The 144,179-nt window shown below is 36.4% G+C and overlaps 2 protein-coding genes and 1 long non-coding RNA gene across 7 annotated transcripts; 1 reads left to right on the plus strand and 2 right to left on the minus strand.

The window, feature by feature from the left end:
* Positions 1-5,090: 5,090 nt before the first annotated feature.
* LOC149782139 (uncharacterized) lies at positions 5,091-28,760 on the minus strand. Of its 2 annotated transcripts, XM_089933584.1 has the most exons (4): positions 28,550-28,760; positions 26,987-27,058; positions 7,665-7,745; positions 5,091-7,297 (listed from the first exon to the last, which is right to left on the minus strand). In XM_089933584.1, the coding sequence occupies exons 1-4, from the start codon at positions 28,749-28,751 to the stop codon at positions 7,260-7,262; spliced, it is 393 nt and encodes a 130-aa protein (XP_089789710.1). In that variant the 5' UTR covers positions 28,752-28,760; the 3' UTR covers positions 5,091-7,259. The 2 variants fall into 2 exon arrangements, with proteins under 2 accessions (XP_089789710.1, XP_089789711.1); XM_089933585.1 differs by lacking the exon at positions 7,665-7,745.
* Positions 28,761-29,292: 532 nt separating this feature from the next.
* On the minus strand, positions 29,293-92,331 carry LOC149782140 (uncharacterized). Of its 4 annotated transcripts, XM_089933583.1 has the most exons (7): positions 92,198-92,331; positions 70,324-70,584; positions 39,756-48,846; positions 37,432-37,511; positions 36,407-36,561; positions 32,243-32,392; positions 29,293-29,550 (listed from the first exon to the last, which is right to left on the minus strand). In XM_089933583.1, the coding sequence occupies exons 5-7, from the start codon at positions 36,420-36,422 to the stop codon at positions 29,300-29,302; spliced, it is 417 nt and encodes a 138-aa protein (XP_089789709.1). In that variant the 5' UTR covers positions 36,423-36,561; positions 37,432-37,511; positions 39,756-48,846; positions 70,324-70,584; positions 92,198-92,331; the 3' UTR covers positions 29,293-29,299. The 4 variants fall into 4 exon arrangements, with proteins under 4 accessions (XP_089789709.1, XP_089789708.1, XP_089789707.1 ...); XM_089933582.1 differs by having other exon boundaries at positions 36,407-37,511; XM_089933581.1 differs by lacking the exons at positions 39,756-48,846; positions 70,324-70,584; positions 92,198-92,331 and having other exon boundaries at positions 37,432-38,611.
* Positions 91,173-92,788, plus strand: LOC149782141 (uncharacterized). The gene is made up of 2 exons (XR_016414253.1): positions 91,173-91,292; positions 92,214-92,788. It is a non-coding gene; the product is annotated as an uncharacterized LOC149782141 (long non-coding RNA).
* The last annotated feature ends 51,391 nt before the right edge of the window (positions 92,789-144,179 follow it).

Below are 144,179 nucleotides of genomic sequence, written 5' to 3' on the forward strand. Positions count from 1 at the left end.
CAGATACACGGCGGCAGAATATTGACGTTGATATACCAGGAGAGTCAAGGAAGAAACAGAATTTAGTATTAAATGATGTTGTCACAGCTGAGGTCAATGTTGTTGAGGATGCGCTAAAACCAAATAAATCTCCGTGGACGCTAGGATACGCGATGACAATTCATTCGTCTCAAGGATAACCTATTACCGATACAGTTGTTTGGATTATAGATGATCGTATCGTGTGGTCAAATTTAGTTTATCTCGCAGTATCCAGAGTCAGAAGAATATCTCATCTGCGGAGAATTGTCTTGGACGTTACAGAAACTACTGGCGGTGTCCTCGATGACAATGGTATAATAAGAAAAAAAATTAGCTAGTCATAAGCGAAGTGACAAAAAAAGCGATTTTGATCTTGATGATGAAATTATCAACACCCTGAAACAACGGCAGAATAATCATTGTGCAAGTTCTAATTGTATAATACTGTGGCAGTACTCGAATAATAATCCAAGGCAATTTACCGTAGATGGAAAAGATAATCGTCTTGGCCATACACGCAAAAATGTGATGTTGACCTGTTTTGAGTGTAATCGGCGCAGAGGTGATAGTTAAGTGATCGCGATGGTAATTGCGTATCTTCAGGAATTATTTGTAATTGTTCAGTGTAAATCCACGTTGAGGAGCAGTTGAATCCAGTCTGTAGATTGCAGGTCTACCAGTAGATCTAGTTGTGTTAGACATCTTGTACTTCGTAATACTCCAAATAGGATCAGTCGCTGTTTTTTACCACCTTCAAGTTCACCGGGTTCGTATAGATGTCTTACAGTAACATTACCTAATACTGGCTGTGCTGAAAAATCACGTCGTTGTATTGGTATATGCGCTTTTGTAATTGCATCAATGGGTTTCATGTTGGTTGTTCGAGTAATCTCATTATTTAATGCAGTTATCACTCTTGGTAATCTTGCAACCCATTCACGAGATCTTTTATCTTGAATGAATTCCTTCGCGTATTGATATCCAAATAACCGCTCAGCGAGTGTACGATTAAATCGTTCAATTGCCTGATCACGATGAATTGCAGTATGCCCACGTCGTATTTTGACATTATGTCGCTTCATCAACGATGATACTTGACCAAGAAATTCTTTGCCAGGATCAACCTGTAATAGTTGCGGCCATCGCAGACCACCTTGTGGTACATGTCCTCGTTGATGAATTCGTTCAAACGCAGAAGATGCTTCAGATGATGTTTTAGTTGATACCGGTTCTGCATCTTTATATCTACTTGAAACATCAACAACGGTTAACGCATATTTATAAGTTATTTGATGTCTACGTTCTTTAATCGTATCATGAAGTAAAAATAGAATATCAGCTTGATGAACTTCATTAGGAACACTAACATCGAAATACGCGTACTGAATTTGTTTCGGTGGTGGTAGGAAAATTTGCCATATTGCCTGTTTGGATAACCACGCTTTAGCAGTATAATGTTTGACTTTTGCTGAGTCAGCGAGTTTACTAATTGCTGCTTTACCCCTCCAGTATCGTCTTGGAGAATAATAAATCAATTCCGTTTATACATTACCAGCCCCTAGCGCTAATTTACCTTTCATCGCGGATCTTACTAACCAGTTAGATAATGATTCTCTGATATTTCTATTTTGCATAGAATTTAATGAATGAATCAACTTCACATCTGCAATATGTCTGTCTTGTAGGTTTTTGCTTTTATATGCTACATCGTGAACGTGACATGCTTTATCAATATCATTTATAGGATATTCACCTGGTTTTGGTTGATGCTGATTATCAAGCCTGATATCGAGTCGAGTACCAGGACCGCAATAATTATTCCCTCTAGATGACTCTTTCCTGGATATTTAGCCCAGGGAGTGCCTGGAAACTTGGACATTAATTTAGCAATATCACCACCATCTTTTTTAGGTAAAACAGAATACCTTTTCTGTTACATACTGCAGATTTTCTACCATATGCTATTCTCGCATTTTTTGTTGTAACCGTGCATAGATCATTAGTTAGGGTTTTAGTTCTACAACGTAAACAATATAGATTCATGTATTTATATAATATGGTTATAACTGATTTCTCAGCAACTCGAAAACGAGAACCTGTCAAGCACCATCCTACGTTACCAAATTCCATCAGAATGATAATAATAGGGCCATCTGGAAGTGGAAAGACACAGTTTGTACTTAATCTTATAATGAGATGCTTAAACTGGGATAATTTGCATTTGGTAGTCCCGTCTGTAGATGATCAACGCTGTTATGATGTACTTAAAGATGTTAATGAAAACGCAAGATTATTGGATAAAGATAACGATGTTATCGAGTTTATAACCGATATTGGTGAAGCACCATCCGTAGGGTGATTTAGACGGATTTATTAATAATTTGGTTGTATATGATGATGTGATGCTGGACAAACAATCAAATCCAGCTAGGATTTTTTCTCGAGGTAGACATAAAAACACTGATGTGATCTATGTTACTCAACGATATGTACAAATACCAAAAGTGAAAAAAGATAACTGTAATATTTTAGTTGTGTTTAATGGAGTAGATAGGCATACGTTGCGAAAAATTCATCTGACTTGGTGTGGCGGTGACATGGATATAATTAAATTTAAAAACTTCTTTTCACGAACGCAAGCTACTCCACACGGATTTATAACAATAAACTTACATGATCCCAGAACAAGATATCGTGTGGGTCTTGATACAATTTTTGGATAAATTAATAGCAGCAGAGGAGGTGCGACCTCAAGTTGGTTCGTTTTTCTAATGTACTCGCTATTGACGACTTTACGGTCGGAGAAATAACGTGGACTAACCCCCAAGAGGGACTCTTAGAGAGGAACTCTCGGAGGAGTCCTCAACATAGTTAGTTATTTTGATTTATAAGGTTATTCATCCCTTTTTTTAGGAAGGTTTATTTCGGTATTTGGACACTTCTACAAAAAAGGTCTGTTCCCCTCCTCAGCTGCTGGATTCTTTCCTAAAGCAAGTGAAAGTTGTCCACAATGTTTGGTAACTGCAGATAGGGGACATCTTGTTTTATTGTGCTAAACCATTTTTCTTCTTTCAGTCAGTGACAATGACTTTTAAGCCACAAATCAATAGGGTTATTCCTCATTCTAAGTGCAAGTCATCAATAAACTATGGTAAATGTAGATGATGGATCAATCAAGTTATTCTTTGCACCTTAAATTTGTAACAGTCACATGACTAGACAGTCATATGACAGCATAACACAGCATACTCCACATTATGGCAGAAATATAAAAAATACACAAATTTATAAAATTGGAAGAATACAGGTACTATTCTTCAAACCACCAAATGACTTTACCACTGGCCAAAAATATTAAAAACATCAGACAGGCCTTTTTTTTAGTTTCACTACGTAGGCCCTATCATGAAAACATGTGGCAATATTACCTGGAGAATAGGAGTGATATACAATAAGTACTTAAAAGGCAAGACATGAAAATATAAGAGGCCATTTCATTTTGTGTGTTTCTTTGCAATTGGCAAAATTAGCAAATCTTAAAATCCTTCTAGCAAAAAATCTTGCAAGAGAACATATGCGCAACACAAAAGAGCTTACATTTATAAACTGAGAAAATGAATAATTTTCTTATCAATTTTATGCAGTTATGACTTGATGCAACAGTGCGTAAGCTTGCTACACTATCTGGTAATTGGATACCCTATGCCGTCACCGTGTTGACTTATAGTGATGGTAGAATGGATTTCGTAACATCCATGCAAAATATGATACAGATATATAGCAGTCTGTGTACTAACCAGTCTACTAGACGAATCTAATCCACTGAGCATTTAGATTGACTATATACAAATATGTTTTTGACAATCACCCAAATAATATGTACTGTAACCTCCAAATATTCTGGTCAGAACTCAGTATATTCAACTCTTGATCAGTTCAGATTCAACTGAGTTATACAATTCTTTCCATCAGCTGGTGGCTGAAAATTACGTGGTTTTCTCAACTTTCATTTATAGTTGCAAAATGCAAGGGCATTTCATGGTTGGAAAAAAGCATTTTCTCCTGATCTTTTCCTTGATTTTCTGGTAGCGTGGATACCCTGTTAACTAGATGGTTTGAATTATTGTGTAAAACTGAAGTTAGCACATTCTGCCGTAACACTTCGAACCTCTGTAAACAAAGAATACTTTTGTATTTACATCCAGCTTTTTCCTTAGTTTAATTCTGAGCCCTTATATACAGTTAAAAATCAAACAATATTAAATAACGAAAGCAGATACCTATGTTCTCAGCCTTCGCATGTTGATGTATCAAGCTATTTGCACTGATTTAAATGAGAAACGAATATTTACACTTTAGAGTTTAATAGAAAGTCGCCCCCCCCCCATAGATACACATAATCTAATGTGCATTGTAATTATCAAATTTGACTTTTATGCAGCTCAACCCATGATATTGGCATACAATAAAATACAAGAAAAGGAACACGACATCACTGGTTGTATAAATATAGAAGTTCCGATGAGCTTTTCTGTTGTTGAGGAATCCTTCAGTGACAGTTGATACCCTTACAATGAAATAACTATTGCATCATTTATGTTATACCAATTTTCATGACAGATATGATCAAAAATTGTTAGAGTTACATTTCTGTTACTAAGGTTGCCAAGATGGTACTTAGTTACACTAAAAGAAAACTAAGAAGAACGATGGCATATTTAGAGCACTAGTTTGATGTATAGAACTTTAGGAACATGTGTTAAAATGGATCTTAATTTACGCTTACACAACAAACCTTTCAAATGTACAGCTTCTTTACTATGGAAACAGACATATGCTAATAAGTTCCTAATTGTACATCCAGAATACAAGTTTTGGGATAGACCGATCCCAAATGTGTTCTGAAAAATAAATTTGGCATTTTCAAGTCATTTCCAGGGAAAATGTGAAGAATTTTCAGTATCAGATATGTGTTCCTTGATTCGACAGAGTCTGTGTCAATTTATAATCCGTTTGCATGAAAGCGTGAAAAAAGTGATAATTAAGTACTGCAAAAAGGAAGATTGACATTTATACCTCAAGTTTTATTATAGTACAAAGTTTCAAAAATATATACTAAATAGATTTCAATTTATACTCCTGAAATGTATGATAGACAGAAGAGTTGGTATAACACTGTTGCTTTTTGCAATAAATCACGCCATTTAATCTAATTTATGATCACTACCTGATATGAAATACAAATGTCTCGACCTGAAAAAATATTCGTGCTACAAACATACACTGCTGCTTTAACAGACATATTAATTTAATAGTAACATCACAGGTTAGCAAATGAGCAATACAGAAATGCGCTGTTGATCATGAACACGATGTGGTGTTTAGTTTTCATTCACAATAACAGTATATCCATGTCGGAAATAAATGTCAAATATATGCTTCATTACATTTGCTACAATCATTTAATTCCCGGATACAGGAAGCATTACTGTAAAACACATCTTGTATACTATGTGATAACTAGTATAGCAGTAATATAATTAAAGTTAAGATTTTACTTCTCGTTTCCTTTTCTCCACATGGCGAGATGCTTTTATCGCAAGAATATTCAATGTGTGTATAAAATTAAGCAAACCAAAAACATAATTGTACCCTGAAATTATGTGGTGGCTACCCCAGTTACGACTTAGTATTGTTCGAGTCTAGTGTTTCCAAATGTCCCTAATTCTCTCGAGAGCCTGCAAATACTGCCCGATTTACATTATGAAGAAAAAACAATGGCAGTGAAAGACGTAAGACAGACCTTAGAAAGTGCCACAAACTAAACGAACAGTCATCAATTTTTACGTGTACATATACTCTCACATCTCCTGCATCCCTATCCCTTGATGGAGTGTAATGTATATACCAAACGAAATAGAGATCTGTTCTCAAAAGAGTTCAGGTACAATGATTTGTGAACATGCACATCTTCTGACGATGAATAAGATCCGTACCAAGTTTCACAGCAAACCAACAAAACCTGCAAATGTAGTTGCATTCATAAACACATGGCATGCACTATATCCAGCTTAGAAGTCCAGAACGTCACCAATTTACATAAAAACTTGACAGAGAATAAAGTTTCATATATGTTCATCTCTTGACGGTAACCATAATATGCACAAGTTTGGTACATACTCATGATAAATAATTGCTGGAAACCACTAATGAGAGTTTGTCATATAGTGCTAGCTGACACCAAAAAATGGCTACCAACGTCCACAAACATTACTGGAGCACAGTCACTTGTTGATATGCTCATGTTCAGATCATCTAACGTCCCTAAACGAGACATGCTGTAGTGGGAGATTTTTTGGGATTCCAATATAAGCCTATTTATTGTTTCATCTGTCTCGGTACTGTTACTAAGTTCAGTTTCATAAACAAAAAAAAAACAATTTGTGCCAGGGTACTTTGATTTAACAGAGTTCATATTAAAGTTATAATAAAAAATATAAATTGCATCTATGGGTTGGTACCCCACATTAGAAGTGCTTTTCCTGGGTCCCAGGTATGTTTTACAGAAACAGCGCCAATGACTGAGTATTGATATGATATCCGATATTGTTAACAAAGTGCATCATACCAAATTTGGTGATCTAAATGTTGTCTGATATTTCCAGTTTTACCTGTTTAAATGTAAACCTGTAAGTGAAGTGCATTAGTTTTAGATCATTAAATTTCTGGTGCACAAATGTCAAGATATAACTACACCTTTGTTCAATCCTTTTATTAAGAACCAACCAAACACCACAAGTGTTACTAAAACCCAAATTTCAACAATATCAGGTATTCTGCAAAAGCCGAGACAAAATGAATTTCAACATGTCCAGGAGAACATCCTTATTGCACTTCCAATGGTCACCGTTTTCATTTCAAATCAAAAAATATAATAGAAGCATTTCAGTGAGATGCGGTAATCCATTAATGAGGAAACAGCAATGTCTTTTAGGATTACCATTATGCCAGCTGGAGGGTCTATAGTATTCCTTTTTGATGAGATGTTGGCATTTACTCTTGATGTGTGCCTTTGACCGTCTCTGTTGGCACATTTTCTTATCCTGCAGGCTCTATATTTGTCGGGATCCTGGAAGAAGTCCTTGCATGAGCAGGTGGCCAAATGTTTTGATTGTGGGTACTGCTTCAGTCCATTTATTTTTCCTGAAACAGATCTTTGTTCAACTGCATTTAGATTTTCAATGTGCAGTAACTTTCATCTGTGGTTTGTTAAGTCCTAGAATAAGATAAGGATATGATATGTACATATTTAACTATTACTGAGTTACACATATGACGATAAAATTGTTAATACATATTGGCAGCCTTTATTGGAATAAAAATAAAGATTAAGTCACTTTCGTTTCTCAGGCAATAATTGGGGGTGTGGAGGGGATTGGGTTGGGGCTGGTCAACAGGCATTATATTCCTGGAATATCATCAATATAAATTGTCAATTGTGTGTTGGGAGGTTCGTATTGAAATAAGATGATTTGCTTCTACATCCATGTGGAACTGAAGGTGAATACTTGCTTATGTCTACTCATAGCCAAGGAGAGAGATTTTCAGTTATGCATATGTATCATGAATATTGTAATTCTTACTTATGTAAAATATTTGTGTGGCATGCACTTCATCATCAATCTCTTGATCAGCGTCATCATTTTGCCTTTCTTGATTTCTAACTGAAATATTCAAACAGTTCCACACATTTATTCGTAATTTACTTTTTAAATATTAGCTGAGATTAAGATATTTCAATACATTACATAGAAAACGAGGCAACTGAAACCAATCACCTGATGAAATAAGCCTAACTGAAAATGAATGTGGATTAGAAATAAGAGAAGCTTTTTGAAGTTCTATCGATTGGTTCAAGAACAGTCTTCACAAGATTTTCAAACTTTCCCACATGTACTACCCTGTCAGCATAAATTTTACAACTGTGATATCTATCGAGTTAGAATGATGCACAAGAGATGTTGAAATTATATCCTGTAGTTTTAAAATTGCTGTTTAAAGGTTTCTTCATTTCTACTAGTGGAAGAGATACTTGATAGCATATTATCATTTTCTGCACTGATCACTTAGAAGTTTGTATTAAGATATCAGCTTTGAAATTCAAAGTCTGTCATGCAATTTTGAAAAAGTTCTATAGCGAAACCCATGTACAAGTGCTACCATTTGAATAATGTTTTATTCTAATGGGTTTTATAATCAGGTAACAAGAGTACCTTCAATGCAAGAGGATACACCCACCCGATTTTTAAAAGTTCACTATGTGGACAAGATACATGTCTGCACTAAATGCAGGATCCGTACCAAAATCGCATAACAAAATGCAAGCTTTTGTCAAGGAATTTTTAAGGTTTCCAAAGCCTTTTCAAGACAGGTTTGCTTGCCATTTCAAAACGTCTTACTACAGCAGTGACATCCGGAAACGTTATCAATTAGTCATACAATGTAAGACGACTCCCCTGATATTTATGTTTACATTGACGTCTTACTACCTAAAAATGAAGTAATGTAGTATGTTCGGTCGTCGAGTGACAGCAAATTAAAACAATGTTGCTTAGCAGCAGAGAGGGTGAATCCCACAAAGTATTTCGCTTAGCAGAGCCTTCTATCGAAGACATTTTAGATAGAAATATTATTTTTCACAAAATAAACCCTTCTAGTCAGAAAAACATGACAAAATAAGCTTTCTCCGCTGACTAGAAGGGTTATCTCATGAAAATATCTACCTATACAACTATTTCTGTCCGCACAGGGGTATCTCGCGAAAACACTTGGGGGTGTTTACCCTCCCTGCTGCTAGCATTTCAACACTAGCATTTCTGTGAAAGTCCCTGGCAGAGTTTGCCTGCAGTCCCCGTTTCTGCTGCTGTGAATTAAAAATTTAAGTTAACAATAAAGGCCAACATTGAAGAAACACATTCCGCTAGACTAGCTCGAGAGCGACTAGCCGCAATTGAAAAATTTCTTCCTGTACGAGATAGTGTAAGACAAAAATTACAAGCACGGCAGCAAGCACAAGTTGAATTTGCAACAGGTGCAGAAGAATTATTTAAACCCGTTACAACAGCTGCTGAGTAAGCTGCGGTGGTCACTGAAAGAGCTTTATTGGGAGATGAAAAGGGTATTGTTCCAGTGCTAAAACAAACCGCTGAGCAGACTGAAAAAAGTGCTAGAAGAACCAAACAAACAAAAAAACTTTTACAAAAACTTCCAACTGATATAGTAGCAGCTCAACCACAACTTGAAGATGAAGGAGAAGAAATACTTGAAGGTGCTGTTGGTGAAAACCCCCAAAAAAGAAAAGAAAGTAATCGATTTTAGGGAGAAATTTACTGAAGAGGGTATACAAGAAATTAAAAAATATAAATTGAAAACTAGACAGGAAAAAGCCAAAATTTGGTGAGTTTGCTGTCGAACGTTTTTCTTCCAGAGGTCAATTTTTGAAAGCCAGATACGTTAAAGTAAGTAGTGATACATGGAGAGATTGGTTGTTTAAAATAAATCAAGATGTTGATCTTATAGACAAGGAAGATCCTGGTTATAAGATTTATTTAGAAGGGGCAGAAAGTTATGATTAAACATTAAAAGAAAAAAAAGCAAGAACAAAGACAGCAAGAAAAAGAACAAAAAAAAAAAAAAAGAACAAAGAGAATAGGAAAAAGAACAAAAGCGAAAAGAAAAAGAACAAAAACAAAAACAAAAAGAACAAAAGCGAAAAGAAAAAGAACAAAAGCGAAAACCGAAACAAAAAGACGCAGGAACCTTCACCGCCATTGGAGTGTCAAGATGAAGAAGAAGAGTTTTACGATATACTTGATACCGGCGCTACTGGCAGTGGTTTGGGAGGTGATTTTATTCCCTGCCCTGATAATGTCATCAATGATGTATCACGGTTAGAAGTTCTCATCGGAGGAAGACGTGCCGGAAATAACTCACCAGAAATAATTAATGAAGCAGCTGATATCTGTCAGCGTTTATTTCGCGGCAGCATCATGGATGCTCACATCTACCGAGAACTTATTGATGAACTCATGGACAGCGACTAGTTAAATAAATAACTAATTCAATAAAATGATTGTACACAATTCTCATCGTAGACCAGTCATGGTCAAGGTGGTAAATTCACGAGTACCCGTATACAGGATGACTTATGGAAACGGATTAGGCGATGTTGTTCGGGGTTTATTCGCGAGGATGGCTCCTAAAGCAATACCAATCGCAAAACAATTATCGATGAAAGCCATTGATGTTATTAAAGATAAAGCTACTGGCGCTGTTGGTAGCGCTGCCAGTAAAGCATTCCTGGCAATCAAGGACAGACTAGCACGATTAATGCGCAGAACCAAAGGGGGTCCACCTCCGGTAAAATTACCAGCCACCGCAGACATGCCTGCAAATGTTAGTAAAGTAATAAATGAAGCCGCAAATCAAAAACTAGCAGCGCTGATAAATCAAGGGACTGAACAAATAAACACAAGTTTGATGGCGGGAAGTGGTCTTCGTTTTAGACGATAACTTTTATAATAAAATGTTTAAACGGGAATCCGACCCAGCATTCGACATATACGAACCGGTTCTTAAAAATGAATCAGTGCGTGATTATCAGTAATATTCTTATGACGCACGAGAGCCAAATAAACGAGGACGAATTGAACTTCAGGTTCAAGATACAAGTAGATATTTCCTGCCCGCTGAAACATTTATTGAAGTAGAAGGTGAAATTATAAAAACCGATGACACAGAATACGGACCTGAGGTTAAAATCGGTTTTGTCAATAACGGAATTATGGCTTTGTTTGATAGTGCTATCTACATGATTGATGGAAAAAATATTGAATCGATTCAGAAGGATGTCGATGTTGCTACAACAATAATTGGTCTAGCAAGATATTCTGATGATTATACAAGATCATCTGGTCCATCAATAATGTTTGCCAAGGACACTTCTAATTTTCCTAACAGTGATCAGTACAATATTAGACGACCACAAAACTTTGCCAATAACGCTGCCGCTGATGTGAATCCGGTGGTTCATGGTGCTAATGCATGATTTAATTTAGGTTTCGCTGCACGTAGACAAATGTTGAAAGGTAATCGTAGAAATTTTTCATGTGCCATTCCGCTGTCGCACATCTTTGGATTTTGCAGAGATGTCAGAAAGGTAATTTTTGGAGCAAAACATACGGTCGTGCTTGTTAGAAAAGCCAACGACAATTTATGCTATATGGCGACCTCTAACTGACGCTGGTAAGGTAAACGTAACAAAACTATCACTGTGGATGCCGGTAATGACTCCTGCAATTACTGAAGAACAGCGACTGCTTTCTTTTATGGATCAAGGCGGTAAAGTGTTGTTATCGTGGCTTACAACAACCACAGATAGTGCTCAAGGTACCAATAGCGGTTTATTCACATGGCATATAGCATCACAGCAGGGGGTTACCGCGCCGCGACATATTTTCATTGCTCTTCAGGATGTTGCACGAGTGGGTAATGAAACACGTTCGCATATGATATTTGATCAACTTGGTATCACTGACGTTTCTCTGAGAATAAACGGGCATCAAGAACCGTCTGAGAACATACTGTTAGATTTTGGTAATAATCATGTTGCACGTGCATATCAACGATTGACGAAATATCTAGCGCGTGATCTAAATATCGATACTGGTTTGCAAATATCACAATTGGATTTTATATCTCATTATCCAATCTATTACTTCTCGTTAGAGCATCTTGATTTAACCAGACAATCTGTCGTTGATATACACTTTCGGGCTACCGTGAATAGAGACAGAGCAATCGCGGTCATACTTTCCGACAAAGCAATGTTGCTTGAAGGTGCTGGTGGCCGAATGATATTCGCTGATGCACCAGTACAAACCAGTAAACAATTAGATCAATCTCGTATTAAATAAAATGTCATACGGTCACGTTAATGTTACTTTGACTCCTGGTCAGGCTAAGAAATTACAATCGAAAAACGCGAGCACACGTGGTACAACGATAACACTAAAAAATGATCAGATTACTGGCGGTCCAAACAAGTTATCGTTGACTAAGACCCAACTAAAACATTTTAATAAAGCAAAACAAGCAGCGACTGGAGTTCGACTTGATTTCTCTTTAGCCGCGGTCAAAGATATGGTTAAAACCGGTGGTATATTTCCACTTCTCGCAGCAATACCAGCGTTGATAGCTGCTGCTGCCCCTGCAGTCGCTAAAGCCGCTGCGTTAGGAGCAGTTGGAACCGCTGCTGGAATGGCACTAAAGAAAGCCACAGGAAAAGGATACAAAAAAAGGGACGAGGGCTAAGAATTTCAGAGGCATCTTTATGCGAGATCAATTACCACAACAACCACGCAATCCAGAAACAGGAATTATTAATCTTGATAACAGCGATGGTCCAGGAACTCACTGGGTTGCTTACGCGATCGATCCACGTGGAATTATCTATTTTGATTCGTATGGGTTAGCACCGCCAGTTGAATTTCTTCGATATACAAAAAACATTCCCCTGACAGGGACTTTGTCAAAGACAAAGGTTTGGTATTCAACGTTACCAACACAAACACTGACCGATCCTCCGATATGTGGCCGTGAAGTATTAAATGTTCTTGATGCGATCTCGAAATCAAAGATTTCTCCTCACAAAATCGTGCACGAGTATACCATGGGTCGATTTAAACAGTTTCCTATCAAATAATGGTTGATATTTACGGAAGATCTCTTCTCGAAACAAAAACAAAAAAAACGCGCCGGTGTGGATTTATCAAAATATGCGACCAAAGATGAAGTCGATAATCTTTTAAGTCTGACCGGGATAGACCCAGATGAGGTTGTTATTTTTCAGGACCGGCATGGAAAACTAAAAACCAGCGATATCAAATGGCATGAAATAATTCGTAGGGTTATTGGAGCTACTCCGGGTAACATTCCTGTGTTCACTGACAGCGGAAAAATCAGAGATTCGCTGATATCAATCGCGGCTCTTCGAGATGACACACAAAAAGCTGCAGGGGAACGTGTAGCGAAGACCGGTGATACAATGACAGGTGAAATCAATCTCAGTGGTAAGAAAATAACCGCGTTAGCGATTCCAACCTCGCCGGAAGATGCCGCAAACAAACAATATGTTGACGCAAGCGCTAGCGCCGTTGACGGTAAACTAACCACGTTGCGGGCAGAGTATGATGTTCATGTAAACGCGTTCACAAGTCTTCGAAGAAACTTTCAAAAAACCGATGATGCCACGGATAAGTTCTTTGGAACTCCTCCCGTCATCGACATGAAACTTTCTGATATCAAAGAAAAACTTACTGGTAACACCAGCGAAGTCAACGCGATTAATGCCCGGTTAGGTGTAGTCAGAACAGATAGAAGTATTTCAGATCAAATCGCGTTGATACAAAATAACATTGACACGATCAAACAAAAACAGCAAAACATCGTAGCGGGGATTCCTGAGATCGTTAGCAAAACCAGTTTGATTAAAGTCCCCACTGGAGTTACTCCCGGGCATATCACCAACATAGTATACATGGTATCATCGGGATTCGCAACATGGTCCAAACAAAATAATACTATCAAATATACAGCAACAGCCACTGGAGTATATAGACTGTCTGTGTTCAGTGCCGCTAAATTTGAAATCTTCACAACATATCCCTGGAGACATTCCACTGATAACTATTCCGGGGTTGTGACTATCATATTAAACAAGGAAACCGAAGAAACATTGATCCTGGAAGCCGCCGACAAGAAATTAACCGCAACATCTTACTGGTGGTGTTTGGAATTTGTAGCTGAAACGCCTCAATTGGTTACCGCGTAAAATAATAAAATGGCATCAACGACAACTCTAATGACAGAGTCATTAAGTGCGCAGCAATATAGATATGATCAAGTACGCGAATGGCATTCAGAGTTAAAAGATACTATTGACAAATGCACAACAAAGATAAAAAAATACAAACGGCGTGTAACCATGTTAGAACAATAGTGTATTCGGTATCCGCGGTAGTTGCATCTACTGGGGTGCTATTGTCTGCGTTAACTCCGGTGACAACTGCAATCGCGATTACAATCACAATTTCAACATCAGCGACGATTGCAGGAGTTGCTAATATCATTGCGAAAACAAAATCCTCGTGTGCGCTAACAAAATTGCACGAATATGAAAAGTTAAACAGCGCGGCCACAAGCACCTACTCGAAATTGTCCTCGTTGATATCATCCAGCCTTGACGATACCACAATATCAGATTACGAATTTGCGCAGATAGTAGCCGCGTACAACGATTACACAAAGAACTTCGATTTGAAACGACAGCAGACAAATAATGACGGAATTACTTCAGCAGATATTCACAAATACAAGCCCGGCGCGAACATCTTTGTTAACAGTAACCTCAACTAAGCCACAATTCAGTATTAATTTTCCAACTGCGATTCCAGTAAGCGAGATCGCGTTAGCACAATTACATATCACAGTTGGCCCAATATCAGATCAAAATCGTTTGGTGGATTGCCAGCAAATAATTCGTTTGTGTTTCATATAAAAATAAACCCGATGGCACCCCAGACTGGAACGTCATTGGGTTACCAACCGGGTCTTATCAAATCGAAGAAATCAATGAGGTATTACAACGTCGAATAAAAAATATTACAACAAAGGAATCCAAAATAGCAATAACTGTTCATGAGCCAACTCTGTCATCCACGATCGAAATAAACACCCCAGACTACGCCGTGGATATATATAATAGTTCAATCAGAACAGTGTTAGGATGGCCTGAAGTCGCTCCACCAGCACAACCAATACCACCAGAACCTAAAAAGTCTGATTATGTCACTGACAAACAATCATATCATGAAATTACACCAGAATACAAAAACAGTCTGGATCACATAAAAGGGTCAACGTCTAGTCGTAATTTTTACTTCACCGACAAGGACTCTGTTCAGTGGGGTTTTACCCAGGGCCCTGAAACTTTGATTATTACCCTAAACAATATTATTGAATATTTTAAAGAAATTAATCAAGAACATAAAACACAACTAACACAGATGCGGTGGTTCTTCCAAGAACATCTTTTTGATATAGCGCTACGTAGCGAAATTATTAAGCGGCTTGAAATATTAAATCAGCTCGCATATGACATGGAATATCTTAACCAGCGAGTAATTCAGGCAACAATTGATCACACTGATACCGACATACATCGTAGTAAGCAACAATTTTTAAGCTTCTTTAGAATACCAGAGGCGAATCTGCCAAATTTTAAACTTCCCTGGTATAACGTTCCCGAGTTAAGAAAATCCGTCTCCGACCTCATCAATGAATCCTTCGATGATATACTTGCACAACACAGAAAAACACTACCGGAGCCAACTATGCCCAGACATAACAATAACACCGAAGGGCAGGGCCGTCATGTATGCCCGGGCATCGTAAATATAACTTCAGTGGTCGCGGTCAATACTTGTGTGTGATGTCATTGATGGCAGTTACAGCACAGACACGACATTACCAAATCAAGCCCAGCAAGGATTTATTCTTTATTCATTTACTCCGAAAGAACCACCTGAATTTCTGATTGTGCAAGAGCCAATCAATCCGGTCTATCTACGATGTCATAATCCATGGCTGACCAGAATAAATTTCACAATGACAGACCAGTCTGGGAATCCCCTTGATTTGCGAAATGAAACACTATATATTAGTCTCCTTGTGAAATCCTAGGATTTCCAAGTCCTAAGGACTTTCATCGTAAAACGATTTCCAATTGATAATATTATATTATAATAATGTCCTTGAAGAAAAAATGTGATGATGATTTCATTGATGATAGCAGTGATTACAGTGACGTTACCGACGAAGACGACAGTGATGATGATTTCATTGATGATAGGAGTGATAGCAGTGATGTCACTGACGACGACAGCAGTAATGTCAACGTCAACATAAAAAATATTTCAATAAATTATTTTAAACAATAAAAAAATATATTGAAAATCGCTCACGATTTCCACAATTAATCAAGCAAGTATCATATAATGTATCACCGCGTGAAATGTTTCATACATAATAAAGAACTTCTTGATAGCGCTGTCAAAACCGGAAAAGTTACCCCGGAAAAAATGATTGTTGATATATACGGTCATGACGATTTTACACTGACTGATGCACAACTGCAAATATTGATAAAAGATCATGTTATGATCGCGCATTGCGATATACATTAAATCCTCGAGTATATACACGTATTTAGATCGCAGATTAGATTTATATAAATCTTAAATATGTACCACCACATAGATGTTTTTGTGTATGACAAACAAGCACTCGAGCAAGCAGTCAAGGCTGCATTTGCAGAAGAAGAAATTAACATTAAATTGCTCATTGATGAATACGGAGACGAAGATTTCTTACTAACACAGCAACAGTTAGATGATCTCAGACGCGAGCATATTACCGCAATAGTATGTGACAGAGATCAAATTCTCAATTATGCACACTCCTGCATTGAACCCAACCGATTAATCACATTGATTTCGTCATCTTGATTTTGTTGTCCCGGAACTTTTTTGTCATCCTTGACTTTGTCACCTTGAGATCATCCTTGACTTTGTCACCTTGATGATATCAAGGAAGTAAAAAAAAATATATTACTTTTTTTTTACTTTCGATTTCATTTCCAAGTACCTGATTTCATCCTTGACTTTGTCCCTGATTTCATCAGGGAGAGGTATTTACTTCCTCGTCGTCCTTAATTTCATCCTTGACTTTGTCATTGACTGTGTCATCCTTGACTTCGTCAAGGGACATTCAATGTTTCAATTTTCTAACGCGAGTATTTATTATCTTTTTTGTTTCATACTCGGCTGCCAATGCCAACCTAATCTTTTCAATTGCTCGAGATAGTGAAATAAATTCATGTATTTGTGCTTCTTCTTCTACTGTGACCAGCGATTTATACAAATTATTTTGAATTTTTTTTATGAATCGATATTGAGCAGGAATAATATAACGCCCTGCGCGTTTAGTTTCATGCAATGATTCAAAATCGGACATAATTGTTTCAGGATTTAGTGATAAATTAAATCCTTGTTCTTCTAAATTTTTAATAGCATCAATCAGATTATTGACATTTTCGTAATTCATATATATATAATATTTATATATTTAAAAGAAAAAACATCACATCTCCTTGAGCCTCTAGGGTGTCTTATAACATCCTACCAAACTCAGGAGCGGAAACACGACCCCATGTGAGCCCCTAACCTGTCAAATAACAGTCTAGAGAGCCCAGAGGGTGTGTTTGCGAGAGAGACGAGACATTCCCCGTATTGAACCCCCTAGCTTACCTGATGATATGCTAGCAAGGTTCATATAGGGACAACACACAAAATGTAGTATTTACATCTGTAAAGCTTCTAAATTGCCACCGCATTTTAGCAAGCTTACAGTAGTATTGTACACTATATAACTTAATTCTAACTTATCCCAGGACTGTAAAGCTTCTAAATTGCCACCGCATTTTAGCAAGCTTACACAGTAGTATTTTAAACATACAGTAGAAACATATTTACAGCATTGTATTTACAGAAGCATATTTACAGAAGCATATATAACTTAATTCTAACGGGGTTATATTCTACGCCCAACAAAGTTGCACTCCCTCCCCCAAAATCAATCCCACGAGTGGTAAAAGACCACCCCGTCAGGGGCGATAACGGGGAAAGTTGTGCAACTTCGTTGGGTTTCGAAACCCCGTACATAATTCGGACGCTATAGTAGATAAACCGACTGATACTTGGAAGTTCAAAAATAGCTCAGCGTGATTTGCTTAAAATGTTTTTTCTTAAATATGATCATGTGGAAAATGCAGATGAACCATAACCCCGAACAAGTGTAATAAAATAAAGATTTTATCCGCAAAAAAAGATAAATAGACAATTACGCCTTTGTCCCTGACTTAGTCAGGGATAAAATCGTTTTTGACTTTGTTAAGGAATAAAGGGAAGTTATTTACTTCCTTGTGCACAGAAAACCGTCTGCTCGTTGTGTTACCTGTAAACGATTTACCTCTGAAGTGGCAAGAGACAGTTAACAAATTCTGAATTGAATTTAAGTTCTGAATTGAAAAATACCCGTGAAGGCGGAAGTGTTATATATAATAATTGTATACCAGTAAGTCGCGCTGGATAAATTTACCTGTATTGCACAATCTCAAGGAGTATTGCACAAAGGGAGAGAACTAATTGCATGAGATATGCCTAACGGAGTTATCTCCGTTTGAAAATCCGTGGATTTTAGTGATAATGAAAAACAATTTTCTGATTATTATATTTTTTTGACAGAGCTGATTTATATATTTTTTCTGCGACTTTTCGTACTGAAGCCACACAAATATCAAAATGCTTACTGGCTGCATTCATCGAATGAAATGTTTTTTTGTTCTTTTGTATTTAAATTTATGGAAACAACCTTCTTGGCGTATTTACTATAACCAGTGTTTCCGAATTGACAGTTCTCGCGCTGTGTGACAACTCTCAGATTGGATAAAGAATTATCAAGTCTATCTTTGTTGATGTGATCGATTGCAAGATTGTCTTTGATCTCTCCATGTTAACACTCGTACGCGGCCCTGTAATTATAATACATCTTTTTCCCAGCAGTAAATCTAAGATAACCAGAATTATTAACAACACCAACTGGTTTTTTCAACCTGCAATTCCTAACTATTTCCTCGCGAGATGCTTCATAATTCTTAATGGTTGGATGTGGAACAAATTCTTGGCTCATTTATATAATAATATATTTGTCTAATTTATAATTTGTCTGAAAACTTATTTAAATAATCGCTTTCGGATTTCAGCGCATCTCCATTACTTTTTTATTGTAATATCGCTTGAGTTCACGGTATGGCTTCCCTGCGCAACCCGCACACAACTGCGTTTTACCTCTGACCCCAATACCGCATCGAAGGCATAGTATTGGTCCTGTGCTTCCTCGTTTGATGCTTTGTAGGTGTTCACCGCAGAATTCCTTCCTGCAGGACTACAGACTGTTACAGATCCAACTTTTAACCACTTGCAATTATTCATTTGTATATATAATATTTCTTATTTAAGTATTTGTCTTAAATATAACATGGAGGAGTTTTCGAGGTTATCTGCAGTTGGCACCGGGAGATTCAATCTTGACATACTAACCCCTGACTCGCGGAGGCGGGCCCTGTCTGATCTGTTTGATATTATCAGGAATGCCAAAAAAGAATTCCGCGACGACAGCGCATCTCACGTGCGGTCGTCATTTAGAATTATCCGCGACGATTCTGTCATCGATGCTACAATGAATGATGCACGAGCAAAAACAATTATTGATTATCTCACCGCTGATGAGGGTGGTCGGAAATATTTTTTCAGAATAAAATTTATTGTGCAAGCAGATTCTGATATATGGATTATCCGTGACAAACTCGACCCTGTTCTTGATAATGGAAAAACCGTTCTGGTAAGTAAAGATTCCAAACCAGGAATGCTGACCGGTATTGATAAACCATATTACGCTCGAGCGTATCCTGTGACCGCAGTCATTTATGGAATCTATCCAATAAAAAAAAACAAAAATTGATAAACTCACCCCGATGAGAACGTCGTTGGCGCTGAATTGTATAGCCGAGCGAGTAGTGGAACATTTTAAAAATGCGATGCGGGAAACGGTCTGACTGCGTTAAGACAGTCCAAGATAGCAGCGTGGGCTGAGCGGGTCAAACACACAGGAGCATCAATAAACGATGTCGCCAAGCTAGAAAGCGCATTAAGATTTCCCATAACCGTAACAACTATAACAAAGGAAGTATTATACAAATCGAAATATAATCGATACGGGGCTCCAATAAATATCATTGATCATAACGCTCATGCTTGAACTAACGCAGTTACGATATTTCCGCGGGATCGTGTTGTGAAATATTAATCGGGAAATATATTTGATGCTATCAAGCAGATAAGCAAAATCGACCCTGTGTCGATGTGGTTGTTTAAAAGTTCCGAAGATTCCGAGTATGATCAATTTGTAAAACCCAACGGTGAATTATACTGGACGGATTCGTTGCAACAACAAATGAAAAAACTCGCAGAGAAATATGTGAAAATCGAAGAAAACACCGAGCAGTTATTGGTCAATTGTTTTACTATTCTGAGTGTTGCCGCTCACGCTGCAAGAGAAAGAAATTCATGGAGACCAACCCGAAGTCAGTTTCTTTCGGATATACAATTAAGTTGTGTCGAGTATGGGCATGGCGGGCTGTGGAATACCCGGTATGACTACCGGGATATGATTTCCGTGGATATGATCGCGTGTTATCCGGGAAGCTTTCTCGGGATGGGCGAGTGCCGCGAATACTTTAAGCGATTTGGGCATCCCACGAACTCGATGACACGAGTTGCTATAAACGGTCCTTTAGCCGACTTTGTCCTGACAGGATTTGCTCGTGTAACTTCGTTTGAATTTTCCGCAGGACTTCATCCGTGCTGTTATGTTTGGTTTGGCAGACATTTTAGTGAAAAGCGCTGGGTACTAATAGTGTTATTGCGATATATCCTTGACAGCCGAATACTGGTATCGTTGACTGTCAGTGAAGCAATCATATCATATCGACCGCAGACCTCATTTTGGTTACCAACATCGGAGCATATCAGTGTAGATGAAGTTATTAGTGAGTATGCACGAGAGAGTCCAAATACTCCCATGGATGTCATTACTAAAGAAGCTCCTAAAGTTCTCAAGATCAAACTTAGCAATAGTGAAAAAATAGCAAAATATCTCGGACGAAGAATAATCGGTAAATTTACTCAAGGTGCTGCATATGATCATAAACTACATCACTCGCGACTGATTATCGATGATGCTGAATTGGATTTTATAATTGCTGATGCCGTTGCGAGAAATATATTTTGTAATCGGGAGGATGCTTACTAGTCCGACGGGAAAAAGTTGGGCACAATTGTAAGTTATATCGACGGAGAATCACCTCAATACACACATCTAAGATCTTCGATGCTGGCTTATGTTTCTATAAATTTGCTATCAATGATAAATCGATTTCCTGACACCTCAGTTAGAGTTGCAATGGATTCATTTTATATCAATAAAAGATACTTAGAACCACTGGCTCGTTTTACAAAGAAAGTCGAAGACTTTTACGATGAATCATGGAGTTCGTGGAGAATAAAAGCGGAGATGTTACATGAATATTGTGAATCCGCTGATGTTACAATTAAGGATAATTATTGGAAAACAGAATTATCAGAAATGTCGAACGCACCATCTGTGCATGATTCAATCACCAGACACAAAACTGTTTATTTAAACGGGCCGGGTGGGTCTGGCAAGACAACTCGAGCGATTGAATTATTTAGAAAATCAGATATGATTGTGCTAACACCTACACACAGGCTTGCCAGTGAGATGAAACAACGAGGAGTCAATTCTTGTACTTATCACAGCCTTTTCAAATACAGCGGTGGTGTGTGGACGTCAGATCGAATGGGAACAAAATATATTCCCGAGAAAATAATTTGGGATGAGATATGTACGGTACCGTTGGAAACGTTAAAAACATTTCTTGATTGGCTGCTGACAGCGAATACTGCAGTGATAATGTGCGGCGATCACGGTCAGCCACCTCCGTTTGTCGGCATATCCCCACATTCGTGGTTAAAAGATTTTGTTGATTATTATGAAGAAGTGACTGATGATCATAGAGCACTTGATGCAACATTGAAGGAATTTAAAACATTAATCAGATTACAACCGAATAAAATTCAATGTGAACTTATGCGCGAGATGATTCCTGAAACTTCAATGAGCGACTTTTGGAGCGCGTGGAAACCAAACGATTTGATAGTGGCAAGTAGAAAGATAGTCAGAGACACACTTCAACAACAGCTATTTCAGTTACAACAAGAAAAGTTTCCAATGCTGCCAGTGCCGTTATGTTATAGACCAGATGATACGCGGTTACAGAATATAGATGTTGATATTCCTGGGAAAACAGAGAAACAGAATTTAGTATTGAATGATATTGTGTTAGTTGATATTAATGCTGTCAAAGATGCACTAAAAATGAATAAATCCCCGTGGACGCTGTGATACGCAATGACGATACATTCATCTCAAGGACTAACTATCAGTGATACAACTGTCTGGGTTGTTGATGATCGAATCGAATGGTCAAACTTGGTCTACTTGGCTGTGTCCAGAGTCAGAAGAATATCTCAACTGCGAAGAATTGTCTTGGAAGATTCAATAGCTGATAAAATTAATAATGAAAGCAACAGCGACATAATAAAAAGAAAACTCGCTGGTTACAAACAAAGCGACAAAAAAAAAATAATCGTGATTTCGACATTGACGATGACTTCGTTGTTGCGCTGAAACAACAGCAGAATAATCACTGCGCGAGCTGTAATTGCATAATGCTATGGCAGTATTCTAGTAATAATCCAAGACAATTCACCGTAGATAGAAAATATAACAGTCGCGGTCATACACGCGATAATATCATGTTGACCTGTCTTGAGTGTAATCGACGTAGAGGCGCTAGTGCTAGTTAAGTGATCGGGATGGTAATTGTGTGTCTTCGGGAATTACTTGTAATTGCTCACGTACAAATCCGCGTTGAATCCAACCTGTAGATTGCTGGTCTACCAGTGGATCTTGTTATGTTAGATATCTTGTGTGTGGTAACACTCCAAATAGGATCAGTTGCTCCTCGTTTACCGCCTTCAAGTTCACCTGGTTCATATAAATATCTTACAGTGACATCACCTAATATTGGCTGCGCTGAAGAATCACGTCGTTGTGGTATATGTTTTTTTTTGTGATCGCGATGGCAGGTTTCATGTTGGTCGTTCGAGTAATTTCATTATTTAGCACAGCTATCACGCTTGGTAATCTTGCAACCCATTCGCGCGATCTTGTATCCTGAATGAATTCCTTCGCGTATTGATATCCAAATAACCGCTCAGCAAGTGTTCGATTGAATAGCTCAACAATTGCCTGATCACGGTGAATTTCAATATGTCCTCGTCTAATGGTGACATTATGTTGCTTCATCAACGATGATACTGCACCTTGAAATTCTTTGCCAGGATCAACTTGTAATAAATTTGGCCATCGTAGAGGTCCTCGTTGATAAATTCGATTAAACTCAGAAGCAACCTCAGATGCTGTTTTAGTTGTTAAAGGCTCAGCATCTTTGTATCTAATTGCAACATCAACTACAGTTAACGCGTACTTGTTTGTGTTTTGACGTCTTCGGATTTTAATGGTATCATGTGGCAGAAATAATATATCAGCCTGATGAACCTCATTTGGCACACTAACACTGAAATGCGCAAAGTGAATTTGTTTAGGACGCGGTAGATAAATTTGCCATATTGCCTGTCAGGATAACCACTTTTTAGCAGTAACTCTCGTCACTTTTGCTGCTTCAGCGAGTTTACTAATTGCTGCGCTACCTCTCCAATATCCCTTTGGGGAATAATAAATCGACTCCATTATATACCAGCACCTAGCGCTAATTTACCTTTCATCGCGGATTTTATTAACCAGGATGCTAACTTTTCTTTGAAAGATTTATCAGTGATGGCATTTAACGCATGAATTAATTTCACATCCGCGAGATGGCGCTGTTGCAAATCCTTACTTCGATAAGCTACACCATGCGCATGGCACGCCTTATCAATAGCATTTATCGGATACTCACGTGGTTTTGGTTGATCTTGGGCATCAAGTCTGATATCAAGTCGAGTTCCAGGACCACAGTAATTATATCCTGGAAGATGTTTTTCTCCTGGGTATCTAACCCACGGAGCTCCTGGTAATTTGGCTAACTTGGCTGCAATATCACCTCCTTTTTTAAAAAATAAATTTAAACTTTTTTGTACCGCATCGTTCACACTTGCCTGTAAGCGCAGATCGATTATTTTTTGTTGTAGTGTTTGTTATGTCCGCAGTTGGGGTACGTGTTCTACATTTCACACAACATAAATCCATATTATTTTATGATATATCTAATGGAGATTACTGACTTTTCTGCTACAAAACGACGAGAGCCAATCAAACATAACTCAGTGCTACCAAATTCTGTCCGAATGATTATTATAGGCCCATCTGGGTCGGGTAAGACGCAGTTTTACTTAATTTAATAATGAAGTGGATGAAGTGGGATAAGTTGTATTTGGTAGCTCCATCTGTGGACGATCAGCGATGCTACAGCGTGTTAAAAACAGTTTAATGAGAATGCAGCGGCGATAAATGACGGTGATGATGTTATTGAATTTATTACTGACATCGATGAAGCACCAAGTATTGATGATATTGATGGGAGAATTAACAATTTAGTCGTGTACGATGATGTGATGTTGGACAAGCAATCAAACCCCGCAAGGATATTTTCACGCGGCAGACATAAAAACACTGATGTGATTTATGTAACCCAGCGATATACACAAATCCCAAAAGTGATCAGGCACAACTGTAACATTCTTGCGCTATTCAACGGCGTTGACGCACACACGTTACGAAATATACATCAGACTTGGTGCAGCGGCGACATGGACATAAAAAAAAATCAAAAATTTCTTTAGTCGTGCTCAGGCAAAACCACATGGATTTGTAACGATAAATTTACATGATCCTCGAACACGATATCGAGTTGGATTGGATACAATTTTTAACTAGACAGGCGACTGCAGGCAAACTCTGCCAGGGACTTTCACAGAAATGCTAGCATTTCAGCAGCAGAGAAAGTGACGACGCCACCGAGTGTTTTCGCAAGATAGACCCCTGTGAGGACAGAAATAGTTGTATAGGTAGATATTTTCATGAGATAACCCTTCTAGTCAGCGGAGAAAGAATATTTTGTCATGTTTATTCTGACTAGAAGGGTTTATTTTGTGAAAAATAATCTTTCTATCTAAAATGTCTTCGATAGAAGGCTCTGTTAAGCGAAATACTTTGTGGGATTCACTTTCTCTGCTGCTTGCTTTAATCTGACTTTTACTTATTCTGATGTATATTTTCTAACAAGTACTAATCATCACTCAAGCAAATAGGTGTGTTTTCAAGTTATGTTAACCTACATTTCAGTTGGCTTGAATGCAAGGAAAGCTGGTAATCCCGAAATCGGTTAAAAGTATCATGAATATCTTGAACGAATTAAGTTATCTAAACACTAACTTCAATATTAGCATATTTTTATTCCTTTTTTTTAAAGGAAACATTCTTCAACTTGATCCGATTTTATCATTCCTGACTTCCATCGTATTTCAGCCAACATTGTCAGTATGTTCCTTCTTTGGGAAATTTCAAGCTTTTCCTGACTTTTCAAGCTTGCCTCAGATAATTCCCAGTGAGACAAACGTCAAGCTAATTTCAAAGCTTTTCAAGGAGCTTTTGCATTTCAACGGTTTCAAAAGACCTGTACTCGTCCTGTCAATGGATTTCCCTATCTTCAGTCACTGTGACCCAGATATAGAACTTTTGTGCCCCAAATTGAGATGGTTCTTGTGCAAGCTAACCTCAAAGTTTGGTAACTGTAAATGTAGATGGAAAAATAAAGCTATTGTGTGGAAAATATAAAAAAAATTCATATATTCGCCAAAAAATTATAACAATCTGTATCAATAGGAATTGATTGATGTATTAAATGAAGTTACGGTTACGCTCTTACAAAACGCAGCAAGAAAAGCGTCAAGACAACAAGCTTGGTAAGTTTTAACAAATTTATTTCCCTTGATAAACAAGGTAAAAATGAGAAAAAGAACTTTACGAATCAAATCCAAAAATAATCCAAGAATGAAAAAATAGGAGTTCTAGTAATGAAAACTCCTAAAGAAACTGAAATAAAATCCCAATTTAATCCAAAATGGAAGACAATGACGTATGCTGTAGTCACCGTCGTCCTGATGTGTCAACAGTTCTGTGTTGAATCACATAAAATATTCCAGTGTTTGACTTCTTTGTAAATTTCGATAACTGTCCTTGTCCAAGAATTAGTTTAGAGCACAGGTATTTCCAGGGAAACATAGTCTCTTGGAATCCCCAAAAATGTTGAAAACAAATTAAAAATTTAACTCAGACTGGTCACAACAAAACACCTGTAAGTGTCAATGTGTAAAACCCCGAAAACTTAAATTCTCTATAGCAAACAATTGTACACTAATTTAAGACGCGAATGAGGATGATGGCTACATGATGTTTCTAGAACAAGATATAAGAATTTTACATGCCTAACATCAGGTACTCCCAGTATGACCTCGATTTCAATGTATGAGCCTTAGTCTGAGAAAGAATAAAACAAAATTAATAAAACGTTGTTTACTTCAACTCTTACCGATTATGAATCAAGGTCAGGAACTAGGTCAACATTAAATATAAAGTTTGTATTATTAGTTGTTTATGAAAAACTGTCAGGTGAAATAGAACTGAATCGATTTTCTTAAAAGTCCAGTAAACAAAGTTACATTACAATAGCATGAAATGGAATAAAAAATTAAAACTAACAAACAAACAATTAAATTAAATCCAATATAAATTAAATCAAATACATCTATAACATTTCACAGGAAGAAAACAGATAGAATAATATGTTATGCCATAAACTGCAAAACTTCATCTTGGGTAAAGGAATTGTATGCAAACGAAACATTTAAAGAATACCTAACTGCCACTGTTGTAGACAACATAATTTTGCCACCATGTCGCATTTTCCCATAAATCTGAGCTCAATAAATATCGGAAGACAATGACCCTGATCTTGCTTTGTAATGACTCGACCTCTCCACACATGTAAACTGTATCCACGTTTTAGCTTTTCTGAAAAAATTACCTGTACTAGATCCATTATACATGTCAACCTTTGCGATGTCACTCTCCCTATTCTCTTCACCCGAATCAAGACCTGAAATTTTAATTGATATGTGCATAAAGAGTATAAACAATTCATAGACCAAGACTTGGAGCACATAACATTAATGTGGTAAGTTTTTAACTATTAATCACATTTTACTTAAATAATGAAAATTACCAATCTCGATTGTCAATTACTAGAAATGATTGATAATAATTGAAAAAATAAAGTATATACATTGTTTAAGGTTTGTTTTTAAACATTTATTTCGAAATTACTAACCAGATCTACATATAAATACAACTATGCCTATCCAATTACATTTGCCTATCGTATGTACTGACATAATTTCTAAAATGGAAGAACCGATAAACAAATGCATATGAATATGTCAGATCCTGAAGAGTGTGGTCAATAAAGAGGAAATGTGTTTCACGGAGCAGAGAGTACATTTTATGTTCTTACACAAACTTTTACTTTTGATGCGATGATGATATAATTTTGTGATGTGCTACTTTCATTCATGATTTTTGCACCTGCATCATTACCCTTGTGGTTAGTAAGAGGATGAAAATACAATCTCTTGCTTTCTCACTCAATATACACTTTGCTTTGTTCCTGTTTTTGACCAATATGACCTGTCAATCTCCCTACTGACCGACGGTTAATGCCATTTTTAATACAATCAGACTTGACCACAGCTATGGGGTTAGGAATAAATTAACACTTGTCATTGCGGGCATGTTTAAATACCTGTATTGGTCTCGGAAATTTTCATCATGACCTGTAGATTAATTTCTCCATCCTCATCCGATTTATCACTATCAGCACTATCTCAAATATTTCAGCATCTTCTAAAAGGCTGAAAACACTAATGTGAACCGAAACAGTGTTCTGAGCAGGTCATTCAATTTGCAAATAATTGAACATTATTTCTGAAAGAAAGCTTTGCTGTATTTTTCCTTACTTTAATTTCACCTGCAGAACAGACTTTGCTCATTAACCATTGATTCATAATTACATATAAGAACTGTTGACCATTTCATTGTTCAGTGCTTGAAGCCAAGAATCATTCTCATCATATCGAGTATCAAACATTAGCGCAATAATTCCTTCTAAATCTCCGATCTTAAAATTCTGAAGCATGCATTATACAGACACTTTTGGAATTGTAATCATTATTCAAGAACACCAATGTCAAACACTAGAAGTCAATGCATATATTCGATGTTCTGGATAGCTTTTTTGGTTGTTAACTAAGAACTGCCAAATAGTTTTGTTCAACTATGCCTAAGTGAAGACACTATTTCAATAGGTTTTGAGGCAAGATAGCTGAGGTGCAATCTGAGTCATGTACTCTATATTAGTCTTTAAGCAAAAATTGTCTACGTTCACTTCTATTGTCAAAATGTCATTCATTTTATGCTGCTCACTGTTACTATGACTTAAAAAAGACCACTTTAACTTCTGGATGTAACTGAGGTTACTTCAGCTCTACAAGCAGTGCAAATGGTTTGGTAATAAGATTCTACTGTAATATACCTTCTAAGTCATCAATGATTATATCTTCCGGTGTTTTCCCCTTATACGTTGCCACCTGACCCATATCCACTGCCATCAATAGGCGGCTAATTTTGTCAAGCTCCACCGACGACTCGTGCAGTCTGTAGTAAGTTTTATGGGTGTCAACTTCATGGCCTAAATAGCATGACAGCCAATCTAACTCACCTTCTTTAAGACTCATGACCAATATAAAAATATACCATTGTATCCTCTGGTGATTTCATCTGACTTCTTGTTACTCAGAAAGTTACGACTTTTTCCTGCAATGAAAGGCCTATATTGTTCGTGCCAAATTTTGACATTAACAAATGGAGTGAAGCCGCAGTTCCCACAGTGAAAGTAATTTGGATACCTTTTGACTTTTCCGCAGTAATTTACAAATTGTCAACCTCAGAAACATCCATGTCACTGAAGATAAATGTAGGAGAATGAAAAACTCACTTGCCTTTTTATTTTTTAAACTGAGAATCGATAATGTATCGTATCGTAGGCAGTGTATCGTGAATCGTATAGCCACGTGGCACAGGTGTGTCATTTCACCCCTAGAAACTATACAGATGGAAAGAATGATAGTGGACATATTTTATATAATTATTCTTGCATAACATGGTGAACATGTTGATATTTGAGAATTTGGTACAAGAACCAATTTGGGTATTGATGAAGGACATTGCTAAAAAACAAATTTGATAAAAACTATTTTCTGAAAAATTGTTGCTGCATATTTCCTCATTCTTGTTGCAGTGATTTTTTATTTCTGGTCACATCCTGCTTCAGCAGCAACTTTCTGAAGTACTTGTCAATGTCTAATAATCCAGTTTCAGATTGTGATGCGAAGTAGTAAGGGATGGATTTATGCACAACACAGGGAGAACGAGTTGACAAAAGCACATCCAAAGCTGCTTTAACCTCATCTATCAGTATAAGTGGAACTGGTATGTCCCTTTTTCCTTTTTCCTTCAAGCTGCACCATGTCCAGTCTGTAAAATAAAATGTTTCAAACACATTGAGGACCGTGTATACTTTAATATCATGATGCTTTCTTATGGGGTAGATGGGAATAGGGAAGAGGCCACAGATGTTGGGAAAGCATTATACGAGTTGTGAACATCAGTTTGAAAAACAATTTGATAGACTTAGTGGGGGGGGGAGAAAATTCCCACTAAATGTCCAGTTGTAGAAAAAATCCAGAGACAGCGGATAGATTGTAAATCTTATCTTAATATTTAAAAATTGCTTCAATTTATTTGCCTCATGAAAAAGCAGAAATGATAACGCAACAAAATATGAATTATTTGAACAGATAGATCAAACTCTAGATTCAAGGCATGTAAATCAAACTAGGCAAATTACAAATATCTTGACATTTCTCTTTTCCAACATCTGCACTCTTTGGGACACATTCCTTTCCTTGTCCATGTATATACATGCAACTCGTTTCATTACACAGTATTTGCAAGTAGGAGAAAGTTTTCTTCCAGTGTTATACAGACTGAAATATTTTTCACCTTCTTGGCAAAAATTGATTTTCAGTTGTACAAAAGACCCACGACTACAGGAAGATTGTTAGGTTTACATTGAAGTTCGAAATACTCTTATTCATGCTGTCTATGAACAAAGACCTATCATAAACCAACAAAAGATTTCTTTTGAAATACTTTAACAGGTGGGTTAGACTCGAAAGTCATGGAAAGTCGTGCATGATTACCTCCCTTTCCTAGAACTGCATGCTACATCAGTAGCGAAGAAGATGCATACAAATGCTTTACATCTGCAGATGGAAGGTGCGTGGTCACTGGTGCACAAATAATCCCATAAGCAGGTCGCACAGAGAGAGAGAGAGAGAGAGAGAGAGAGTTTCAGGGTATGTACCATGCGAGTTAAGGTTGAAACATAATTGAAACCGAGTGGGTTTTGGATTAAATGAATAACTCTAACACAATGGGATAGGCGATGGAAATTTATAAAATGATGAAATTATATATATATATATATGTAAGTAAGATTCACATAATCTCCTGGAATACAAATCAGATTCAAAATAATCTCATGTAATTGAAAATGTACTGAATTGAAACATCAATTGGAACAAACATATGACTCTTAACACTTGTACAGTCGTATGATTCATAAACTGATGAACCGCACAGTTTCACCGAATCCTTGGGTTGGCCCACACTTATCGGCCGCTCACACCCTTCACGGATCCACCACATGTGCAGACAGACGTATACACATATGTTCAGACAGCATACAGCACCCTTGTATTGGCTACGCCTACATTTGTGGCTCGACCACGTGTACAGACACACGTATACACATACGCAAAGACATCATGCAGCACTAAACAGCTACATTCAGCCCTACACAGTTACAGTCAGCCCTAAACAGCTACCGTCAACCCTAAACAGCTACAATAAAACCAATCTGGTCATAATAATATGTTCTGAATCAAAATCTTTAGATATATGCTAATAAATTAAACTCTAACAGCAGGTTGTAATTCAAAGTTCATAACGCGTCAAATCTGCGTAGTAGTAAATGCATCATTACACGATATGACATTAAAACCTGAATAAGCTTCACATATCAAATGAAATATAAATTTAACAATTACCCTTATGGCTGGAGAAGACAATGGAAAAAAGTTTACTCCTTGACAAGATCCAAAACGACCTGTGTGTCGGTTAGAAACTGAATCTACCTTAAATACATAGGAGAGTGAGTAATAATCAGGGTAAAATATCCGTGTATATCGTGATTTTAATGTCTCTCGTCGCAAGTAATTTTCGACGAGATACATGCTAGTACAATCGCTTACCTGGGAAAACAATTATTCACCCTAGGTAACGTTGTACGCATATACAACGAAAAATGGTCAAGTCGTTCTAAGGCAAAACCAAGATATTTCTTGCCTTATTCTGTGATAGGGTCTGTCAACAAACAACGAGGAGAAATGTAATCTTTCAAATTACTGACCGCCCATTTAGTACGTACGCATGAAGGGGGGGGGGACTGCAGTTTAACCCAAATGCATATGCTTGCATATGGGGGGGGGGTCTACTGATAACGTAGGTACGAAAAGGAAATCGGGGTGCGGGTGTATCTGTGTGTGTGAAGCCTCGATAATAATTTGTCTAATACGTAACCTGTACGCAGCTTATTGCTTCGATGCAGGTGGATTATCTGTTTTATTAAACACGTTAATATTATTAATCTTTGATAGTTTCTGCGTTGATTAAATGTAGGCCTTTCTATATAATTCGGGGTGTGAGTGTACCATGCGAGTTATATCAAATTATATAAATTACAAATATCTTGACATTTCTCTTTTCCAACATCTGCACTCTTTGGGACACATTTTCTTTCCTTGTTCATCTATATACAAAGCAACTCTTTTCATTACACATTATTTGCAAGTCGGAGAAAATAATCTTCCAGTGTTATATAGGCTGAAATATGTTTCACCTTTTTGGCATAAAATAATGTTCAGCTGTACAAAAGACCCACGACTACATGAAGACTGTTAGGTGAACTTTGAAGTTGAAAATAATGGCACTCATTCTGTCTATGACCAAAGGCCTATAGTAAACCAACAAAAGATCTGAAATACTTTAACAGGTGGAGCAGACTCGAGAGTCAAGGCATGTAGTACATCATTGCCTCCCTTACCTAGATATGTATGCTCCATCAGTAGGGAAGATGATGCAGAATAATCCTGTACATCTACAGATGGAAGGTGCGTCGTCACTGGTGCACATGTAGTCTCATAAGCGGGTCGTGCAAAGAGAGATGCAGGTTCTGCACCATGCGAGTTAGGGTCTGTCAACAAAGAAAAAGAAGAAATGTAATCTTTCAACCTACTGGTAAACGTGTCATTCAAAAGAACAGTACATAAAAGACAATCATAAATGTACAATAAATCAAACTATGTAAATTACAAATATCTTGACATTTCTCTTTCCAATATCTGCTCTCTTTGGGAAACATTTCCTTTGGGTGCCTTACATTTAGTACGTTCGCATGAATGGAAGAGGTGATTTAATCCAAATGTATACACTTGCATATGGGGGGGGGGCTACTGACACTATACGTACGCACATGAAACGGGGATGGGGGTGGGGGTGAAACCTCGATAATAATTTGTCTAACACGTAACCTGTTCGCCTGGGTTCACTCGATGTTTTAATTTTAGCGGATACTAGAAAAACTTGTTAAAGTTACGCAGCTATGTCTTTCATTCAGCCATATATTCAATGTCGGATGACTGTTTTATTAAACACGTTAATATTGTTAATGTTTAACTGTTTCTGCGTGGAATAAATATAGGCCGTTCTACAGAATTCGGCGTGTTTGTGTACATCAAGAATACTTACGCGGTGTGTGTGTATAAACAAAGTATGCATGTGTACAGGGATGGGGGAGAGATCAAGCATTGCCAGATTTTTGCTCATCTACTAAATGGATGTCACCTTTCCTTGCAATGTATATACAAGCAACATTTTTTGTTGCACATTATTTGTAAGTAGGAAAAAGTAATCTTCCAGCGTTGTACAGGCTGAGATATTGTTCACTTTCTTGGCAAAAATTAATTTTCAATTGTACAAAAGACCCACGACTACAGGAAGACTGTTAGGTTTATGTATATACAAGCAACTCTTTTCATTACACATTATTCTCAAGTAGGAGGAAGTCATTTTCCAGTGTTGTATAGGCTTAAACATTTTGACCTTTATGTACCTTATGAATAATTTGGAACATATAAATACATTTGAGGCAATTCTCAGAACATTTCTGAACATTATAAATAGTGATGAAACGATAAATCTCGGCCAAATATCGATATGATTCCTGATACACAGCCTATGATACAATACATTATCGATACTCATATCAAACTTCTTGGTATTTTCATATTGGTGGTATTGTGAAGTAGTTTTTTTGTATCGGCATATTGGCTGTACTTTTACCAATCAGATTACAGACAGAAACAGACATATCATATCATATCTTCTTCTCCTATTGTCATCCTGGACAAGAACAATTGATAGGTAAGTGACAGCAATTTCGTTTTAACCTTTTAGGCCATTTCAGGTTGCTCCTTTAGGTCAATTGCTGGACTCATGATGGTCACCAAGCCCTTGTTTCCCACTTTAATTATCACTTTTAGAACATTTTTTTTATTAATTTCAGGTCTTCGCTAAAATTTGGAAGGTACTATCTTAAAATAATAGTGAAAATTCTTTTTGAGTATGGAAGTGGAAATGACTAAGAGTCATGTCCATCACCAGATCCAAAACAACTACCATGGACACACACTTATTTCTGTGAGTGAGAAAGGAAGTTTAACAATACCCATTCCCAGAGCTGCCAACTTTCCAAAATGAGAAATCAGGAAATCTCCCACTTTCAAACATACAAAATCAGGAGATTCTTCTCTCATGACCTTAGACTTTCTTTAAACATAATTATAATAAACGTATGCAATGATATTTAGTTTATACTGGTTATTGTTTCATTCATTATGACAAAGTAAGGTTACTTATCAGGCTGCTTTTGTTCAGAAGTGACACTGTTGCAAATTTTGCCCTCTTTAGAAATGCTATGTCAAATTGTTGTTCAAAACAGCACCCAGGCCGCCGAGATTCAACAATCAAGTAATGCTCTAATGCTGGTACTGAAAGTAAGCAACTTTCAATGTGCTGCCTCTCCTGGTTATAAAAAAGTTACTACAACAGTATATATCTTTGAGTCACTTTGGTTGCTTTCATTTGTAGCAAATGAAAAACTTTCACATCTTAAAGCCATTACAACTTTTCTTGTTCTTTATAACCCATTTCCCTGATGATAGCTGACGGGATAGCAATCATTTCAATGGTAGGCTGGGATAGGGATCATTTCGATGGTAGGCTCGGATAGGAATCATTTCAATGGTAGGCAGGGATAGGGATCATTTCAATGGTAGGCTGGGATAGGAATCATTTCAATGGTAGGCAGGGATAGCAATCATTTCAATGGTAGGCTGGGATAGGGATCATTTCGATGGTAGGCAGTGATAGGGATCAATTCAATGGTAGGCTGGGATACTTCAAACAATTACATAGTCAGGTGTTAATGATAACCTGATGAAGTAAATTCACTTTCCTGTACGAGTTCAAACTTTGCAGTGTTGGTAGCAATACTCATCTCATTTGACACATTTGGACAATGAAAAAGATGAAGCGTAGCAAACTTTAATGACATTAGAAAGGAAAATGTAATTTATTGTGCGCAGATACTTAACACTTATAATATCAACCAAGCTGATACTGGACCTCGGATATGCTATGTGGATTGTCTGAAAATAATGGGTTATGATAGGAATCAACCAGATTATGTATTGAAATGAACAATGAAACAAAATCCATCTTACCTAACGTTGGTATCTGGAAGAACACATTGGTTTCAATGACACTTACTAGCTTTGTAATGGCCATATTTTTTAAAACAAAAATATCAAATTAAGTCCTTTTGCACTGTGAAGTAAATTTTACACTAAAGGCAGGAAAATAAAATGATGTACAATACACGCAGTAATTATACCATTAAATCAAAGGAATTGACACTTTAAAGCAGGAGCCTCAAACACGTGGCCCAGTAAGTTATTTGGGGAACAATGCCTGATTATGGCTCTGGAATGTTTCACATGTCTGACCACTGTCAGTAAATGAAACATATTGAATAATAAGAGAAATTGCATTTTTGTCACTTTCTCCTGGATTGCTCACCGATCCCGGTGAATTCTACAAAAAAAGTTTAAAAATATATGAACTGGTCATAATACAATAAAAATAAATAGTAGGATTCCAAAACAAGTATGTTTGTTTCTGATAATGATATCTATTCAACATCAGTATATTCAAGGATGTGATAAAATGAGAATGGAATTGTTTTGTACTGAATTCCCAAGAAATGTGTCAACAGCACATCTGCTACTATTCGTACATGGAAGGAATGGTATTATGTATTTCCATCATAAAATTAAAATTGAGTGAAACTTTATTACCTTTACGTTTCAAGTGATAATTACTGAAAATTGAAAAATACACAACGAGTTTTGTTTATGTTCTAAAACAAAATCAAAATCTTTACACTCGTATTATCCTTGAAGATTCTGTCTCGGTACCAATCGCTTCTGTACATTTGATGTACCTGCACTTACCAGCCCAAACATCTTTCACTTTACATTTGGCATAATGCATACATCTCAGCCTTTTGGCTTTATCACTTACATAAATTACTTCGAATATTGGTATTGATCATCTCAACACATTACATATTTTACTGTCATTGAATGGAACAAAACCTTACAGTTGTTGAATTGTAAAACAGACTTTGATGCTTGGCAGATTATGTCACTCCGTTTCCATACATTTGTAGTGACAGCATGGTAGAATATAAACGCTTGGTTTTATGTAAGAAACAAACGAAAATAACAGCATCTGAATTGCAACAAAGAAATGTGACTGGTTTAGCAAGCTTGTTTACATATTACACATATGCTAATTTAGTTTTACTTAGCAATAGTGCAAGTGACACATACAATAATATCAGAACGGGTGGTAAAATCGGCTGCCTGTTTATACAAATAGATACGCTGAAACTTTGATCTTTCAAGTGAAACAAAATACTTTGATATGTGGCATGCTTACTGGAATTAACAAAATGGGCATTTAACTGTTTTAATTTAGTGAAATATGTGGATACACTGCTTATCTGGAGCATAAGTGCAGCGTGTAAACAATACATATAAAAATGTACTTCATTTGTCACAGATAGGTTCTTGAGATATTTTACCATTCAATGAAACCATCTTGAGAGACCTTGACTCTTCTTTTCACATCTACCGCCACAACTTCCCCTTTTTCCAAGTAATCCCTGTCCTTTCCTTTTGCCCACACTGGTGTCCCAATGGATAGGAGGATGAACCCCAGAACGTTCTTCTCATATTTCTGAATAAAAGATTTCTTGTGTGCATGAAATATACAAATGAAGCTATCATACACTGTATAATCTGCAACTTCCAATGCTTTCATGGTAGTCAAAGACTCACACACATCAATGCATATCTTACAGTGCAGAATCCGAGCTTATTTCGGCCTTTGGGAGATGCACATGGAAGGGGGTGGGGTGGAGTGGACAAGCCTATTTACTCCCCATAATTAAGAGTATTGGATGACTGAAAAACAACGATACTTGTCTGCGTTATTTTATCAAAAACAATATTGCACCTTAATAGTGGAAATGAAAACATTCAATGGTTTTGCTACATGCCCCAGCTGCATTTTAAAGTCAGTCGCAGTTGATAAGCACCTTTCAGATTAAAGATGAACCTATCCCTAATCTCTTTTTCTTCAATTTACCTTATGGCGAACAGAGATGACATTCATCCACATGCACCATCTTTTATGCAATCAACTATCATCTCATTTCTAAAGACAGTTCATTCATACAAAATGGGTCTTTATTTATAGGTAAACTGTGGTTCTTTCCAAATAATCTTCCCTAATTTGCCATTCCTGAGATGCTGAAAAAGAACAGTTAAAGTAGATTGAATCTCTCTATTAGACTTGTAAAAGTACCTTTTCTTACAGATAATAAACTTGTGAAAGAGAATGCAAGCTTGTCTTATCAAATATTTCCATGTATCAAATAATGTTAAGAGAGAAAAACACATTACCCATGTTCCAATTTACTTGTCTACTTCATCTAATATGTAAAAAAAGAAAACCATTCAATGTTACATGTGAATGATTTCTAGACCTGCCTTATGACATTTTTGAACGAGACTTGACGAAAAAACAAACATGCTTTCTTATTACTTCCATCAAAGAAGTTATTCTCCTTGAGAAGACAAGGGTAAAATACTTCTCCACTTTCCGAATGCCATCTGAAGCTGAAACTATAAAATAAAGATATGTTCAGTCTTTCTTTTCTAAAGGTTCTATATAAAAGATGAACAAAATACAAAAATACTTCTGTATTTAATCAGTCATTTCTCCCATGATTTGGACCTCATAAAGACTATGCAGCACAGTATAAGTTGAATACATCCAAAATGTCCAGAAAATCCATTGCTAACATTCCACTTGGAAAGGTCATTTTAAAATTAAATGAGAAATTAATGAAACAGAAAATAGAAAAGTGGTCCCCTCAACAGTCCAAACCCTATGCAAATATGGAAAACCATTTTCGGAAATACCCTAAATGCTAAAGGAGAAGAACAGTATTAAACTTCATCCTGATTATAAGAACAGATGCAGGCAAACTACTTTACTCTGTCTGTTGATAAAGTCTTGAGAGATTCGATTAATCTAGCGAAAGTTTTAATTGCAGTAAATTAATTTCCGTTCTTGCTGATGAAAGTATGGATTCTACCAAATGATTATCAAGCACAACATAGACCATAAATAAAAAGGTAGATATTTTGTGAAAGTGTAGAAATGAAACAATGGATAGACTGTGCATAAAAATGGCCATTCAAAATAGTAAAGTTCTTAAAACATGCAGGAAACGTGTGGCTTGTCTTATTTTGGTGCTGTTAAGTTATGAGTGACAAATGCAGATAGTATGAAAAACTGAAGCAGAGTCATCAAGAGGTCAGATTTTGACCTGCACGAGTTAGTTACCTACTGTTAAATGTGTGTGTGTGTGTGTGTGTGTGTGTGTGTGTCTTCACTTTCCCCTTGAATCAAGTGCTTGTGGGTGGGGGAGAGGAAATGAGTTTCTTTTGAGTTGAAATTTTTTTTTTAGGTGGCATATGGTCCAATATGGTACCAAATGATATGGATATACTAATGTGATGTCATTTTGCTATACAATGTAAAAACAATTAAACAGTTATTGACTGATGGAAATTAACATTAAAGAAAGTTTCATATACAACCAGAATTGCACATGGTAGATGTCAAGCTAGCATTTACACACACACACACATGCACACACACACACATATAAATAAATAAATATATATATATATATATATATATATATATATATATATATATATATATATATATATATATATATATATATATATATATATATATATATATATATATATATATATATATATATATATATATATATATATATACAGTTCCATTAGGTGGCATATGGTTCAATTTATGTTTGTTATACGGGATATAGGCACCTGACAGTTGATGGGGATTTTATGGGATTTTAAAACAATTTGCTTTAAATGATTTTGCTCTCATTTTTATTTCCATCACCTACACTCCATATGCAGACAAAGGTCTTTCCAAATATCCAGTATATATATATATATATATATATATATCTGATCATTGCTTGACATTACAATTAATTATTTGTTTGGGTATTTGATAGATATACATGTAAGGCTATTCTTCCTTTAAAGAAAGTTCCGTATATAACCAGAATTGCACATGGAAGCTGTCAAGCATGCATGTACATTTATAGTAAACATTAGCATGATAATACCGGTTTATGGACAATATGCTAGATATGTATATAGGTTTGTGGGAACTTAGTATTTAGAGAAGTAAAACTGACTTGTAAGCTCAAGAATAAACAAAAATCGGGAATTGTTTGTCGGCATCTTAATAATGAATATTTACTTTGCATAAATGTACTTATGATTCAGATGCCCACAAACCATTCCTTGTCTTTTTTATCAGGTTGAATTTCAACGGCAAATCCCTTACATGATTTATTTATTACTAATACAATCCTCTGATGTACTGGTCTTTAAATGGTCCGATAGTACTGATTATGAATATGCACTTATGAGGTGACCTCTACCTTCCTTTCAAGCATTTAATCTTAAATAATCCTTGTATATACACATGCCTAGAAAATACCTGTAAACATATTTATAAATCCAAATGTCCATGATCCTTTCTTGAAGGTACAGTTATTGTTTGTTTGGGCATTTGACATATACAGGTATGGTAATTGGATAATGCTGGAATGAAAGTGTTATAGACAACAAGAACTGCACTTACATCCTGTCATCTCACATGTTTTTATAGTTAAAGATGTACACACTACTATGTACTATTTATACACAGGGTTCCTGTCAGAAATTTAGAGAAAGATTTAAGACCTTTTCCAGACCAAAAAATAAAAATTTCCAGACCTAATAATATGAATGTTTTTTTACCTGCATAGCCGAGATGATGCTTTAGTCTTAACTTTGGAAGGCCCTATCCAGGCTTTGAAGTCATCAGCTTCTTCCCACAGTGATTGTTAACACAATGTTCAAGCATTCTTTAAATACCAAGTCCACACAGGCACACAACAATATAGGTACAAGAATGTCAAATCAAATAAAATACAATGAAATTAAAATGAATATTCACTAGCACAGCACAAAACTTAATGAAATAACCCATGGAACAGGTTAAATACAGATCAGGAGAGCTGAAATTGAATGACATTTCAATGACCAGCTTTCAGTGACTACTCACGGTATCAAGTGTTTTTCTTCAGTTACTAATTTGAATACAAGAAACAAATACAAAACCAGTACAGAAATAAATAAATGTAGTATGATATTGAAAAAGAAAGTCATTATAACCCAGATGTTAACCATTGCCATTTAGTTTCTATACTTTCTTCTCAAGCTGTAACTCCAGTGCGTTCGCTTCAGACATGCTGCCACATTTTATTTAATGGGGGGTACCTACTTGTTACAAAATTATTCTTTCTTAAAATAGATTCATTAAGTGAAATTGAGGCTATACCTGGAGCACGTGACCAATAACATGCAGCAGTTGTTTCAAACTCTGGGTTTCCCAGTGGACTGACCCACATCCAGGCATCTGTTTTGAGCAGTAGTCAGATTTAATATTGATGTTTTGGGAAAGAAATATTATTCTTGCCTTCACACTGGGGACGTGCAGGTGTTTTATGTTCTAACCAGTTTAAATTTTAATTTTTTTCAAACTTTTTGGATTCTAAGAGATTTTTTTTTTCCTTGGAAATACTTATGCTCTAAATTAATTGTTGGACAAGAACAGTTATCGAAATTTACAGAATTCAAACACTTAACTATTATTTTCTGTGATTCAACAAAGAACTATACATAAGAGTGCATCAGGTCTTTAAATTCCAAATTTCAGTCAATCATTTCAAGTGTCTGTTGATACAAGTGATGTTGGGCTTGGTATATAATTGATTCCAGGAATTAAAAATGATATAGATCATCCAATGATTTTTTTCTCCTAAGAAATTAAATATGCATCAGATGAATTATTTCTCCGATTATTGCGTTTAGTGATCACAACCCCTTTACTTTCATTCGAAAGATGAATTGCAAAACCGAGAGAACATTAACGTTGATTTTGATGTTGCATGGATACAATATTAACATTACGTACGTTAAATATAAATTACAATTTAATAGCAAAAGGGTTTTCACGTGTGTAGAAATGTTGTTTTGTTTTTTGTATAGTTTGTGACATTAATAAGATTTCATCTTATATAAACATCTTTATTACACGTATATTTGACTAATAATTACAAGAAAGCATTATTTGCATAAAAATTTATTTTTCTTTATTGGATCAGATTATTTTCATTCTTTGTTGGTTATTTATTTTTAATTCGTTTTTATTTCTTTATGTGCTATCTTATTGTAACATTGCATGATAGAGTTGACCTTTTCCAAATTAAATTTGTTTCCACTTGACTTGAATTTATTACTTTTTCTTCCGTAAACAACGAATACATAGCAAACATATTCTCTTTGTGTATGTGTTTAGTATTTTATGATCATTTTTAATTGAACTGAGAATCCCCCGATGTAGCTGGCATACTCCAGCTTATATATTTTATTTTTAGCAACAGAATTTCTAATTATAACTAACATTGTTTTGGAAACATTAAGAAGTTTATAGAGGCTTTTTCCAATAAGTAATTTTTCATTTCAACAAAAATTCTAATTTTGACCTGAGGTCAAGTAGTGGACTATATAATCTTGTCACTCGAAAATTGTTCATTGGTGCTTTAAGATCTAGTAGAATGAATTAATTCATCTGGTCTGGAATTTAAGTTTTCAAATTATTTAAGTTATTTTTCTCTGGATATACTGAGTGCTCATAAAAACGTAATAGTCTTGGATATAGACATTCACTGGAATTTAGAGTGAATTGAAACATAGAATGCGATTGTTGTTTTTCAATTAAAGACTTTTGGTACAATACTACAGTATAGGGCAGCACAGACACATCAACCACTGTCAGAGTTGGGTTTATTTTGAATTTCCACTAAATGTATTGTAAACGTTTGTTATTAGGACTTGTGTCTGTAATTCTATACTTAGTTTGGCATTTAATTCGCAATACTATAAGTTCTTTTTTGTTTTCACTTTGTATTCTAGTTTTAAAAAATATTTATTGCATTTTACAAAGCTTGTTGCCATTCGCTCTTTTTTGTTATTTGTTTTAAGAACATAGATTCGTAACATTATGTAAATTAGTGATATTTCTCTGTTATCTCTTCACAGAAGACTGGGTTATCTTTGTTTGGGCTTTTTAAGTTATTAAAGGCGTTTTGAGATCCTTAATGCTAATATCTAAAATTGGTTGTTATTTTATCCAGGTTATCACCTTTAATACTATGCGCTTTGATTTCAAAATTACATTTAGCTAAACAAGCAACGCCTAACACTAGCACCAGTTGAGCAAAGGAGGCCCATTCATATGTCCATGGGATGTAATAAAGTTTCCCAAATTCCCAACCAAATTTGTATATTGAGGAAAATATCTAGCACATTGTATGCTTTTCAAAAATTGACAACATGCCATGTAAAATTATTAATATCTTCCAGTTATCCTGGTCAAAGTGTCTTGAACGTGGATGAAAGTACTTTACAAAATGTCATATCTAATATGTGCAGAGATTTCATCACGCAAAAAAAAGGAAAAACTGTTGATCAGTATTAAATATTCGTGTAGTTTCAAAAGTGGCCTTGCATGCAAATTTGTACACATACTTCAGCTCAGACAATTGATCAATGCAAAATCGAAAGTCAATAACAAAGAAATATAGTCAGGGTATATCAATTGTTTCGGCAGGGGAATTGCCAATATTGTGAAATCGGCTGCCTAGCATATAAAAGTCATTGCGATAAATGTTTTCTTCATTTGAGAATATTAATACTGTTACGTAATTTTTATTAGTTAACTAGCCAAAGCGTAGCATAGCAAAACAAATTTGTATGGAATAAGAGAACCAACATTTTTTTTTTTATATTGAAAATAAGTTGTCAGGAAATACACATTTTCACCCACATCCTCACCTGAACTGGTGTTTTGAGCATTACCTCATATTAATTTGAGTCTCATCTTTACATATGTTCGCTTACTTTAACACCACACACTATCATGCATACACACAAACACATGTTAGATAGTAAGAATTAACAAAAACTCCACAGATTACTTATGTCCCACATTTTTCTTGTGGCTGATAGTTAAATCACTAAAATTACGAACTTAACATTCTAGTGTTACAATGCCGTTACAGCTGAATAAGTAAATATACAACTTTGTCTTCGAATGTTACTCCATATGTTGAAGTTGCCAAATTGTGACATGTAGGAACAATTAGTTTTTGATAAAAATGCAAAAATCGACTGATATTCCAAATTTGTACTTAGAATGCGAATTTGTCATAATATTTGGAAACACCATATTTTTCCATATATTACATCTGGCCATATCTGATCAACTGTCATGATTTCGACAAATAATTCGTATTCATTTTTTCAGTGCATTGCTTTATTTTTATATTTTCCGTACCGTGCAAACCTGAATCCGACTATTAGCATTTGGAGCCCGCTGTCAGAAGGAACATAGACAACAGCGCGTGATTAAATATTAAACAAACAGGTGAGTTTATGTCATTGTTTGTGTTCATACGTCAATATCTTCATGTATCAGTATATATAAGTATATAGTAATGCTAATATGTCAGAAAAAAAGTCCTGCAGAGAAATCTTATTTCATTACACGATGAATGTTTCCCTCGTGTGTCCATCATGGCGGACAACGGATCACTGCTCCATACTGGTCCAATGACAATAGGTTATCGAGAAGCACAGTACTATATACCTTGTGTGGAACCTTTGAGATGCTTGAAACAATTGAAAGATAATAAAAGTCCAAGTTCAGATGGTTTAACTGGTGAGGTTTTAAGTTGTTTGTTAAAGGTTTATGTCATTTCCGTGTCAGATCCACAAACTATGGTTACTATATATAGAACTTTAATCAATACCATAAGTATGTTAAAACTCGATACCAATAACATGACTAATTATTTCATATAAAATTGCCTCTGCTTTTGTATCTAATAGAGTTATCTTACTTCACCTTATAAATGAGGATCCGACTGGTTTTCTTAAAGATGTCTTTATTGGGGAAAACAACAGAACATACGATTTAATGTTTTACAGTGAAAAATACAAAATTAATTCTGGCTTTATTGCTATCAATTGAATTTGAGAAGGCTTTCTCTTCTGTTGATTTGTCTTACATTTAAAACGTATTATCTTCCTTGAAATTTGGTGATCTTATTTTAAACTGGATATCACTCTTTTATGATAATATCAAATCATGTGTTACTGTAAATAGCTACATCTCTTCAATCATCTTCGTTCAAAACAGGTGTTGGCAAGGAGAACCCTTATCTCCCTTTTTCAACAAGAACGGTTATTGGAAGAAATTAAGGAATTAGAAAAAGATACCAAAATTTGACAAAATTTACTAAAACTTAATGAGAAAAAGGAAGAGTTGATGGAAAAGAGGAGGAAGAAATGAAAGGAGTTATGCTCCGTTTTATAGGAAAAAGGGTTGTGAATTGAATAAAAAAGATTAGAAAGTATTTCTGCACCCCTACAAAAAAAATTATGTCAGTAAAGTTATTGAAATTAAGGACTGGGCAAAAAACTATAAAAAAGGTTTTTTATAAGAAACAGTTATTTTGGAGAATTTGTACAAATGCAGAAAAGTAGAATATATCAATTCAACTGAATGCTTAACAACACGAATATTGAAATCCAAGAACTATATAACTTAGAGAAACTATCATTAGATGGAACTTTATATCTTGTGTGGAAGTATTAAAATGCTTGGAACAATTGGAAGATAACAAAAGTCCAAGTTCCGATTGTTTTACTGTTGAGGTTTTAAGTCGTTTGTAGAGGCTTATATCATTTCCGTGTCAGATCTGCAGACTATGGTTACTATATATGAAACTTTAATCAATACCATAAGTATGTTAAGAACTCGATACCAATAACATGACTAATTATTTCATATAAAATAGCCTCTGCTTTTGTATCTAATAGAGTTATCTTACTTCACCTTATAAATGAGGATCCGACTGGTTTTATTAAAGACATCTTTATTGGGGAAAACAACAGAACATACGATTTAATGTTTTACAGTAAAAAATGCAAAATTAATTCTGGCTTTATTACTATCAATTGAATTTGAGAAGGCTTTTTGTTCTATTGATTTGTCTTACATGTAGAACGTATTAGCTTTCTTGAAATTTGGTGATCTTATTTTAAACTGTATATCACTGTATGTAGCTACAACTCTTCTTTATCTTCGATCAAAGCGGATGTTGGTAAGTAGAACCCTTTTCTCCATATATATGTATTCTTTGTGTAAAGATACTAGCAGACATTAAAAGAATAACTCCAATACAAGAGGAATATAAATAAATTATAGAGAAAGTTTGATCTCTCAATATGCAGATGATACATTTCTTTTACTCCTGATAGCAATAGTAAATCATTGAAATCTGCACTTTTATCTCTTATTTTACTATAATAAATTTCCTTGGAGGTAGAGACACAACTTGATAAATTAATGTTATTTGGTTTTGAATCATGGCTGAAAATGATGATTGATTATCTCTGAACAATCTATAGCTTGGGTCGGCAGCGAGTTTACATTACTAGATATTAAGCTTGCAACTAAGCTTGAGCAAATGGTACATAAAGTTATGAAAAAATGAAGAAAACCCCCATCTTAAACCAGTAGGACAATGAGCACGCACATCAGTTGGTGGAATCACAGGTATGTAACGCTTAGCATTCTAAGAGAAGCCACCTACTTCAATCCTTGTAATCGGCATTAAAACAATCAAATCTAAATTAACAATGTATTTTATAAATTATATGAATAATTCACTTGATAAAATAAGAAAAATTGTTGTAAATGATTTCCATTTGGAATGTTTGAAAATGATAGATCTATTTGCATTCATGAAAGCATTTATAATTACCTGGGGAAAATGATTTACAACTACATTTTAGAAGCATTTTCTTCTCAAAGTATCACGATTTCGACTTATTTGAGGTAAACTACCTAAAGGAAAATGAAACTACTTGTTGCGTTTTGGAAGGATGGAGTTGATCCTTTTGCTTAATATTAGATATGCCCTTTTTGGAACAATCTAACATTTGAGTTGGTTATAAATCTGTTTATGTATAAGTCTTGATGTTTAACATGGAATTAGAAGAATTAACGACTTAATGGAGGTTGGTCGAAAATGTTTTACTCTGTATTAGTTTCTAATTTGGTTTCAATTCAAATTTATCTAGGCATAGTAGTAATTACTGAATATCAGAAAAACGCTATTTGAAAAACAGAATAACCGGCAGATCCATTTACTAGTTCTGAACTACTTTACGTTGTAGCTGGTAAAACCAGTTGCAAAAGTATTTGCAAGAAACTGATAAAACATAGCGAATATCAAACATTAAGTGGCACGTGGCACAGAGAATTTGTTCAAACAAAAGAGGATGACTGGCAGCAAATGTTACATGCAAGTTAACAAAGTGTCCACGAAAAGTCTGTTTCGGATAAAGATGATAGACATAATGATTGCTACAAATATGCTTTTATTTCAAAACTGTATGATATATAGCACTTTGTGTCTTTATGTTGACAACTTCCCGAAAACATATTCCATCTGTTTCAGGAACGTAACATAGATTAAAGGTTTTCGGCAGAATTTGTGCCTCTTATTAGTACTAAATGTATTCATGCACATAGTTTTATTTTACCCAAAGAAAATATTGTTTTATCCAACCTCATTATATTGTAATGTCCACCCTGATATATCGCATTTAAACAAGTTTTAGACAACTTTTATTGAGTGATAAATATAGTAATTTTAAGCATTTTGAAGGCGAAATATCTCTGAAGAATTGGAAGACGTAATAAATGAATATCAATAAAGCATGGTGTCTGCAGAGAATATTATGATCAATATATCAGGTAATGACATGTAAGTTTTATATAACTCTGTTCCAGTGAATAATGTATACTAAAGCTTTTGCTCTCTTCTCAATTTGTCAACTCAGATAAACCTTTGTAACGGCTCTCTCTCTTTCTCTCGTTCTCCTGATTTATGTATTTAGATAGTGATACTGTTGTCTAAACTTTGGCAAGGGTGCATCCAGGACCCCATCCCATGGACTTCTAAATAAGTTGCTGGGATAATATAAACTATTATGAACCAGAAAATAAAAAATATTATATGTCGCATACTTGAACCAGACCCGCATTGCAAACGATAATGGCCAGTCATTCTTTTCCAAACTAACTTTCAATAGTTCCAAAATTTATATATCTGGTCTTTTGGCGTCGAGATTATTTAAGAAACAATTCTGGACAGGCTTCAGGCCGTTCTCATTATCAATATTAATATAATACTTTCCACGTCCAATGTAACGAGAATGCTGTCTTAAGAAGTTGGACATGCCTAATTTGATAATTTGATCTGAAAAACCACTCTGTATCCATTAATATGCCATATATTTCGTCGCTAACGGTGCTAAATCAGAAGTTAACGTAATCTTAGACTTCGTCTCACTCACAGCTCACATCCGAAAGAAGAGGTCGACCTGGTGGAATTTTGAAAGGAACCGAGCTAGGTTAAAGAAGTTTTGGGAATTTTCGGCCAGGTGTAAATATACGCAAATTTTGTGTTATTGTGTGGAATTCGATCACTCGCTTGCTTCTTACTAACTTGTATAATATTAACAGAAACGATTTACAAGTTCGGTTGTATCTTTGCTCCATTTTTATTGTTACGACTCTGTTGCATTAAACTAAGTGATAAAAGAAAACAAGCCCAATAAGCTTATTAAAGTTAATATAAAATTTCTCTACATTACAAAGTGAAAATTTAAGATTAAATTACATTATTATGAACCTAGTCCTAAATAATCCTAAGTATTATATCACAAGTCCAAAAAGATAAGAATGTGTTGCTGTAACAATGGCCTGGAAAGTGTCGATAACAAATAATCTTAAATGTACTGAAATGCCAAGTTTTGAATGTAATGATATAATACTGATGCAGTCCATAATTTATTGTTAAATTATTTTTCACGCAGTGCCTTGTGCGAAAGAGTCCTGGCCATAAAGTCTGATAAACCAAAGACAAGAACAATTCAGAAATCCTCTCTCGATATATTTTATTTTTTTCTGAGTTTAGGGTTGGTTTAGGGAGGTTTTCATAAATTTGTCAATCTAATTAATCTTTTTTTTCTACATCTTTCGTTCCATATTCTCACACTGAATGTGACGTTAGGATATTGAGTCTGTGAAGGAATTGTATGAACTGGTAAAACAATTTAATCAAATACCCAAAGGATTTCATAGTTTCTGCATGTTGCCGTTTTGACCTCAGCGCTGACCGTTGACCATTTTAGTCCAGTCTATATTCTTATAAACTAACATATTAACTGAAAAGGTCATCCGTAGTTTACTTCTAAAGACTGATATTAAATTTCAATGTAATTTTTAAAACACAGTTGGAAAACAAGAATATGCCAGCAAAGAAAACGATAAAGAAAACAGTGAGAAAAATACTTATCTTTTTTCGTTCCCAGGCAAAAATATCCTTGAAAAATATATCCATTTTGTGAAATAGGTCCCATTTTCCCTAGAATAATGTAAACGTTCCTCAACTTAATGTCAAGTCGATGCTTAGCTAAAACGATCGGCAACCATTCTCTTGCAACATGAATCTTTTTTTTCCACGACCATTTATTCCACAATCATTGAAAAACATTAATTGGAACGAACAAATAGTCTACATTTTAACAAAGAATGATTGCTTGCGAACACTAAATGTTGCCTTTTTAGACCCGTAGAATATATCTCCATCAACGTCCGAACTTGGCAAAGTGTTGCATTTAGGATAGGTTTTCATCGGTGGGGGATCTGAAAAAAATACAATATTTGATTAATTGTTAATTAATCAAATATGCTATGAAAAAGTGCATGCAGAGAAAGCCGATAGTTTTTAACCATGCAAGATTTTGAAAACAAAGAATAGAATCATCAAGCTTTTTGAGAGAAAAAAATGAGGATAAACAAATGAAAGAAGTAAAGATAACTAAATTTAAGATGACACTTATCCATACACTCATATTCAGTTAATGCTACCATCCGCTATTCATGAGTCCAATCCGCTAAATACCTTCTTAAACGAATATGCAGATTAAAGAAATAAAATCTAGTAATTTTATTTTAAAAAGCAATGATTTCCTTCCATACTTTTCATACCCTGCCACCATTGTTTTTTTTCTTTGGTTTGGCTTTGGGTTTTTCTTGGGTAGGGGAAACCACTGCGTCCTATTTTTCAGTTAGTTTTATCCCCCGATGGAACATGCAGGGATATTGAAATCCCACGTGCCTTTGTTAGTCTGAATACGATACTTTGTAACTTTGGAACTGATGAAGGGAATTTAATTCATAGGTTATATAATAAGTATTCATGTCCATTCTTTGAACGGATTAAGAGAACGTATCGTGTGCTTCACACAAGAATGTCCATCATAGGTCAAGCTAAGAGCTGATAGTCAAAGGTTATATGCATAATATTCGCGTCCAGCAAGTCAATGTGTCGCGTACGTGAACCGAGCTGATATCCAAAAGGTCAAGATAAGAATTGAATGACTAAGAATAACTTCAGAATGAATCAAAGTAATTCAATGAAACTAAGTGGCAGCAATTGTATATATACAGCACGACGATATTTCATATATATTAGCTAGTTAAGTGCCTCACTGAACAATATCATAAATGACGGTCAGATAGCATATGATTTGGGGATCTGACACTCTTCTGATCACTATTTCATTGGTAGGATGGGATTGTTGAGGCTAGGTAAAGTACATTGAAAGAGAAAACGGAATCACCCAATATACATGTTGGGCCATTCATTATCATGTAAAGAATCAGTATTCATGTTAGTAACATAATACAAAAGTCTTATCTTATGTGTACCTTATTTCTTATTTTTATTAATAACTGTTTCACATCATGTATCGAAAAATTTAAAGCGGGATTCGGCAAAGCAGCTATTATGTGGCAGTCCACGAAACATATACTTTAGTTCATTCAGAAACAAATTTAATCAACCAAAACGTAAAGCGCCTACTACGTGAGTGTAAATGATTTGTTTATAAAGTAGTTATCATAGAGCCATCTCTGAACATTTCTGATATCACATTCAGTCACCTGCTTCGTTGAAAGTTTTTTTTTAGTCTAAGAATTCATCAACATTGTCAATTTTAGAATCTCTACCTTCAAAATGGCTCAAATAGTTGGTTTAGCTCCTCCACAGACAAATAACATACTCAAAAGTGCTGGAGTATGCGTCCCTGTTTTGTTTACAAATAGAAAGTAGTTCCTTTATTTCCATGAGTTTAATATGAATCGAGCGCGAGTGAAATATCGTAAAATCTTGCACGATTCTGAGAAAATTAAAGTTAACGGAGAAATAAATGAGCATAGAATAATACTTATTACCAAGGTTTATTAAAGTATTATGTTGAAATTATATTTGTAATTTATAAAAATAGATAGATTATGATAAAGGATATATTTAAGAGGGAAGGAATTGTGTTTCATCATACCAATAGTGACGAGAAACCTTGAGTTATTTACTCGAGGTCATTACTTTCTACAGTGTCAAAATATTTATTGCTAAGGTTTAAGGCAATCTTGGCAATTCTGACACTTATAATTAATTACAAGCTTTAGTTTCTGCAGTGCTCGTGTAAAACGATGCATAATATCCAAGATGGGCACTGAAATGTCAATAATACGACTTGAGAGATTTCTTTGGGAAGGTGCACTTGGAAACAAAAGACACCCATCACCAATGATCAGTCACATGGATTTTCGTTCTCAAAGAAATCTATATTATGAATATTTAGCTCCCACAAGCAGTGATTCTAATCTTTTGTTTACATGGTAACTAAAAGGAACCGATACATAAGTATTGTAGGCTTATGAATTAAATTGATCAAAATTAAGATCTCTCAAATCATCATCAAAAGTGAGCTTCTCATATATTGATGTGTTCTATGTCACTGATTACAAGGTGCTTATGGAGATAATTGTTAAGCAATTAGGTAAAATAAATGTTCTCAAATCATGATTTACAAGTATAAATACATATACATTTATCATTTCACCGTTTCCGACTTTCATGATGTGTTGGTAGAGACGAGTTTGTTAATATATCTAGGCCCATATAGTGGAAAAAAGGAAAGCATAATCTTTGGTTTTAAGGAATGTACCTATTCATGTTCAATCTATTGCAGACTTTGCTGCAGGAAATGCTATAACACATTTGGTGGCATATCAGTTGAAGAAGTTACGAGTGGACATAAAGCTCCACAGAATCAAAAGCAAAGAAAATGATATTTCACTATTTAGAGTGGAACTTAGCTTAACCTTATTTTCTCACTAGATGAATCCGTTAATCTTCATCATCAATTTAAATTTAAGTGTAATATGCATGTTCAATTAAATTCAAATGAGATAAAGACAAAGAAAAAAATGTTATGAGTTTTAACACAACATTATTAAATTTAAATTGTCATTACTGTTATTTGCTGCTGCATTTTGTTGCTTCAGGTCTTTTTTTTAATTACACATCTCTCTCTCTTTCTCTCTCTCTCAAAAATTGATATTTTAAAACCTTTAATAACCTATCCATCTTTCTAGCTAACAAATTGCATGGTATAAGAATGTTATTAAACGGTTTGTACTATATTATTTTCTCTGAGTCTGCCTATAAGTATGTGTGTTTGTGAGTTTGACATTTAACAAAGCTTTAACAGTTTTGTCATATCGATAATGTCTACAGTGTCTCAGTTTATAGTGATTTAGTACCAGAGTATCGTGACGCAGATATATGGCATCATGTCCCACCCAGTCACATCATCCTGACACCAGGCTTACCAGCTCTAACACTAACCTCGTAATGCTGAGTGTCAAGCGAGGCAGTAGCTAGTATCATTTTTATTAGTATTTGGTATGACTCGACCGGGACTCAAACCGCGTCATCCCGCATCCGAGGCGGACGCTCTAGCTGGAGCGGTCTTGTCTGCATGTAATCTGTATATATCTGAGAAATAAATATTTTACTATCATTTCCCTTAGCTCTGTATTGTGTATGGGAGACTAGATGGATCAGTGGCTAACGTGCCGAACTGGCGAATTAAAGTGTGCGGGTTTGAATCCTACTATCAGAGCAGGCTGGATCAGCTATCATGGTGTATCCTTTAGCAAGGAAATTTACTTCACTTATCTTGGCACTAAATAACCTACTTGATTTGCTGTGCTGTAAATATATTATAAATAAAAATTTTGCTCTCATTTCTATCAGTTCTGTATTGTGTGAATATGTAAAGAAATGGGACGATGATAATCCTTTTAATTTGTCTGTCCAATGATAATATTATGTTAGGGTATTGTTGTGTGGTACTATTTTCTCTGGGTTTGCCTGAAAGAAGAATACTGTTAAGGAGGGACTGAATGATAATAATTTCCCTGGATCTGCCTGTAAGCAGAATTATTTTGAGCAGGAATTGTATGACATTTTCTCTGGTTGGGTCTGATAGCATAATTATGTTAAGGAGGGATTGTGTTATGCTATTTTATATGGGTCTCTGTGATACATTATATTGACTAAACTTGACGATATGGAAACAGCCAAATATATATAAATGTTTGTTAGCACCCGATACACTCTTTTGGCACTGAAAAGAAATCACTGACTTGAACCATGTATATCCAAAATGGACCAGCTTGATCTTTTGAGGGCAACTTGATTACAATTTTGTAAATATTTTCAAAACAATTTAAAATGTAATTAGTTATCTCAGGGATTACGTTTGCATTTCCATAATTTTAATATTACTTTTGACTATTGTTTTTTTATTTCTAAAATAGAACACTCTTCTTGTTCAAATAGATCTACGTAACACAAAGAGACGCTCAAATTCTGTATCCCAACTGTATGGTGACGACGAGTCAATTGAAATTGTGTTGTCAAGCTTGTCTCTAATAGTTTGTACTTTGTGACAGTAGAAATTTGCAAACATGTCCGGAAGTTCAGCTGGAGAGAAGGTAGTTGGAAGTGGTGTAGATTTGTTCCTTGACATTAGCTTGCTAGTAATCTCGAAGAGCTCCTTGTAGCTGGAACTTTCCATGATCTTAGTAGTGTATTGGGCTAATTTCGCTGCATGGACTATATTTGTGACATTCTTCTTAGCAGCTTCATATATTTGCTTATGAACATTGAGTCTGGTGGAAAGCATAAAGTCTTTCAGCTTTACGGCGGTCTCTTTTAGCAATGCGAAACTGGTCCCTAACACTGATATACCATGGAGAACACTTTTGAATTGATACTCTGCACTTGGTAGCTGGGGCATGTTTTTCGAGCAATGAACGCAGGCAGTTATCAAGTTGTTCTGCTGTAGGAGGTAAGCAAGTTGTTAGGTTTGCTTGTACGTTATGCATTGGTTTGCAAGGTTGCTACCAGAACATTCTTCATTTAAAAAGGAAACAGACCCGTAACTCAACATCTGTTAACATGTTTATCTCTAAGTAATAATTATCTTAATATATAAAGTACAATCGCAAACAAGATTTAGTAATGTAATATGTTGTTTACAACAGCAAAAACACAACAAACATTTCTGGCCTAATTTGAAAACTGTCAGTAGTTACTGCATCACCCAAGCCATTTTATTTGTAGCAAGAAGCCTCATTTTCCTGCACCAGACATCACACTAGGCTTTTATTCCAACATCCTGAGTAGGCAAGATATTTTGCATGCCTTGGTTTCAATTCCATATGACCCTGATATTATGCAAAGTATGTTTCATATGGCAATGTGATCGATGTCCCATGCTATATTTTGTAAAAGTTTTCATGGAAATATCTCTAAATATGGCTGAAATTATACGACACTTACTTTTTTCATTAGAAATGCAAAAAACTCTTAACTCCTTAAAAGGCAATATCTTGCTTCTGACAAACAATAAAGCATGGTGGGTAGGAATAATCCACATGTTCTGAGATACATGGTTTAAGTTTTGTTTTGCTATCACCACAAGAGTACCATAAATGGTACACCAAATATCCATTCCCAAAGTTATGAGCATCATTTAGTGCGTTCTCCAAGAATCAGTAGCACTCCTCGTACCTCCATTATGGTGGGTGGCACCTCAAAAGTCATTACCTACTATATTATCAAATACCTCATCTTTCTCAACTCAGATGCAATCAAATGAAAAATTTGGTCATGGAAATAAATGAAGTTTTCTTTTTTACACAGTCAACCCTATTTTCTTCATGGTGTAACTGTGGCCATTTGACTCCAATATCAAAATAGTTCTTTGTTTATAGCATGAAATGCAAGGCAACAAAAAATTCTGACCAGAGTATAGGATGCAGATCTCAAGTTCAACTGTGTCAAGACGGGTAATATATATTCTTTAAATCAATGTGACCTTGGAGTTTGAGCTCAAAGCCATAAAAAGAATAGATGTATTCCTTGTCTAAAATGTGAGTCATCCACTAAATTTGGTCAGATTAGGTTATAGAGTACTTAAATTAATTTGTTGAAACTGTATTTGGGGATCTTTGCCCCCAAATCAATATGTGTCTTAGACTCAAATGCATGACATCCATAATCTCTGGTTTATAGTAGGTAACAAAGAACAGAATATATTGTCAGTAAACTATACTTCCCTAAATGGTCAATGACCCTGACTACAAAATCAATGTAACAGTCTGAATTTTGGAAGATGATTATTGTACCATAACTAAGAGGAATATTGTTGCAGTCATGGTGACATGTAACAATTAACTTTAGTGCATGGGCTTGGCCCGCAATAAAGAACTACCTGTGGACGATGGGATGGTCTGCCGCATGGGATAGGGCATGATTGATTTTTAATTAGGACCTGCTGGAATAATGGTTAGAGGTATAGAAGAGGCAACATTAATGTGGGGTTAAGTGGTGGGAAACGCAACGTAGAGACAAACCACAGACAAGTCTGTGCCATTTGGATTGTGTGCGAGTGATTTGAATTTTAATGTAGCTTTCACAATTTTACAGTCATATCTCTATAATTCTGCAGCATGGAAGTTTATAATGATGTCTAGCACTAGGATATCATGCCGCAGACAGGTAGCATGATGTCCCACCCAGTGACATTACAGTAAGCTGACCAGGCCTAACACTAACCTCTTAATGCTAAGCGCCTAGCAATACAGCTGTTAGAAACATTTTTATAAGTCTTTGGTATGACTCTGCTGGGGTTCAATCCCTCAAACTCCTGCATCTGAGGCAGACACTCTAATCACTAGGCCACTGGAGCAGTCTAGTGCCATTTGGAAACAGGTGTCTAAAATTAGTTTTCCTGAAGAGTTATTAATAAAGGCGGACCAGAGAGAATTATTCTATGTTAAACGAGGAGTGTGCTTCCATGACAAAATTCAGTGTTTAGAATATTCTTCCCCAAAAGTTTTGACAGTCCAAGTTTTTCTGAGGAAGTTGATGCCCCACTCCAAGAAAAAGAGCGAGTATATCTTCTCATTAAAACATTGTCCATGGGATGGGTGTCTGGAAGTGAGGGACACGAAGACATTCAGTCATAGAAAAGAGAGCGTGTCTTGGAAAGCATAAGGAAAAGAGCTCTATATGTAAACCAGTAGCGAAAGAGAACAGACAACCAAGTTATGGCGGAAGACCCAAATGAGGCTGGAGATAGAGAAAAGAGGAAAAGGAATACAGCGACTCTGACCTCACACAAACACTGAATTTGGAAGGAGGAGGCGCAAACAGGTTATGCCGGCATGCTGAGCAATGAGTTTTATTGTTCACTCGATGATGGAATTTGTTTTATCGGTATAACAGAATGGATAACTGCATTTCTTATAAATTTTGAAATTCTATTTCTAAGAGAAAGTGTATCATTCGAATGTCATGTTCAATTTCATATTGTTTATGTAATTGATTAAATTGTTATTTTTTAAATAGGGGTGGGGGCTTGTTTTATTCTATTCTATATCTCTGCTCAGATATCTGTTATTCCATCCATTAATTTCATATTTGACATTGTTATTTACTCAGTCTGGGCAATAACACCACAGTCAATCATCGCCTAGATAACAATAACCAACAAAAGCGCCATATAACAAGTGGGGCATTCTCTCTCAATCAATTGGTGTCTTTCTCATCTCCTATATGGGTCATTTACATGGTTTGGTCAAAGCAGTGGGTATGCATGTAGATAACCATCTTCAGTCTTTCAGTCCTAGTCACCCTGACTTTTGATACCTAAAATTAATCAGATTCTTCCCAAAGGCATGCTGATCAAATAGTTTGGTAACCACAGACTGTATGGAGCCTAACTTATTCCTAAGAAAATAAAGAACAAGCAGATTTACATCTGGAAAACAGGTGCACATATAATATTATTACATGGTTGTTGTATAAAAACTTTAAGAAGAAAAATTACTAGAAGGTACAACTTACATGTATCTAGTCCAGAGGTCTCAAACTGGTGCCCCATGGAATTATTTCCTGCAGCCCGCAACGACATTTGGAATTTGTTGTTGTCGTTATAGGGTTTGATACCATTTTTCAACGCAAGATAGGCAATACATGGCAGCCAGTATAAATAGTGGAGGAAGAACCTGGGAAAACCCCAGAAAGAACCGCAAACCCACGAGAAACTACCAGCAAGCTTTCTCACATAGCCACACTGGCCGAGCCTGAGACTGAATCCCACACAGACAGAGGTGAAATGGCAGTGATCCATAACACTGAGCGCTTTAGACCACTCTGCCACATTGGGCCCCACGGAATTTGTAAAATAATTCAAAATGCAATTTGTTTTACATTCAGCCAGTTTGATACAAATTGAATTTTTACATCATTTACTTCTTGTTTCCAACATTTCAACTAGCTAACATTTTTTTGTTATATGAACCACTTTTGACATGTCAAAACTTATTAATCTTTGAATTTCAAAAAATGTCGAAACTCATCAGTGTTTGAATTTAAATGTTGAAACTATCAAAGTTATATTTATTCCAAACGTCAGACATAATGTAGTTTTAAGTTCAGCTATGGCAATTATAAAATTAAAATTGTAAAAACAGCTCACTGGTTGAGGTTTTCGTGCTCACATTTGTGATTCTATCAAATGAAAGGATGATACCAATTAATGCAGCAATATACTGATTAAAAACTACCAACACTTAGTTATCATTTAAAAAATTCCAACTGCAACTAGTTTACCACTGGAAAAAATATTTCAATATAAATTAAGGAATAATCCCTCACTTTTTATTTGCGTTTTCAAAACAAGTCATTTGGAAGATCCAAACTGCACCTTTTCGTACTTGGATATACAAAAGAAAAATTCATAGTGCAGCACGCATTTCGGTTATGTGTTTTGATCTAAGTATTGTTTTCTCTTGCTGGGGGTATACTATGCAAAAATAAGAGCAACTCCTGAGTAACGTCTAATTTTCATGCACAAAATTCATTGTCATATTCCAGAAAATAACAACATCAATCTCCCAACTATAACAACAAATACTAATTTTACTACAACAAAAATATCAAGAGTCCCTAGAATAGATTAATGCTTTTCTGAGTGAGAAGAATTTCCAGGAATTTAATACAATACCATTTTTTTTGGTAAAGACTAAGTAGACTGTTATGTATACTATATCAATTTTTGTAATGATTATACACTGTTGTGGGTCATTTTCTAAAGAACATATTTAATAGTAATTTTGTCCGTTATTGTGGGCTTTTACTTTAAGATAATGTAATTTTGTTTGTAAACATGTTAACTTGAATGTGAATTCAGGACGTTAGTATTCCCCTCAGAAAAAACACGATCTAACTGCCCTTTTCTTAACAGCTTGCTAATATTTATGTAAACATACCTGATCTGTTTTTCTTTCTTTTTTATATACAAATTTGATGGAAATTCTACTAAGATGACAGACTAGTTCCCAAAAATGGTTTATTGCAACATAGGTCAAGAAGGAAATTATATAAATCATACATGTAATGTTGTTTAAATCATAATTACTATTCCTATCTTAATATTTGTAGTGGAATTGATCTTTGAGAAGTGTTCAATTATTATCTGAGGAGATTTATTTATTTTAATTACCAGTATTCATTGGAATTATAAAGTTTTCATTGACTTTAGGATAAAATCACTCTTTAAGGATTATTGTGAATTTATTCAAGGACATATTCTAGGTTACATCAATTTGAAACAGCAAGACCATTTGCAAATTCAAGACCATTCACATATCAAAACATGCAATATTGGAATTTATTTGGAACACCACTGGAATTCATTTGTAACATTACACTTTTGGAAATGTGATATAATTTATAGGACTATTTGGGATTTAATTCACAATATTGTTAAGTTCGTTTTATTAAAATGAAACAAATTATCCGTCGAAGTTTAAGACCATAGAGTTGTAGCAAGACAACATTTAAAGTTCTTTAGTGAAATCCTGATGACAATATAACCATCCATGCATGGGGGGTGTAGTGACAGCAACATTTTCAAGACAGCCAATGTAACATCAATATTGGATCTACCAATGGCAACATTTGCACTTAAATACAGCTAGGAATCATAAGAAGTCTTTTGGTGAAAACCCTATATTGATATAGGCATACATTTACAAGGAGCAGAGATAACGACACTTTCAACATGGCCAGCATGGTGGTCATACTGTGAGTCAGTTTGTATTGTTTTCATTCAGGACTAACTATACATCAGAAGAACTCCTCACGAATACCCATCTCAAAATGACTTTCCATTGAAGAGTAGAACAAGAATTTCCAAATGACCATTTGGGTCATCAGTTTAGCATCCATGTCTTTTATGACCAACTAGACATCATAACAAGTCTTTCAGTTAAAACACCATGCTGATATGACCATTAAATTGGTCACTGTGGTGGCACCATTTCCATTAGACATTTTAGCAAAATCCACAAGTTAATAAGAAATCTATTTAGCACAAGAAGTGATGACAAAGTTTTCAAAATGGCCACTATGATAACCATATTGGATTTGTGAACATCATCATTATCACAAAACTATTTGCTATGGAGGAGTAATGATAAAAATCATTTAAGATCGATAAATTCTGTGACAGCTATAATGGAACTCAGATCAGCACCCTTTTCATTTAAGACCAACTAGACATCATGATAAGTCTTTTAGTCAAAACATTATATCACCATCCATTGAGAAGTAATGACAAGATTTTCAACTAGACGATACCGGTATGTTAAGACTTCTGGTGAAAACACTGTTTTCATATTGGATATCTGAGCATCAGCATCTTCATTTAGGACCAACTAGACCATGAGATGAATGCGTGTATAAGAATAGGTTCACTGCCATCGTCAATGTAGTTTAAGAGATTTAATAACAAATTAGTAGTAACAGACAAATGGATGGATAACAAATGATGCATGATAGACAATCATATAACCTCTTCTGTTCTATGACAAGTGAAGCTATTAACAAGTTTTAGTAGTGCCTAAAGTAGTGTAAACAATGCCAACCCACCCCCATCACCCATTTGTAACTAAGCGGCTCTAAACAAACGTTTAGCAGTTTAGAAAAGTTACCACGTGATCCACTGATTTTCATTGAAGTAAATTAAATCCTCTATTGAAAACTTCCTTTTCTTTCTTATGATCTTTCTTCAGGTAATTTCCACTATCTGATTTAGAAGCACCAATGTTTGATCATCAATGACAGATCTAGATGGGGCTAGCTGGGTAATTTTATGCTTATTCTAAAGGTGCATTGTTCATTTTTTTCAGAATCATCATTCATCATTTGTTTAATTTGAAAATATGTGTCACACATTACAGTTGATAATGAAAATCACTGAAATATATAATACACGATACCAGTGGACTCCATCATGGCAGGCCAATCAAGTGACTATTTCAGTGCAAATCCAAACACACAGGTCATGTACCAGAAGCATGGTCAAGTCAGGTACAACAGATACATGTAGTGGCCAAATGAGCCAGTGATTATCCTGGATTATATTAATAATCCCACATATAAGAAAAGTTGTTGTTGTAGGGTTTAACGCCATTTTCAGCACACGATAGGCTATATATGGCGGCCAGTATTAATGGTGGAGGAAGAACCCGGGAAATACCCGGAAAGAACCCCCGACCCTCGAGAAGCTACTGGCAAACTTTCTGATATAACCACATTGGCCGAATCCGAAGATCGAACCTACGCAGACAGAGGTGAGATGGCAGTGATCCATAAGGGAGAGCGCTTTAGACCATTCGGCCACTCGGGGGCCCTATAAGAAAATAAAAGAACATGTGTTACTTGAATGATGGAGTTTTAGTATTTGGTGATAGGGTGTTTAATTAATTGAGTACTTTTTAATGGCTGTCAGGAAAAATACAGTATAACAGTTGGTTCTAAAGTGTCACATGGCTAAAATGATAGTGCAGTAGGAAAGCTACCATAATTTTGGGCCCAATGAGAATACACAATACTTTCAACTGTTAAATATATAAAGCAAATAAATTTACGGTTCTTTTTCAATGATAAACCCTGCTGTGATGGACATTTTGGTCATCAGATTAGCACAGCTTTCATTTAAGACCAACTGGACATCATACAAACGCATATGGTGAAAACCCCAATTCATTATTACTTCTGTTTAAGTAGAGATGCGATAACAAAAGTTTTAAGATAGCTGTCATGGTGGCCATATTGGATGTCAGATCGGAGCCTATTTTATTTAAGATCAGCTAGACTACTTAATTAGTCTTTTGGTGAATACCCCATGTTGACACACCCATCCATAATGGATGATTAGAAATAACTGTCATTTAAGCCCAAGAGGTTTTTTTAGTTAAAGATCCATGATGATATGACCATCCGTACAAGAGCAGCAATGACAAGACTTTCAAGATGTCTAATGTAGTGGCCATATTGGATATCAGATCAGCACCATTTTAGCTAGGACCAACTAGACCTTATACAAAGTCTCTTAGTGAAAACCCCATGTTGATATGGACATACAATCAGAAGTAGCAATAACAAGATTTCCATGATTTTTATCGTTTGGGCCATAATGGAAGGTAGACTGTCACTATTTTATCAAGAACCAGCTTGCCAGCAGCAGAATTCTTTTAGTGAAACCAAATGTTGATATGACCATTTATTCAGGAGAAGTAACAGTAACAAGAATTTCAAGATGGTCAGTGGCAGCCATACTGGTACCATTTTCATTACGGAACAGCTAGACGTCATGTGAAAACAGAATGGTGATAAGACCATCCATTTAGGAATGGTGATAATATGTTTAAGATGACCACAGTGGTTGCCATATTGGATGTCAGAGCAACACCATTTTCTAGACCGTGGGATGAATGTGATTGTAAAGTTTCAGGTCAATCGTATAAGTAGTTTAGGAGAAGTACCAACAACAAACTTGTGTTAACACACACAAACCATAGACAACTGAAGACAGTCAAAAGACCATCCAAAATCACTTCTGGTATATGACCAGTAGAGTTAAATAAATAAACAACATAATACATGTATCTATTAGTTATAAAACAAATTGAATTATTATAAAAACAAATTTATTTTGAGTTAAATATCCTATTTAAAGCACCCTCCCCCACTACTGGCTGGTTCCTTGCTGGACTTCAAAGATGGTCACAAATATTCAACAGCCAAACCATACCATCTTTGATGTAATGAACTGAAATTGTGGATCAACATTTTTATAACTAATGCGATCATTACTTTTTAAAGTAAAAGTTCAATTAAAAACAGTAATGATCAGAGGTTTAAAGCCTGAAGACATGCATGTAAACAACATAGAAAAAAAAGTGGGGGCCAGTCAGTATGTGCATATAGTGGTCATTTATATATATATATATATATATATATATATATATATATATATATATATATATATATATATATATATATATATATATATATATATATATATATATATATATATATATAATCCATATTGTAACTGCAGGTACTTGTAATTCCTCCTGGACATCCATCATATGTGATATCATCAATTTTGCATTTCAACTGAAATGCTTACTATTATGCAACCTTAGTTGTGAAATAGGTATATCAGGTAGATACGATTGTATTTTTGTTATTGACGGAATAAACAAGCAACAGTCACATTCAGTCAAACTGCATGATCAAACAACCTCTTCCATACTTTGGAATATTCTTCCGACTGGCTACACTGCTAGATCCATGTTACGTCTACAAATCCCTGCATTACATTTGCAATAATTACAATGTCCTTTCGATAAGGCAATTGTAAACCCGCGATTATTTTTGAAAATATGGAGACGGCTTTTCCGGAAGCTGACTAGGCTAATATAAGCATGCACATTACGCTCAAAGATTGACCAAGCTGTTCCGAATAGAACTAAAAAAAATAATTACATTATTGGCAACTTATCGGCCATTCCTTGCTACGTAAATAACTAAAATAGTCCGAAATGGAACTATAGACATACATTCGAAGTATGATTCGGTGGATTGACCTAAAAGTTGCGAATATCAGAACATCACTCTGCCATTTCCATCAAGTGGAGAAATAATATTTTATCTGAACATCTTTAGCCATTTCCGTCAGGTCGCGTTGGAAAAGACTAAATATGTTCTGACTGATACTATTTCTCAGCTTGATGGAAATGATCGAGTAATGTTCCGATTGGTATGCATAATGCACACTGAGAACGAAGCTGAAAACGCAAGTAGAAACAATCAGAACCAAATCATCTCAAGCAAAACAAAAACAAAGAAGCAGTTTGTTAATGAAGCAATACCTCTTAATAACTATTTGTATTGTTATATGTTCCTATAAATGTGTTTATATTTTTTTATACGTGATTATGGATAAAAGGGAAAAAGATTGGTATCAGTCTGCGAGACAGGAAAAATGTAAACCTTTGTAATCTGAATATTAATAAACTGATTGATGATAAATAGATAGATGAACATCGAGGCACGTACAAAGTTAGGTAGTAGATAGTTTGTGCAACTGATAGAAACCTGCAAACTGAAGGAATCTAATCTTTTGGAATCAACTTTGAACTCTTAAACTGTAACATGCATTAATGTTTAACATTCGAAAAGAGTAATGTTGCTGGGCAGGGATCACTATACTTTGCAACGCAATGCAAGAAATTTACATTTTTAAATCTGACACGAAATCCATATTAATAATGCTAGTTTTGCCACTGTTTAGCTCTTACTTATTACTTAATTTGATGTTTTGTCTCTTCTGCCGTGACTTTAAAAGTGTATTTGCTTCTTTGTAATATAATGACATTACATTTTCCCTAATTATTTTTTCCGGTCTTGGTCCAGTGTCTGCGTTTCTTGAAATATACCCTAATGTTGACAAATCCTCCGAAGCCTTTTCAAAAAAAAAAAAAACAACAAATCTCTCAACACTTTAAATTCTTTCCCTAGAGAGTTAAACATTCTTAGAACTGCTTATAGAACTTCAAATTAGGCAATGTTGACTGTGATTAGTTTGGATCATTATTTGTAGTGTCCGTGAGTGTAAAAAAAAGAAAGATTGTTAAATATTCTGACTGTAAATCCATGATTTACAAAGGAAAGATCTAATTACTATGTAAATATTTTATTTTGGCAATGGATTGTACTCCATAGACCGGAATATTCAACTTTCAACTTGGCATGTCAAATTTCAGCAGTCTTTGCTGAAGTTGTTGTATTTCTTCTGGGGACAAGGCTTTGTCTCATTCTGTATCTTTGTTTATTGTCTGTTCGCCCAACAGCATGATTTCTTTAAGCCATCTCTTTTTCTTTCAACAGAGCACGCGTCTGCTGACCGCATCTACTTGATATAGTGATCATGTCCGAAAATCACCAGGTATTTATCATTATATATATAAAGCATTCAATAATCTTATTGCTGTTCAATTCTTATGATAAAGCTTTGCTTTGTCACCTTTAGACGAACAAGTAATTATTCCATCTAACTTTGCTGACAAACATTTCCCTAAAGAGAGTGTACAATTTATAAGAAATTTACTTACCCCCCCCCCCCACAAAGAAAACCTCTAAAAGATTAGTGGTAAAACGATCGGAACCTAAACTTTTATTATCTGCCATATGTTTTAACATTTTAATGCATCCTAATAAGATTTGAGACTGTCTAAAGATGCTTTCTGTATGTTGTTTAGAGATGGAAGTTCAACATTCCTATTATTTAAAGGCTAATGTAAATTGATTCAACCTACAATCCAGCATTTATGCAACTTCTCAAATTTTTCCATAGTTTCTTTTGAAATTTCATTTTGAGTTGATTTCTTGACCCAACATTCCTTGTTAACCTATGTATCATTTTGCTAATCTAAATTCATTTTTAGTATTTCACAACCTTCTCTCCTTCATCAACCCATTTTGGTATGTTGTTTTTCTATTATGCGGATTACGTCTTTCCATAAGTAATACTATCTTTGCACAAAATTCAATTATATATGGACAAAATAACTATGTGTGGAGATAAGAGTTCTTCTTCTCTAACTCCTCTTGGCAAAACCAAGAAAATGACATTTAATTCTAACACGTGATTTTTCGTAGTTTTAAAAAGTTGTTATCCAGTTTATAGCGAGATCTCTTATGTGTTTATCAGTGTAAAACATTAACTCATATAATGTTTAAATCTTGTCACCAATAAGGTGAAGAAAGATACTTCACACCATATTAGCTAAACTAACAGAACTTTGATTTATATGAAGAACATTTAGCAATGTTATTTCTCTCCAGTTATTCTGGTATACAAGTAATTATTCCCTCTTTCTCTTTTGATGAACATTCTACTATATTCTTACCGTAATTCATGGATCTGACAAGAAAATGACATAAATCTGCCTTACCTAACAAAAAAAGGAAATTTAAATATTATGGAGCAAAACCATCTGAACCTAATTATTTTTTGCTATATGTTTTCGATTTGTTAATAGTTCCTAACCTTCTCATGGTAGTTTGTGAAAGTCATCTAGAGTTGGAATATCAACATTCATATCATGATAAAGGTTAATTTAAATTGAAAGAATGTGCATTGCTGTTCTAATACATATGCTCAAACTGTAAACAGTTTCTTTAGAAATTTAATTTTAAGTTGACGTCTGTGATCCATCATCCCTTCTTTACATATATACCGAGTTACAAAGATAATTTCTTTTCTCAAGGGTATATACATATTTTTTAACTTTTTCTCTTTCATCAACCATTTTAATAGTGAACTCGTAAGCCCTTTCTTTTCATAACAATATTCTTACTTTTGCATTTTAAAATAAATAAATAATGAATGCATGAATGAATGAATACTAGACTAATAATATTACTAATAATAATTCTAATATTTATAATAATAATAATAATAATAATAATAATAATAATAATAATTTTCTAGATAGTTCCTGAATTATGGTTTGGTTTGTGCATGACAGTATATGAGACTAACCAGAGGAAATATCGGGTACCCTGAGTCGTTTGTTAAATCTCCAGTGACCGACAACTCATACTACCCTGATGAAAGAGGAAATACTGTAAGAGTTATTTCCCTTACATTGAATCGCTGGAGTGACTTAGCCTTGTACCTGGCTTCTCCATGAGTGCGGCACGGTCACGCACTGTTAAAGTGCTGATACCTATATAGAACTTTAAGATGTAGTCCGCCAGTGCCTTGTTCAGATCGAAAAAGTTTGGACAGTTAAAGTAGGTTTTGGCCAGTTAAAATTGATACAGGTTATTCGAAATAGGCGTTGGTCAGTCAAATTGCTGCTGATCAGTCAAAGCTGGTACTGGTCGTTCCGAATAGGTACGTGTTGAACAGAATAGGTATTAGGTAGTCAGTGTGGTTCCTTGTCTGTGTGTCATATGTAATGTTAACAGTCCGATAGACGTTAGATAGTGTTGCCTATAGTGTTAAAAATGCCATACCAAAATGGTGCATGAAACGTTTATTCTGGTAGTCTCCAATGAGTCCTCAACCCTCTAATCCTAAATTACCATTCATTCCCGTAGATTCCAAAGAATTTAAATTTCCATTTTCACACAGTGGCCCATAATATTTAATACCCATCGAACCTCTTATCGGTCAATGATGTTGATTCAATTATGTGCCCATCATAGCCACATACACTCTTGCATTTTCCCAAAAAATGCAAGACTTTCTCTAGTGTTATACCATCAAGACGTTCCTTAACTGAGCGGGAAAGTTGTGTGCACATTCTTAAGTAAGGGGTCCTATTTCTAATTTCGAAAAACTCATGTAGTTATGCATAAGATTTTCAAATACTTTAAACTGGCTAATGTTTTTTAAAAAAAGGTGATAAAAAATCTTGACAGTATAGTTTTGGTTAGGAAAATGATCATAAATAAAATAAAATGCAGTTTAAATGAACTTTGTATAGAAATATTCTCACCAGTGCAAAAAGACGGAGAACGAATCTAATATGGCAAAGACAGGAATAAAGATTTATATATTTGGGTGATGTGCATATTAGGTCATGAAAGACAATGGAGTATTCAAGGCAATGATGTGTATCTATCTAGAACGAGATTGACAATAATAGGCTTATGTACAAATGTAAAGTAATCCAATACAACGGTTTTTGCCAACATGAAGATAATCGGTACATGCAATATACCTGAAAAATACAGATCATACAAATATGGTGGTCATTGAGATATATTATGGTATTCACAGTTAAGGCTAGGAAAGTACTCCCTGAAAAAGGATTTGATGTTTGACGCAAATTAAAATTAAAATTAAAATATTAAAGCCATATCTTGAAAGCAAATATCATTTTGCACGGATTACAGCGGTAATAGGTTAAAAAATTGTCGTAAAATCTTATTTGTCTTCGATATGTCAAAAAATTGTGACGAAAACGAAACGCTGTGACTGTGTTATGTAAAGAAACGTTTGTTAGCGATAACATATTTGAATATATGTGTGTGTGCGGTAAATATGTACAATTTCCAGGTTTAACGATTATGTCCCTGATATAAGTCATTAAAAATGTGATAATGGTGGTAACATAGACCCTTGTATTGTCTTCTCTGTAGCGGTGAATGTTGATATAGCATGTCATACAGAGCGGTATTGTTACTCTGATAATTTCAAGAGCTTATTGCGAACATAAATATAGCAAATGCATTAGAATAGGGATGGCATATTTTATAAAGACATGAAGCAGAATCTTGAAAGACCGTTACATTCACTCGCCATATAAGTACAGTTGATCAAAATCAAAGCATGGAGAGGATCAGGAAAAGAAAACATGTAACATATTATGGAACACAAACAGATAGCTAAAAAAATAAGAAATTCTATTGACAGAGATTGGACATCAAGTGACTGGGCTGACACAGGGATTTATATTAAGAATAAAATAACCAGAGTAAAGGAAATAATGGAAAATCAAACGAACGCTGAATTCAAATCTTTTGTCATAAAACGCTTAGCATTATAAAATATAATGATGAGGTCATAGTTATTAAACGAGAGAAGGCAGTAAGTAGGAAGAAAGACATACTAAATAGGCAAGAGTAGACAGTAGGTAGACATTAGCAGGCAGTGAGCAGGCAAAATTAGGCGTTAGGCGCAAGTAGGTAGGAAATAGGCATGAGTAAATAGGAGAGAGTAGGTAGTACGTAGACAAGAGAAGGCACTAAGTAGGCAATTAATTATAGGTAGTATGTGGGCAATAATATGCCATAAATAGGCCAGATTAGGCAGTATGTATGCAACAATATGCCATACAAAGGCCAGATGAGGCAGTATGTAGGCAATAATATGCCATAAATAGTCCAGACAAGGCAGTAAAAAGGCAATATTATGCAGTAATTATGAACAAGGAGGTAATACCTTGGTACAATAAAGGTAGAAAAGAAAGCAAGAGTAGGCAGCAAGTGTTTACACAGCACCAGTGATAATTAGAAAGCACTACTGAATCAAGCAATGGTGTGACAGGATTTATAAGTGAAAAAAGAGCTGAAAATCAAATAATTACAAATTTCTATTAGTGACGCTATTGATATGTTAATGAAACTTATAGCAGAAGTAGCTGACAAGGTTAACAGCCTTTAAGACTTAGATTTAAACATTTGTTATAAAGGAACACCTGTGTGTTTGGTTTTGTCAGTGACAAGTACCTATCCCCTTCCTTCTCACATCCATTTTGCATGCAACGGTGGGTGTTGGGTTTTAATGTGTGTGTGTGTGTGTGTGTGTGTGTGTGTATTTTTAAAGGAACCTTAAAAATGTTAGTCATAGCGCAAGGATGTCTGTAGCATCATGTACCACCCAGTCACATTATCCTGACATCGGGCCGACCAGTCCTAATACTAATATCTTAATGTTGAGTGTCAAACAAGGCAGCTGTTACTATCTTTTGTATAAGTCTATGGTATGACTCGGCCGGAGTTCAAACCCGCAACATCCCGCATCCTAGGCGGACTTTCTAACCATTTAAGCCACTGGAGAGGCCGTTGGGTTTTAATTATGTGTTTGTATGTATTATCTATTTAATATCTTCCCTCATTCGTTTTGTGTTTTGCTTGGTCTGTGATGGATGGAGAAGTTTGTGTCTTGAATTGTAATTATGTGTGTTAGTTACAATCAAATAACTATACTTTCCCTCAATGGGTTTTTGGTTTTTGTATGTCTGTATCTGTGCATATTTGTCTTTAGAAACATGTGTGAATATGATTGAATAAGTGTTAGACTCAAACGTTTACTCCATACTTCAAATCATCCTCCTTACTCATAATGAGCGAGCGATAAGTATTTTGACTTAAAGTGCCTAAAGAAACTCGATGAAGAAGTAGCTCCCGATAAAATATTAGATTTGGTAAGGAAATGTAGTTTATGCAACAAGGTTTAACCATGAATATGGTATTTTACAAGTGTTACACATAAATTATTTCATTTACATTTTGTTCAGTTATTACAACAGTCCACAGTTATGTTGTACTTAATTTTACATTATTGAGAAGAGCTGAAGTTCTCACATTTTATGACATTAAATAAAGTTTTGTTTACCTTTTCACTGAATACATCCCACATCCCATCCACCTTGGCTAAGTTCCTTCCCCAAAATAGCTAAATATCTTGGCAATATTCCACTACCTGGGGGACTATCGCCAAAGTCCACCATCAAATACTTACTGGGAGACTATCGCCAAAACTACTCCACAATCCAAATTACGGGGGAACTACTCCACAATCAAATACTTCAACTACTTCTTACAATTAGAATTCCTTTGCTCCATTATGTGCAGTTTACATTATAAAAACATGTAATTCTTTGCAGATGTCAATACAGGACCATAATGCCAATGTCACAGTGGGCCATACCGACCATCAATACTTTGCTCTGTTAGAACAGACTTTCGACAGTCAAAATAGGTTTCAGTCTGTTAGAATAGTAAATGGTCCGTCGGAATATTTGGGGAACAGACAGTTTATTATAATCAGTCAAAATTTGTTTTCATCAGTAACAATAGGTCATTCCCGATCGATATTATGCAGTCAGTATGGGGCCTTGTCTGTTATTATGTTTGTCTCTAATGTTACCGTTACGAACATATTCAATTCACGTACGACCGCATCTCATGCTCACTTTTGTAGGTCTCCATAAGGGTCACACCAAGGCAATGTTAAATTCCTGTCGGGCCCAATAAAGATATTTCCAATATTTGCCCAAATTATATTCCGTACAATTCCATAGTTTCGCAGGAAACGTTTATTTCTGTAGGTTGCCATAGGGTCCCAAACCTGCTAATTTGAATTTCCCTTTATATCCCCGTAGGTTCCAACGAGGTCAAATTTCTATGTATCCATATAGTGTCCCATACTAATACATTTCCGTATATACATATAGTGACCCATAATATTAAATAACCAAATATCCTTATATCGGCCACTAATATTGGTTCAAGTACATACATATCTGGACCACCTACACTCTCGCATTCTCTCACTAAGATTCTCACTGGTCATACGCGATCAAAATGTTTCTTTACTTAGTAGGAAACTGGGTGCATATTCTCTGCACAAGGGATCCTATTTCTAATTTCAAAAACCCATGTAGTTGTAATTAGGATCTCAACTACACTTTTAACCGTGCACATTTAAAGAACAAGGCGATACAAATCTCGAAACTCTCGTTTTGGTAAAAACATTTAGAACTTTTTTCTTAATAGACTGTTCTGCTGGTGTGCCTTATATACAAGTACATACTTACCTACCTGTCTTGCCTCGTTCTCAGGATCATGGATCTGAAGAACCTGGGCCACTGAATTTCGGACAAACCGAAGTAGTTGTTGAGGGGATTTGTTCCCATGTTCCCAGACGGCCGGGAAATACATGCCCATTTCCCAACACTGTTCCTATTAACCTACTTGAATGGCCTCGTGTTCAGGAAGATGGATTTGAAGAACATAGACCCTTGAATTTCGGAATAACTGAACCCATTGTTGAGGAGACTTGCCACGTTTACAACAGGCTGTAAGACACATGCGCATTGTTAGATGTTGAAAGCATGAAAGTACAAGTAGTAGAACTGTTAAAGAATGTTTTCAGATCAAAATTAAAAGAAATATTAAGAAAGAAAAAAGCACCATTTGGTGAAAGGATGAAATAACTATTTCAAAAATTTTCATGGCTACCCTTTCGATACAGAATCAAACATAATATGCTACATTTCGTTGATTGGCTTCAGTTCAATATACCTATCTGATCTCTCCCATCTGTATTTCCCATCAAGAAACTTACGCTCCTCTTCCAACACTATCATTCGCAGACGTTCTTTTGCGTACCAGAGCCCAGCTAGGTGGAATGACTTCTCCATGGATCTTTGACACAAGGACATTACGATCCCATTCAAGAGTGCTCTTAAAACTCACCTATTTCGACTACAAGAACAGACTTAAAGACTTAATAATGTTTACTTTCTTAACTACTGTCAGCATATGATTGTTTCGTAATTTCATCTTGTTTGTTTTTGCAATCTTGTCTTGTATGTTTTATGTGTCATCTGATATTGTAAAACGCTTAGAACTTCACAAGAATATGCACTGTATAAAGTCCAAATTGTTATTATTGTTATTATTATTATTATTATTATTATTATTATTATTATTATTATTATTATTATTATTATCAGTTTCAGGGTTAATACTTTTCATGCTCAGAATCTTTCAGACTTTGCATATGTAAATTTTGTTGCATAGATTTGAATCTTGCACGTAAAACATGTTATTCATACTTTCTACGTTCACCTATCTAAATTATCAAACACCTAAAATATTTACCTGATTTTGAATATTTTATATGCAAGGTTAGGATGGTAACCGTTTTCAAATATTGTTTATTTAGAAAGGATGCAACATCAATATTTAATTTAGGAGTTATAAAATAAATGAAATAAATAAAAAATTAAATTATTGTAGGAATACGTTTACACTAGAAAATCTCAGTTGACTATGATTATAAAACTAAGGTTATCCGGTCTAAAGAATCCAGAGTGGAAGCGAGAGGATATTTTATATTAGAATTATAAGACTAATTAGGGAAGCAGCTGCTTATGTTGTCTATTTAAAAATTTCAGCTAAACTTAATTCATGGTACAAATTCATTATCAAGAAGAACAAACAGTAGAGGTTTAACAACATTGTTACATCAATGGTCAAAAAGACCGCTAGCACCATATGAGAAATCACAGTTGTAAAATGCTAGCATTATGTAAAATAAATCATTTTCTTCTATTAATATCGTAGCCGTCTTAAAATTCTGATTGAAATCAACAATATCGCATAGGAGACAGAGATTTGCAAAAACAAAATTCTGTTGCAAACAGAATAACCAAATGTTAGCATATTATGTCGTTTCATAAAAGATAACTACCCATCAGATACATTTTTATGTAAAAGTGGTATGATAGATGGTAATAATGTGTTCTGAATTTGGAGTCTCCTGAATCCATGTCATCCTTTTGAGGGAACGTGACATAGTTCGGATGATGGGACAGACTTTGCGTTATTCATTACTAATAAAGGTACTTATATACACAGTTTTATTATATATATATATATATATATATATATATATATATATATATATATATATATATATATATATATATATATATATATATATATTAATCCGGACTCCGTTTATTAGTAAATCTCGCTATCTGTATCTGGAGATAGTCAAACATGAACGGAATTCCTGAACGTTAATTTGTTCCGTTAATCCAGAAATCCGCTTTCCGGATCCAGAAATCAAATTCGCAGGCCTATGTGTAAAATTCCTATAAAGCATGCCTGGATAATCCGAATATAAATCTGTCCAAATATGAGAAAAATCAAAGAATCGTGTATACAAATACAGCCAGTCGGATAACACAGATATTACCTATGCAAATATGAAGGTATGTCAATTTGTCACTCTCTGATTGGTCCAATTCTAGTGGCATGTAAAAGTTTTTGCGTAAATAAAGTCGGTTTTTTTGCTACTCGCCGATGTGGGACTTAATAATTAATAATCAAATCGTCCACACTTTTGACAAACATATGGTTAATAAATTAAGCGTGTCATTAGGTCTCTTTCTTGGATGTAATAATTACAGTTTGTGTCATGACTTTACAAGTCAAGTTGATTGATTTATTCTTTGGGCAGTATAGAGCTTTATTTCAGAATAAAAAGCGACGTCAATTATCGGCTCATAAGCAGCTATAACAGCAATGAAATACGACTTATAGAAAAGGAATTCATTTAACTAGTTTACCATAACGCACTTAACCGCGAGATAACAGTGTGTATTCGTTCATTAGTTTTAGAAAGATATTTTTTTTAATATAAAGATCTGAGTTTCTTGAAAAAAGGAAAACACAAGGCAATTATAAGTCCTTGAATTCAATCGCATCCAACTTGAATTATGTAAAATAACGGAACACGCTCTCTCTCTCTCTCTCTCTCTCTCTCAAATGCCATGAAACCTAAACTACGAAATATATTTTGTAAACAGGTGAACCGAGTTCAAGGACTGTAGCATTTCTTTATATCAGGGACACTAACAAGGAACGTAAAAGAAAGCCCTTTGTTATTTTCGACAACGGTCTAATTTGTCATTGATATGTATATGTTGTCTGCTACACGTATTTGTAGGGCCCTACCTTAGTAGAATTGAGTTAGAAGACATAATTATGTATACCATACAGTGGTATTGACTGAAGGTGTCTTTTGTGTATATAACATTGTCATTGTATATCTAAATATCATTACTTTTTGGCATGTAATGAAAAGAACAATGCGTGTTCATGTCACGTGTGAGTGCTTGACTACATATGAATTAATAAAGACATTATTTTCAATTATTTTGACATCATTTATAAAGGTATTCTACGTAGCAGATCATGAAATAAAATTCGATGCAGCCGTGATATAAATCTATTTTTCGAATTATCCGAGTCAAAATACTTTAAGTGTATATTGCATGTGTATGAGATATTTTTTTTGAAAGAAAACATTTTCAGTCCAAATGTTCACAAGCAGGATACAATATGGATGATGCGACAAATGAAGTAAGGGGATTAGGGAAAATAGGAAATCACTTTATATTCGTAAAGGAAGATATAGATTCGTCTGTGTAAGGTTGTGTGTGCGTGTGTATGTGTGTGTGTTTGTCTCGTGTTATGTTTAAAATGCCAACACATTATACAAAGATGCATCCCTTAATATGGACATGTTATCTCTAACACAAATTCCCAGTTTTTCAATGCTTCACGTTTTCGTATTCCAAAATGCAGGTTACCAAACAGCCAAATACCTTTTTTTATCCTAATGCCCGTTTGCGTTCTATTATTTTCTCACCACCAATTTTATTTTGTATTCACTATATTACAACGGAAATTCATGTTAAGTTTAGATCTTAACTAAATATTGTCGAACACACCGGCATAATTTAACGGTGTTAAAGTTTCATCACGTATAAAAAAATTAAATAAATTGAAATTCGAATGTTCACAGCATGTAAATATTACTTGCTGTGATGTTAATAGAAACATGTCGATTAAGCTAACATATGTGGATATGGTATCTGCTAGATCAAAAGTAAGACATTATTTGTGAACGTATGAATGAATGGAACTTAAAATTGTTGCAAGACGGTACGAGGATCCCCACCCCCCGACTGAGTGGTCTAAAGCGCTACCTCAACCGATCACAGTCATCTCACCTCTGTTCTTATCTATCTCTTTTCTTTTTACCAAAACATGTCGCATAGCAATCGCAATCATGAAGCGAACATTTATAGTACAGTAGAATCTACACCATGGTCGAAATTCGAAACCACCATTTCTTGTGTTCTTTTTATGATTTTCTGAATATGAGCTTCGAAAGTTTAAAATCATATTTGGTAGAGAATGTGAGATATTCCTACAGCGACAACTTAACATTTATTGTTGATATTCCTCGAAAAAAGTAATACCCCACGCAACGCAAGAACAATATCTTACAAAAGGGAAGATATTTGTTCTTGTGGAAAATATTTCCATGCACTGCATAGAGAACCGCCTTCTCTGAACACAATGGTCAGTATAGGGCACTTATCAATTTAAATTATTAAGTATTTATAACAAACCTGTTTACTTGTAACCAACAATTATAGCCACCTAAAATCTTGTATACTCTTATATTCATCTGTTTCTAGTTTGCTGTTAATATTTTATATATATAATTAGTACTGTGAGTTGTATACTCTTATAAGACTATATTTGCATTAGGTTCTCCTAGGCTGTGCCTATTTGATGTAATATAATTAGACTTTATAACCTTATATGGATGTTGAATCGCTAATTAATATTTTCTTTCATGGAAATATATCAAGTGTTGCTATTACTAGTGGAATGATACGCTACATGGAAATCTTCTTGTTGAATAGCATGTGGACTGACGAAAAAACCACTCTGATTGGCAAGTATGCATTTTCATTGGTTTGCAATTTTGTATTCAAATGGCGCTCTTTGAGGGTGTTTGACAACGCTGAAGAATACAGATCTGATATAACACATTTCTAGTTGTTACGGGCTTTGCATTAGTTCTAGAGTTTGAATTTTCAATTTTCGTAGTCAGTGATGTGCACAGTTTGTATGCTTGGAACAAAGTTTTTTTTGTCATATTTCTTTCCACACAGCATCGCGAGTTTTATCCTATCTGTAGCTCAGTAAAGTTTCAGGTCAACATCATTAAACATAGCTAACAGTTATTTAATTCGTTTCACATGAAGTATGTAAAACTAATTAGGCACATTTTGCTCCATTTAATGGCACTGACCTAAACATGTACTGAGACAGGCCTGTAGATGGGATAAAATTCACCTTAGTGCGTCGAACGAACTATATATAGTTCATAGCATAATACCAAAGAGCTCGACTTAATGTGTGTATGTGTCTCTCAAAATGTTATATATGGTGTGTTCTCAAAGTTGGAGAGACCGTAAGATGCTAGATGAATATTTTGTGTTATAAATATGTTGTTTGATTTTATAGCAACACAGCAGAAAACAACAAGGGTTTCTTCTCTTTAAAAGTAGTTTCTAGCGCGAGGACACCATGACTGTGATGACCTGACTGAGACAACCAGACTTAGAAAAGTGAGGTTCGCAAAACAGCTAGATTTTCTCATGGGTGAGAAAATTAAATACATGTCATGGCATATCAGCTGGTAGAACGTTCATCTCGTAATCAGTGATCGGAGGTAAGCAGCAGAGAAGGCGAACAGACCAATGGTCGAAAAACGTCCAAATGTCGAAAATAAGCCTTCCTACAAATGATCGAAAAATAAAAAGCGTCGACAGATTAAAAAAGCGTCGACACTTTACTGAAAGAGTCTCTATGGAATTTCTAACATTTCTTTATTGTCGTTGGTGATTTTTTTCTAGTTTATTATGCACTCACTTTACGCAATTACGTCTTAATTGAGGTCGCGCCCTCTCTGCTGCTATTAGTTAAAAAAAATTATTGTTATTATAAAATGGTACATCCGGAATCTTATACTGCAAGAATAGCCCGAGAGCGGCTAGAAGCAATTAAGAAATTTCTTCCTGTTAGAAATTCATTTAGAGAAAACTTACGAGCGCACCAGGAAGCACAAATTGAATATGAAGAAGACGCTAAAAAGTTATTTAAACCTGTTACTACATCATTAGCGCGTACAGCTCAACAACAAAATTTTGCAACAAGGCGGCTAGCAGTCGCAGCTGAAAGATCCACTGAAGCAGCCGCTAGGGCGGCCACTGCTATCAGGGAAGTTACAGCAAGACCGCCTGGGGAAGTTTTCATAGATGCACCAGAAACGCCACCTGCAGCCGAATCTCCGCCGAAATACCGATGTGTTAAAGCAAAAATAAGGGAAGATATGGCAAAAAATATCAAGTTGAAAAATTACGATAACGCGGTTGATCTTGGTGAATTTGCTAATCGTGACCGTTACCTGGAACCGGGTTCACCACCGTTGACTTATGATCGGTGGGAATGGTTGGTGTTTAATACACATAAAGATATTCAGCGGGTCACGGCAAAGTACGACGATAAATTTGCACAATTTAGGAAAGATGTTAAAGCAAGAACCGTTGCAAGTCCTGTTGTAACCGCAGATCCGTTAACGCCATTAAAAACATCGTTAAAAACAACACAATCTTCCCCATCGCAACAGAAAAAAATCACAGATTCCTCAACGACAGAAAAAACAACCTCCTCGATCACAATCTCCAGAAGAAGAATTTCATGATGTACCTACTACTGGTAGTGGTTTCGGAGGTAATATTATTTGTCCTGATAATATTCTCATTGACGTGTCACGGTTAGAAGTTCTTGTAGGAGGAAATCGTGCCTGAAATAACTCACCAGAAATAATTAATGAAGCAGCTGATATTTGCCGGCGATTATTTCGCGGCGGCATCATGAATGTCGGTCTTTACCGGGAACTTAGCGATGAGCTCGTTGATGATTAGTCACCGCGATTAGATAAATGGTAAATAAGATAAGATGATCATACACAATAATTATTGTAGACCTGTACCGGTCAGAGTAGTGAACTCAGGACTACCAGTCTACGGAGCAATTTACGGAGATGGACTTGGTGATGTTGCACGGGGATTATTTACAAGAATAGCCCCAAAAGTAGCACCTGTTGCAAAACAATTATCGATGAAAGCTATCGATGTTGTTCGTGAAAAAGCTCCTGGTGCAATTATCAATTTTGCTGGTAAGGCGTTCTCGGCGATCAAAGATAGACTAGCACGATTAATACGACGAAAACGACAACCAGTAAAATTATCGAGTTCTGAAGTGATGCCCGCAGATGTCAGTAATTAATAATAATTCAAGTTGCAAATCAAAAACTAGCAGAACTAGCAGATCAAGGACTCGGTGAATCGGGAAATAATATCTCAAGTTTAATATCAGGAAGTGGAATTTCTCCAAGTGGAATTTACCGAACGCGGTAATCAACGTGTTAGACGAAAAATAATTACAATAATATGTTCAAGCGCATGTCCGACACATCATTTAACATGGAAGCACCTGTCCTTAAAGATGAGTCTATACGCGATAATCAGTTTTGTTCTTATGACGCACGATTACCAGATCAACGTGGAAGAATTGAACTACAAGTTCTTGATACAAGTAGATACTTTTTACCCGCAGAGGTTTTTATTGAGGTAGAAGATACAATTGTAAAAACGGATAATAATGATTACATAGATGCAGTAAAAGTTGGTTTTGTCAACAATGTTATTATGGCACTGTTTGATAGCGCCACTAAAATGATTGATGGAAAAAATATTGAATCGATTCAGAAAGATGTTGACGTTGCTAGAACAATAATAGGATTGGCAAGATATTCTGATGATTATACAAGATCAGCAGGTCCCACGATGACATTTGTAAAAGATAATTCTGATAAACCCGATGATAGTCCGTATAATATAATACGACCGAAAAAACAAACTGCCGCTGATGCTGATGCTGATGTGGCGCCGGTGGTTCATGGTTCTAATCCAGATTCATGTACAATTCCACTATCGCATATTTTTGGATTTTGTAGGAATGTTAGAAAAGTTATTTTTGGAGCTAGACACACGGTTGTTTTTGCAAGAAAGGGTGATGATAACGATGCTCTGTGGAGACCTGCTGGTGATGCTGGTTAAGTAGTATTAACAAAATTTTTCTTGTGAATGCCGGCAATGACAAAACTTACTTTCTTTCTTGGACACAGGTGGTAAATCCCTGTTATCACGGATAACAACAAGCACGGATAGTATACAAAGTAACGCTAACGGCCAGTTTACATGGCATATAGCATCACAACAAGGTGTTTCTGCACCACGGCATATTTTTATTGCGTTTCAGAACTACAATCGTTTAAATAATCAAGAACGTACTCATATGATATTTGACAATTTAGGCGTTACTGAGGTTTCTTTACGGATAAACGGACAACAAGAACCATCCGAAAATATATCGTTAAATTATGGACAAAATCATATAGGACGTGTATATCATCGTTTGATGTCATTCATGGGACGTGATCAGAATGTGGATACCGGTTTGCAAATATCACAACATGATTTCAGAACTTTGTATCCTATCTATTATTTTTCGCTGGAGCATCTTGATCTATCAAAACAATCTGTCGTTGATATACACTTTCGAGCTCAGGTAACACAACTTCCTGTTGCCGTAGCTGGTCCACCAGTTATTTATGGTGCTTACAGAGCAATCACGGTCATGCTCAGCGATAAAGCCATGTTACTTGAAGGTGGTAGCGGTCGAATGAGAGTCATTGATGCACCAGTGGAAAATCTTTAATCGTGTTATTTAGAAAAAAACTTTTATATAAAAAATGTCATACAATCACGTTAATGTCACTCTGACTCCCGGTCAGGTGAAAAAATTACAATAAAAAAAACGCCAACAAATGCGGAACAAAAAGATCACTAAAGCGAGATCAGATTTCTAGTGGCGGTCCAAACAAATTATCATTGACAAATAATCAGATTAAACATCTCAATAAAGCCCTAGAATCAAAATCCGGAGTTCAATTTCATCTTTCTCCGAACGCCATCAAGGACATAGTTAAAACAGGTGGTATTTTTCCACTTCTCGCGGCCATTCCGGCATTAATAGCTGCTGCTGCTCCAGCCGTAGCAAAAGCGGCCGCGTTATGTGCTGTTGGAACCGCTGCTGGAATGGCTCTAAAGAAAGCAACAGGAAAAGGATACAAAAAAAGGGACGCGGCCTAAGATTACCAGGATCTCGTTGGGGAAGAGGTCTGAGGTTTCCAGGATCACTTCGTTAGACGTTCCAGCATCAAATTTTGATTTACTTAATGCTGCTAAACAACTAAAATTATCTGCCTTTAGAGGTGTTTTCATGCGAGATCAATTACCACAACGACCGAACGAACTCGAAACGGGTATTATTAATCTTGACTCAAATTCAGGACCCGGTACTCATTGGGTATCATAAGCAATTGTTCCACGTGGAATCGTTTATTTTTATTCGTACGGATTAGCTCCACCCGTTGAATTTATCAAGTATGTCGAGCCACTTCATAAAAAAGTTTGGTATTCAACGCTACCAACACAAACAATGACAGATCCGCCAATATGCGGCCGTGAAGCAATTAATGTACTTAACGCAATATCAAAATCATCCAAACCGCCGCATAAAGTTGTGCATGATTATACAAGTAACCGCTTCGTTGCGCGCAAGGTGTTTTAAACAGATCAAGGATTTTATATAATGGTTGATATTTACGGAAGATCTACCTTTACGTGTAAGAAAAGTAAGAAAAAATCCGATGACATCGATTTGTCAAAGTACGCGACTAGAGATGAACTTGCCGATGTTATGAACCTGGCTGGAGTTGACCGAGATGAAGTTGTTGTTTTTCAGGACCGATATGGTGTTTTAAAAACGAGTAACATCAAATGGAATGACATAGTTCGACGAGTACTCGGCGCGGTCACGGATAACATCCCTGTGTTTACTGACAGCGGACAAATCAGGGATGCATATATGTCGTTTGCAACCATCAGAAATAAAATTGCAAGAAGCGTTGCTAATCGCGTGAAAAATACCGGTGACACAATGACGGGAGAACTCAGCATGAACGGGAATAAGATAGTAGTGTTGAGGGATCCAACATCCGACGAAGACGCAGCAGCGAAAAAATATGTCGACGTCAACTATAATACCGTAGATGGTAAACTATCCACGTTGCTTTCCGAGTATGACGTTCACGTAAACGCGTTCACAAATCTCCGTAGAAAGTTTAGAAAAATTAACGAAACCGCAGAGGAATTTTTTGGTAATCCGTTGACCGTTGACGCAAAACTCTCTGATATCAAAACTAACATTGAAACGATCAAACGAACACTCGAAGACATCGTAGCGGGGATTCCTGAGATCGTTAACAAAATTAGTTTGATTAAAATCCCACCTGGAATAACTTCCGGGCATATTACCAACATCGTATAGACGGTATCATCTGGATTCGCAACATGGTCAACGCAGAATAAAACTATTAAATATACCGCAACAGTCACTGGCGTGTACAGGCTATCTGTGTTCAGTGCTGCAAAATTCGAGATATTTACAACGTATCCATGGCGTCATTCAACTGATAAGTTTTCTGGAGTTGTGACTGTTGTATTAAATAAAGGAAACGACGAAATATTTATTCTGGAAGCAGCTGATAAGAAATTAACCGCAACATATTACCGGTGGTGTTTGGAATTTGTAGTTGAAACACCTCAATTGGTTACTGCATAAAATATAATGAGCACCTCAATCGTCGATGCATCTCAATACAGGTACAATCAAGCGCGTGAATGGCAAGCAGCGTTGAAAGATATAATCAAACAATATACGGTAAAAGTAAATAAATATCGTCGACGACTGGTTATCGTCGACGTGATCGTTTATTCAGTATCCGCTGTTGCTGCTGGAACAGGTGTTATATTGTCAACAATGACAATGATGGCACCAGTAGCCGTAACTATTTGTATTTCAGCAGCAACAACAATTGCAGGTGTTTTCAATATCGTAGCAAAAAAAATATGCGCCTGCATGAATGAAAAATTATCCGATTACATAATAAAATTACACACAGCGACGGTCTCATACTCGAAGTTATCTTCGTTGTTATCAGCGAGTCTCAGTGATGCAATTATCTCTGATTCTGAGTTTTCAGAAATGATTACAATATATAACAGTGCTGTTCAAAGTACGAGTATTAATAATGACATCACAGGAGCTACGCCAGCAGATCGTGACAAACACAACCCCGCACAAGACCACGATGATCTCGGTAAGTTCGACTAATCCCGAATTTAGTGTTAATTTTCCAACTGCGATTAGTGCAAATGAAATTGCACTAGCACAATTACGAGTATATTACGGCTGGCCAAATATCAGATCACAATCATTTAATGTTACACCAGCAAATAATTCGCTTGTATTTGCTAACAAGCACAAACCAGATGGAACACCTGATTGGGTCGTTGTTGGAATACCATCTGGCAGTTATGAGGTCGAGGAAATCAATGAAGAATTTCAACGTAGAATAAAATCAATAACCGGAAAAGAAGCAAAAATGTCAATTAACGTTCATGAGCCAACGTTATCAGCAACGATTGAAATACATTCACCTGACTACACCGTTGATATTTATCAATCATCGATAAGATCAGTACTAGGTTGGCCTGAAATCCCGCCAGAACATCGTGGACCACCAGAACCGAAAAAGTCTGATTATGCCACGGATAGGCAATCATATCATGAATTTAAACCATCATCATCATATATGAGAGTTTTGAACGTGTTAAAAAAATCAACATTTGTTGAAGTTATAATCGATGGTATTACTGAACGTTGGAGATTTAAATCAGAAGAACAAGATTGATCTATTGATCGATTTGATATTTATGATTGTTTTCGGGAAATTGATGTAGAATGTGAAAAACAACTAAATCAACTAAATCAATATTTTAACGAACATATTTTTGACATATCAGCGTAATCAAGTGAAAAAATCGTCACGCGTGTGGAAATATTAAATCAACTTATATCAGACATGGAATATTTCAACAACCGAATGGTTCAAGCGATGGTTTATTCAAAAATTTCCGAAGGATCTTCAACAAAAAATGGTTAGATAGAAATAGAGTAAAAGAATCTGATCTTCCGAATTATAAATTCTACGGATATAACGTGGATGAACTAAAAAAATCACTCAACGAAATCATTGATGAGTTCATTCCTAAAATACTCGATGCGTGGAAAAAAATAGCTCCACCCGAGTCTATCCTTAGATATAACAACAGTCAACAAAATGACGGACGTCACGTCTCACCAGGAATCGTTAATATAACATCAACGATCGCAGTCAATCTTGTTTGTGACGTAATCGATGGCAGATATCAAATCGATCTTGGAAAGTCAAGTCAGGCTCAACAAGGATATATTTTATACACGTTCACACCACAAGTATCTCCTGGGAGCTTAATCGTGCAAGAGTCAACCAATCCTGTTTATCTACGTACACATAATCAGTATTTGTCACGAATCAATTTCAAACTCACCGACCACATAGGACGATTAACTGACCTGCGTGGGGAGGAATTAAGTGTGAACCTACATGTAAGATCGTAGATCTTCATCTTAAAGACTTTTATCGTAATGATTTCTGTCTTAAAGAATTTTATCGTAATGATTTTTGATCATAGATCTTTGATCAGAAATATTTTTATTTTTTCTGAAATATTTTATTTTATTTTATCAGAAATATTTTTTTTATTTTTTCTGAAATATTTTTATTTTATCAGAAATTTTCTAAAATATTTTTTCTGAAATACATTTATTTTTTCTGAAATATTTTATTTTTTCTGAACTTTTACCTCGTACTCCAACACCACATTGCAGACATGGTATCGGTCCTAAACAACCTCTACGAACGGACTGCAAGTGAATCCCGCAGAATTCCTTCCTGCAGGATTTATTGCAGGGAGTTAATGATCCGATCATCAACCATTTGCACTTGTTCTGTTGAGACATTGTATATGTGATATTTTCTATTTAAATACTTGTCTGAAATATAATATGGGAGAATTCGAGAGATTATCCAGAATCAAGCCCTGGAAAACAAGTAAATTCAACCTCGACAGGATATCTTCTGATTTACCAATAAAACATCTAGTTAATAAGAAAAATAAAAGTTTGATCAATAAAATTCACGACGCCAAGAAAGAATTTCACTCAGATGGTGCATCTCATGTCTGGTCAACGTTCAAGATTATACGCGACAAAGATATCATCGACACTACGATGAATGACAAACGAGCGGCAGCTATTATTGAGCAGCTCGATGATAGAAGTTATCTTTTCAGAATAAAATTTGTCGTGCTAACAGAAACAGATAATTGGATTATCCTTGACAAATATGATCCTGTCATTGGTAATAAAACAATCATTATATTAAGTAAAAGTTCCAAACCAGGAGCGCTGACTGGTATTTACAAACCGTATTATGAGCGAGCGTATCCTGTGACCGCGGTTATTTATGGAATCTATGTGATAAATGAAAAACCCAGCATTAATAAACTAGCGCCGATGAAATTTTCAAAAATAAACTGTGTGGCTGAACGAGTAATAGAACATTTTACCGTTTCGACTCGTTGAAACGGTCTAACGGATAAAAGACGTAAAATAATAAACGAGTGGGGAGAAATGGTTAAATATACCGGAGCGTCTATCAAAGATGTCGCTGAGTTAGGAAAAAAACTAAAATTCCCAATAACCGTAAAAACAATAACAGGAGAAATATTATATGAATCAAAATATAAATCAAAAGGAGCTTCGATCGAAATTATTGATCATAACGCGCACGCGTGGACTAGCGCAGCAACAGTGTTTCCACGAGATCGGATTGTTAAATTTTATCAAGGAAATATTTTTGATTTTATTAACGAGATAGAGTTAGATTTTATAATCGCTAATACAACGAATAGAAATACGTTTATAAGTCGAGAAATAGCTTTCTTGTCACATGGAACTAACTTAGGTACAATTGTAAGTTATATGGACGGTGAGTCACCTCAGTATACTCATTTATGATCATCGATGCTCGCGTACGTTTCAATAAATCTATTATCGATGATAAATAAAGTTTCTACACTCGCTGTCAGAGTCGCTACAGATTCATTTTATATCAATAAAAAGTATTCAGGATTGTTGGAAAAAAAAAATATCGGTACTTGTGCATCATGGGGTTCGTGGAGAATAAAAAAAGAAAATATACTTGATTATTCCGAATCAGCTGATGTTGCGGTTAAAGATATTTATTGTAAAGAAACATCAAAAACTACAATTAACATCTGCACCATCGGTGTACGATCCAATAACTAGAAATTAAACGGTTTATCTAAACGAACCTTAAGGTTCTGTTAAAACCACTCGAGCGATCGAACTATTTCAGAAATTAGATATGATCGTGCTAACACCAACACAGACTCCCGCGAGAGATGAAACAGCGAGGAGTACAATCATGTACCTATCATAGCTTCTTCCGATGGAAGGGTGATGCATGGACTTCTTCGAGGATGGGAGAAAAATACATTCCAAGGATCATCATTTGGGATGAAATATGCACTGTGCCGTTAGAAACATTAAAAACATTTCTAGATTGGTTATTAACAAGAAATACTGCTGTAATAATGTGTGGCGATCACGGTCAACCATCACTGTTTGTTGGACTATCTCCACATGAATGGCTAAAGAACTTTGTCGATTATTACGAAGAAATAAAGTATGATCATAGAGCGCTTGATGCAGAATTAAAACAGTTTAAAAAATTAATCAGACTACAGCCGGATAAAATTCAATGTGAAGTAGTGCGTGGGATAATTCCAGAAACTCCGATGAACGACTTTCTACAAACGTAGCGACCAAATGATTTGATAGTTGCAAGTAGAAAAATAGTTCGTGATACACTTCAACGGGAATTGTTTCAGTTACAACGAGAAAAGTTTCCAACATTGCCAGTTCCGTTATGTTATCGACCAGCTGATACAAGGCGGCAAAATATTGATGTTGATATACCAGGACAGATCGAGAAACAGAATTTAGTATTAAATGATATTGTCACAGTTGATATCAGCGCTGTTGAAGAAGCATTATCGTTGAACAAATCTCCGTGGACACTAGGATATGCAATGACGATTCACTCATCTCAGGGATTAACCATTTCTGATACAGTTGTTTGGATTATAGATGATCGTATCGAGTGGTCAAACTTAGTTTATCTCGCAGTGTCTCGAGTCAGAAGAATATCTCAGTTGCGGAGAATTGTCTTGGACGAGTCAGTGATTAGTGATGATATTGACAATGATATAATAAGAAAAAAATTAGCTGGTTATAAACAATCTGATACAAAAAATCAACGCGATTTTGATCTCGACGTTGAATTTATCAGCACGTTGAAACAACAACAGACTAATCATTGTACAAGTTGTAATTGTGTGATGTTATGGAGATATTCAAATAATAATCCAAGACAATTTACCGTAGGTAGAAAAGATAACAGTCGCGGTCATACAAAAGAAAATACCATGTTGATCAGTCTTGAATGTTATCGAGGTAAGGGTGCTAGTTAAGCGATCGCGGTGGTAATTGCGTATCCTCAGGAATTACTTGTAGTTGTTCACGTGTAAATCCACGTTGAGGAGCACTTGAATCGAGTCTGTAGATTGCAGGTCTACCTGAGGATCTTGTCAGGGTGGATATCTTATGTGTGGTAACACTCCAAATAGGATCAGTCGCTCTTTTTTCTACCACCTTCGAGTTCACCGGGTTCATATAAATACCTTACAGTAACATTACCTATTAGGTGAAAAATCACGTCGTTGTATTGGTATATTTTTTTGTGTAATTGCATTAATAGGTTTCATGTTGGTCGTTCGAGTTACTTCATTATTTAACGCAGTTATCACATTTGGTAATCTTGCAACCCATTCACGAGCTCTCTTGTCTTGAATAAATTACCTCGCGTATTGATATCCAAATAACCTCTCAGCAAGTGTTCGATAAAATCGTTCAACGATTGCCTGATCAAGATGAATTGCAGTGTGTCCTCGTCTGATGGTGACATTATGTTGCTTCATCAACGATGATACTGGACCAAGAAATTCTTTGCCAGGATCAACCTGTAGCAGCTGTGGCCATTGTAGACCACTTTGTGGTCCGGGTCCACGTTGATAAATTCGTTTAAACGCAGAAGCTATTTCAGCAGCTGTCTTTGTTAATAATGGTTCTACTTCTTTATATCTACTTGCAACATCAACAACGGTTAGCTCGTATTTGTACGTTTTTCTGCTCACAGTATCATGTGGTAAAAATAAGATATCTGCTTGATGAACTTCATTAGGAACACTAACATCGAAATACGCGTACTGAATTTGTTTCGGTGGTGGTAGGTAAATTTGCCATATTGCCTGTTTAGATAACCATTTTTTAGCAGTAACACGTGTAACTTTTGCTGCCTCGGCGAGTTTGCTAATTGCTGCGTTACCTTTCCATTATCCTCTTGGGGAATAATAAGTCGTTTCCATTTATACTTTACCAGCACCTAGCACTAATTTACCTTTCATCGTGGATCTTACTAACCAATTAGCTAGTGATTCTCTTATATTTTTATTTTTTTATAGAATTTAACGCATGAATTAATTTCACATCTGCAATATGTCTGTCTTGTAGGTTTTCATTTTTATAAGCTACATCATGAACACGACACGCTTTATCAATAGCGTTTATTGGATACTCACGTGGTTTTGGTTGATCCTGATTTTCAAGTCTGATATCAAGTCGAGTACCAGGACCACAATAATTATATCCTGGTAGATGTTTTTCTCCTGTGTTTGTAGCCCAGGGAGTTCCTGGGAACTTTGACATTTATTTAGTAATATCACCACCATCTTTTTTAGGTGAAAAAGAAAACTTTAGACAATGACTACTATAACAATGAAATATCCTGGATATAGTTTGCGCTTGCATAAATTTACATAAAATAACATATCGTTATGGCTCATCAATTTCTAGGTCAATACAAGCATTTTCCAGTATTAGCAGCAAGCTGAAATAAACTAGTTAATAGACTATAAAGGTTCAATTCCTCTAGAAACAGCCATGTAAAGTTTCGCAAACATAAAAGTTTTCCTGTTTTATTTGTTTGTCTTGTATATGTTTTGTATTTGCCTTTGAAAAAAACTCATTAAAGAGCTCAGGCTAGCTAGATATTAGTTTTGCACTGATCGTTGTCAGTTTATTGCATTTATCTTAATCAATCCCTGACACACGTGATCCCTTGCTGGATCCAGTGCAATTGAAAGGATTGTTATTCGCCATATGATTTATATTCTTTATATATATATATATATATATATATATATATATATATATATATATATATATATATATATATATATATATATATAGATAGATAGATAGATAGATAGATAGATAGATAGATAGATAGATAGATAGATAGATATACTGGTGCAACTAAAGCAATCACACAGTCGTTCATATATATATATATATATATATATATATATATATATATATATATATATATATATATATATATATATATATATATATATATACACACACACACACATATATGCATATACATATATATAGTTACTACTCTTTGGTCTTAAACTGTGTAACAGAAAAGGCCGAAAAGAAACAAAAAAATTGTAAAATTCATCAAATAATTGAGTTCCTTAGAACACAAAGTGAAAATGTAAAAGGAACGTAGAGTATTTTGAATTAAATCCGAGAATATCCTAAAAGTTATATCACAAGTCAAAATCTATGAAGTTCCAAATGAATTCCAATGGTATTCCAAAATAATTCCTATATTGAATTGGTTCATGTGAATGTAGTCTCGAAGGTGCTAATGTGCTATTGGTCTGGAGTGTGTTGATGTACTATCTGCCTTTTGATGTATCACGATAATATAATCCCTAATGTCCTTGTCTGAATTCACTATAATTCGAAATTAATGTTCCAGTCCAAGCATATTATTGAACACTTTTTAATTCCAGGGAATAATGAATTAATCCACCCAAATAAAAAATTGAACACAACAATAAAACTGATTTTGCTTCAGATGTTAAGGCATGAATGAGTAATTCTCAGGTAAAAGATATTATATACCCTCTACTTGACTAGTTAACAATTGCCATTTTCTGGAATTAATTTGTGAGTCTAATGGAAACTTTCATTCTAGAAGTTTCTAAGGTTAGAATCAAGACTATAAATATGTTTACCATTAATATAATGATCTGAATATTTAATCCACACTCATATAAGAATATTATCTATGTATTATTTTGTTTACAAAATAAATGTTACTGGTCAGGTACTCTACGAACTTAATTTTGGACAAGGTCAAGTACAAAACACAATGTACTTAACACATAATCATTAAAAAAAGCTAACTAGTACGAATTAAATATAAATAACACATATGTATAAACAATATTTCCTTTTCTGTTCTATTCTCACTCTCTTTCCTTCTCCTTTTTTTTAATTAGAATGCTTACCGCATTTAACAGGTTCTTGTACATTCGTGTACGTTTCATGAAGTATGATACATAGAAAGCTCACAGTACTATATCCGTATAATCCGTTACTTTTAAATATGTTCATATCGTATGTATTAGCTTACAAGCCCAGTCCAACTGCAAACAACATAGATGATAATCCGCCATCGCGTAAGAGAGAGAGAGAGAGAGAGAGAGAGAGAGAGAGAGAGAATACTGCCTATAAACTCTAATCTCTTTTTTAACAACTAAGTGCATGAAAATTAATAGTCGCATTTGCAAAATTCTTTTTTCCTCAATCGAATGTATAGGTCTATCGGTCCGTATAAAGGCATCTTCTCTCCAATTGTTTCGCACTAGGTTATTCACATTCACGGCTAGCTGTTTATACAGAGAAAATTATATTAAACTATTCAATTGCTATTTTCTCGCTCGTTAATGATGTTACAAAGATATTCCATTAATATTCTGCCGAAGTCATATTTTACCAATTCCTTCATTGATATCAAATACATTTAACCAAGCTGTAGTACCCCTGACATCTGTTGTAATAATAATTTATTCCCTTCGTATTATCTGCTGGCTTGTACATTTCCCACTTCTGGTTAAATATTCTTTCAGTTTAATTTCTTAAATGTATTTCCCGGTCTTTCAGTTATAAGCATTTTATTTACCATATTATCATGAATTATTGTAAATCTCCAGTAGGGTCTGCGTACCCATATATTTTTCTTGCTGACTGACATAACTGTACTTGAGTATAATTCCACATGAATTTATCAGTGTCAATCTATTTTGAAACAAAATTCTATGTCTTTAATATTCTATTGACTTGGATGACCTTTTGTGCACATTTCCTACATCTAGACATTGTTTTCCTTCTCTTTAAGTGTTCCACCTCTAAGTTATTTCAATCATTTGGCACCTGTGACATTATTTGATTTGAAGTTAATTTATACTGAAAGCATTTTTCTATTTTGTTGGTTGGTGTGGAAGATCAACCTAAACATGAATTTGTAGATTGTATGAATCTCCTTGCAAATATATAAAATGGAGTTGACATTGTACCTACGCTGATTTTTGAAATTCGAAATCGGACACACCTCCTCGTCTGCTATTTTGTTTCGAGAAGGATATAATTTCTGGCTCCATCCTAAGGGATGGGGTAAAATTGTAAACTATGTGAAAGGTCAATTACAGGTTTTATCATTTTGCAACAAGATTCATACACGTGTTTGTAGCTGTTAGACATGCAACACTTGTACCAGGGTTTGAGTCACAACTCTTAAGTCAATCTCTCGAGGAATGGGTTGGTTGGGGTGGGGTTATATGAAATAAAAGCATGGATATTTACAATATGAAGCTATATAAGCAACCAAATTTAAATGTTGCTCAAGAAATTATGTTCTTTTGAATTTTTTTATTTTTAGAGATATTTGAGTGGCATGTTTACCAATGTATTCTATTGATGCACATGAGTATTATTTTAAAATAAATACAATATTCAGTGTACGCACCGATCCCAATCAGGAAGGCTGACATTAATATTGAAAAAGTCGGAAAGAGACTTTAAACATGTACGTGAGGTTTGTTTTGAGAATAAAAATCATTTATAAAATTGAAATTGAATATAAAATCTGAACGGTGATACGGCCTTACCCACTTAAGCTGATTCATAAAAAGTCGCTGAAAATTTAATGTAGACTCATGCCATGAGCCAGATTTCAAACGTAGCGATAAAGGGCTTATTCGAGGAGAACCTTTAAATTTTGTTCAAAGCTTATTACATTGTTGTTGAGTTTATAAATTTATTTGACATGTAATTTTGCCTACCTAAATTTAATTTACATTTTATTATAAGAAATATATGGTTTAAGAGACTTTTTGTGCAACCTTTCTGGAAAGATTATTTTTCCAAGTTTCTTGATTAATCCATATTGTGGACAACGTATGTGTTCAGTTAAGTTGGTAAACGTGTGTACATCGTTTCATGGAAAACAAATGAAAGTTACTGAAGTAATGGCAATTTGACTTGATATATGTCATCGGTTGAAAACTATCAAGTTGTCTGATCATGCTGGCAGACGGTCGAGAAAACGTCATTATACTTATTCAAGTCATTTTGTAATATTTCAGATATATCAAATTGGTCAGCAGTTTGTTTTAGCTATGACTATGCAACGTATGACTACTTGTGGCACAAGGAAAATATCTTATGGTTCATCAATGGATGATCCAAGCCTAAAAAATGTTGAGCTTAAAAAGTTGTTGGTTAATAGGATATTACAATGATAGTTCGTTTTAATAATTTGGAAGAAAATATTTCACTGCAAGTATATTCTACTGCACAATTTGTCCTTTAACTGGCGAATAAAAACTAGAGTATGAAAACATTCATTTTTTCCCTTCCTTCGGTATTTATCAGGTATGTAACAAAATTTTTAGTTTTTCTATTGTTCCAGGCAATCAATCTTAAAAATGGGGCGATGAAGCTAGACTCTCCAGCTCGTCCTGGAAGGAATGACATTCATCATGGAGAAGTTTGTATCTGTGATCATAGATATGTCAGAAAATAATACATATTTTTGTTTATTCCTAACGTGAGTTAAAAACAAAAGCAAATCAAAGAAAGGAAACAAAACAACAAAAGACTCCCCTCCAACAACAAAGAAGAAAAAAACAACAAAAAAAAAAACGGTGCATTTCCATGAACGGTATGTCCCACAAAACCTTGTCCGCGTGATTCAAACTCATTAAATGGATAAAATGCAACCACTTGTGCATTTTTATTATTCGATTGCTTTTTCTGCGTTTTCTTCGTATATTATTACTAGTTGCAAAAGGTATGGCGTACAAATTTATTATCGAATTTAAACACTTCTTTTCTGATGAATTTTTTAATGTCAAAGGTCGATGATTAATATGACCCCATTCCACATTGGCAATGTGGTCTAAAAAGCTGTCTGATATGTAGCTTTATACTCTCAATATGACCAGCTTAGTGGAGTACGTGCTATAGATATACCCGAAGTCTTATTAGCGTGATCCACACCTTGGTAACTAGTCATGGCGAGATCGGTTGCTATATGACTTGGGATTAATTGATACAATCAATTGCTTTTTCTTGATGCATCACGCCAGAGCAAATATTGGACTTTCTTAAAAAATGTGGTATGACCCTCTACTTTTTAAAGATTTGACCATTTTATCTTTATATTATAGTTTACACAATTTTTTCAAGAATCTTAGAATATTAACCTTTTGCATTTTATCTTGTAGGATAATATGATTACGTTTGTTTGGAAAGGATTGCTATCCTAAAGATATGAAAGATGTTACCAATTTTATACTTTGCATTTAAGAATTTATATTGAAATTTTGACTCTATAGCCGGGATTGTGCTGATGTGTCATTAAACCATATACGTATATACGTATATGCTTACCTGTCTTCATTTTCAGGCTAATTTGTACTTCGGAAATACAGAGCCGATTGGTGAGAGGAGAAGCAGGGACATCCGGCTGGGGAATACACTCCCATTTTCTCCCGAAACACAGACAACAATCCACCCTCCAGAAGTAGTTACTACATTGGGTAAGATTTCCATTCTATCTTGAAATGCACTTGAATAAAGAACAAAGTTATATGAAGAAACATTTTTAAATTTTATATTGGACTTTGACATTTTATTTTTGGTGAAAAATGATCAATCCTAGTGATAAATATGACATAGATAGCTTTGTGAGTGACGACATATATAGTGATAGATCACAAAAAGGAGTAGGGAGAGATGTAATCTGGAGATTTCGTTTTATGAAAAATATTACTGCATTTGTTCTACATAGATGTTACCAAAAATCCGACTGTATCTATTTAATGATATTGATGACTTGGAATTATTGGCAAATTTGGTAGGGCATTTCACTGTAAGAATTAGAAATTGTAATGATAACCTTGAACTAGACAAGTATCTTAATACTGCTATTTGTACTGTTTTGCATCTTCTTCATAGAATAAACAAAGATCGAGTGCTAAAAACTGTGGTAAAGGCTACTCACTGTATATTATGTCATATATTAGTTTTGACAGGCTCAGATGATCGAATCGGCGAAAACATCTTCTAGTGTAGTGAATGATATGTTTTATCACATCAAGACAGTGGCGTAGCAGTCGCCATAGCAACCTACACAATCGCGAATATGTGGAGGGGAGGGGGCATGACCTATGGGCGCGGAAAATTCCCATCAAACAACTTTTATTTGATGGTGCCATCTGTGTCCGGGTGGGGGCATATTTCTATGCTTCGCCATCATATCGAGATTTCAATGAATTTAAAAACAAAGACGCTAAAATTAAGAGACGGTAACACTTCTATATTGGGATTTCTTACTAACAGCGATAACATATTAAATGAGAAACTACAATGGGATGTCAATGATTCATGTTTGTATGACAGATTTGAAGTAGTGCGTCACCTAAATCCCGTATCTGCTATACATAATACAGGGACACACAAATGATATAGTTGACATTTTTTGTAATAACTTTTTGGAATGTACACGTACGATGTTTGGAAGGAAGGTATTTATATAGTCCCACCAACACAAGCCAAAAAGTGATGCTTGGTTTGATTAAAGTTGTTAGAGTACATGAACTGAGTTTAATATACTACAACTATTGCATGAAGCAGAATTACTATGAGACACTATGTAAATACACTAATTATTGCACAGTATTGACTCTCATATTTCACTGATTTTAAAACATTTCAAAGTTTGGTCGGAATAAGATTATATACAATTTAATTTTATCCCTCTGTTTACCAAAAGTGAACTGAATTTCATGACCGAATTTGATTCCTTTGAACGAAACAGACCGTATCAATATTAATTAATAATGCAATGTTTTCTCATACTACTTAGATGTGTATATATGCGCTCTCTTTATAATTAGTAAAATAATTTGCATTTGTCTGAAATAACTTTCTGTAAATTTGAACCTAGTGCAATTAGCAACTAGCACACTAAGACACATTACCAAGTCATGCTGTTTAGTCTATGCTTAAGAAGCGTTACAATGTTTCAGAGAAATAGTAAGCGTCTTCAGTATCAGTTAGCGACATGACATTTGAATCTAGTTTATGCAGCATACGATTATGCCTGAATGACCAAGATGATTTCAGAAACCCAGTAGCCACACAAGGTTTGTTTTGTTTAGCCCAAACCCTCCTAAGTGGTAGCTTTTTACAAAGGATTAAATAAAAGTCAGTAGTGTTTATCTCTGTTTTACGATGCACTTGATAATAGCTGTGTTGTTTAAGGACAATCTGCACTCGCAGGCATCTACGACTCTGCCGTCGTGATTGAATAAAGGTTATTAGTGCTTATTTATTCATTTTTTTGTGATGCTGTTGTTCACAGCAGTGTTTCAATGTTTATTCTGTCTAACGTCTAACCAGCCATAACGGTCTTTGGTCGCATTCTGCAGGAGGCCACTCACAACAGTGGATATATATATATATATATATATATATATATATATATATATATATATATATATATATATATATATATATATATATATATATATATATATATATAATAATAAATACATGCAGGACAATTGTGGTCGTGAATAATAGGTAACTCAAGACAGGTTTTACTGTATTGTTAAATATACCAGTAACAAACTATACCATTGGTAAAATTTCGGTTTGTATAATAGGTTGGTAACAAGTCTGCATTGATAAATTTCATATTATTCATCTGAGACTTTAAAGAGACTATTTCATTTAACGTAAAGTCTGCAAAACAGGCCGTGAAGTGGTACATAAAATTTCAAAATGCTAAAGCATTACTTCTTTCAATAATATCTTAACCACTTGTGATGCTGGGACAAACTTAATAGAACACCTAGAAGAGGTGCATATCTTGGAAATTTGTTATGAAGATATCTAACAACCACTGAAATCTGATCATCAGTTCACAAAATGTATATAAATTTCTCCTCAAATTGTGGTCCTATAGTATCAAGCTTTAATGCTTTGATACATCAGACAGTACTTAAATTAAGGTGAGGAGATAGTGAGATGGATGAAAAATACCTCTTATGTCGTTAAACTGTAGATCTAACAGTACGTTTTGATGAAAGTTGAGGAATTCCTCTAAGTTAATGAATTCCTCAAAGATAAAGCAATATTTCTTTTCTCTCAAAAGAATTGCAAATTATTTCACTTTCTGGGCAATGGTTTCTTTAAAATTCCTTAATTTGTTAAAGAACTTTGTTCGAAGTTTCTGAATCTTCTCCTTCATTGGCAAGTTCCCTAGTACTTGTAATTGTTCACTTTTGAAAACAGCTATTAAATGTTAACTTGATTTTTGTTTGATAGGAGAGCTCTAAATGATTTAAGTAACAGTGTTTTTCTCCAGGATTATGTGACAGTGAAGGAATCCCTCTCTGATATTTTTAATAGAGGGAAATTTTCACTTTTTGAAAACAAGGTTATAATAAGAGATCAACATACCACTTATTCGTTGCCGACCTTATAGTCAACAATAGTTGTGTTTCTCTGATAAGTTGGTCCGAAAAAAGAGATGTTTCCCTATAGAAATATGTCCTTATCGTCTTCCCTAATGGTAAATATGAACAGTATTAGCAAAGAAGAACATGAACAACAAATGATATTTTAAAAGACATGATGCCAATTCGTAAACGTATGTAACCTTTTTTAATAGAGCCGGAATTGGTTTACTTGTATTAATTATTAAGGTAAACATCTTGCATCAGTTCTTTAACAGAGTCCATGTCCAAAAATGTTTTAATTTGACGCTTAATCTAACAAAGTAATCATTCAAAGTATCAGTAAAGTTCTTTGATACGATTTGCATATCCCGGAGAAAGCACATTCACACGCAATCACAATGATAAGAAAACATGATTAATCACTGCCACATTCTTACATGATCATACCAGCTTTTAAGGAACCACCATATCTCAGTTAATAGAGCGTTGGATTCTCTATCTAAGGGATGGAGGTTCGATATCTGCCGATGCCATCCCAATTAGCTGACTCAATATACCCTTTGGAAAGGCATTTCCTTTGCTTGATACAGCCAATAATGTGTTAAAAGTGCATTTAAAACCAGCAAAACAAGCACACCAGTTTGAACTGGTTTCATGTCATGCATGTTTGTCAAATGACATTCAAATATTTGAATTTCACATACTACTTGAGGAAAGGATTTGAGTTCCACATAACTGCTACTTGTAGTTATCTGGTCTAAAAGCTTCAATAAAATAAATGTAAAGAGTTTGAAAGCATTGAAGAATGCATCACTGCAAAAGGTTGACTTTCAAACTATGAAGTTTGTGTCTCTAACAGCTGATCATGTAAGAGTTAAAAAAATTGATAGAGCTACGATGAAAAAATGAATAAGGCTGTATTGTTGATATGTATAAATGGTTTAAGTTAGTTTACTGCATGTAAATATTTGCAGAATTGGTAAACGAGCAAATATGCTTGGTTCCTGAAAGCATATATGTATTCTAACATTGCTATGGTAACAATAATTCATTAATCCCTGTGTTTGCATTTCACAGGCAGTTTTGTCTACTCCTAAGTGAAAACATGAACTTACCTTGAGATGGCAATAAAGAACATTTGTTTATTTACACATTTTTTCTTGGCAATTTACAACTTACCATCTGGAAGTTAATCATTTTCGCTACGCCATCTCCATGCAAGAAAGACTTGAATTTCGGACCTAATATATATGTGCATGTAGCCATGTAATCAGATGCAATATCATGTCATTAATATGCATGCTTCTCAATTATAACTGTATTCATCCAAGATCTTGATGGTTTAATCCTATTTCAAAAGTTTTTTTATATAAAATAAAACAGATCCTAAAACAGTCTCAAGAGTGGTAAAAATCTCAGTCAATCACATGCAGGATTACCTCATTAATACGTGTGGATCTCACTCATCAATCTCAGAAATGATCCTGATCATATAGACTCTATATTATATTCCAAGATTGATACAAATGGGATCAGAAATTGTAATAGAGTGAACCAGACTAGCATTGATAAACATATCAACATTGGCGCTATTGGCCTGTATCATAAAACTAATACTTACCTGTTTCACTAACGTCACGTACAGGGCTTATTGTGGCGTCCTTGCTAACAGTAATGTTCCTCTTCCTGGCTTGCATTTGCAGGATCTGTTTGGTTGATCTATGTAAAGAATTACAAACGTGATATTTATCAAAATTTAAACAATAATAAATAAATAAATAAAATACATAGAATAAGCAACACCGACATAATAAAAACTGTCCCACCTTATTCCTTGATTTATAAAATCCAGTGAGGTATATTAAATGTATATTACATTCATCTATTTTTCAAATTCAAATCTTAATACCAAAACACATCTACATATTAAGTTGCATTATGACGCTTGCAAGAAATGGCGCGTTGGAAAATGATTATAATATCACGATTAATAAGGCTTGGACATAAAGGTCCAACTTTAAATATTCAAATATGTCTAAAAGAAATATTACGTCTTTGAATTTATTCTAATATTTTGATCATATGTTAGTCAATGAAAACTGAAGTAGTTCTTATTCTTAGATTTTGCGCATAGGCAGATAAGGGCCTATTTAGATTCTTCATTTCTGTTGATCAATATATGTTCTGCTAGAAAATTGTAGGTACAGTAGATAATTCTTTCAATTTGATAAATAACGATTCCATCTAAAACCATCCAAAGGCTTAAGTTTCTTCTGCGGCCCAGATATAGCCTCTTGAAGTGAAATTGGTCGAAAAAGACAACAACGGACCTTTGTTGTTGTATCATTCAATGCTAATTTTGCAGTTTTGATTATGGTGGTTCTAGAACCTCTGCAAACCTTAAACAATATGGAGTTAATTGCTGGGTAGGAGGTAAAACCAATTTTAGTAATATACTACCCATGTGTCATTTTCTGCTTGCTTACCTGTTCGAGGACATACGTCACATCGTCCATGCTCATAATTTCAACCCACTATCAGATGGAGCGTCTAGAATTCATCAGTGGGGAGAGAGGTTGATGGCCTCATGAAACTGAGCACCGTATGGTAGAAGTGTTCATACCATAATCTGGCAGAAGGTTGTGCAACGTTTAGACCTATTACTATAGGGCCCACAGAGAAAATGCCTTTGCTCTTCTGCATCCAAAACCAAAACAAAAGGAAATGAAAGTTGTGTGTGACCACCAAATCGTTGCTCCCCTAACATTCTTTAATGAAGAGTCATTAAGATGGTTCCAGGAAGTAGTAGTAGTCATAACTTCATTTTTTTAATTAATGAAAGGACACACTCACTGTGAGACTGATAAGCTCACCTGATACCAAGGTTAATCAACCTGGAAATGGTAGACAAAATATCGGATGAGCCTTATTAAGTAGGAAGATATACTTCCTAACTTTTCTTGCTTCTTTGGAAGTGGCCAATAGAACCATAAGGTTCTAGCTGGGCAGAAAAAGCCTATCATGATCATCCCCAGCACTGATACAACTGAGACTGGAATCTCAATAAGAACTAGATCGACTGAAAGGAACTGATTCGTTGCCAGCATATCTGGTTTGCAAAGGAGAGAATCAAGATATTCCATATCGGCATCAGTGAGCGAAGTAACGGTCTCGGTAGCTCAGACTACTTGTGGCAGTCATGCAATGATTGCCATTATAAAGAAGCAGTCATTTTGAAGAGAAAAAGTGTCCTACATAAAAAACTGTTCGGGAAATTGTGAGTGGGCTGAATATGACTTTAAATCATAAGGTTTAATTTTAGTTTTGTTAGGTTTCAGGCTAATTCAGGATTTAAGAATATTTTTGAAGCAGTTAAACAACCAGTGTGTATAGTCCTTTTTGCATTCTGTGGCTTTTCACTATGAACTATAAGTGCACTTTTCCTGTTGTTCTTGAGAGGAGGAAATAAGTCAATTACTTATGAGCAAAATAGGAAACGCACAAGGATATAGTCATGTGATAGTTTTGTTCACTTACTAAGAAAAATTAAGCTTTTCCCTTTCTGTGCAAACTAAATGTAACACTATAGCATTTGATGTACAGAACTGTCATTAAACTTTCAAGTTCCTGATTATGCCTCTTCATATGAAAAGGTTTATTGTGATGAATCAAGTACAAGTACTGTGGTAACCCTGTTGAATGTCTCCTCCTAGTGGTCACCTATTTTTTATGGTTAGAATTGGTAGCAACGAGTTTGCGTTTAAAAGAAATGCTCACAGAGCAAAAAATGTCACATTTGCCCCTTACAAGCGGCACATTTCTTATCGAATCAAACTTTTGACCATACAAAACGGTTAGATTTCTGATTATCCTTACTCTCACGTGATTCTCTAATGTCACGTTCTGTCACTTAGATAACTGCTTGCTATTCTTACTGCCGATAATTGTCACGATTGCAGTAACTATAACAGGTAAGCTGTAAAGTATTGATGAGCACAGGTTAACACGAGAAAGCTGTGATAACTCTTTTGCTTTTCTCATTTTTAGAGTTTCTTCACATTGATAATTAGTGCAATTATCAAGATTAAAAATGTTAACACCGTATCTTTCAGCATAAATCTGCATGACGTAAAATGGTATTATTGCTTTATTGCCTTCTCTGAAATATATAAAACAAAGGTAAACTCAGCATGGTACCAGACTGTAACCATTGAATTACGTGACAAGACCACTTCCTTCATAGGTACAGGGCATGTTGTTTAAATGCATTACAACACAGCTGGCATTTCGATAAAGACATATTGCAGAATTATGAAAGAGTATGATTCTAAGTTGCCATTTAGGTACAGTAGAACAAAAACAAAGAATTAAAAGAATCAGGAACAGAACACAGGTAAAATAAGGACATTAACTAGCGCAAATGTTGAGAAATTGAGACAAAAAGAAGATGGACGAAAGTCTAGAGGTGAAAGTGGGAAAACAAGCGGTAAGGAGATTGAAATTTTAACTAAAAGAGTAAGAGGATAAGAAGCAATGGAAAATAAATAAAAAAAGCTGGATACACCCCCTGAATTAAAAGTGACCGACAATCATTTGGAATATAGTGTTGACTGAACATGAAGCTAGTAGGCACTAATAGGCTGTAAGTAGGCAAGAGAAGGCAGTAAGTGGGTGCGACAATAAGGCAGTAAGTTGGCAAGAGAAGGTAGTAAGTGGCTAAGACAAGAAGATAGTATGATGGCAGGAGAAAGCAGTAAGTGCTTAAAAAAGAAGGTAGTAAGTCGGCCAAAGGAGGCAGCAAGTGGGCAAGACAAGAAGACAGTAAGTTGGCAAGCGAAGGCAGTAAATATTAAAGAAAGGCAGTAAGTGGGCATGTCAGGAAAGCAGTAAGTAGGCACGAGAAGGCTGTAAGTGGTTAAGACAATAAGGCAGTAAGTTGACAAGAAAAGGCAGTACGTAGGAAAGAGAAGGCAGTAAATGGGTAAGACATGAAGGCTGTAAGATGGCAAGAGAAGGCAGTAAGTGGGTAAGATAAGAAGGTAGTAAATGGTCAAAGAGAAAGAGTCAATAGTAAGAAAATAGTAAGTTGGCAAGGGAAGACAGTAAGTGGGTAAGAATAGATGATGGTAAGTTGGCCAACGGAGGCAGTAAGTGGATAAGACAAAAAGGCAGTACGTTGGCAAGAGAAGTTAATAAGTGGGTAAGGCAAGAAGACAGTAAGTAAGAAATACAAGGCAGTAAGTCGGTAAGAAAAGAAGGCAGTAAGTAGGCAAGAGAAGGCAGAAATTGGATAAGTCCAGACGTCAGTAAGTAGGTAAAGAGAACGAGGAATTATGTAGGAAAGAGAAGGCAGAAAGTAGGATAAAAGCAGAATAAAATTGGCAAGAGTAAACAGTATGTAGGAAAGTGGGTTTAGTAAGTAAGCATGAGTAGGCAGTACGAGAGCCAGAATTCCCAGTAAGTAAACAAAGCTAGGTAATATATGGGTAGCAAAGGTGGTAAAGTAGGCAAGACTAGGCAATGAATAGGCAAGTGTAGGCAGTAAGTAAGTGCTGGAACAAAGGCCAGATCAAACTAAACGAAAATAAGCAAAAAGCTATAAAACACTGCATAGCAAAATGAGAAAAAATCTAACACTTATCACCTCATCACAAAGAGTACTAATTTATTTATAGCAGAGGCAGTTCTATGGGGTTAAAAGTGTGACAGGCTGGAAGACGATTTAAAATTCGGACTGATTGAATAACAGCTGAATGAAATTGATGACAGTTATCATTATGCACAAATTTCGGAAATAAATGTAATAGTGACAAGAATGTCTAGGTGGTTGACACGAGTAGGCAGTAAGTAGACCACAGTAGACAGGTAGTCATTAAGTATATAAGAGAAAGTCAGTAGGCATACAAGAATAGGCGGTAAGGACTAGAGAAAGGCATCAGGTAGACAAGAGTAGGTAGTAAGTGGGCAAATGCAGACAACAAGTAGACATCATGCATGGACATTTGTTACATCATCATTATTTCACAGTTTTATTTTATTGAATGAAGCAGTGTCCACAATGTGAACAACAAACTAATGCTATCTACAAATTTAAACAAACCATGTCTTAGTTAAGCACAAGAACACCTTAATTGAAACAAACACCAATGACTGTTAGGTAACACCGGAGAATGAAGATAAAGCATTCGGGAATTCAGCGAAAGTGATAAATTTCCTCTAAACGTTGAATTCTTTTCGTAAGGCTATTGCCAGGTTGAGGAAAACGCTAACGGTTAAAGAAGCTTATCACCTCATCACAAAGAAAATTGATTTATTTATATCAAAGTTAGCCGATAGGTTTAAAGTTACGAATTCAAGATTCACAGCCGGGAAGACGACTCAAAATACAAACTGGATGAACAATAGATATATGAAATGGACGATACGTTAGACAATTAAGCAAGTTATAATATACAAATCTGGCCATGCATATTTGTGCAAACTGTTGAAATAGCAACAACATCCTAGTTTCAACAAATGTCGACTAGACAAAATAAATCAAAGCAGCTTGCCAAGCATACACAAGTCCGATACAAAATAGAAAGTGCCATTAAACTGACCATCAAAATATAACCCATTTCCTGTGGTCCGGGCATTTGCATCATAGCAAATGGTCCATATCTGAATCAGGAATGAAAACTAATCGGAAAGGGATGCTATGAATGTCACGATGGCAGACGAAGATAGAGAGCTCAGAACGTATGACATTATGGCATATAAACAGGATCATTACAATAATGTACTTAATGTTTTAACCTTGATTCTGAAGGAATATTACGATACCATTGATGAGTTATAAGACCAGGTAAATTATTTCGAACAGAATTAAATGAATATACAAGTAGTGGTTCGCATTTAAACAGAAAATATAGCGATGTGACTCAAGATTTCAACACAGAGGAATAGGAAGACATTTAAACCAGTTAACCTTTTGAGCAACTTTGTAGGAAAATATTCCTTTGCGAAGTTTCTTGATTGATTCATATTGCGGGCCAGTGTATGTTGAATTAAGTTGATCAGCGTATCTACATCTTATGATGGAAGCTGGAAACGAGCTACAACAATAATTCCAGTTTGACCAAGTATGGTCATCGGTTGAAAAGTGTCATGTTGTCTCATCAAGCTGTCACAGTCATGCACACTAGCTTAAAAGTATTCAAGAGAGACTGTGCAATGTCTCACATATATCCGGATTGGTCAGCTGTTTCTTTTAATTATGACTATGTAATGAATGATGTATTCTGGTGTTAGGAGAAAAATATCTTTTGATTTGTCAATTGACGACCCAAACTAAAACAATGGCCTTGAGTTAAAAAATTCTTTAGTCAAGGAATATGATAATAGTTGTTTGATAATTTTGACGAAAATATGTTATTGCAATTATATTCTGCGGCTGGATTTGTCTCTCTACCTGCTAACTGGAGAGTAACAACTAGATATGAAAACATATTGTTGTTTCCCTTAGGAATTCCAGCAAGTATGTAATAATATTTTGTTTTCACGTTGTTTCATGCGATGGCTCCTGAATTGATGAATATGTTTTTCCTAATATACCGTATAGGTGCCACATGGGACGGTGAACGTAGATCCTCCAGCTCATCCTGGGAAGATCAGTTCATTCCACGACAGTCATAGAAAGGTTTGTATCTGTGCTCCTAGATATGTGGGAAAATAAAGGATGCACACACACACACACACACACACACACACGCGCGCGCGCGCGCGCGCACGCACACACACACTACTTCTGTTCGCTGACAAAGGTGTATATAAAGTAGAAAATAAAAGCGGAATCTTCTTAACACGATGTGTTGGACGACAAAATTGGTCAGTGGGGCTCAAACGCATATAAAATGGACGTAGATGGAACCAGTTATACTTTTTTCTTAGGCGATTTATTCTTCGACTTCTTCTCCGTATAGTAGTAGTAGTAGCTATAACATGTATGGCATATTTATCAACTAATTGTTTATGTATACGTTTTATATTTCATGCGACACCTTTACTTGGTAAGAAAGTCGCATGCTGTTTGAGACCAGAACTTGATACTCTAAATACGACCAGAGCAGTGGTATATACACAAGGTTTTCGAAACGCTACCCACGCCCTTGAAACTAGATATGGCAGGATGGGTTGCCGGACATGGCAGGCAAGGAATGGGAATATTTATGGAGATGATATATTTAGATAAACGCTGAGCGTCTTGCCTGATGCATCCCTTTCTCTCTCTCTCTCCAATTTGTGTGACGATGTTAGACCATCCGGGGTATTTTGATTTTAAAATTTGACGTCACATGTACAACACCAATTCCATATACCAGAGAAAATGTAAACTACATGACATTTCAGTATCACTATGGGTGGAAGAGAACATTGAGAAATACATTCATAGATGAGATGTTTACAAATGTATTGTTTGTTTGTATTTTTTTAATGTCTTTCCTGATCCACAATTTTCTCTTTATTATAGATTTCCAGAGGACTAAAATGGATCAAGATGTTTTCAAGTATTAAATAATTCAGAAGGCATTGTTGTATTGTTGTGTGTTTTTCTAACCCAAGTGATTTCAAACTAATTTTATATTTGGAAAATGTTTATTGCGGAACGTGGAGTCCATGTATACTGAATGAGGACGCGTGATAATATAGAGTGAAATTATTATATGTTGAGGAAGATTACCACACAGGTTAGATAATATTTTTAATTCGTTCCCTGCCAGACAGGGAAGAAAGGTTCGCAGGTTACGGCAACAAGCGTCTTGGCTGCATGCACCAACCCACGTACACCGCTAAACCATGGACACATCCCAAAATAGGATGAAACTTTGTCACTGGTATTCGTATGTAGCAAACACACCAGTTTGACGACCCAGCAATTAACTGTCAGTTAGTACAAAACCACCTCGGATTCCTATGACAAAAATCAAGGCGTATATAAATTGATATCGACATGTGCAAATACACACCAGACAGAGCTGAAAGTGCTGTCTCTGAATCTTAAATGAGGAGCGAAACTATTATATATTGAGATCGAATATCATCATTTAGTTTAGGGACTATTTTTTTATTCGTTCCCTACAGAGACTCGACATCAGATCATCACGTTACTATAGGAATCGTCTTGCCTGCGTGCAAAATATTTCAAGTTCTTTGTCTTTCATATTTCATCTTCCAGTAAATTATACTTATCCTTGTATTGAATGGTTTATCATCTTAAAGATTTGAAAGAATTTACTTAGTTTTGCCTTCGCATTCAGACCATAATTAATTAAATTCCTCTATATCGACGGGATTGTGCAATTCTACCATTTACCCGTAGACAGATTTATGGCTACCTACTTGACTTTCGGGGATTTGAAGAACCCGAGCCGCTGAATTTTTGAGGAACAGGACCAATTGTAGAAAGAATTTATTTCCAATTTCCCAAGCTGGGAAAAAACACAATCAGTTACAAGGTTTCCATTTTCCTCGCTGACTGACCTCATTTTCAGGAATATGGATTTGAAGAATATAGACCGTTTAATTTTGGAAGCACAGAACCCATTGTTGAGGGGTCTTATTGCCATGTTCACGACAGGCTATGAAATACAGTCGCATAATTGGATGATGAAAGTATGAAAGTACAAGTAGAAGGACATCTAAAACTGTTGAAGAGAGGTTTCAGCTAGCATATTTAAAGAACTTAAACAATAATAGCATTTGGAGATAAGATGATCTTAAATCAATGTTTAAGGAAAAGTATATCTTCATAATCTGTATATTTACACATTGAAAACAATGTACTAGATTATAATTATAATGTACGAACCATTGTCAGATCAAATAATTTTGTGAATTGTTTGTTGTAACTCGTTGCAACAGAAGGCTGTATGGATATTAAACTTTTCATCAGGAAAAATCAAACTTTTTATGGTGTACTTGTTCTTCACAACAATTTGAGGGTAGTTTAAATGTCCTCATGATGACGTTAATATTTATCTGAATTATCTTCAGTAATCGTCAAAGTGTAGCTACATATCTATCTATCTATATATTCGCAGGTTTGTTGGTAGATAGGTTGATAGGTATGGATAGAAAGGGTAAAACTGTCATGAAAATGTGAAATAGTTGCAATTTAAACCTCTTGAATGTAAATCCGATACATAGTTAGATGGATGTTGCTAGATAGCTTGCGATCAGATAAATATCAAAAATAATTATTGCTGGAAAGATAAAAAGAAACCTTAGTAATCTATATTTGATGCTGAGAAGCCCTGAAAGAAAGAAAGAAAATGTGCGATAAATAATAAAGAAGGTGAAGGAAAGTGATAACGACATACGTAGAGAAATTTGAAAGGGAGAGAATGGAAGGGGGTAATTTGAAAAACAAGAGAAAAAAGATTATTATCCAAAGATAGATAGAGAGAGAGATTGTTCTTAAGTTTGGATGGATTTACAGCTTAAACCAATTCTATTTAAATGTTCCAGTTTAGATAAATAAATAGATATTTACATGGCTGTTTCCAGCTAACAAAAAGAACAACAGCCTAGAAAATCTATATATGATATAATTTCATAAAGAAACAGAGACGGAAAAGATAGGAAATAAAAAAATTGATAAATTGAAGATGGGAGAGTAAATTTGATAAGGAGAGATGGAAAATAATGACACATGTATATATATATATATATATATATATATATATATATATATATATAGAGAGAGAGAGAGAGAGAGAGAGAGAGAGAGAGATGCTGAGATCTAAAGTTTTAACAACACTTTTTTCAGCACATTATTAGCTATGTCATGGCGAGGAAATGTTAGCTACGTGTCTTTTCCCAAGAACAGACCTAGGCAGTCGTCCCAGGCTGCTCTGGGACGGTATTGAATCTGAGACCATTGAAGTATGAGTTCAACGCTCTGTTAACTACGACGGTTCTCACATGAAACTTAGATTGATGAGAATTTATTTACTCGTGTTCGTATTTTCTCTTTCTTTAGCCGCATAAGTCCAATATGTAAACTAATTCTATTTCCCAGCTCTGGGTCTCTGTTAGATCCTATAGGGTGTGTTGCTATGTCTCTCTCATATGGGTATATGTTTGTCCTTGTCTCATCAGTTTAGCTTGATCTTAAACGAAATGATATTTCTAATTGTCACAGACACGTATAGAGATGCACTGGTTTGGGCCCTGGTTTCTTGGCTTTAGAAACTTAACACAAACGAATTACTGCGTAAGTAGATAAATCAAGAAGAATATATACCGTGGTTTCTTCCTTTGCAGACGAGAGAGAGAGAGAGAGAGAGAGAGAGAGAGAGAGAGAGAGAGATTAAATACTACATGTTTCAATATGAAATTATATTCATAACTTTTTAAAACAATAATAGTCCAATCATTCAGCAGGAAAGAAGGACTGAAAGAAAATATAATTATTTACTTTTATAAAGTCATGACGACTACATATCTTGGCATGAATTTTCCATAAACAACTCGCTCTGCTGAAACTTATGTATACGATTTCTTCAGAATTTTTTTTGTTTTCAAATCGCTTTAAAGAAGAATTGTATTTTTGTACCAAAATACTGTAGTTTAATGCTTGTTTAAGGTATGGTATTCCAGGACGGAGATTACAAAACTTGCACTTCGAAATAGAATGCTTTGCATGCATTAAGATAGAAGTGGATACGTTATCTACCTTTTACCTCTCATATATACTATACAACATCTTTTCTTTAAATAACATTTCTGTATATGGGTGCATAATTATTAACAAATCAGACAAAGTCTGCCCAAAATCTGTGAAATATTTTACATTTTCCAAATGATGGAATATGGTTTCGGGATACTTACCTCAAGAAGAGCACTAATACGATCTATTATACCAATTGAAAATAAAACACTGTATTTATGGCGATATTATCTGAAATTACCTTATTGATGCAAACTTAAACCTTTCTCCACTAGTCGCTAATTCTCCTAGTTCATTGTTCAAATTAAAAAATAAGAATAAAGTAACTTCATATTAACCTATTAATAAGGTTCTGTATTCCTAATAGCTAGGCAGTGTCAAGGTATAGTGACCGAAGTATATGGAGTAAGGGAAATAACTCTATATTGAGACCTAGCTGGAACGTTAATAAAGCATATACATATGCTATTTACAGCATACACACACAATAAGCTGCCAAATTTAAGGCTGCTAAGTTGACCAAAGAAAAGAATTACCAACAAAAGGAGACAAAGTTGGCAAAGCGGCACAAAGGGACGAGAAAGTAACAGAGCAAGCGAAGCCTAGATACACAGAAACAACAGAGATACCGATTGCATACTAAATACAGTTAGAACAAGATAACGTTTCTGATCGTGCTTTTGCACGAGACTAAAATAACAAAAACAAAGAAAAAGGTGAATAGGAACCATGAGAAACACACACAAAATTAATGCTACTTACATTTGCACACTATAAAATATGGAAGAAATAGTAAAAGAATTATGATAGCTTTGACACTTCTGAACATTTGATCACGAGAGTGTTAAAATATACAGAAGATCAACAAAAACATGACAATACAGAACCAAAAATAAACTGAAGTACAAATCAAAATACTTGGACAAACGTCACCATGATTTCTAACTTTCATAGGAAGGAAGGCGAACAAACTCGACCAGCAGGAAACACCTGAAGAGAGGTGAGTATTTGACTAGGAATGAATAAGTAAAATACAACTTAAATGCTAAGGAAGTAATGGAAATATAAGAATCTCATAGAAATTCTTTTTCAGAATTGAAAATTCAAATTAAAAATTTGAAAGTGTAAGGCCTTTTGATAATTTGTAACTATATTTTGAAGGGTCATCTCTAAAGCTATTACCAGCAATTGGCATAATTGGAGGTGTCCACAATTAAGTTTACTAATAACTGTTATTTAATACACTTTGCTAACTTCGATCTGTGCAAATGAAAATATTTTCTACGAGGTTTGCGAAGCTCGATAGCTCACAGTAATTTCTGAGTCAAATTGCAATATGTATCCTCCAATGTATCTCCTTCATATTTTGAAGAAATTATACAGCTGTTAATATCGACAATGTCACATTTAAAAAGTTTCTCACAGTGATGTGACTAATGTCATGTTATTTAGCAAATGTGTAAATAATTTTAGAACCATGAAAGATGAGCCACTAATAGAAATATACAATTCCATGTAGACTCTGTCTTACTGAACCGTGGAATTCTTCTCTCTCTTGTGTATCCAACTATCCATTTTATACAAATGCTAAAGTGACTTAGCTACAATTTAAAAATCGTTGCAGTTAGTAGTTAAATAATACTGGCTTGATGATACTGCCCAGTAATTCCTAATAGCTAGCCAGTCAAAACACAAATGTTTGTAAAAGGGAAACTCAGCAAGTGGTAAGGTGTAAGTATTGTGGATGAAAGTACACGACAAATGTCAGGTCTAATATACGCAGTCACTCTGTTACACAAAATAAGGGAAAGGTTCACACCAAGAACTTGATGTTATCAAAGCAAAGCAAAAAGTCAATAAGAAATGAGGAGAAGCTAAAATGTACATCCACCCATCCTGTTTACTGCAATGTGAAAGTGTCTTGCCTTAAATGTGAAAATTATTGCAGTTACGAGTTAAATTTTATTTGTCTGGTCATACTGCCCAGTAATTCTTAATGACTCACCAGTTAAAGCTAAGCATAGGGAAAATGTATGACTAAAGGGAATTAATCAATACAGTACCTATGTACATGTGTATTTATGTATATTATATTTAAGAATGTTAAGGACTTTAACTGTAATTCAATAAAGTATATACTTTGCAGAACACAAAAACATTCAAAACAAGAAACTGCGCAATTCAAGATGGCTAAGTCGACCAATGCATAGTATTTAAAAAAACTTGGCAGTTTGGATCTGTACATATTGTCATATTTGTACAGTTTTTGTGAAGCACGATAACTCACAGTGATTTTGGAGGGAAATTGTAATGACAAACGACATGTTCCAGTTTGATTGCTGCAAGTATTAAAGCATTTATTGGTATAGATAACAACACATTTCAAATTTCCAATAGGGACTGAATTAATCCCTTTTTTATAGGAACAATGCAAAGTATTTCAAAGTCAATAATTACAATGTGAAACTGAAATAGGAACATACAGCTGAAGGGTAGTTATTGGTTACGCAACATTGGTATTGTTCTCTCGTGAACACCTAAACCATGTCTTTGAGGTATATCAATGTGGTAGTATCAACAAATCCTGCTCACCTTTGTAGGTTACATTAGACAAGTCCTAATGAGGCCATGCTATCAACACCTATCTGCTAGAGAGCATCCATGGTAATCCAACTTTTTCCACCTTATTCTAAACACCAGTCTTGACCTGAGAAGATAACATATGCCATTTTAATCTCATAGCTCAGTTAAGTTCTAAGTAAAATTTTTGAAACGTTTCTATATATTGTGATATCCAAATGTCCTTATATTTTCCAGAAATGAAAAAAAGCATGAAACACATTATGATAAGAGAAGCAATGTATTAAAGTAACTATACATTATATATATATATATATATATATATATATATATATATATATATATATATATATATATATATATATATATATATATATATATATATATATATATATATATATATATATATATATATATATATATATATATGTGTGTGTGTGTGTGTGTTAGGATTCTATAGCTATTTATTTCAATGTCCAGACATTTACATAAAAAGCTAATAATGTACGCTAGTAGGGAGGGTGAGGTTTGATCATTGTACGCCAAAAAATAGTACATGACATTATATAGGGAGGATGATTTGCAGAGTTCAAAATTAAATACAAGATATTACCCTCAGTAAATTAATTCATGCTGGAAATACCATTTTAGGATATTTCAAGTGCGTTGAGCCAGTCATGTAAATAACATATCACTATAGGTACTATTAAATCTTATATCATCAACTAAATGTAAAATTCGGGATCTTGTGGCAATACATACATTTTGATCATGATGAGCTCAGCCCCACAAAGACCTTAAATATGCATACGTTTGCTTTTAAACAAATGTTTCAACTGAAAGATGTTTTGATTTTTAATTTCACTGCTTTATATTTAAGGTCAGTATACATAAAATATCAACATTTCTTTTCTTTATCTCAGTTAATAAATATGTTATTCCATTAAAAAATTTAAGGTGAGTGCACAGGACTGAGGTCCAATTATTTCCTACATATAGTCCCTACATTTGTTTGTCTTTATTTTATTTCCAAATTTTAATAAATCATATATTAATTCAAAGCACCTTGAAAGATAAACTCAAGGTGAAGATCTTGTCGTAGGCTCGCCAGCATTTTTAAGAGGCTGCACTGTAATGAAGACAATATAATATGGATCACACATTTCATTTCCTGTCACGTGTCAATGGCAGATTACTCAATGTGAACTGTCGCCAAAAATAAAGACAACAATCACACCATAATGTTCTTATTCTAAAGTATAAACAATTTCCATTACATCAATGCCACGAATTCCTGAATCCAAACATTTCCACCAAAAGAAGAAAACAAATAAATACTCTCAAATAAACTAAAACTACACCAGAGCTGCATTGCGGAAGGAGACAAAGTGACGACTGGTGCAAGACTAAGCAAAATGACGAGCCAGCAAGACTGAGTGTAACAATACTAAATGAAAAGATATTACGCTACGTAAGCTAATTCATGATGGTTAAAATGACGAGCCAGCAAGACTGAGTGTAACAATACTAAATGAAAAGATATTACGCTACGTAAGCTAATTCATGATGGTTAAAAAGACGAGCCAGCAAGACTGAGTGTAACAATACTAAATGAAAAGATATTACGCTAAGTAAGCTAATTCATGATGGTTAAAAGCGTTAAGTGCATGATTTTGCAAATGTTTAAAATTTAACATTTTTAATCAAAGTTTTAAAACAAACTAATAAACGTTCTAAGTTTTCTTTTACTGTTTGAGTTATAAAGTCAGTATACATAAGATGCCAAACATTCATGTTTCGCACACACTTATAACGCATGAAATTCCGATTTAAAATGGTAAGGTTAACAACGGACGTGACCTATTTTTCCTAATTAGTCTCTACATTACATGTTAGTATTGAACTATCCAAATTGTAATAAATTTATATGTTAATCTAAAGTATCTTCAAATATGAACTGATGGGGAAGATCTTGTCATAGAACTGTGCGAGGCTGAATTGTAAACTAAAACAATGTGCCATGGGTCAAACATTTATCTCTGTGCATCACTGTCAAAACAACAGTTACAATCACGTCATAATGCGTACATTCTAACGGAAAAACAACATGTTCCTTTAAAGAGTTTTCTTTTAATTCCTAAATCTAAGACAAGGATCACCATCAAGAAAAGAGACGAAAATCCTCTAAATTGTACTGGAACTACACTAACTGTGATCCAGATCCTATCAGGCCAACTTATTAGAATTCGAAAGACACAATCATACAATGGGCTCACGAATCAACAGGCGGTAATTCAAACATTCAAAATTATCTACAGATGATCTAAGTCATTATAATGTTTTACTTTCCATTGCTTTTCATTTCACTTGCAATATAAGCTCTGCATCTATTGAAAAATAATTATCAAACTACCAAAGAGCTTTTTGTGTTGGTATTGTTTGGAATTCAGATTTATTATTCACATCATTGTGATTCTGTACTTGTGTTAAGTGAGAGCTTTTGTTAAGCCACTAACAAATGTTCCGATATACAACTGTAGCCTAGATTGTTATAAATGGACTTTTTTCTCTCGAAGTATACCCATGAGAATCTGTATTTAATTCCCTCCATGCATAGATATTCATGATATATGACCATGACCTATTTACCTTGCCTTGGGGATATTGATATTAAAATAAGTATACTTATCTATTATAATTTTGTCTGTTAACATTACATTTTCTTCATGCAAATTAATATAATCCATTGCTGTTTCCTAATGGACTTTTGCCGTACTTTGTTTGGGCATATGTATTTATTGGGGTCATTTTGAGGTCCAAAATACTAATATTTAGAATGAATTTATTAGTCTGATTATCACTCCTAGTACGATGTACATAGGAATTCAAAATTAGTTTTAAGTAAAACAGCAAATTACCCCTCGAGTTAGACGTATTTGAACTATACATAATCATGTCGACATGTGGACCTAATATATGCATCCAATTCCAACACAATCTTTTCTCTTCTTAAAATGTCCTCTAATCTATGCCAAGTTAATGGAGAACTGTTAACATCTTCCAGTCTTGTTGTGGATGAAGGTACATGCAAATGCCAAATATAATATGCGTGGAGATTTTCTTTCAAAATATAAGGGAACGCTGTATATTAGTACCAGATAATTATAAAATTTCAAAGTGACCTTGTATACAAATTTATAGATACATTGCAAATGAGTAAAGATATCAACACAAACCAGAAACCCAGTAACAAAAATGAAGTAGATGAAAGGTATATCGATATTTCGGTATAAATGTTGCAAATATCTTCTGCTTGAAGTATAAGAATCATTGCAAATTAACAATTGAATCTTGCTCACGCAAGTACCTTTAATGGGTTCCCAGTCAAATCACAGCAGAGTGAAAATCAAATTACATTGTGAAAGGTTAAGACGGTGCACAAGTATATTTCTGTGTGTGATATTAGAAATATTAAAGCCTGTAACTGGTAGTTTAATAAATTCTAGCTTCCAGAAGAATATAAGTAGAATGAATGATAGATAACACTAATTTACAAACCACAACCAATGCAACTAAAAACAACTATTGACGCTTACGACTTTTGTAATATGCTATTATAAATGACATAACTTTAAGGAATTATTTTTAGCGAAACGATCACGAAAGCGACAAATCAATATCCAGTAAAACATATTTAATCAAACTGAAGGAACCAACAAATGAAAATTATTATTAACAGCAAGTCCCAAAAGTGTGAATATAAACTTTATCATGATATTGTATCTTATGGAAGCAGACATTTAACGAGAATACTAACAATGATTTCGTGGCCTCTACATGATCGAGGTTGCATAATGATCCTATACCTTGAAATGGATAAGATACAACTTTTGTCATGGTTAAATGAAGAATGGCGTAAAAGCAATACCTAGAAAGAGTTGTGATTATTAGGAATTATGGCTTAACTCAACAGCTTCCACCTGAGATGTCTGCGGCGCATTCTGCACATCCAGTGGCAGGACAAAGTACCCAACACAGAGGTTCTTGAACGCGCCAACATGAACAGCATGTTCTCCATACTCAGCGAGAGGCGCCTTCGCTGGCTTGGCCATGTCAAGAGAATGGACCCAGGTCGCATTCCCAAGGACCTGTTATATGGGGAGTTAGCAGAAGGTACACGACCAACTGGACGACCACATCTGCGCTACAAAGATGTTTGCAAGAAGGATATGAAGACGGCAAACATCAATGTCAACGACTGGGAGAGCTGTGCAAACAACCGTTCCAGCTGGCGTCTAGCTGTCAGGCAGGGAGTCCAAAACGCAAAGGAAGAGAGAAGAATAAAACAAGCTGAAAAGAGAGCTAAAAAGAAGGATAAGCAAAAACGTACTTTGGAGCTACGCCATCGTCTCCCGTAGACGGACGGATGCCAAGATGGCTTATGATAAAACTATTAGGTCTATATAATATAAAATATAATTTTTATTTTTGCATGAACCTTCCGCTGTCCATCGTTTTATAAATTAGGTTTACTTTACCATATTTGGTTATTCCACGATACGTTAGTAATTGTTGAATCACAGCGCGCGAACAACAAGCATACTTATGTTTCTTACAGGTTTGTGTCCTCAGGAGAAAGAAGAAAAATACATTGAAATGCAAACTTGTAAAAAAAAAGGCTGATATGTCCATTTCGGGTCTTTGTAATGTCCGATTTAAAGCATTCCGTACTTGCTAGGTTTTATTTAAGTGTCAAATAAAGATGCAACATTCTTCTACGGTATTCAGATCTTCATCGACAATTTATGCAAGACTAAAATATACTTCAGATATATGTTGGCACAGTAATTCTCACACACAAATCATACATTTTGCTGGCCACAAATGTCTGCGCAGAGAAAAAGCAAAATCTATTAGGTGCCCCTTCGCTATTTCATCAATTCAGTTTAGTTTAGGATTGACAAAGCTCGTGTGAATTAAAAATAGAAAGGAAGAGATTGTAGTAAAACTGAGGGTATATGGGGTGGAATGAATAAATGATTTGGCCTGCTGTAAATGTTTCCTTGAACCAATTCACTGCTGTAAATGTTTCCTTTAACCAAAATGCGTAGATTTAAGGGTACCTGATACACCGTACTTACTAACTATTCAAACATTTTTATGAAAGTTATATCTCAAAGGTCAACCTACGTAACCTTTTCAGGGTACCTTGAATACAGTTTCGTAAATATTTCAAGAACAATTTAAAATTTATTTACTTTTGAAAGAAATTATATTTGTATTTCGTACGTTGGTAAAGCTAAATTGCTGGAATAAAGTTTTAAAACTATATTTGTTTTTATATGGAACACGCTTCTTGCTGACTGAGATCAACTCCATATAACAAGACCCCAACATGCAAAAAAATGAGCAGGTAATTATAAATTTAAGTTAAGATCTTTTGAAATTATCTCAGGGTTAATTCCTGTATGAACATTACTTGCGATATGTTTAATAAACACACTTTACGAAATATTGTCTGCCAAAAGAAACGGTATCATCCGAACTAAATATTTACATCTTGTAATGAATATACGATAAAATGGCCGCACTATGACATCTGTAATTATCTAATTGTTATGCCATTTTTATAGATTGGTAAGATGTAGTCTATAGTGTTTGTGGCATGTAATAAATTTGTGCTTTTGGGGTTTATTAAATAGGGATTTTTGAAAGAATATGGGTTTGTAATCCCTAATTTCACTAGGGATGTGAAAGAGAAAGTATAACGGAGTCATCAGTTTTTACGCACATTACCATTTATTTTCACCTTGTCAGAAATATTCTTCATTCAGAGTAATACTATCTATTTCATTTGAAAAATAAATCATTTTAGCAAAGTATGCATATAAAATAACAATGAGATATTTCCTCATATTCTTCTCTGTACGATTTCAACCAGACGACCCCTGGTAAATAAATGTTTGTATATTACGTCACTTGTTTTGATGTACTTCACGGGTGTCAACTTGTACTTGAGATACCGTTGCACATATGCGCCATTACAAAAACATATAATAGAGTGGTTAGTCTCCAGGATATATCAACAAACATAAGGACATGCTGGAACATTGATATTCTGGTATGTAGGATCAATCTGAGCTTACAGAGTGAAAAGTAAACTAAATCAAATGATATATCGCCACTGAAAATAATCATATGCACTCCAATTCATTTACATTAAATGATTGTTTTAGTTTACAAAATGATAGTACTTAGTAAGATAAGTTATAGGATAAATATTATCAGTGGAAAATTTGGTCAAGATATTACGCATTTGAACTTGGCTTCTAACAAATACATACCACAGAACACAACTCTTCCGAAAGCTAAGTCTGTCTGAAAAAGCCAATTTCTTGTGCACTTAGATCAGAACGAGGGTATAGATGAGATTCAAGCCGATACTAGAAAACAAACTATATTATCTTTTCCTATTCTTTTTTCAAATAAAAGCATTGTCTTAAAGTCTGTGAGTGTTGACACAACGAGTGTGTTGATTTTAACTCTGTGAGGCATTACGTATGTTTACATGAAGTACCCGATAAATCTTAGCTTTGTGTAAGGAAATGCGGTTTGTACAACAACATTTACTGGTGAATAAGTAATTTTATATATTACGTTTATGTGTTACTTCACATATTTTCTTACAAAGTCATAAGATCCTTCCCTTTCATACTTTACCGTGTACTTAAAGGAAATTATTGAAAGATTTGCAGTTCATCAATGTTGTGAAAGAGATTGACCATTTATCAAATTTACCCGAAAACGCAATATATACATACCTGAAATAGTACAATAATTTTAACGTGTTTCTAACACTCCCCGCACTCCCTCTGGGGCAACGTATACTGATATTTTGCCTACCACCACGGAGGTATGCATGAGGTGTCTTTCTGTTGGAGACATTCGCCCAAACCAATCCACCTCTTTCTCACACATTAACCAATTTGGAGAATTGTTTCTTTGCTCTCCATTACTTTTGGCGACTTGTCTCCGTGGCCTATGTTGTATATTTTTGGCAATAAACCAAGGCACGACAACATAACCTTCATATCGATTATATCTTCTATTCAGTGTTCAGTCAACAAAAGAAACGTTGTCAATTGAATGGAATTTGATCTTCCGTGTTTATTATACTTATACACTTATCGTATATAGGTTGAAGATAACATTTTCTACATGCGGCAATACTGAATGCATGCATGTATAACTTTTCTTGGGGAACATCACCACAATGCTTACTACATTGGGTATATAGCACCCAATAATCTCCATTCCAAAAGGTACAAGAAAGAGAACTGCAAAAATGTATTAAAAAAGACAAACCAAAAGCAAAAAAGCTCTATAATCAAACATTAATCATCTTAACATTCAGTAAAACTAAATATAAAGGTAGAAAATATCAAAATAATCTTAATATAGTGTCATATAGGGTCAATATTTATTAGATAAAACGAATTAGTAGTATTAGGGGTTCAGATGGATATCACTGCCAATAAACATTACTGGGCCAATATTGGGATGTGTTGCAATTGAATAGTATGGCGCACTGGGAGTATATATTGGATTTTAACATTTACTTAAGGCTCCTACAGGAATTTAATGTAAACATTGTTTCTGTTTCGAAGACTTATGACGAATTTAGGGACTTAAAGTAACAGAAAAGAGCGAAAACCAACAAATAATTTATTCCCATATAATACAAAGTGAAACTTTAAAAAGAACTTACAGTATTGTGAAATAAATCCTAAACAGTGCTAAAAGTTCTATCACAAGTTCAAAATTATAGAGTATTCCAAAATAATTCAAGTGGTGTTCTGAATGAATTCAGATACTGAATGTGCTAATGTGACAGACTTCTGGAATAGTGTTGATGTGCTAATAGTTTTGATATACTAAAGTGATGTAATCTAACATCCTTGAATGAATTCACAATAAGTTTGGAAATAGCAATTGAGTCCTATATATTGCAAAATAGCACGTTGTAATTCCAATGAATAAATTAAATAAATGAATGAAATCGTCTCAACTGGACACAAATTGATTCCATCAAGACTGATTTTAAGATATGTCCTGAAAAATGTATGTTTACTTCCACTTTATCGGGAACATAAGTAACAATATGAGGACCAGGATGAAGGTCAAAAGTTCATTTTCCCATCAAATTCATAGCAATATTACTTCTATAACATTCCTAATTTCTTACAAACCTAGACCTTGATCTCAACATCTGGAAACACAGCACACAGGAAGCTACTGGCAGCTTTCTCACATACCCAGTTATGTCTAAGTAATAATGTTCTGAATATATAAACTAAAATCATAGACAAGAATTAGCTATGTAATACGTTGTTTACAACAAAAAAAACTTAGAAAGATGTTAGTAGTCTGTTAGATCTCTACCCCCAATTACTGACCAAGGCCTTCAACACAATACATATTAATTATACATAACATACTATAGTGTCCGATGCGATGGAATTAACATTGCTGGACAGTTTCGGGCTGAGATGGCTCCTAACGAGAAATAACATTTCTGGACTGCACTCATCGGGTGGCGTAAGGAAATTTAACATAAGCGGTTTATGAATCCCTATGAAAATTTCACATAATAGGATTTACGGGGCAATATGGACGTTTTGCACATATTTGGATGACCTATACATGTTCTAACTGACCACAAAGTATTGCAAATGACCAGTACCAGTTTTGACATACCAACACATATTTTGTTGGATTGCAATTATGTGTTTAGTGGCAATCAAATAACTATCTTTTCTTTCGTCCGTTTCGTTTGCAATTGTGTGTATTGTTTTGCTCATGACCGTTATGTATTCCCTAATATGAATCATCCGTTTTGTTTGTAAGGGTGTGTGTTGGATTGTTATTATATGTATTAGATTCCATTACCTATTTACCATCTTCTCTCATCCATTTTGCGTTTGTAACGGTGGTGCTGCATGGGAAAGATATTGGATTGTTATTATGTGTCGTAGTGTTCATGAAACAATCCTTACTCTCACCCGTTTTTTGGCATGTGGTTGTTTGTACTTAAAATATGTGTGGGTATGTTACAATAGGTGTTAGTCTTCTCGAATGCCCCATACTTCAGTCCTCCTTACATACGAATGTGCATGTGTGTTTAAGTGTTGGATGTATTTAGGATGACTTTTGAACAGTAAGGAAATGGCTTGCTCAGTAACATTGTGCCTTAGGTAACAAAATTTTTGTGGTTGTAACCTTCACCAATTCCATACCTTCCATCATCCGTTTGTTTCTTCGTATTCGTGGTTGTCTTTAAATCGTATGTTAGTGAACATTACTTGTCCACTACTTTCCTTCATCCGTGTGGAATTTAGATTGTAAAAGTTAGTCATTGTCAGTAACAGGGCGTGTCTTTTTCCTTTACTTCATCTTGAATATCAACTCGTATTGAAATCTCCATAGATGCCTAAATGTGGCCCTAATATTAAAGTTGCGTAGAGGAAGATGCCATACGTTAATGTTTTGATAAGTTAGAATAGGTTTAGGATATTCAAAATATGTTTTTATCAGTTAGCTTAGGTAACGGACTGTCAGAAATTGATGCTGGTGAGCCAACGTATTGTTGCTTATTGCCCTGATTCATACATTATTGTCTCGTGTATTAGAAATCCTAACAGCTAGAAGATGATGCACCATCAGAGCAACTACTGAGATTTCCTAACAAATTCGAGCCATATAACATTTTCATTTATCTTTCTGTTATTGCCTATATACGTTTTTTTAAAAAAATACAAATATCTTTACTTGTTGTATTATACATTTGGCTCTTCAACCTATAATTTATTTTCAGTTTTCATCCTCGGACAGTATTGTCTGACAATTTAATCATCACAGTTTCAGAGACTTCATTGCACGATATGGGCTAAAATCTGCTAGGCTACTTTTCAAAGATTTTCATCCAAGACGTGCTATGATGGTCGACCGATCGATCAATCGATCGAGAAAATGATTAGGATCCATTGGGGGTAAAACTAAAGGTTACCAACCAACACAGACTAAGAAAGAGAGTTATATTTGCCTTCATACATTTCAATATTTAAACATTATATGTTTTAAGAAACGCTAGAGCGTCTTCTTTATTAGATTGTTTGTTTTACTCATGGGTATTTTCGGGTTGCTTTTATTTCCTGAAGTTAAAGAGTACCACCCTACTGAACTGTCTGTCTCAGGTGATAACGACAGGTAGACCATATAATACCAGGTACGAACGTTGCAAATATACCGCTCCGGTGGCCTCGGATGCGGGAGGTCGTGGGATCGATCCCCGACCGAGTCATACTAAAGACTTATAAAAGTGGTATTAACAGCTGCCTCGCTTGGCGCTCAGCATTAAGAGGTTAGTGTTAGAAATGGCCGGCCTGGTGTCAAGATAATGTGACTGGGTGAGACATCATGCTAAGTGTCTGCGGATTGATGCCCCAGTGCTAGACATCGCTATAAACTGCTACACTCTGCAGACATCGTAGCGATATGACAGAACAATTGCTAAAGCTACGTTAAAAATCCAAATCATACACACATACACACGTTGCAAGTAGAATTCTGTGAGCGACAATATTGAACTGTTCTTCACACCATGATACAAGACTCTCTGTCTGTCTGTCTGTTTGTCTGTCTGTCTCTCTCTCTCTGTCTCTCTCTCTCTCTGTCTCTCTCTGTCTCTCTCTGTCTCTCTCTCTCTCTCTCTCTCTCTCTCTCTCTCTCTCTCTCTCTCTCTCTCTCTCTATATATATATATATATATATATATATATATATATATATATGGCCACAAACGTAAAAGGGTATTCTAGGCAGATAAGTGTATATTGAAATAGCCTGAAAATGATGGTCTTATGTGCAAATACAGTAAAGTGATCAAATGGACACATAACATACCTTGAAGAAAGAAAATATCAAAATACTGAAGTACTTGGTGTTAAATTTAGGGCGGAAAGTATCAACTAAATGTATTTTATTTGTTTCACGGAAAGTAAGTAAAATGTGGTTGCATGTAAAAACCATTCATGGGAAACAACTACCAGTTTGGTCACTTTGCAACGGTACTATTCACATAATTGTCGTCTAATCCTTTAGATTTCCATATATCAAAAATGTGAGGAAAAGAAACTGGAACTGTGTTTTTTAAAATAGGATGTTAGCGATAATGCATTTGAAAGTGTGTGGTAAATATTTAAAATTTCCAGAATATTACTATCATGTAATTGGTAAAATGTGGTCATTGTGATGACAGAGAGATGTATCTCATAACTAAACATGTGGGAAAATGTTGGTTTAGTTTATGTGTTTATGTCTACTAAATGGAGTGTATATAAAACTGTCTATTTTGCCAATGTGTTCCTTTTGGGGAAAATTCACCCGTCCTCGTCTCTGTTCCCCATGTCAATGTAGCCTGGACGCAAGCGTTGCCTGTTGATCACAATTGTGTTCGTAGGGGTGCTTGCACACACGTGATGTGAGTGAGCCAGTCATGTTGGGTAGAGTCTTGTCCACATTTAAATGCCCCAAAAGAGTTTTGAAAAAGGCAATTCCGCCAAGTGTACTCAGACAGGCAAGCCTATGGTAGCGATCAGTACACACACACACACACACTGCGAGCAAGTGTGGTTTAGATCATAAGCAGTTATCTACATGAGGATTGGTCTTTTTGTACGCAACGTTAACCTTTCAAATCCGCGCTGTTTCTTATTTGTGCTCGTAACTGTTTGTGATTTTCCATTTCTGCCAGTTAGCAACCGAGTACAATTTACAGATCGTATTGAGACTGCTCTATGCAGCTGCAAACAATTAGGAGTAGGTGTGTATTCATGAATGCCGTCGTATCGAAATGAATTTACTAGGTCAACCGTAATAGACTCGCAGCGTATTCAAGAACTTCAGGCATGAGTCGGGAAAAAGCAGCTGCTAACAAATCGATGCGGCCTCTTTGATATATACGGGTGCATTATTTCCCGTACGAATTGATCCCATGATTATTTCCAATAGATCCGTAATGTTTTTAGGGTCACACTCTTCTACCAAGGCCGCTTCCTTTCTTTTCTTGTTCATCTATCCACCTGTGCATTTCATTGTCATATGTTCGTCTATATCTTTCCTCTCTCTCCCAGCTTTTGCAGTTAACTCTTTGAGGAGTGGTGTTATACATTCACATTTGCGTTGTTGGTCAGTGCAGGTTTGGTTAGACCGTTTCCCATTTTTGGTTTTGATGTTGGACGCACAGGTGAAATATTTCTGGTAAAATCTTTTTATTTGTTCTCCTAGCCCTGTGTGTTCTAACTTTGTGCCAAATTTGAGTTCAAGATGTTGTTGTGCTGGCGAGCTCCTAAATATTTTTTGTTGCAGTTGATGAAGTTTACGTTGTTGTTCTTCTTCAGATTGGCCGACGTTTTTATAGCATAAGACTTTATTTATGCCGCATGTTGACTTGGTCAATCAAGCTGTGGTTGCATCACTAGTGAGCCAAAACTTCTCATAAAAATAACGCGTCACCTTTATCAAACTCTTCATCCCTAAATTCATTCAGTAGTTGATCAAAAAGTGCCTACACAGTACCTGTAGTTGTTTCGTTCCAGTAAACTCCCTAAACAAAAATTTAGACCACGCATCATTCATGTATTTATCAGATGTTTTTGTTGGTAGTTTTATCATGTGGTTTATTCAGTCGGGAGGTTTGCTGAGAGCAACAACTACTAGTTTGTTTCGTAAGTATATCTACGACGTGTGCTCAATTGGCACGTCTGGTATTATGGCAATTGCATCTCTTACATCCTGATCAAGTTCACCAATAGCTTCTTCAGTGTCTCCTTCGGCTTTCACAATCGCCTGTGGCAAACTTGTGATGGTCTCTGCAGTTACTTTTGTGGCTTTTTATATCCTTGGTACGTTTGTCTATTTTACGAATTTGACCCGGAGGTTTTTCTGTTGTCGTGAGCGCTGCCACCTTTTCTACGGTTGCTCAGGTTGAATGTTTAGTATCCTCAGCATGTTCAGCATTTTCTGTGGGTTTAATCAACAACGCAAATGTTTATTTAAACCCCGATATGCAATCTTTTCTTGCATTCTATCGCAACTGCAAAATCTATTTGACATTTTGTGCAGCCTTCAATCACATTTGAAGCGATTCTCGGTATTGCTGAGCAGCATTACGGAGTCGCTTTTCACACTCTTCTATATTATAACTGTCGAACTTGTTTTATATGATCGTGTTTTTCTATTGTTACATTGACGCATCCACTTGAGGTACGTTTGTGTTCTTACCAGCACGATACTTGCGCGGTCCATCAGTCAAATCAGTTGGCACACCAAGTACAATGAATATTTCAGAGACAACGCGCGTCAGTGCTACAAAATATCATCCGAATGTTACAGTTGTCACTGGCAAGTGGGCGTATTGTTGAGTCGGTATGTGTGTGTGACTTGGATTTTTAACGTAGCTATAACAATTGTTCAGTCATATCGCTACGATGTGTATAGTGTAGCAGTTTATATTGATGTCTAGCACTAGAGCATCATGGCACAGACATGTAGCACGAGGTCCCACCCAGTCACATTATTCTGACACCAGGCCGACTAGTCCTAACACTAACCTCTTAGTTACGACTATGGAGTTTTTGCGGAAGTATATTCTAGTCAACTGGTTGGACATGGTCCCGCAAACAATTCGAGGGTAACATTCCAATCAACACAATCACATCTCAATCTCAATCGGCTAGTTTATCCAGGTCAGATTGTCATAAACCTCCCAAAACATTTAATGTATGATTTATATTACAACCAGGTGAAGGCTCAATAATGGGCGAGGGATAGAAGCATGTACACCGATACCAATAATCTGCTGTTGGGGGTGAAAATGGATGAGATCTATCGCGTTTGGCAGAGGATTCCTATCTTTATGTTATGAGTGGTAATCCAGAGGGCCACCCGCTCTGAAGCGACCATAGCAAGAGTGTCAACGGTAAGTTCAAACAAGAATATAGCTGAATCCCGATCGCTGAATTTACAGGCTTTGAATCAAAGATGTACCCTAATCTGCGGTTGGATTCCGTTGAGACTAGGACGGCCACGGGCATAGCACGAGCTATGGTCAATGATGACCTACACTATATTAAAGGTATCTCAGAAACCTTCACGAAAGGAGTTTTGTCACGTAAACACAAATATACTCGGCATGAGTCACTCAATCGTAGTATACCGCCCGATAAAGACGAACATGAAAACTGGAACGCGCTTGACAGAATCAGGAAGCGAGCCCATAAACATGTTCAATCGGCAAAGGACGTCGATAAAGAGATGGAAGAGTATCATGCCTATCCTTTTGGATTTTAGCCACATTCCCGGGTAAAAACGTAAGTGCATCAATAGCATTCGAATTCTGGATCGTAACGAAGACACACAGAAGACGGTGCACCTACACTATAGTAGGTGTAATTACGGTTATGCACTACATCGGACTTTCGCGCCTGCGTCAGATGGGCCACGAGATTTGTAGAAAACAGAATAGACTTGTCCTATACCTCAGGGCTACATACTTCATTAGGACTCGACTATTGCTCATTGATCGTATCTCTGCATTCTGCTTCCTCGACAAACAAGATTTGGCACATATTCAGATTTTAGAGACCCACAATACTCAACGAGCTTCTCGCTCGGTGACGATTCTTCTGAGCGGTGCATAATTAACTTCTGGAACCATCTCGTCTCGTAAAACATGCTAGTATTATTTCTTGGATGATGTTTTGATTCAATCAACGTAAAGTTGAAAGGGGATTGGGGGCAATTTACCTCATTAAATATGTTAAATGATTCCAACTACGCATATTGATAAGCTTTCTTAGAGAACTTGTAATCACTGAGACAATATTAGCCCTTTAATATAGACAATGCCGAAAACTGTCTATCGGCCTTATTGTCATCTTTTCTACCCTTTTAATATATATTGACAACACAGTCCTTATGTTATGACACATAACTTTGGTTCTCTTTCATTATTATCGATACTTTTTCTGAATTATTATTGTCTATGGCTTTTCATTAACATATGTCAATCGTTACATATAATATTCCGTTCACTTGTACGACCTTATGTAAACGCTTTGTAGACATTATGTTTCCTCTCTTTTCCATCTCTGGGTCATTTAAAATCTTTTGACACTCTGAAATTACCGATTTGTGGTTGAGGAAGGCTGAAAGATTTTTTGTTACTCTGTGCAGAAGGTCAACCTAAACAAATATACACTATTAAAACAAAATGTAGCTGGCATCATAATTATCTTGGATTTCAAAATTCGAAAAAGGACACATCCTGCCCGTCATGAATCAAATCGAAGAAAGATATATTGTCTGGCTACAGTACCATTGGGTCCATGGGATCCTGTCAAATGTTAGTTTTAAATATTTTGCGACCAAACTCATTCATGTGATCGTAGCATGTAGATACATAAAAGGAAGCAGTTTGGATTTAGAACCCTTACGTCAATATCTTTAGCGATGGATGGGCAAGAGCGGGGTTATTATATGCAATAAGTAGTATATGGGGTCACATTAGCGTCAATGGACTTTAACGTTAAAATAGGGGTTTGCACTTTGGCGTCAATGGGACTTTAACATGGGACTTTAACATGGGAATGTCACTTTGCACTTTGGCGTCAGTGGGAATTTAACATGGAAATGTCACCTGGATGTCAATGGGAATTGAACTTTAGGTGACGTCATGAGGTTTATAGGATCAAAACATTTTATAGGGATTTTAATGTATTTGTAAGGACAAAGGATAGATAGGGACAAACATACAAATACACATTTAAACACACAGAAAAGACGACAGAAATGTTCTAAAACAAACCTCACAGAGAGAATAGAGGCTCAAAAAAGAAAAGTCTATTGTATGGGTTCAAAACATTTATTCAAGTATATACATGGGCTCTCTGGCCTGTGCTTTGGTCTAAGCACTATCCATTTAATACATAAGCATTTCTACATCAAACAAACCTATTTACTAGTTATTTAGTTCTTGGCTCTAGTAAACCTGTTTACATTTAATGTTCATTTATGAGAAAAAGCTAACACAAAACAAGTAACATGCAATCAAATAGGACAAAGTTCATGTTTCTCTCTCTCTATTCGTCTCACACGTTGTTAAAAATCTGGTCAGCTAGCACTTGTGTTCCAGCGTAGATATTTTCCAACACTTAATCCGTTTCATTCGTAAATCGGTAGTTATATCCATCGTGCTAGGTACACTTATCAGTAAGCAGATCAAGTGCAGTCATCGTCTTCTTCCCATGGAGGTACAATGTATGCCATATGAATGGTTACTTTTCCTTCGTTGATGTCAAATTTTCCTCTCATCGACTGCACGTCTTCAATAGCCCTCAAAAGTTTGGAAGAAGTTATTTATGCAGGTGTGCTAAATCCGAGACATACAGGTGAGTTCCAACTGTCGTGATACATAGATAGGCTCAAACGACCTCGATCTTTGACTTGTCAATGACATTTGAGTTCCTCTAACAGTGAGTCAAGTAGGTCCGTAATGAAACCTGCTACTTCCTCGGCTGAAATGTCAGACGCGAAGTCTCTAAATGTCACCGTGTAGGTGTAAGTTGTCGTTCTAAATTTTCTTGAGGTCGCTGTCTGAGTCATTTGGATGCTAAAATACTCCTGAAGGTCTACTGAATCCTTTCCCTTCTTGGACGCACTTTGATGTGACGGTATGGTAGTGAAAGAGGTCAGTGATGTTTGTTCCTTCTCTTTTTTCATCTGCGTAGAGTGATTCATCTTTCTCGTTGCTTGTCCTCGCAATGAAGTGTCGTTCTTGGAAGTCGTCCCTTTTTATACTGGGTGATATCAGTATGTCCATAAGGTTAAGTTTTGTGGTCTGGAAGTTTCACTGGTTGCACGTAGTTTGTCATGGCGTTAGTACATAAATAACTAAGATGTGTTACTGCATTGGTGATGTGATAGTGAGGCAAAGAATCACACTCGAGTTTCTCGTTGGACTTGAGTCTTACGCTCTATACTTGCTGTTTGAAGGGATTCATTTTTTCTCGATTGGTCTTAGTAGTGACAATGAACTGTTGGTCTTGGACGTTGTCCTTTTTTATATGCTGATCAATATTGATGTGACCATACGGCAAAGTAAAGTGGTTGGGAAGTCGCACTCGCTTCTGGTACACGATTTGATAGACTTTTTCCAAGGGTCGACTGACGATGTGGTGAGTGGGTAAACGTACAATCTTGTTCGGCTGGTAGGTGGTCATTTTAAAGTTTGCATCCTCTCCAGACTGCAAGGCTTCTTTCAATACGCCTAAGTTGACCACACGACTGGTACGATAATTCAGAGTCAATCCTTTCACTTTACACTCTGTGTGCACTTCTCCTTGTGGGTTCCGGTATTCGTAGCCGTAATTTTTAGGACCGCCACTCGCGAAACTTAGAATCTTGTCGTCAGGATGTTCGTCTGTCAAGGCTCATAAACGGTCTCCTTCGATGTTAGGGTGTTGCTGACCCGGTCGATCGATGTAGATGCAACTGTCCGTGTCAAAGTACAGGACGCGATCCCCTATCAGTTCTAAAGCTTCGTACAATACTAAGCGAGCATGAGCTATCACGTAAGCCGCAATGATGACATTTGCAAATGCGTCGGCTTGTACAAAGTCCAGATCTTCCTCGTAATTGACCAAGATCAAATCCTCGCGAACGACGTCCACGTGTTTGATGAATTTGGTTTTGTCGTGAATCATCTGGAAGTAGCGGGAAGGTTCTGTCAAATATTCCGTCTTGGGTAAACACGGTCGTTGTGCCATTTTTCCCCCACAAGCAATTTAACATCACTTTGGCAAACGATCGCCTGCCTTCGTTTTTCTCGATGTGGTCTAAAGTGATGCCTTCTTGTTCATAATATTTCTCTTTGAATGTCTTTTGGTCTTCGGGAGTGTGACACCAGGAAGGATAGCCGATGGCTTCTTGCTTCAGTTTCAAAAAGGCATCCACGTAGTCTGCGAAAATGCCTTTCTGAATGGGGTCACCCTTGTGGTATTGTTCTGTCTTGGGAAAGTGGCAAATTTCGTACACTTCTAATAGTTGGTATCCCATGTCCATAACTTTGAACAAATCTACACTGACCCAGGTCCCCGTCAAGGCCCGTTCTTCCTGGGTGTGGTGACAAGGCTGATCTTGGTTACACGTTTCGGCACAAGTACGGCACAATGGAAACAACAGTTAGCCTTGACAATGGTGAGGTAAGACGGGATGGTATAGGTTCGTGGGAGGCAAACCTTTGCACTTGATCAAGCCTTCGTATTGCCGAATGTTGACCAGGTCGATGTGTTCCGTCAGCAATCGCGGGTGCCCTTTAGGAAAGTGACAATATTTGCACACGTAAGGATACAGCGAACACACATCCAAGTATTTGATTTCTTCTCCTTTCTCTTCGTCGGCTTGGTACAGCAAACAGGTGGCATTGGTCATTCCTCCGTACAAACTATCCCTGGGGTTCAGGGGGTCCATCAGCTTGTAACTTTCCACGACACGTTTAAACTCGGGATCGATTTTCAAACGGTGATCGTATTCGTGTTCCCACATTTCCACCACTTGGTATCCTTGCTGTTCTAACTTCAAACGTCGCTGACAAGTGTCCTGGTACAGGTCTTCCGTGGTCCGTTGTAAAAACTGATTTTTAGTGTCACGGTCAGGGTAGCAGACGGGACATCCGTGAAATAAGCAACCGTTAAACTCATACACGATCTTGGGGTTTTTTAAGTCCCAGCCATCGACCGAATACGTTTCGATGGTCTTTTCGCCTCCTCCGTTGCGGGCATGCTGAATTCATTTGCCTTCCTTGTCGCACAAGTAATGTAACCAGCGTAGGGCTTTGACCGAGTATTGACGTTTGACATAGTTGGTGGTTTGAGGACTGATGACAGCCACGGTCTTTTGAGGCATGAATCGTTGGCGGTACAATAAGGAACACGCTTTGGCAATGGTGCAAGCTTCTTTCAAAGGATCGACCCCTCTGTGTTCCATGAACAGATCTCGAAAATTTACACAGCAACGTCGTAAAATGTCCACGTCGGAACGACAATACTTTAACATTTCTTCCTGAAAGTCGAAGGGGTCAGAGGCATGAGCCTGGTACCAAGCGTAGAAATCTTCTCGTTGTTCGGTACGCATGTTGTCGGGGTCGTAATAGTGAGCCTCAGGCAAATGGGGTAGAACGGCATGTTGATTGGCTTCCGTATTGAAAAAGTGAGGAAAATAACCTTTAGCCATTTCTGTCATTCCAAACGTTTTAGGCATTCGACTCAAAGGCATGGCCAAGTAACTCATCGAATCTTTAAACTGCACTTGTCTTACTTGCATGAAAATGATTTTGGCTCCGTTCAAAGTTACTTTAGGACGTTCGGTGCCATGTTCCGTATAGTACCTCAAAAGAAACTGTCCATCGTATCCGGAGAAATTGTGAGCCATCACTGTGGCATGGCGATGACAATCTCGGTAACGTTCGATGTCCTCTTTGCTCCATGTCTTGTCGATGGGGTCTAAGACCCATTTAGCAAAATCGTCTAGCGTCTTTGGCCCTCGAAAGATTTTTTCACGCCCTCCAGGAATTTTGCTGCAGTGAGGGCAATAACTGAAGATAGGTTCTTGAATACACTTCTCGCACGCTCGATGAGCCACGCAGAAATTAGGAATGTGAATGCCAGTCTCTTGCATGCATTCGAAATCGAAAAAGATGAAATTGCCTTTCTTCTTCTTCTTGTGACCGTCATCTTCCTCTTGTTGGGGTTGGTATTTTTGCATGTAACATTGATGTTCCAAGTCCACGACGTGGTGACAAATGTGACATTTTTTCTTTCCTGAACATACGTGTGCCTTGACATTATTGGTACATAGACCTTGTCCACAGGTAGGGCACAATCTCAGGAGTTAACAAGCACATTTCTGCTGTGAACCTTGTGTTTTCAAATGTTGTTGGTAACAGGCAGGGCTGACAAACGTGCGCAGACAAGCAGGACAATGCACTCGTTCTTGCCTTTCGTTCAGACAGGGCTGAGAGGCCAAACATCCTGAACATTTCGATCCGCAATGCTTGTGTTGCTCTCGATTGTTATAGCCATAGTCACATTTCTCACAGTAATAACCGTTTCCCAGGAATGCGGTAATACTGGTAATGGTATCAAAATGTTCATCGTGATGATAGAGGTGAATGTATTTTCCATCCTTAAAGTCTTTCCCTCGAAACAACAGAGACCCGCGCACTTCTTGAGGGTGCACTTTCAAGGTGTAGCGTGGAGCTAGGACATCTTGCAATTTTTGCATTTCAGGAATGCCACAGGGTGTGTCTTTGGACAGAGCAGCTTCTTGTAACAGGAGTTCTGCTTCATTTCGTTGTTTGGCTCGGTCCGATTGTTGAATAGTTTTCCAGGCTCTTTTCCATTCTACCGTGTCGTTCGTGTTGGCATAGGTTCGTCCCACCACGATGGCTCGGGCTAAGCACATCTGGTCTTGAGGGTTGTTAATTTGGACGAGACTCTTTTTGGTGCTGCGAAGGTCGTTCACCAATAAGACCTTTTTGCGTCCTGTCCCTTGAGGAAGAGAGACGTGAGCCATTTTCAGTGTGGCTTTACCATCGGTGATGTCAAACTTGTCATTGGATTGTTGTACCTGTTGTATCTTGTCCATGACTTTGGAAGGGGTCAGTTCTGCGGGTCTGCTAAACTCGATCCAAACAGGGGATTTCAAGCTGTCGTGTTGTATGGATAGTGTCAAGCGATCGTCTTCTTTGGGTTGACATTGTCGCTTGAGTGTGGTGAGCAAAGAATCCCACATCTCGGTGATGAACCCTTCTGCTTTCTCCAACGGTACGTCGGACTAGAAATCTTTAAACTTCACCGTGTAGGTGTAAGCCGTGGTTCTAAATTTTCTAGAGGAGCGCTTTTACGTCTCTCGAATGTGATAGTACTTTTCAGGGTAGACTGGTGAACTTTGGTTTGGAGTAGACTCTTTCTGTCTGGTCGCAGACGTGGAAGGTGTTGGTTCAGGTTCGCTCATGTCTTCTATTTGAGCGAACACTTCTTTTCGTGTGTGAGGCGATACGTCACTTCGCTGCCTCTTACGTTCTTCTTCTCTCTCACTGAAATCGTGCGATCGTTTCATCTCGATTGCTGATTCAGAAATGATTTAACCAAGTTCATTCTTTCCATATATACCCTCTCTACCCCTCGTTGTGACAATGAATTGGTATATTTCACAAGGCAAGTGAAAGCCAAGCATATAGGAACCCAACGACAGCGTTGCGTCTTAAACACCTCATGCATCTTGACGACCGTTCGATTCAGACCTTACCACGAATGAAAATAGTTGCAAGAAAAATAAAACAGACAGTTGGTGTCTTCAAGAGAGCTAGAGACGGCATTGTGTCGCTGGGACACGTACGTACTCTAGAAAACTACGCTACACGACAACGTGAGTGTGCTTGTCAAAATGTTTGAATAAGATTAAAAATGTTTGTCAGTTTCAAAACGCGAACCAATACTGTGGCCGTTAAATATTTGATGTGGCAAGAAGAAATGGTACAATACTCAACAAAGGGTTTGTACGTTTACACTCCAATCTGTCTGCACTGCAATGGTAACAGCATTTTCAAGTGTTCGCTCAAATAGAAGACATGAGCGAACCTGAACCAACACCTTCCACGTCTGCGACCAGACAGAAAGAGTCTACTCCAAACCAAAGTTCACCAGTCAACCCTGAAAAGTACTATCACATTCGAGAGACGTAAAAGCGCTCCTCTAGAAAATTTAGAACCACGGCTTACACCTACACGGTGAAGTTTAAAGATTTCAAGTCCGACGTACCGTTGGAGAAAGCAGAAGGGTTCATCACCGAGATGTGGGATTCTTTGCTCACCACACTCAAGCGACAATGTCAACCCAAAGAAGACGATCGCTTGACACTATCCATACAACACGACAGCTTGAAATCCCCTGTTTGGATCGAGTTTAGCAGACCCGCAGAACTGACCCCTTCCAAAGTCATGGACAAGATACAACAGGTACAACAATCCAATGACAAGTTTGACATCACCGATGGTAAAGCCACACTGAAAATGGCTCACGTCTCTCTTCCTCAAGGGACAGGACGCAAAAAGGTCTTATTGGTGAACGACCTTCGCAGCACCAAAAAGAGTCTCGTCCAAATTAACAACCCTCAAGACCAGATGTGCTTAGCCCGAGCCATCGTGGTGGGACGAACCTATGCCAACACGAACGACACGGTAGAATGGAAAAGAGCCTGGAAAACTATTCAACAATCGGACCGAGCCAAACAACGAAATGAAGCAGAACTCCTGTTACAAGAAGCTGCTCTGTCCAAAGACACACCCTGTGGCATTCCTGAAATGCAAAAATTGCAAGATGTCCTAGCTCCACGCTACACCTTGAAAGTGCACCCTCAAGAAGTGCGCGGGTCTCTGTTGTTTCGAGGGAAAGACTTTAAGGATGGAAAATACATTCACCTCTATCATCACGATGAACATTTTGATACCATTACCAGTATTACCGCATTCCTGGGAAACGGTTATTACTGTGAGAAATGTGACTATGGCTATAACAATCGAGAGCAACACAAGCATTGCGGATCGAAATGTTCAGGATGTTTGGCCTCTCAGCCCTGTCTGAACGAAAGGCAAGAACGAGTGCATTGTCCTGCTTGTCTGCGCACGTTTGTCAGCCCTGCCTGTTACCAACAACATTTGAAAACACAAGGTTCACAGCAGAAATGTGCTTGTTAACTCCTGAGATTGTGCCCTACCTGTGGACAAGGTCTATGTACCAATAATGTCAAGGCACACGTATGTTCAGGAAAGAAAAAATGTCACATTTGTCACCACATCGTGGACTTGGAACATCAATGTTACGTCCAAAAATACCAACCCCAACCAGAGAAATATGACAAGAAGAAAGGCAATTTCATCTTTTTTGATTTCGAATGCATGCAAGAGACTGGCATTCACACTCCTAATTTCTGCGTGTCTCATCAAGCGTGCGAGAAGTGTATTCAAGAACCTATCTTCAGTTATTGCCCTTAATGCAGAAAAATTCCTGAAGGGCGTGAAAAAATCTTTCGAGGACCAAAGACGCTAGACGATTTTGCCAAATGGGTCTTAGACCCCATCCAGAAGACATGGAGCCAAGGGGACATCGAACGTTACTGAGATTGTCATCGTCAAGCCACGGTGATTACTCACAATTTCTCGGGATACGATTGATAGCTTCTTTTGAGGTACTATACGGAACATGGTACCGAACGTCCTAAAGTGACTTTGGACGGAACCAAAATCATTTTCATGCAAGTGAGACAAGTGCAGTTTAAAGATTCGATGAGTTACTTGGCCATGCCTCTGAGACAAATGCCTAAAACGTTTGGAATGACAGAAACGGCTTAAAGGTACTTTCCACACTTTTTCAATACGGAAGCCAATCAACACGCCGTTCTACCCCATTTGCCTGAGGCTCACTATTACGACCCCGACAACATGCGTAGCAAACAACGAGACCCTTTCGACTTTCAGGAAGAAATGTTAAAGTATTGTCGTTCCTACGTGGACATTTTACGGCGATGCTGTGGAAAATTTCGAAAACTGTTCATGGAACACGGAGGGGTCGATTATTTGAAAGAAGCTTGCACCATTTCCAAAGCGTGTTCCTTAGTGTACCGCCAACGATTCGTGCCTCAAAAGACCGTGGCTGTCATCAGTCCTCAAACGACCAACTATGTCAAACGTCAATACTCGGTTAAAGCCGTACGCTGGTTACATTATTTGTGCGACAAGGAAGACAAATGAATTCAGCATGCCCGCAACGGAGGGGGTGAAAAGACCATCGGAATGCATTCGGTCGATGGCTGGGACTTAGAAAACCCCACGATCGTGTACGAGTTTAACTGTTGCTTATTTCACGGATGCCCCGTCTGTACCCTGATCTTGGCACTAAAAATCAGTTTTTACAATGAACCATGGAAGACTTGTACCAGGCCACTTGTCAGCGACGCCTAAAGTTAGAACAGGAACGATACCAAGTGGTGGAAATGTGGGAACACGAGTACGATCACCGTTTGAAAACCGATCCCGAGTTTAAACGCAGCGTGGAAAGTTACCAGTTCATGGACCCGTTGAACCCCAGGGATAGTTTGTACGGAGGAAGGACCAATGCCACCTGTTTGCGGTACCAAGCCGACGAAGAGAAAGGAGAAGAAATCAAATACTTGGATGTGTGTTCGCTGTATCCCTACGTGTGCAAATATTGTCGCTTTCCTGCAGGGCTCCCACAATTGTTAACGGAACACATCGACCTGAAAAACATTCGACAATACGAAGGCTTGATCAAATGCAAAGTCTTGCCTCCCACCGACTTGTATCATCCCGTGCTACGTCACCATTGTCAAGACAAACTGATGTTTCTTTTGTGTCGTACTTGTGCCCAAAAGTGCAACCAAGATCAAACTTGTCAGCACACCCAGGAAGAACGTGCCTTGACGGGGACGTGGGTCAGCGTAGAATTGTTCAAAGCTCTGGACATGGGATACCAATTGTTAGAAGTGTACGAAATTTGCCACTTTCCCAAGACACAACAATACCACAAGGGAGAACCCAGTCATAAAGGCATTTTCGCAGACTACGTAGATGCCTTTTTGAAACTGAAGCAAGTAGCTAGTAGTTATCCGTCCTGGTGTCACACTCCCGAAGACCAAATACAATTTACTGGGCACAAGAAGGCATCACTTTAGATCACTTCGAGAAAAACGAAGGCAGGCGATCGTTTGCCAAAGTGATGTTAAATTGCTTGTGGGGGAAAAAGGGCACAACGACTTGTTTACCCAAGACGAAATATTTGACAGAACCTTCCCGCTACTTTCAGATGATTCACGACAAAACCATATTCATGAAATACGTGACGTCGTTCGCGAGGATTTAATCTTACTGAATTACGAAGATGATCTGGACTTTGTAGAAGCTGACCCCTTTGAAAATGTCATCATTGCGGCTTACGTGACAGCTCATGCTCGCAAAAATTGTACGAAGCTTTAGAACCGTTAGGGGAACGTGTCCTGTACTTTGACACGGACAGTTGCATTTACATCGATCACCCGAGTTAACAGCACCCTGACATCGAAGGAGACCGTTTAGGAGCCTGGACAGACGAGCACCCCGACGACAAGATTCTAAGTTTCGTAACCGGTGGTCCTAAAAATTATGGCTACGAATACCGGGACAAACAAGGAGAAGTGCACACGAAGTGTAAAGTGAAAGGATTGACTCTGAATTATCGTACCAGTCGAGTGGTGAACTTTGGCGTATTGAAAGAAGCCTTACACTCTGGAAAAGATGACCACTTTAAAGTGACCACCTATCAACCGAACAAGATTGTACATTTACCCACTCACCAAATCGTCAGTCGATCCTTGGAAAAAGTCTATCAAATCGTGTACCAGAAGCGAGTGCGACTTCCCAATCACTTCACTTTACCGTATGGGCATGTTGGTATAAAACATTGTTTGTAAGTGGATAGCCACTTTCCAGATGGATGACTTCGCCACAACAAGAATCGAGTGAGAAACCCAATGAGAACTCCAAGTTCAAACCCCACCATTTTCCTGTCTTCTTACCTGACTATTGTGATTGTGCCTGTCGCCTACGGATATGGAAGGATTACTTACTTCACATGTTTTAGCTAGAACAGGATTTGTCTACTTGGGACCTGAGACTGGATTGGGATAGAAGTACAGTGTTTCGCTTGCGGACTGAAGTTACGAATGGATCTATGTATCTATAAAGATTCAGCTATTCTGGAACATAGTCGATGGTCTCCGCACTGCCATTGCCTTTCTATGGCCTTTCCACCCATTACACTACGGTATAATTATGACGGCACCTTAAAGACTGTACCTTCCAAAACAAGACATAAAAAAGGAACGATGTACAAGCTTGAGACTTCATTGCGACTAGAATAAAAAGGAACCCTAGGCAACATCGATAGTTCATTGTGACAATCAAGACCAAGCGCACAAGATGAATTCTTTCAGAAAAACACAAAACAAGTTCAGACAGGCACAATTCAAGTTTGGGGTCTCTGAAGTAGAATGCGATTGTGAACCTTGCGATGGGAGCGATGCTGTACGCTGTGACCTTAGCGATGCCGTAAAGCATCATGGTAATTTTGTTCTCACTACTACTACCCCTACCATGGAAAGTGATTCTGTGCGTGTCAAACCTGAGGGATGCGAACCTTCACGTCTACCCCACTACGGATGTCATCCAGCCCTGAGCAAACTCCTGTCCATGTCACCCAACCCTCGTCAAAACGAACCTGTGAAAGACGAATATTCGTTTCCTGTGCGTTTCTCGGAATACTGCGACTTTGAAAATCGTCTTCAATCGTTCAAAGGAAAATGGCCTAATTATCTGGGAGGACCGACCCCCGAAGAATTATCCAGAGCCGGATTTTTCTACTTGGGCGAAGGGGATAAAGTCAAGTGCTTTAGTTGTGGTGTGTCACTTCACCACTGGGAACCGCAAGATTCGGCCTACCTAGAACATGCTTGATGATCACCGAATTGTCATTACTTACCCTTTGTGGGACCGAGACATTGAAGTAACTTACCATGTCGTTGAAGGAGAAACCAGATTGGTTAGGAATCAAATGTTGGACATCACCGAGACCAGTATTTGAATCATTACCTAAAGAACTGCAAGAGAATATTTACAAGGAAGTTTGGCAGGGGCTTGCCAGAGTAAAATCTCAATGGGTAACTGTAGAACTCTTGTGTCGAGAAATTCACAAGAGGAAAGTGAAAAAAGTAAATCAGTGTGTTAGATTTATCTGGGTCAAGGGTGCATTCATCCTATTATATCACTCCAGACCGTTTACATCAAAAGAATTCAATGAGATTCTTGGACGTTACCTTGATCAGCAGTGGTCAGAAATTACTTACTATGTGGATTACTTTTGCTCTAGGAGAAGATTGTGAATTGTACTGACTGACCTATTCATGGATCCTTTGCAAGAGAACATTCGTGCTTTGCCTGTGGAGTTGAGAGAACGCATTTACCGAGAGCAGGTCAAAATACAAGTCAAACGTCAAGAACAATTGCATCCGTTACATCATCGGTGTTTGAACTACTGGTACGTGAATGCTATAAAAGGACTGATTCTATTGAAAGTGTTCCATTAGACAGACATTGATCAACGACCCCCTGGTTTTAAAAAGGATTGGTTTGCTATTGATGATTCTATTTACTACATTGTAAACTTACTGCATCGAATTCCAGAGGAAGTGTTAACGAATTACCGACATCTTGTACACAATGTCAACTTAGTGAAAGAGAAAAGTTCTGAACGAATTGTAATGTGTAAATTAGTGACTAAACGATTTAAATTCGACAGTGAAGTAAAACCATGTCTGTGCAAACGGTACATTTCTTGTGTCAGACAAAAGAGGATTTAGTATGACCTGTTCATGGATACTTTACAAGAGAATATTCGTGCTTTGCCTGTGGAGTTGAGAGAACGCATTTACCGAGAGCTGGTCAAAATACAAGTCAAACGTAAAGAACAATTGCATCCGTTACGTCACCAGATGTTTAACCACTGGTACCTGTATGGTATAACAGAACTGATTCGTCAGAAATTGTTTCAGTGGTCAGACCTTGTTTAACACTTTGAGTTAGTGAATGATAGAAATGTTCATCATTTGATTACTTCGAGATTCACCTAGTGCAACGCATTGAGGAAGACGAATTAAAGGATTACCAACATATTTTACGTGGAATCTACTTAGCGGAAGAGGAAACTTCTAAACGAATTCTGAAGTTTAGGTTACAGTATGGAGCAGTTATATTTCCAACTGGAGAACGAAGATCTCTGGGTAGAAAGTACGTGTATTGCTTCCGAAACAAAGTGACTATAAAAACAGGAATCCATGCCACGACTTTTATCACATGTGATTGAACAGATTCCTTGGCAGTAACTCAAGGACCATATTCAAACCGTGGATCATTACCATCAATTATTACAAGAACTGTATACATTCAATTTGAAACGACGCATAAGGAGTGTCTTAGTGACTTGTTTTCTGGGATTTCGTTTACCAGCCGATTCCTTGTGGACTCTTTACGAACAGTACTTACCACCCAAATGTCCTTAAATGGCCACGAAAGACTCCTTTTACTCAAAGCCTTGCGTTTTCATCTGGATACTTCTCGACCTCTACGAGAAAAAATGATTCGTCAACTTTTAACTACCGAAGACGTGTATGACGATGTGTGTGTAGCTTGTGACTTACACCCCCATTGGACAGATGTCCGTGCCTGGAAAGAATGGGATTTTGAGGCTTGGACCCAAGAAGTGGCCCAGTATGCACGAGAGTTGTTCAAGGAAAAAAGTCACTTTTCAACGTTAGTGACGGCGCCAGAAGAAGAAGAACCCGTCACCCAGGACAGGACTGTCGTGGACATGCATGAAAGACCCTTTCGGGAGGACACTTGTGTGACCTTACCCCCTATAGAACTGGTCAGAACATTACCCAAAACATGTTGTACAGACACCTTTGTTTATTCCACGTTGATGATTTTCATGTGCCTTTTATCGCTGTACTTAAGCCTTTGGCTTTTATGTATTTTTGTCTTTCGTATTCATGTTTAAACGTGTCCTGAAAAAGTATATAAACCTCTTGTCTTGTCTGTTTTCGTGTCACAAGTGACATTTCTCACACTATGGCTACCTCTGCTGTCTCTGCTCCCTCTTTCTCTACTGTCAAAGTCATCGACGAACACTTAGATCGTGCCAGTTGGGAGGCTTTGTATTTCCACCACCCCTTTAACATGCTCATTGCTGGACCTAGCGGTTCAGGCAAAACCGAATTCGTCAAACGTTTGATCGAACATAAACATCATTTGATCGATCGTCCACCTCAACGCATCATGTGGTGTTACAAAGAGTGGAAATGGGTGCACAGCCTCTTGCGAGAAAGTCAAGGCGATTCCATCGTGTTTGTGGAAGGCATTCCTAAAGAAGACGACGGAATCGTCTCTGACTCCCGTCAAACCCATCTGCTCATTCTCGACGACATGTTAGGAGAAGACGAAGAAGAAATTAAACTGTGGTTCACGCGCAAAGGGCATCACCGTAATGTGAGTGTCGTTTACATCACTCAAAATTTGTTTCAACAAAGTAAAGCCCATCGCACCATCAGTCTCAATGCGCATTACGTGGTCTTGTTCAAAAGCCCTCGAGATAAATCGCAAGTGCATGTCTTAGCCAAACAGTTAGGAACGCCTTGGCTGACTCAGGCGTACGACGATGCCACTCAAACGCCACACGCCTATTTACTCGTCGATTTGAAACCTACGACCCTCGATGATTTGCGATTTCATACCCAATTGTTTCAACACTGGTGCCAAGACGGAGGGCCTGTCCTGTACACGTTTCCGTCCTCGACTTAATTTCGCTCAAAAAAATCTATTAAAACCTCGGTCACTTTTCGTCTGTCTCACACAGTTTGAACATGACGTCCCTTCAGTCGCATCTTCCCGTCAAATTGATTCGTGCCTTGTATGGCGTCAGTCGAGAAAAAAATCCACAAATACGAGCTCGTGTCTTAGAAGCTAGTCTCAAAGAAGTCCTTCGATGGTTCGCGGTGACAGCACGAGAATTACTGCAAGGGATCATTCAGATTCCTCATCAAACGAAACGCTTTTTTGATCGAAACAAAGTCGCTTTGACCCAATTGGCCGATCCCCGCATCGACACTCAGACCAAAAAACAAATAATTTTGAAACCTGGAGGGAGCGGTACTCTAGGAGGGGTGATCATTCGCTCTCTCTTAAGATGGGATCCTAATGCTCCCAAAATTCTCCCCAAGAAAAAAGAAGTCAAACGAAGCTCCAAGAAGAAGAAAAAGAGCCAAGGAGACCCGTGTCTCCAAGAACTTCTCCAGTGGCGGGACCCTACTCTTACCAGTCACCACCCCGGAAAAAGAAAAGCCCTCAGAAAAAGAAACAGAGAAAAAGTCCCCAGAACAAGAAAAGCCCACAGAAAACTAGTCGCAAGAGAGGCACTTCGGCCAGGACGCAACCTTACACTCGCAAACCACGACCTGCCACAGCAGTGACCGCGTATCCGGTAGCCTCAGGTTCAGTCACTTCTCCGTTGATGACACGAAAACTGAAAAGTACTTGGAGACGTTGATCACACCAAGAACTTCTCCGTTGATGACCCCAAGAACTTCCCCAGTGGCAGGACCCTCCAATTTAGCGGCAGTGGCCGCGGCTCACAAAGTACCTTCTCCCAAAATCAAAGTCCAAGAGAGATCTGGCATGTTACAAAGTTTACTGGATTTCTCCAAGCAAGAACTGGCTCGATTTAGTCCGTTGCGTACCCCTACACGACGTGTCATGCATGTCCTCAAGTTGATACGCCGTAAAGACAATCAGTGGCGAAGAGTTCCAGTATAAAAAAGGCCTGCGACCAAGTAGGGGTATCAGTGAACTCCCAAAAGATGTCACCTCCAAGAAGTCAAAAAAGAAAGAGACAAAGGCAGACTCGTCATCCGACAAAACGCATAGCCAAGCATCGACGTTACTCTAAGAAAAGACACAGTCGTTCCAAGAAAAAAAGGCGTCAACAAAGGGGAGGATTCCTTGGCGATTTTGAGAAAACCATTGTCACCTTTATGACAAAGCGATAGTCCCCAAAAAAGATAAAACGGTGTGTGTTAAGTCATCGACGTTAGTATCTGTTTGGTGACTGTCCCGGAACCCACAAGCAAAGATGTCACCCTGGGGACATATTATCTGTCCTGTCCAAAGCTTCTCCACCCCTGCGAAAATAACACATTCAATTGGCCTCCAAAGAGGTCATCGATAGCATGTGCGAATGTTGTTTGAACGTCTTGAAAGGCACGATCCCTTTGTCCAAACGCCAGAAACAATGTTTAGGTAAACATCGTCACGTTCTTCGCCAAATGGTTCAAAAGAAAATCCCCTTCGTCAAAAGAAGATGTTGGTCCAACGTGGAGGAATTTTACCCCTCTTGTTAGGCAAGTTGCTGAAAGAAGTCTTGGGAACCGTGCTGGGGGGACTGGTGGGTGCAAGATAAAAAGGCCCTCTGGAGTCCCAAGATCTCAGATCGACCCCTGGCCACCCATGAAGGGACGAAAACTAGCTTTAGTGCCTTACAAACGATGAATGGAATACCATCGTTGGCAAGAACAACGCACCCCGCATTTACCTCCTAATCCCAATTTCAGCGAGATGTCCCAGTTACAACACGAATTGCAAACCTTGATGGATCGCCAAGATTTGTCCGAAACAGAAAAATCGCAAAAGTACGGTCAACTCTTGCAACGAATGCAACTCTTTCACCAAAAAGCTTTAGACGAAACAGCTCTACCCAGTCTGAAAGATTTTAAGACCTTAATGAAAAGCCCATATCCCACACCATCACCACCACTACTACCATCCCCAGGAGTCACCAGAGACGCTACCCCACGAACGTTTTATTTGCCCGAGTTACAACGTGTCACCAAAAAAAGAAGACGACGTGTACGACATCGAAAGCATTCTCGAACGCAGAACCCGTAAAGTGGGCAAACGACGTGTCAAAGAAGTCAAAGTACGTTGGAAAGGATATCCACCCAGTTTTGATTCTTGGATCGACGCTTCGCAAGTCATCGACTATAAAAAGAAGTGACCATCATGCCATTTCACACAGACGCAGCTACGTCGACCACTCCTTCTTCACCTAGTTCTTCTGTGCAAGATTTACAAAAACAACCCTTGTGGGTGTGGTGTGGAGAACGTGTGCCTAAAACGCAAATCGTCTTTTTCTGCCAAATCTTCGTGGTGTATTGTGTCATCGGGGCAGCCATTGCCAATTTGAGTTTGCAACAAGGAGACAAACAATTGTGGACCATTTTATTGAGCAGTTGCATCGGTTACCTGCTTCCCAATCCCTCCCTGAAATTCTCTTCCAACGGGAACCACGGGAACCTTGTGTCCAGTGCCAGTGTCAGTCACCACTCCAATAACAATCAGAACCCCATTTTGGGCGGAGACACGCCTCTGACGTCCACTAACCTCTAGGACAGCCACAGAACTCTGGAATTATGAGTCACCGAAACCAATTTTACTTAACTTTACCCAGTGACAGTTCCATGGAGGTGTTTCCCAACAACACGTTGTGCTGTTACACGGCCAAATTACCTCAGGCCATCCCCTTAGATCACGAAGCCCATTGGGAAGTGGCTTTAGTAGAAATGATTCACCCGACCCAAGTCCTCAATGTCCTTCCCAATCAAAATTTGTTTGATGTGGAAGTTCATGACGAGCAATTGCAACGCTACTTGGATGAGAACGTCAAATATGACAAGAAAACCCGTACACAAAAGTACACCACCTATCACTTGTCCATTCTCCCAGGCTATTATTTTAGTTGTCATCATTTGGTCAGCACCATAGCCTCCAGGTTTAATGGCGTGTTTGGGAAAGCTTTTGAGCATGTCAACAAAAGTGTCACCATGGAGTACCACAAAGTAGCTCGTCGCTTCTTGATGAAATTTGAGCGGAGTAAAATCATGTCCATTTCATTTTGTCCTGAATTGTTTGACATGTTGGGCGGAGACAAGAACATGAGAATGACCATGATGAAGAAAAACGAATTACCCATCGTTTACGACAACGAGTCTTTTAGCAAGTTATTTCGTGCCCCGGTAGAACTGAATCAAGGACTGAATTTGATGTTCGTGTACTCCGATGTGGTGGAGTACAACGTGGTGGGACACACCTCCGTACCGTTACTGCGTGTCATTCCTTTCAAAGTAGATTCTGCCACGAACGCTGACGAGGAAGGTGGAAACACTTACCAGGTCCACCGCGAATTTGTCCATCCTCACTATTTGCCTGTCAGCAAGTCGTATTTGGACACGGTCAACATTGCTATAAAAGGAGATTTGGGACAAAATATTCCATTCACCAAAGGAAAAGTCACGGTGAAACTCCATTTTCGAAAACGGTTCTCTCACGACTCGTAAGTCATGTATCCAGTGTACCGAGGGGTTGCTCGACAGCGAGGACACGGTTTAGGAGATATGTTAAAATCGGCCTTTCGTTCGGTGGCCCCGGTGTTGAAACCGATGGTGACACGCGGATTGCACGCCTTGAAAGATGCGGCACTGACGCAAGGCAAAGAATTTCTCCAAAATGTCATCATCGACAAACAAAACCCTAAAGAAGCCTTCATGAGGGCAGGCAAAAATGTCTTGCTGCAAACGGGCAAAGACATGTTAGGTCGACGAGACACACCTATAAATGCCCTGCACGCTACCGAGTCAAGCATTCAGCAAGGACAAGGCAGAAAGAGACGACGAAGAAAACACCCTTTCACCAGACTTCAAGCTAGAAAGGCCAAGAAAAGAAGAACCGTTCGAGACTTAGGCGTTTTCGATTATTGAGAAAGAACAAAAAAATGATGCACCGAGAGTCTTGCGCCTGTTCCAAGACGGAACTGGATCTGTTTGCCATGCCCCCCACCATGATGACCATCCAAGAATCCCAGTGGGTGGAATTTCATCCCGTTTCCTGATTGACCGATTCCGCTCCCATCGAGTTTGAAATCAAAGGACAGCCCGAAGATTACATCGATCTGAATAGCAGTTACTTGTACCTGAAAGTCAAAATTCTAGATAAGACTGAAGGTGCTATAGACGATGAAGCAGTAGCTCCCGTCAACAATTTCATGCATTCCTTGTTCAGTGGAGTGGACTTGTACTTGAATAACAAACTGGTCATTAGCAGCATGGATACTTACCCTTATCGTGCCTACCTGGAAAATCTCTTGACGTACGGAATAGATGCCAAGAACACTCATCTCAGTGCCTGTGTGGTATGGGAAGCTGACGTACCTACCAAGTTTGAAATATTGGAAACTGATGAAAAGAAAGACAACAATGATGGATTTGTAGAACGAAGAAAGAGAATCACGGGAGTCGACACAAGTTTAGAACTGATGGATCGTTTGCATTGGACATGTGGTTGCAAGAAAAGTATTTGCTGAAAGGGGTGGATGTCCGCCTGAGACTGAATCGTCCCAAGGGACAGCGATCCATGATCGAAGATCATCTGTTCCAAGGACAGTTACCCAAACGTTTGATCATTGGTATCGTCGAGAATACAGCCTTCAACGGAGCTGCCGAAAAAAATCCTTTCTACTTTCAACACTTTGGCGTGTCCAAGATCGAAGTCAGTCGCGATGGCAAAACCTTGTGTACCCGACCTTTTGAACCTGACTTTACCAAGAAGAATTACTTGAGATCGTACTTGTCCCTGTACGAAGCCACCGGACAGTTAGGAACCAATACCAGTCACGGTATTACGTACGAGGATTATGCAGGGGGCTACGCTTTGTGGGCTTTTGATTTCACTCCAGACCAAGGCAGCGACGAGGGACATTTCCACCCTATAAAATCCGGCCAGATTCGTG

This window comes from Sinohyriopsis cumingii, chromosome 15, assembly GCF_028554795.1.
Source record: "Sinohyriopsis cumingii isolate HCF-2022 chromosome 15, ASM2855479v2, whole genome shotgun sequence".
Classification (NCBI taxonomy): Eukaryota; Metazoa; Mollusca; class Bivalvia; order Unionida; family Unionidae; genus Sinohyriopsis; species Sinohyriopsis cumingii.

What these genes read in the sequence shown, in the direction of transcription:
- LOC149782139 (XM_089933584.1), bottom strand. Translation starts at nt 28,751, where the DNA reads ATGAGTCTTAAAGAAGGTGAGTTAGATTGGCTGTCATGCTATTTAGGC. An exon ending in GTATAATGGATCTAGTACAG is followed by an intron (nt 7,746 to 26,986) that starts GTAATTTTTTCA and finishes TGAATATTTCAG; the next exon opens with TTAGAAATCAAGAAAGGCAA. An exon ending in CACACAAATATTTTACATAA is followed by an intron (nt 7,298 to 7,664) that starts GTAAGAATTACA and finishes ATCTTATTCTAG; the next exon opens with GACTTAACAAACCACAGATG.
- LOC149782140 (XM_089933583.1), bottom strand. An exon ending in GATGGAGCATACATATCTAG is followed by an intron (nt 29,551 to 32,242) that starts GTAAGGGAGGCA and finishes TTTATTTTACAG; the next exon opens with ACTGGACATGGTGCAGCTTG.